The sequence below is a fragment of the Vidua macroura genome, chromosome 5, assembly GCF_024509145.1.
Source record: "Vidua macroura isolate BioBank_ID:100142 chromosome 5, ASM2450914v1, whole genome shotgun sequence".
In the NCBI taxonomy this organism is placed as follows: domain Eukaryota; kingdom Metazoa; phylum Chordata; class Aves; order Passeriformes; family Viduidae; genus Vidua; species Vidua macroura.
Genome location: NC_071575.1, coordinates 24,025,119 through 24,169,297, shown reverse-complemented (window position 1 = coordinate 24,169,297; position 144,179 = coordinate 24,025,119). Strand labels below are relative to the sequence as shown.

At 41.0% G+C, this 144,179-nt stretch overlaps 2 protein-coding genes across 2 annotated transcripts; one reads left to right on the top strand and one right to left on the bottom strand.

Moving 5' to 3' along the window:
- The first annotated feature begins 36,572 nt into the window (after positions 1-36,572).
- STAB2 (stabilin 2) lies at positions 36,573-112,346 on the top strand. The gene is made up of 67 exons (XM_053978657.1): positions 36,573-36,656; positions 38,861-38,994; positions 39,792-39,907; positions 43,851-43,936; positions 44,756-44,825; positions 46,607-46,702; positions 46,871-46,996; positions 48,441-48,637; positions 49,465-49,598; positions 53,574-53,707; positions 55,243-55,325; positions 56,007-56,156; positions 57,445-57,588; positions 58,386-58,448; positions 58,541-58,660; positions 59,291-59,344; positions 60,035-60,115; positions 61,076-61,225; positions 66,539-66,625; positions 67,142-67,253; positions 68,463-68,643; positions 69,666-69,759; positions 69,954-70,112; positions 70,481-70,576; positions 71,306-71,401; positions 72,399-72,446; positions 75,185-75,321; positions 75,685-75,799; positions 76,745-76,822; positions 76,973-77,065; positions 77,185-77,292; positions 79,717-79,848; positions 80,899-81,024; positions 81,613-81,669; positions 82,858-82,953; positions 83,678-83,873; positions 84,389-84,484; positions 85,423-85,468; positions 86,527-86,603; positions 88,087-88,212; positions 88,723-88,796; positions 90,164-90,235; positions 92,122-92,241; positions 92,650-92,697; positions 93,673-93,756; positions 93,843-93,989; positions 94,387-94,512; positions 94,831-94,890; positions 95,280-95,456; positions 95,538-95,627; positions 96,887-97,033; positions 98,088-98,144; positions 98,554-98,677; positions 99,694-99,843; positions 101,634-101,738; positions 102,092-102,199; positions 102,848-103,041; positions 104,685-104,826; positions 105,120-105,253; positions 106,577-106,742; positions 106,976-107,082; positions 107,708-107,827; positions 108,602-108,742; positions 109,524-109,631; positions 110,300-110,428; positions 111,475-111,594; positions 112,179-112,346. Exons 1-67 carry the CDS (start codon positions 36,573-36,575, stop codon positions 112,227-112,229), a joined length of 7,479 nt encoding a protein of 2,492 aa, XP_053834632.1. The 3' UTR covers positions 112,230-112,346.
- A 1,242-nt stretch (positions 112,347-113,588) lies between these two features.
- Positions 113,589-132,934, bottom strand: NT5DC3 (5'-nucleotidase domain containing 3). The gene is made up of 14 exons (XM_053978546.1): positions 132,845-132,934; positions 129,786-129,970; positions 126,849-126,923; positions 126,317-126,372; positions 124,049-124,139; positions 122,807-122,944; positions 121,418-121,478; positions 121,084-121,186; positions 120,842-120,943; positions 119,753-119,834; positions 119,328-119,414; positions 118,070-118,210; positions 117,642-117,706; positions 113,589-116,543 (listed from the first exon to the last, which is right to left on the bottom strand). Exons 1-14 carry the CDS (start codon positions 132,894-132,896, stop codon positions 116,282-116,284), a joined length of 1,500 nt encoding a protein of 499 aa, XP_053834521.1. The 5' UTR covers positions 132,897-132,934; the 3' UTR covers positions 113,589-116,281.
- Between the last annotated feature and the right edge of the window lie 11,245 nt (positions 132,935-144,179).

Here is a 144,179-nt window from a genome sequence, read left to right as displayed (position 1 = left end):
CATCTGGTTTGCCTGATAACCCAGGTGTACTGAGTGCAGATGCACCCCAGTGTAGGCCCAATCACTGAGCTCACGTACTTGGTGAGGTAGACTGGGAATCAGCACATGGGAACCCCTTGGGTGGGTTTAATCCAGCAGTCTGTACTTCCACAACATCACCACGAGCAGTACCAAAACTACCTAACGTACATCCAGGTGATCCATGTTCACATGTCCTTCACAAGGACTTTCAGCTCTTCAAGAGGAAGCCAAGACCATCTACCCAGGGAACCTGAGTGCCTCAGTTTGCCATCCCAGAACCTCCACAGCTTAAGAAGCCATGATCCTAACTCGGGACCTCAGACCTGTATGTCAACCTGCCAAAAACTGGCTTTGTGATGCACTTCACAGTGGAAACTAAAGAAAAAAAATACTACTTTAGATGCCTGATAAGTGTACAATCACTTTAAAAGCTCAGTGTCATTGCAAATTTTTATGGTATCTTCTTCTGTAAAGACAAGGTCTCAGATGGCCTTCCAAGGTGATGCTCTAGCAATTGTTAAAATAATGATGTTTTGCAATAACCAAAGTAGCTATATCACGGACAAACAGAGACCTTGTGCTCTTCATAAGAAGACGTCTTAGAAAAATATTCAGCATAGAAGAAATTTCCAGGAAAATACCCATGAAAATCTGAGCAATACTCTCTTTTAAACTGAGCAAGTCAAAGAAATAGAGGCAAATAATTTATCAGTGTATGAACCCAAACTCTCGTGCCTGGTATGCAGGGTATTGCAGACACTTAACACATCTGCCACTCTATAGCTGCATTTTATTTAGGACTCTGGAAGTACAAATGCTTGTCCACTAGTGGAACCACATAGTTTCCAAAGCTGTCTTCCATAGAGAGGACAATTGTTTTCTATAGAGATGAGAAACAAATACCCATGACCCACGTCACCTTGCCCCAGCAGGCTTTTGCTGCGGCTTCCTCTGTGCAAATACAACAAAGTCTGGCAGCAGTCAATCCTGCCAGCCCACACTGAGCCACCACAGAGTGCAGAGCTATTTACCCTTCCTATTAATCTGTCAGTGTTCTAGTCAAACACGTAAAACAATATGGTGTGTGCATATCTTGACTGGTCATTGCTAAGTTACTGAGGAGCAACATGAATGAGTGGAAAACCATGCAACAAACTATAACACTAGATTTTTAAGGTATGGAATATTGGAGTTTTCAATTGTCAGCGCGAAGGAAGCAGCCATGGTGTTCGTAGCATGGTGACAATAATGCACAACCCAGAAACTATAGCCAGTCTGCCTCTTTCAGCTTACAATAAACGGGACCTGTTTGTTTTGCTCAGATGCAGATTTAATCCCAACTCTTTCATAGGCTCCCTGCTCTGCGCGCTTGGGAAACAATTAGGAAACTTGGGATCCTGTCCCTCAGTTTACTTCACACAATCAGACTGCTGCCACAGTGCAGAAACCAACAACTGCAGTTACCAGGGACATGGCAGGGCTAGATTTTGAAGCATTTGAAAGTTAAAATACTGTTAAGTTAATACTATTAGAGAAACCCTATTGAATTGAAAAGCTGTGTACTAGAAAACACTGTGGCATCCACCCCTCACTCAGATATATTCAGCTCACCAGTACCAATGCTTGCTCGGGAGAGCACCTTTAAGAACAAGTCAATAAAAGCTGTCAGGCTGCTGAGCCAAGCACCCTCCTTGCCCTTCTCAAATAATAATCTTATTTGATGATGCTTCAAGGCCCTGTTAGAGCTGAAAATTCACACTGTCTGCTATCTCTTTAATCTGTTTCCTAGCCATGAACAAAAGGAAGAGTGTGCATATGAGAAAGCAGAAATAGAGGATCTAGGTCAAAGAGTATATTCTGAGTGTCAGGAAGACTTTATCTCAAAGAGAATAGTCTTTCCACAGTCAGCAAACTCCCGAGAGCCAAACAGAACAGCAAAAAAGCATGTCTACAGACACTGCAAAACTAAATGACAGTACAAATAATAGTACTGAGCTATTTTCAAAAACCTTGACTCATTCTCTGCTTTATGGTCATGAAAGTTCTACTTTGGCGCTGCTGGAAGAGAAGATAAACTTTGCTTACAAGCATAATCACATATATAAATATACATGTCTGAAGGTATTTGTAGAGATAACAAATTAAACCAAGCAATTTATAATGAACAAAGGCACATTTCAGATTTACTGCTGCAACCATTTCCATAGTTTTATACTTCTAGTTAGTCCCATCAACTTCAGTAGTTATTTATATATGAAGGTATTCATGGATAATCCCAAAAGGTCTTGGCCTCATGGTTTTACTCTTCATTGGTAATAACAGAACTATACAAAGCTGTTAAGAATTCCTGGATAAGGCTGCAGGCTAGTGATTTACAAAGTGATAAATTGCAATAATTAATTATGCTGTAATTGTCCTAGCCAATACCCATTTGAATATGAAGTTCATTGTCTGATCAGCTTCAAGTTGACCAAAATAGGCCATAGTATACATCTCTTTGGACTTCTGAAAGATGAAGAATCCAGAGATGTCCAAAAAAGTGTCTGGAACAGATCCAAAGGCAAAGAAAATATCTTAATCTCAGTCCATGCTCAAGCAACAACTAACAAAGCATACAGAAAGCAGATCTACCTCACACAATCAAGCTCTCAGTTTCAAGTTCTTACAGGCAAAATATGACCCTCCTAGTAAATCACTGCTAGCCACACTGAACTTATTTAACCCCATTATAGCAAGGGACAGGTAAGCACATCAGCATTTCAAGAGGAATTAGGGAACCATAGTTCTGCTATTAACACAGTTAAGGTGCTAAAATCCTGGACTGCACACAGCACTGGAATATCCTTCAACTTGCAAGGAAAATGCCAATTATTCACAACGCTGTTGTGGCAAAGCCCACACAAACTGGGAACAGCAATAGCTCCTCTATCCCATCTGCTGCTGTGTGCTAAGGTCTAGCATTGATGATGTTATCACCAGCACACCAAGACAGAATCAAGTTTTCATAAAATATTCCAAACCTTCTCCTAAAGAAAAAAATTGGTTATGCTTTAGCCAAAGATAACAGATTGCTGTTTAACTCAGGATAATTAATTCTAAGATAAGCACACAACTCTCACCAGGACAGGAACACATGGATGTACATTTGATTTGAAATTCCCAGATGCAATACACTTACTGCTCTGCTTAGACTCATTGAAAGGGGTAAAAGCTCACAGAATCAGTGTAATATGGCCCTGCACTGCCATTTCAATGAAGTTTTAAATGAGCCAGAGCTGCCTGAGGTCAACAGAAAAATTCATCGCCCTTTGATTCAACTCTACAGTTAAGGTCTATCTAAGGAGCAAAAAACCATTTATGCCTATCATCTTAATACAATAGATAACTACAAGAAAATAAGGAGTTTTGCACTAGGAAACAATATTTTGAGCTACTTTAAACTGTAAGCTTAATACTATAAGCCAGACCCCTACAAGATTACATTGCAGCTCTAAAATTTTCATACTACATTCTTCTTGTGCAAGTATCTTCAGGGTTCTTAGATATAGTAAAAAATCTTCAAACTGTCTTAAAAAAAAAAAAAAGAGGGAAAAAAAATTTAAAAGTTCTCCTTTTTTACTAAAGCATATGTAAATTGTTTAGGGAACAGAAAAGATGATTTCATTTATTAAGATAAAGTAGGTCATATTTTTCAGTTCAGACCTTACCACAGTGGCTTCCATCTTATTCCAATTTTCAGGAAAGTTGTACAGAGGAGTTGCAGATATCAGGCTAGTCATCTAAAGATGCCAAGCATTAGTTTACTTCTCTGGGTCACTCAGAAATGCAACCCTCTATCAAATAATACCAAAGTCTGGTATATGTGTACCAGTTCAATAAGTTATGCTTCAGTCCAGAGACTCCCTTATGAAACAAGAGGTGATAGTTCAAGGCACTGAGGAGTGTCATGTGGCAGATTGGTGACCATGCTCTCATTTCCCCACCTTTAATTAATACCCTCAACAAAACATCAGATCAATTTCCAAATAAAATATGCAGCAATCTTGTCTGCTTCAAAACCTACCATATTTCAATCTACTAAGTTGCATGCAGTTACATTTATAATTGAAAAAGGGTAGGAAGAGGTAGGACAAAATCTGGGGGAAATTGAGTTTTTTTCTTTCCTTTTTAAAATAAAGTTGTTAGCAACAGAAACAATCAAGGTGACTAATGTTGGGTTTTTATAACTTTATCAAAATAAATGGTTTTGGTAAATTTAAGACTTCAGGAGTCCTAACTAATTGAATCCCAAAGGAAAAACTGGGGACAGAAAAGGGGCACAGTGAAGGACATAGAGAATCATAATTAGTTATATTATTTTTTTCAAATGAAGAAAATTCTGCTTCATATAAAATTTTAATTTTGTAAAACATTGAACCACTTTGGCTGTTCTGAAGTGAGAATAGGTTTTTCTCTGGGCAGAGCTCTCTTGGATGCTAATAAGGACCTCTGTTACAGGTTTTTAAAAAACATAGTTGCCTACTCTGACATGAACTGGGGTGTTCACCCAAGAAGTACTGGGGACCTGGCTCCTCCTCTACTGGAATGAGGAATCTTGGGGTCAGGAGATGTTCTCTTCATCAACCTGAGAGTCAGTTAAGCCAGGGACCCTTTTTATACGTCCTCTTAATGATATTTTGTTAGTTTATCCCAACCCTGAAGAGGAAGATAAATGTCTTTTTACAGTCTAAAGCAGCCACATTTAACTAGTGTCTAGTGTCTATACCTAGACAAAAAAGTCTGGACTGTACTACTGAGCCTTTGGGCTGAGTAGCATATGTAAGGATGCCCCTTGGACTTCAGGGCAGACCCTGGTTTCACAGGTCACAGGGACTTGGTGGCCATTTCAGGGACATGCCTCAGAAGGAACAGCAGGCTCTCGGTTCCTGCAGGACCATCGCAGAGCAGTACTGATAACCTGCCAGATCACCAGGCCGAACCTTCCATTTCTCTTTTCATCTCATTTCTCTGTTTCCCAAGCTCAGCACCTCTGAATTCTGGCACTGGTATCCAATAATATTTCTGTGGCTTTTTTTAAACTCCACGGTCTCAAATGAGTTAAAAAAAAACACAATTGTGCCAATTGTGACAGCAGTGCAAATTGTCTTGCACTGTTTATATTTTTTTGTCTTGCACTATTTATATTTTTTTTGCTTGTGTCTTTTACAGCTCCTTCTTTGAAAACTACAGGTGTTTGCAAGGCATAAAGCTCCCAGTGCTGTAGAAAAGAGTTTATTGTGAGGAGCCTTTTCTTTGCCACTTGTCCTGAACCTGTTCGCAAAGTGCTACATGCGTTCTACAGACCACCATAAAAATCAAGGAACAAGAAGGCCTCTGTAAGCCTGCCCAGCAGCACCACTATGACATTGGTTGCGACAGCTTTGTGACCCTGCATTGTTTTTCATTCATTCACAAGCTTCTTTCTTTGTTTTTTTTTTTCTTTTCTTTTTCCTTATAAAAAAAGAGAGGGGTGAAGCCTTTATAGGCATTTTTATCTACTGTAAAAAAAAGTGCATGTGTGCTGGCGTAATAGATTAAAAAAAAAAAAACCACAATGTGACAGCTACTTTAGAGAACACTGTGGAGTTACAGTAGTTATAGTTTCCAAAACCACCTGCAAACAAGTGCAGATACCATAGCAAAGTGCCCTTAGGATTTCTTTCTTCTTTTTCCTTACATGCTCCTTCTTCTTCTTTATTTTAAAGTTCCCCCTTGCTATTCTAAGCCTGCAGTCAGCAATGAATTTATGTGACAGCTATGAAGCAAGTATTAAAATTGTGAATAGTGGCTAACAGTGCTCGAGCCCTCGGTGTTTAGCATCTTCACACAGCAGTGAATGCAGGCTGGGGCTGCTGAAAGGGAGGGGAGCAAGGGGGGAGGCAGGTGGAGGGCCTGGGTTCTCTCACTTGTTTATCTGTACACCAGCATCTGAGGGGGGGGCACATGATGGAAGGAGCAGGATGTGAGCTCCAGGGCTCCTTCTCGTGCTGATGGCCCTGGGCAAGACCTGAGCACCAAGAGAGACTGGGGATGTTTCTGGCTGCTTGTCTGTTGAAGAAGGGTGTGCAGTCAAGGAAGGAGAGGAAGTGACAAGGATTGAAAGGCATCACTTTTTGCTTCCATCTAAACACGCTTGAGCAGGCTGAAGGAGCTGTGACCACAGGCACAGTACAGGAGAGGACAGCAAATGGAAAGGGGGTCGGTCCCTGGCACTCTCCCATATGGGGAAGGTGGGAGCAAATTAGTCATCTCCCCAGCCTATTTTATACACACACAAACATAAACAAGGTTAAGGGGGGCAAAGGAAGAGGAAGAGAGAGGTACCCAATGAGGCAGTGAGGGATGTTGTGCTTCAGTGGTCAGGCTGGGGCAGAGGGGTCTCACAGTCTCCTCACCCCTCTGCTAAATGGGAAAGAGGGCAGGAGGGAGAGGGGTACAAAGGAGACAAGGCTGAAGAGTCATGGGGAGTAGGGAAGTGGTGGGCACCCTTTGGCCCTCCCTCCCTGAAATCCAGCAGGATTTCAGCAGGAGAGGAAACAGAGCTGGAGCTGGGTGGGCAGGATGAAGGCTCACTCTCTCCCCAGAAGCTGTGGAAGGCAGAGATGCTGCTGGGGCAGGGGCTGAGCCGGGGGGCTGGGGGGAGGGTGCGTGTTATTAGCGGAGAAACCTCGAGACCGAAGTTGAAGCCGAAGAAGATAAAAGGAGCAATATGATCAATATGGTTTCATTGTTGAGCCCCGCTTACCTCGGCGGGAGACCATCTGCTCCCTGTCAATGCATCACCTGCTTGTCTGGCCTGTTGGCCGGGCAACGCGGGCGGGGGGATTAAGGGGACAGGGGGGCCGGGGGCCCAGCCAGGGGCTGCTCCCCGTGTTGGGGCAGGCACCGGGGGAGGCTGGCCCAGGGTAGGTGGGAAGCCAAGCAGGCTCCGCTATTTCTACAGGAGGACATAAAACAAATGCAGCATTTCGAGCCAGTGGGGCGGTTTCAGGAAGGCCCCTGGCCCTGGAAGTCAGCATTTTGCTGCACACGCTGGATTTAGGGATGCATGAATGAGCCCGCCACAATGGACACCAAGGGAAGAAAGGGCAGCCGAGGGGTCCCCACAAAGCCAGGCACTTCACGGCCACAGTCACAGAAGGAAAACAATGCACAGCACTCTCAAATTCCCTCAACCCCAGAAGAAAATTTTCTGGAAGAAGATATTGAAATAGTGCTAATATTTTGTAATTTTAATACCCCCACAAATTCAGTGCATTTACATAGGTTTAATGTATGGGAAAAAAAAGAATGAAAAACCCTCAGTAACGAATGCAAATAACGTGTTGAGTCTGTGCATCAGCCTCAAAATTATTTGATTTTTTGATCATTTTGGACACATTTGATGTTAAACCCCGGCCACGTAATAAGGAGATAAATTACAGCTCCCTGGACCCCAGACTGGGCAGTATCAAAGCACTTAACCAACTCCTCAGAAACTGTCAGAGATAAAATGTTGCAGGTGTGGTACCCTTGGCTTTGGCAGGTGTGTGAGGCTGGGGCTACCTCCTGCTCCTCCCTGCACTGGCCACATGGGCACCTCTGCTCCAGCTGCATGAGCACACTGTTCTGTGCTGTGTACAACTGCACTGACTGGGGGAGGTTCTATATCCACACACAGAGATTCATGTACGCATATATGTGCATGTTTGCACCTTCACGCCCATCATCCTCTCACAAGACCTTGCATCTGCTTTTTCTTTGGCACCACTGCCAAAGCACTGCCTGCTCTCCGTGTTTTACAGCTGCATCACAGCCAGCCCCAGTGCTCACTGTGTTCAGGCACTTGGTTTCAAACCTCACCTGTGAAGCAGCTTCTCCCAAGAGTTGGCTGAGGTTCCTCCCCCATTGGAATCACTGAAGATCCACGTGGAGTTACACTTCTAAGTCAACAGCAGCATTTTAGGACAATGTCACACTCTACTGCCTCATAAACAAATGGACAAAACCCTTGGCAAATCTTGGCAGTCTGCTGAGTTTCTCATTAGGCATTTTTTTAACTTTTCTAGCCCCAGATAGAAGGTCCAGGCAGTGATGAGGGGTTTATAAACAGGAGTGCAAGAGAAGCCAAGTTAAACTCTCAGCCCTGCAGAGCTTTCCTCTCCACAAATCACTCCTCAGGGAGCAGATTTCTCAGATGAAAACCTAGAAGCAACATTCATCACAAAAAGCTGAATTTGGATGATGTCATGCTTTCCAAAGCTATAACCAAGCAGATAAAAGCAAGAATTAGACCTCACTGCTTGCATGAATCAATAAGAAGAAACCAGACGCCTAAAGATGGGATATCTTTTTCTCAGAATATTATTATTCTTTTAACTACCATATAGTTCAGAGCAATCCTCACAGGAGGAGTATGGAGTATTTGAATTCTGGATTTAGCTTGCATTTCAAAGTGTATATTTCTAAGCCAACAAAAGGTTGCTGCATCAATTATAAATAAATGTGGAAGAAACTGAAAGAATCACTTCCAGGAAAATTAAAATCAATATATGGATGACTAATACTGAGAAACAAAGGTCAAGCACACATCTCATGATGTTGTCTAAAGTAAAACTTTTGCTGTCTCCTTAGCCAAACTATTGAGGAAGTTGTTTGTATCTCCAGTACTAGCTTATTTTCCCATTTTTTTCCCAGAAAGAGTATTTCAATTAATTAATTGCTTACAATTCATGATGCAAAGCATCAGAACAAGACAACTAAAGAAACGTTGTGGTTTATATGAATAAAGGGTTTCTTTTATTCCTTTGCTGCCTTATGCACAGATTCAGTAAGGCATTTAGACAACTCCGTCTAGTAGGACGTGATATCCTGAACATCTTTTCCAGCCTGAACCTTGGAATTTAGAACATCAAGACCTAGCCTATACAAGAGGACCAAAGTGAACATTTCTGTGGATGTTTCTATGAATAAATTAGCAGACCCTGGCACCCTGAGGAAAATCAGCATTGTATGGAATGAAAGTGACATGCATTAGATAATATAAACAAAGATTCACTGTTTAAACCATAAATCATCACAAAATTCCCAAATCAAAACTGGAAGGGACCTTCTAAGATCACCTGATTCAACCGCCTGCTTAAGCAAGTAGCTCAGCAATGTGTCCAGATGGTGCTGAGTATCTTCACAGACAGAAACTCCACAACCTCTCCTCAACAACAAGTACCTGTTTGTGTTCAGATGGAATTTTGTGTGCTTCAGTTTGTACACATTGTCTCTTGTCCTGTCACCAGGCTCAGCAGGACATCCTGCTGATAGCACCAACTACAAAACAGGAATTATCCCATATTTCCTTCTGAAAATGTAGAGACTTATTTACCTTTATCAGGAGTCTCATTGTTTCTACTAAATTAGAATTCAAGGGCCCATGTGATGCTTTGGGTACTATTATCAGACAATTTCTGAAAATAAGGACAACTGATCCAAAAAAGTTTATATTACCTAAAGCAGTATACCTTAAAGAAAAGGAACAAATACTGACATGGTCAACAGAAACAGATGCAGGTAACATCAGTAAGATTTCTTAGTTTCTCCAGCCAGATGTGTGCAGGTTGTCACCCTTATGAATTAATGACCATTTGCTCCCAGCTAGTATTTTCAACAAAGAAAAGGTTGTGTCCTGACCTAGAACAATCAGCAGCAACAGTAGTAGATAAAGTGTAGCTGGGTATGGATAAACCATTTGTCTTCATTGAATAAAATGAAGGGGACATAAGGTGTTTTTAAAAAGTAGCAAAAATACATGAAATAGGGATGTTGCAGAAAACAAAGTAAAAATAAGAAACAAAATCAGGATATTAAATATGGAGAAATTTGGAGAAATTACTCCAGCATGATGGTGCTGTTATCTATGTGATGCAAAAGGGACACCTAAGCAGGTACACTGGATGGGGCAGGCATTCAGGAAGTTACAGAAGTTGATCTGCAAGTGAAGGCCTGGGTGAAAGTTTCAGCAATGTAGACTGGAAGGAGTGGCCTGTCTCCCTGAGACACAGCAGAAAGCCACCCCAGACAGATTTAGATATAGCACTAAGGAGAAGGACAAATGAAAAAAAAAAAAAAAAAAAAAAAAAAAAAAGAGTAAAACCTGAAGGGAGATTTTGGCAGGGTATTTTGTCAAACCTCTCTAGCCCTGGAGAGTAAGTCTCTTCCATTTAAGAAAAAGTACTGAGCACTGGATCTGACCAGAAGCAACCTGACTGTGCTAAAGCCATGGGCAGAAAGTTTATCCCTCCACTGGTGTTCCTTTTTATCAGAGGAAAATAAAGCCTTTCTTATGGAGGTCATGTAGTCACACAGATTTACAGGAAGTTCTTTCAGTTGGGATTGCCTATAGATATCACATTTTATGTAATAATATTTTTCTGACTCCCATCATCCAAAAGCCATATTCTATGCATGCAATGCCAGGTAACAAATTTTAGTGAGATCTCTAGAGATAATCAGGGACTAGTAACAGTATATCCTTCATTCCTCTATTGACTGGAGCCTGAAAGAGCATAAATTTCAAAAAGTCCTTCTTAAAATACATGAAGATCATGGATACTATATACCATGTTGTATTGGTCAGTATCTAGAGAGGAGAAATTTTTCTCCTATTCATATTCAATACTCTCCAGTATTGGCTTCTGCCACCCATTATAGTTATTTAGAGTTTCTAAGCAAACCCTCTGAACAACATGTTTCAGGGATATATTTGGCCATTTTACATCTTTAGCTGATTTCCAGCAGATATCAATATGTAGGTTAGACACTTGTTTGCCCTGCTGTGGAATTTACCAGAATGGGTCCACTGTGTTCACACATAGATGAAAACTGAGCAACAACTAAAAGCCAAAATATGCCACTATGGTACAGGCAGCAGTTCTGAAAATAAAGATCACAGTGATTTTCTTGGTTTTTTTTTTTTTTTTTTTTTTTTAATCCCATTGATCACAGCTACAGTCTGTGCAACTAGATTAGCTATCCTTCTTCTCAAATCTGATTCCATCCCCTCTGCTACCATGTCTTGGAAGTTTGTTGCTTAAAAGTTCTGTACAATTATCTATAAAATCACTAATAAACCCATAAAATGCAACAATTTTTCCCCCCACCACCACAACACAAAAACACTGTGGTGTTTATTCTCATTTACACTCAAAGGATCCACCTGTAAGTAACAGATGTAATAACAAAGGCCTTCTTTTAACATTTTAATTTTTAAAAGTAAGCACTGGAAAGATAACAATTTGTCCATGTAGAAGCCAACCTACAGTTCCTTGTGATAGATCTGTGCTGTCACTCTTTTACTACCTTTACTCCATGGTCAAGGATTTGCTATAATTAAATTTTGGTGGTGGGGAGAAAAAAAGTGAATTAATTTTATGCAAGTGATGGTTCAAATTGTACTAGGATATGGAGAGGGGAGCCTGGAACGTATTCCCCTTTTTGCAAAATTACCTATGGCTGACAAGCAGAAAGCAGAGCAACTTTGTGTCCCCAAGTGACTTTAGTCTGATACAGCAGTGCCACCTCTGCTCTGATCCGAGCCACGAGCTCCAACTGAGGCAATGCAAACTGAGACAATATGAAACTCCTTCACATATGAAAATCTGCCAGCACAGGTAAATAAAAATATTCTGCCCGAGTTTAGTCATGAGGAAAAATGACTTTGAAAGACGTTGAGGCAGATAATTAGGTGATAATGAATGCAGAGCTGCCCTTGGAATTCCACTCCAGCACACCGGGGGTGAGTACGGGCGGGATGCAGAGCTGGCTCTCCACGCTCCTGCCATGCATCACTGAGGCCATACACAGCATGGCCTCAAGCTGATTATTGCTGTTCTCCAAGAGGTTGTCAAAATATGTAAACTGTCAGCAGGAGACACACTTTTAATAAAACTGCCTATTCTACAGTGATATTTTTCAGTTATGAAAAGAGCATCCTTTCATATAACATGTGCATGTGAGCAAGACAGCATGTAAAACACTGCAGCAGCATTCCCAGAAAACAGCATTTTCATTAAAAGTAGGCAAATTGGATGTTCATGTAGACTAACATGCTCCATGCTGTCTGTTACATGACAATGAGATGATTTCTTGTGAACTGACAAATACACTGTATTTGCTGTGTGGGTCTGATGTTTCATACTGTCAGCCAACCCCTCGATTTTTTCAATACACGTGTCTTAACTCATTGTTTTGGGTGAGAACATGCAATCCCAATTCTGTATTTCTTGTATGTGTGTGTGAGAGAGAATGGATGAGAATGCAATATCAATGTTTTAATGTATCCAATCATAACACTCAGTGTGCCCCAGAACTCTGCAGATTCACTTGACATCATCTCCTCTCTTTCTCTAGGAGAAGAAGTGTAAATGGAGCCCAGCTGGTCTACAATGCCTGTGAAAATAATCTCTGGAGATGTAAGGATAGAGCTGGTACAGACATGTCTCGTATGGCCTATGTACCATTTCAAAACCCACAAAAGCATTTTTAGCATTATTTCTCTGAGATTTAGGACTTCCAGATTTCTCAGCGGCTTTAAGAATCACAGGCACTGCTCGGGGTAGAGGAGCAGGAACTAAAGAGAGGTTCTGGATACCCAGTGAGAAGGAGATGACGTCTGCCTCCTTTTAAGCTAAGATCAAGTCCCACCTGCCCTCCATTTGCAGAGAAGGAGTATAAATGCAGGTGAGAACATCAGAGAAGTTGCAACCAGAGGTCTGACGTTGACACACCAGTTCTGAAGGGCTGCATGGGCATGGTAAAGGAAGCTAGAAGCTCTTTTTCTAAGTCTCTTGCAGCACTTCAGTCCCACAGCCTGGCATGGGTTGTAGTGACTTGTGTGTACAGTCATTTCATCCTGGGTGCAGAGCAAAACCAGGATAGCAAATATACACTGACCCTTACAATAAACAGCTTTTCCCTCTTTATGGTATGTCTTGTTAAAAGCATCTCAGAGACAGCTAAATACAGAAGAGTTATTTTGTTACTGCAGTCTATTAACACGGCCACTTTCTATCATGTTCTCCTACGTCCCATGGTCACAGATTCAATAACAGTGTCCATGCTGCCTTAACTACCCTCCATTTTTTTATCCTCTGATAAATTGTCTTATTTGAAAACAGGATTGCCATTGCATTGATCAATGCTAGTGGGAAAAGTAATGGTAGCCTTTTTGAGAAAGACAAAATGAAAATGGAAAACATGACTGACTGCTCACAGCATCTTTCACAAATATAAGATAATTGAGATATTTGAACTTGCAGGAGTATTTTTAGCATAGTTTATCTAGGGTTTAATTTCAGAGTCTTTGTCTCTTCCATTAACTTTTTTTTTATTACTTTACTCTTCATTTGTGTATCATTCTGCTCTAAAGTATCCTCCACCTATCCTGCATTTGCTCATTGAATGGGTTATTTTTCTTCCCTGCATTGCTACAAATGCCATAGAATTAACAAAACCCCATTTACTTTTTCTTTACTATAAGATAGATTTAAAATCATATAGAGAAATAAGCTGACAGCAAGGGAAATTTTTATTTAACGGGGAAAAGTTCTTAAGTGGCACTGCCAAAAACAAATAACAAAAAAAAAAAAAAAAAAAAAAAAAAAAAAAAAAAAAAAAAAAAAAGGAATGGCCATATTTTTCTATGCCTCTTCTTTTCTTCTTACTACTAAAAATAAACTCTCAATCTCTGTTACCAGAGGGCAAGGAGTGCATCTTAACACTTTGGCATCAATGATCAATACAAAGCTGGTGATGGGCAACCCTACACTAATATTTGTCTTCATAAATTGTATGCTTTGTATTTCAATTCATCATTTTCTAAAATCTGTAGGCTGGATTTGCTTTTTTTACTGTCAATGACAATGCCTTGAACAACTTTCTGTCAGAGTGCCCTGAGATTAATAACTCATCACAAGATGAGTATTGTGCTTGATTCCTCAGATAATGGAAAAGTTTGTAAACATGGCAAAGAAAAGACAAATCACATTATGTTGTCACAAGCAGGAAATTCAAACATGGAAACACCCAGGAGCCAGGCAAGCACCCATGGCAATGGTTTCCTCTCTTTGCTCAGCCAGCTGACAGCAGGAAAAAAAGACTAAAGCTATCTTTCAGTGCTTTTCTTCACGGAGAAATATGAATGTTAATCAGGAGGCTGATAGACAAATCAGTAGACAATGTCTATCAGAACCCTAATTAGCACACATTACCCAGTAATTCTCTCTTTATAAGAGACACAGCTCACCACATTGTTTTGGGAATCATGCAGCAAGGAAGGAGACAATGGGTATTTTCAGTCTTCTTTCAATCAGAGGGAGCTCTGATTAAACCTTTACCTTTCCTAATGGCTTTATGTTCTGATGTTGATGTTTATATTCTAATCTTGATGTTCTGACTGCAAATCCAACACAACCACGTTTCAAAGAATTGTTGATCCTTTAATAAAAATTTAATCCTGAAAAGGGTAATTCTTGAATTGGCAAAGTCGAGCTATGCTGTTTGGCATTATTTTTGAATTGCTCAACTTTGTGAGGTGTTCAGCTCTGAGATGCAGTCATGAACTAACCCTCAAAAACTTAGTTGCCTCTCACAATGATCAAAGGTATAACCTCAGCTCACTCAAAAATGCTTCATCTTTCATTTTGGTTTCTGATACAGATTTAGTGTGACATTCCTCAGCACAGTTTCACACCAAGTCTGCCCTGCCAGATTTAACTGAAACATGCCAGAATATGGAGCTATCACCTACAGAAATAATGAGACTTTTTGTGCAGCCCTCTTTTACAAGCTCACACTGCTCACAAGCACAAAACGTGCCCCATTTAAGGCTTCACATACTTTGGAGAATTTCACCACTGGCAGAGCATTTATTGGCTAGTCTCATTGCTTTTCCTTCTGGTACATTGTGGTGTTTGGGGATGTCACTCTACCTGAAGAAGCTCTCTATTAATCAGTCTGATTCCTAACACTAAGGCACGCAATCTTTGTAACACCTACCTTTTTTTTTTTTTTTTTTTTTTTTTCCCAAGAAACTGCATCCTCAAGGGATTCCAAAATACCAGAACACCCATCTATTTTCTTCCTACAGTAATGGGCACTCTGAGCTAAAGGCTATCCTTCTGTACATGTAATTCTTAAGCCAGAGAGGGAATCATCTCTTGGAAACTTCATTATGAACATGAAGTTCAAGTTCAGTGATTGACAGTGAGGCTGCCTTTACCCTGCAGGCAGTGCTTGCAGGTCACCACAGAGTTTGATGCTAACGTGCTACTTCAGGCACTAAAACCACCCAGGCTTCAGCAGCACAAAGCACAATACAAGCTCCAAAGTTCACAAAGAAACTGGATAAATGATCATTTCTTCTGTCATGCTGAGAGCACACTGCTACAGCTACATGGCAATAGTAACACTGCAGCAGGTTGAGAGGCAGCTCCACTGTGTGTCCAGAGGAGCATTCACACTGCTGCATCACAGTTTAGCCACACTAAGTATCACAGGAGCAGGGTTTCTAGTTCATTTATTTTTAAAAAAAAAAAAGCAAAACCAAACAAAATTACAAGTGTTCTTAAAAAGCTTTTCTAAAATGGTCTGTTCACCTTCCAGTGGGACTCTTTTGCAAACCCAAGTGTCATTCTTCAATTAAAAGCTATATGATAGCATATATCCTGCAAGAGATTGCTGAAGGTGATTCAATTGCAGTGTTTCTTAACTCTTAAACATCTTTTTCACAATGTTTATGTTCTCAGCATAATTTGATGTGGCATTTTAAAACAGCTTACACAAAATTAGGAACAGAAGTATAAATCCCAGAGGCACAATTATCTGACAAGCTGTATCTTCCACACAGTATCGTGTTCAATTTTTCCAATTATATTTTATGGGAAAAGAGATAGCACAAAGCAGATAACTTCCTTTCATCACTGTCTCACATCATTCTGAGAGGAAGATTCCACAAAGCTTTGTTTATTGGGATCACATCACAAGTTGAAGGTCACAACATACAGCTTCAAGCCAATATATAGTCATAGAATCATTGAGGTTGGAAAAGACCTTTAGGATCATCAATTCAAACTATAAACTACCAAGTATGCCAAGTCCAAAAATGCCAAGCACTGCCAAGTTCACCACTAAACCATGTCCCTAAACTCCACCATCTACACATATTTAATATACCTCCAGGGATGGTGACTCCTCCACTTCCCTGGGCAGCCTGTTCCAAAGAAGACAAGTCTTTCAATGAAGAATTTTTTTCTGGTATCCAATCTAAACCTGATACTTATCTACCCCCACCTGTCTTTGGAAGAGATCTCTTTTCCATGGATTTCATGACTGTCTTCATGCTCCAGCATATTCCTGACATGCTGCCATGCTCCATTGGGCTCTTCTTGTTATCCAGTGCCCCACATACCTGAGTGCTCTCCATTCCCTGCTGCTGGCCCACCAAGTTTCACCTGCCCAGGTTAAGAATACATCATATGTATTATTCTTATTGCTTTCTAACTTTAAGCCATATTCGACTTTTAAATAAGGGCCGTATTCTGCACTCAGCAGGCTCTAGTCCCAGTGGCTGTGGGATGGTACACAAGTGAAGGCATCTTTACCCTAACTATATTAAAACTCAAAAAGTCAGCCAAGTTAAGCCAACCTTATCCTATCCTCAGCTCACAAGCAATTACTCTCTTTTCTGAAGAGCTGCTCATTATAAGAATATGCACACTCAGGTGACCCTTAGCAACAGTGCAATGTTCTGGTAAGTGAGGTACACATGAAAAGGCAAACAGCACTTTTAAAATAATTTTAAAGTTAATTTGGTACATCTCACTGAATGTATAATCTCAGCATCAGCAGATGATAAAATTTGTAGTTCATTTAAAAACTTCATATTTTCATATGTATTAATTACTGAAAAATAGGATAGAAATATGTCTAAGAGTGCTTTGTTAATGATCTAGGACTATGGAATTTTTTAATGTTTCTATATCTAATTCTAATTTTGCATAAAATGAGCATACAGATGGGTTTAGACATGTTTTTTTCTAAAATATATATATATTTTTAAAATTATTTAGTTCTAGTCAACTTCTCTGAATGCTGCTGTGAAAAACAAACATGTTTCATCTAAACAATGGACTACCACATTTGTATCTAATCCTGCTCTTGTCTGTGCTAACATAAATCAGGACAATAACTAAAGCAAATAGGATGACATGGGGTCAAACCAGTTTGAAATCTGAATGAAGACCACACACTTTTCATCCCTTGGAAACACTTATACCATTTTGCTGTTGCTTCTCTTAACTAAGCTTTGCTATCTGGTTTTTACATACCAAGCATAAGACCAGCACACAGACATTCATGGATTTAAATTGAAATTAAACAAAAGTAAATTCGATTACATGCTTCTCCCCAAGGTTAAGTTGGACAAGCTATAAACTTTCTGATGCTATTTCCTTTAAAGATATACGGGATTATTTAAAAAAAACACTTTTTATGTAGTTTTCAAATTGAAAATTGCTATTTTATAGGCTCCTGATCTGGTTATTTTTCACTGCATGGTGAGCCTAGAAAGCTTTCTTAGCTTGAGTAAGGAATCAGGGGAACAGATCCTTCAGTGTCTGACAGCAAAACAAGGTATCCACTGACTCAACAGAATGGGCACCATCCAAAAACTCACCATCCAAAAATTCAGTGAATCAATGGTGATTTGGACCTGGGGTGGGTAAAAAAAGAAAAGGGTGATTCCAGCTATAGTCCCTCATCCAGAAAGGCAACAGAATCACAAGACATGGAAAGCAGCTCTTCATCCAGCACTTACTGACATCTAAGAAGCACTGGATAATATTGTAATTTGAGGTCCAAGGCAATACATTAATATTACACCATTAAACGTATTTCACGTTTTAACATAGGTTTTGATGCAATGGCATTTTCTTCCTTTTTTATTTTTCTGCATACTTTGCCCTTTGATATATAAACTCAGGTGAAAAATGCTAAAGGAAAAAAATCAGTTGTGCTGAATTCAATGTGCTTTCCCTATATCATTCAAATTGCCACAGCTTTTTATTTTTTCTTGGTATGTTTTCTGAGGTTTTCCTAATTAGGTCTAGGATTTGTTTCAAATCTTCTTCCCTTTTGTTTTAAATATCAGAGCTCATATCTTAGTCTGTTTGGAGCACACAGACTCGGATGGGAGTTTATCATGCCCTTCAACTGCTCATAGCTCCTTTTAAACAGTAGCTTTGTCCTCTTCAGTTTGAGATAAAAATCCTTAAAATCAAAGGCTACTAGTTAGAAGAGCCTACATTTGAAGTGCCTTGAAGTCTTTGGTTTTCCTTTCATTTCTATGGGCCTTGGATCAGCCTGTACAGTCTCCTTTGTTCATTTATAAGCACAAAGAAGAGATTCTCTTTTATTTATCAGAACTGTAGCCACTTGGATAAAAAAGACATTTTTTATGAGGGATGTTATGGAGTTATTTAATGATCTTATAAGCTAAAAGCTCATTACGTGTCTCCTTTTAGATCCATGCTAAGGATCTAGGCTTTGCACAGAGACAAGGCTGGTTTAACTAAGCTGAACATGTGTCTGCAGAAGACTCAGACTCGTTTGAGCGTGTGGGTAGAGTGAAGCCAAGCACGAGCCTGAGGTGTCTTGCCAAAGCCAGTGGGGTAAATCAGGAGCCGGGCTTGGCCCCACGCGCCTGTGCAGGAATCTGAGCTGTCACCGCCACATGGAGCCAGGACTGACTTATTAAGAGTTTGACAAGAGGCACTTGGTATTCCACAGGGAAGGTGGCCTTCGCCTGCGTGTTGGGAATGAAGGAGTTATGGCGTTTCTATGGGTCCTGTGAGCCTTTCATTTCATTCAGCTCTCCGCTGCTGCACAGCATGAACTGACTGAGCCCCAGAAGAGGTTAACGAGCACAACAGCCATCATTTGTGAGGAGTGGGAAAGAGCCATGTGCTGCACCAGCTTCTTTTCAAGGCTCCTGATTTTTTTTTGTCTTCACACTGGCACAAGGGCAAGCACCCAGCATAGCTTGTCTTGGGGAGCTTGGCAGCATTCTCCTCTCCTGGCAAACCTGATGAAGCCAAATAAAGTAATCTGTGCATTGTCTATTCCTTCGCTTGGGTGACTTTTAAACTGAGGAAAAAAGGAACAAGGGGGCGATAAGACTTTTGGATTGGGGGCCCTGTTACTACTCATACCACAAGAATCTTGCTTGGGAGAAACTAACTGAAATCGTTTTCTGAAATTGCACTTATTAAGTAGAAATTATTTTTTGAGATTATTACAGCTCTCTTTCCACCATCCTCCTCCCATCTTTTCTGAAGCCATCATTGCACAGATTTATTCTATTCAGCCCTCACATTAGCAGATGTGAATGAGGGAATCTGACTGAGCCTGTCAAGGCAAAGAAAGCCATGAAAGAAGAGAGAGAAGAAACATTACACAACTATAATGGCAGCCACAATGGAAATATGCTGGCGTGAAAGCAATTAATGCAATTGGTGCTCTAAGTTCACGGCTTACTCCAAAACCAAGCAGCCCCTGGAAGCATGAAGCTCATCGCAATGTAGGGGACAAGCCCCAAGCCGCTGAGGAAAGCACAAGTAAAAAGGCTTTGCTGTGCATGCAAAGCTGCTCTGAGAAAGGGCTTGAGCATGGAACTTCCCTGCCATGAGCTGCTGCTCTGTGCTGGAGCCCCACTCGGGGACCAGAAGGCAGCCAGGGTATCACACTGCAAGGCTTTGCCTTGCTGATGTGCATGAATCCTTATAGCCACGCCATGGGGTGTGAGAGCCACACTGGGCAGTCTTCCTCCCCTGCTGCCAATCTGAGGACCCAAACCCTTCCTTTACTCAATGGAACAAAAAGTCAAAATCCTGAAAAGGTTTGCAAATCAATAGCCGTACAGGGAGAAAGAAAGGGAAGTCCATCTGAAATGTTTTCTTTTGATAATTTCGAGGATGTCAAAGCAGAAAAAGAAAAATTTCATCTAGAAAACACTGAAATACACAGCTTCAAGAATTTGTTCTTTCCGGAAAACAGTCTTTTCTGTAACTAGGTATCACCTCACAGGAAAAAAACCAGTTTTTGGAGGTCTCTAACTAGCTCTGTTACACATACACACATCCCCAGCTGACTCCAGGTGTCCCTCATTGCATGTTTGAGTTGCTCAGGACTAGTGGTACAGGACAGCTTTGGCACAGCAGAAGCACCACTTTCCCACAACTCACTCTCACTAATGACTCATGGTAGAGAAGCAATCTTTGGACCCAAAAAGTGAAGTGTTACAGAGGATGCACCACCTTACTACCCTACATGACAACAGATCTGAAACAGGATTAATAGCCTGTTTTGCATATTTTTACCTTCCAGGATTAATACAAACAGGATGAAGGAAGAAAAGGGAGAGAAGTTTTCCTCTCTGAGGTGTTACAGTGTAAGAAGAGATACGAAGAGAGACCTTCTGCTGGTCTCAGTGGTCAGACACATGATCATCTAAATCACTCCCCATCTCCTGGACCTGGAGGGCCCAGATTGGGCATGTGGGGAAGGAGTTGCTAAGGCTCCCTCTGAGTATTACCAAAGATTCCTCCCACAAATCTCCTCCATTTCCATCAGCACCCTGAGAGGACAATGATTTTTATCCTTTCAGACAATTTCATTTAGTCTCTTCTCCATGGCCTCAGATTTAGGGGCTTTCTTCAACCTGTTGCATTGCAGTTGCACTGCTGTGACTCAATTGTCATTAGATCTCCCCTCTGGTAGGGACACATGTATAATTGCTCAAGAGGACGATCATATCTTGTCCCTGTTCTCTTCCTCAGATCAGGATTTACATTCAAAACAATTTAGCAATCTGAATTATAGATTGAATAGATTAAAAATATCTTCTATTTTATTTTTCCATTATTTACAAAGGGACTCTTTATTTCCTAACATTCTATTTGCATACATTATGCAATAGGTTTCTAGCTGTCTCCACAAGTTCTTCCATCTCATTTGCATCATGTTTCCCTTTAATGTAGTCATAAAAGAATGGTATATATTTGTTGTTCTATTCATAATTTCATCTCCTTGTAGAGATAGAAATGATCCCTCAAAATGCAAAGGATATTCATCAGCACATTTTTCCTTCCTTCCTCCCTTTCTTTTTAGAATCATCTCTTTCCTTTGTAGTTTTAAATAAGGCTTCTTTTCTTCCCTTTTGTGAATTCTAGGGGAGCTATCAGTCACTGTTGTAGGACACAAACTTTTTACATATTATGGTGATAAATCACTGTTAGGAGGTAGCCACTGTAGAGTAAACCAGGGCCCTGCCCCACAATAATGCAGCAATACTTTCAAGTGGACCAGGAGTGTCTCACTTCACCTGAAAATCCTGAAATACACACAGTTATTTTCCAGCAGATTCCCCAGCAAGTTTTTCCTCCTTTTTATTTCCCAGGGCACATGTACATTTCCTTTGAGTTCTGTGGGATCCCCAGTGCTCCAGGTCAGTCGTTATGAGAGGATGGGGCAGGAAGATCTTGGGGTACTTGGCTGTGTTGACATTCTAAGTCTGGCCCAAGAAACAATCAGTGAACCAGAGGGAAAGGGAAGGAAGAAGCAAGAGGCAGTAGGTGACACAGAAAGTCTGGCCATGAAGAAAAAGGGCTCAACAATAGTTTTACGGCGATAGAAAATAAATTAGTTTAGAGTCAGTGCAAACGTACAGCACTATCAACAAACTCAACTTGTTAGGAGGTTTGCTGAAGGCCAAAAAATAAATCAGGTATCAAGTGTCATATACCAACTTTCAAATCAGAATGTGAGCCTCAGGCTTTGTACGCCACCGAATTAGCTTACATCTCAAATTTTAATTTCAAAAGGACAAAATTCTACATACATTATCCAGTTACCTTATTGCTCCACATCATATGCAGTCCCTAAGGCAGTACTTGAGCTATACAAAAGAGCATATTTTCTTTGCTTCTTTCTGTTCAAAATAAAGTAGACAAAATAAACAAGATGTTATAAGCCTACTATGCTAATTAGGTTATTATTAGAATGCACAACTTCTAACTATTTGACAAAAAAAAAAAAAAAAAAAAAAAAGCAAGCAGGGAAAAGGAGTAGAGCAGCAGCAAGCAGCAGTGTTTGCCAGCTCCCCATTATGACAGGGTGTAAATAGAGGTTAGGCTCATGCCTCTGTCTGCAAGGAGGTCACATCAAACTGCTTTCACCCCACAGGCAAGGTGAAAACAAGACCACACAGACAAAGAGGAATTGAGCTTCAGCTGGCATGACTGGAACCAATGCCAGTCAAAGAGTTCATTGAACAGTTCAATCATTTATCTTGACAGGATATGATTCTTTTCAGGCTCCTTCTAGCACTCAGGCACAGCCAGCTCCTTAAAACCTGACACTGGATTTAATAGCTCTAATGATCCAAATGAATATTTAGTGTAGAAAATTAACTTTTGATAACAGTGGCTGATATACCCTCTTATGGCATACTGTGTTTATCAAATGTTACGGTAATTTATCACTGGGGAAAACAGAATGTTAGCTTTTGTGGACAGACTTCAGCACTTCTTTCTAAATGAAAGTTTAGAGAGGGATTTACAGTGGTCCGTACCACACAGGATGCCAGAGGATGAATTTCATGTCCTTGAAACCAAAACACATACTTCCATCACTTGAGAGGAAGCAACAGTGCTGCTGGACCTCCCATTCAGCAGGGTCTAAACCATGTTTTATGCATTCTTCCTGCCAAGTCTGACTTCCAAACCAGTAACTCTGAGAGTTTCCACATTCTCATGAATTGTATTATTAACATGTTTTGTTACCTCCACACAGGAAAACCATGACTTCAATAAGGAAGGTTTAGCCAAGACTGAAATTAGACAGCAGCACATCCCAGTTTTCCTGTAGCTTTGGTCTGGCTGAGGAATTTCCACGTTTCACAGAAGTCTTGCTGCAAGATGGACCATATAGGGATAAAAGCATACAAGTTTGCAACAGGATTTCTTCCCAGATCCATCCCAAGCTGCATCACACCACTGTGCAGCTTGTGTGTATTTTCTGTATTTTGCTGTTGATTTTCAGAGCAAGGGACACAATATTAATTATTGTTGGAGTCTTACCTATGACATATTTAGGCCAACTGACTAGAGTGAACAATCTACTCCCCCTTCTTAAATTGCTCCTTTTTTTACAACTAGCTGTCTCTCTTCTAGCTGTTCTTGAATGTATTTTGGAAATACTTCCTTAAGTTACAAATCAGTTTTTCTCTCCTTGTTCTGAAAACATTTCAGTGGCAAGCAGAGATGATTTCTCTACTCTGCTGCCACATTTTGCGGCTGCAACGAATACAGTATCCAACCTACCTCATAAATTCAGCTTTGGCACCATTAGCATCTCTCTCATAACAGCCCAAAATCAGGTGGTTTAAGTGAAAGGTGCCATCCTGTCCAGTCAGAATTCAAACACACACCTCAGCCAAAATTTACAAAAAGGCTTAAACTCCAAAGCACAACTAAGGCAGAAGTTACAGATCAGTCCACACCAGTTTAGGCTAGACTAAACCCTCTGGCATAGCACTAAGTCCTACTCATAACTACTCATACAACGGTAGCATCTGCTTTTGAAAGATACCTAAAAATCTTCCTTCAGTGCTTGGAGAATGCAGCTCACTCCAGCAGACTGTTATCTGGATTAATTGCCTTGACTATAAAAAATATTTTTCTCTTCTGAAATTATTAAGCTTTGTTTTCCTCCTTTATTACTGCCTTTATTGTAGAGGTACTACCTAGTGCTTTTGACACCAGTTACTTCTTGGCTTTGCTTAATTAAACAGACTCAACCTTTTTAATCTCTTGCATAAAGACAATTTTTCCAAGAGCTACATTTAAACATTAGGACATTTTCATTAGTTGGTTGTGGCAATTATTTTCTAGTACCAATAGAAGTTAAACCTATGTTATTTTCTATGTGTTTGTTCCAGAATTCATAATTGGCAGTACTCATATTAGAAGCAGGCAAAATATTTGGACTGATCATTTTAGACCAAAAATTTCAATATGAAATTTTTTCATGAAAAACTTAATTATGTTTTATATTCCTAAAAGGAAAAAGTATTTTATTAAAATTATTCTGATTCTCATAAATTTTACATGGAATCTAGGTAATTAAGTGCTTTACATACATCCAGGGACTTCCTAAACATTGATACAAGAGAAAAAACCCAAACCCCTTCCAAAGTCAACAATAACCAGAATGAGAGAGATTTCTTTTGTGAAGGGCTCTCCATGACCAAGAGTCTAAGACACAAAACATCTTGGAGCACCTATCACATGGAAGGCAATTACAGAAAAGCAATCTAGAGTGCTTGCTGACAAATAATAATTTAGGAAATAGAAAATAAAATATACCCTACCTGGTATCATAAAACTGTAGTTTCACCAGGGGATTTTCACTGTGTTATTAAGTTTGAGAGACAAGCTCAAGTGGTTTAAATAATTGAAAGAAGAAAATACAACTTCCACAACATCATATCTCAAGGTACACTTCTTTGTATCTAATATATAAGGCAGCCTCACTCCAAATACATTTGAGATTTTCTATTTCATGTTCTGCAGATGATGTTTGCAGCTCTGTGCAGGTATCTAATTTCCAACCAAAGACAATACACTGGGGGAAGCATGAGGTTATAGCAACAAGCCAGTCAGAAAACAAGTTATTCAAAGACTGTTCAAAATAATCCTGTAATTCTATCTATTGTACCACCTTTGCTTTCAAAGGATAGAGCAATACACTGTTCACTGGCCAGTTTTCATGAAACCAACATTATAGAGTTTAGATATTCTTACCCAATCAGAAACAAAAATAATAAATATTTCACTTTACAGTATCGCTGCCATACTGCTTCATGAGTCCCAAATGACCAAACTATTCTCATTTCTCTGCCTTAAAGAGTAAATAAAATGGGAGTATATGTCTGTACCAACACCTTGCTTTTGGATAAAGAAACAATAGATGAAATACAAGTTTTTTTTATGGCATTTTGATACAACAGCTGAGCACCTTGCTCAAGAAACTGAGGTAATAGATTTTCTTATGCAGTACTTGCAAGAATAAAAGTATATGGCTAAATGTTTGTGGATTCTTTCACAGATAGCCTGCTCTTCCAAGGAGTGTAGATCCCCAACTCCATCAGAGCTATAGCCTTGTCTATGACCCAGCCATTCAGACTCCCCAGCAGAACAGCCCTTTACATAAACCTGTGAAAGGAACCAAGTGGTTATGGAGAGAAGCTCCTCAAGTGGTTTAGCAGCTAACTGAAATATAGGAAATGAGGGAAAGGTGATTTTCACACTAGAGCGAAAATACTGGCCAGGAAGTGAGATGCATTACTATGCTCAAATCATAGTTAAAAATGGAGTTGTTAATGAGGCAAAAAAACATAACACTGAGCTATGAAAATGCTCAGAGAGGTTAATTGTAAGGCTAACTGATTGGGGAGATGCAAGAGCATTTCACAAGAAACCAGCGGGATGAGCAGCAAATTAAATCCTGCATTAATCCACACATGCATGGAAAAAATAACCATGACCCAAGAACTGTCCTTAAACCAGTATTCACACTCCATAAATAAAATATGGCACCCTTGTGCCTCCCTCTCTGGACCAGCAGCTCCATTTTTAAGAGTAGACAGAAAAGCATACACAATGCTAAGATTTTTAAGGTGAATTGAGAATGAAGAAGAAAAAATACTGTTATATAGCAAGAGAAATATATGAGGCACAAACATCTTGACTGCTGTAGGCAGCTTAGATCTTCCCATTTCCAAAGCTACAGAAATGAACCAGAAGAGGTTTTAGCTCGGAGAAGGACAAAACTCAGGTCAGAGATCCAGGGAGACTCACGTATGGAGGAAACTACATCAACTATAGCACTTGTATCTGGGAAAAAACTAATAGGAGCAGAGTTTGGAGGGATATGATACTATTTCAGAAAGTCATAGAGTATCAGCTATTTGTCACACCCCAGCATCTAACAAAAGGTTTGAAATAAAAGAGATGAGCTTTTTCACAAAGAGTGCAACTACACTGTGGAAGTCACTGCCACAAGATGCCATGGAGGTAAAAGAAAAGATATAAACCAGATAAAAATAACTTGTTAGAGGGAGACTCCTGAAAAAGTACTTTAAAAGCATTATTCTGAATTTGGCCTGTTTCTTATACTCTTCTGCTCGACCTCCAGTACTGAGCACTCTCAAGAAGAGAACATCAAAAGAGCCTTTGATTTTGCATGGCGTGTTGCTGTGTTCTTGCACTATGACATATCTCAAGGGTTAAATTCAGAATAACGTGTTCACTCAGGAGTTTTGCCAAGAACGAAAATTTGGGCATTTTGCCTCTTAAGCACTGTGACAGGAAATAGTTAAATCCAATGGACACAGTGTTTAAAAGTTTCACTGCTGTCCCTAGTGCTGTCATCAGCACTGTCTCTTTTTGCCCTAGACTTTGGTCTTGAGCTATTAACACCAAGTGAAGAATTCACCATCATTCTTCTACCATATCTTCTCTTGCTACTTTCCAGCAACTCAGGAGACTTTGCACAATAATAGCATTCAAATTTTAATGTGATCAGCCCATCAATAGGAAGGTTGCATTTCATTGATCCTGAATTATTGCACCCTAGTGCAATCTATGGCTGCTCTACTATTCTAATTTTGCAGAAATTCTGCATCTACAATACCTCAAATGCTGAAAACATACAAAGGCAAATCATATACAGGGAACATGAAAAAATTGATAACATGAGCCACTGAGTGGTTAGACTTTCCAGAAATAATCAGCTTTTTGAATGAGACTCAGATGCTATTTACTCACCTAAATAATTATTAGGATATTTTCAAAGGAGCTCAGCACTCAGTCTGTTGAAATCCTTTGAAAACCTGGTCTTAATAGTCACAAAGAGAATTGGGTTCTTTTGGAAAACTAGTCAGCAGCTGAGAGTGCCAAGCCAGTGAGAGCTGGATCTCAGACAGAAAACTTGCTTCATAGCATCTCTTGAAAAACTCAGCAGTAGTTGATGGGAATAGGTGAGTGTCTACCCTCTAATTACAGCCTACATCAGATAAACAAGTTGTGACTTTTCCATTATATTGATTTCCCAACAAAAAAAACTGGACTCCAAGAAACCTTTTATGAAGGAAGGTATTGGTTCAAGGAATGAGTTTGATTTCCCCTCAGAACACTGGTTCCATGCACTGCAGCTCTCAGGACTTCAAGGCAGCCACTGCTTCCTGACTTGTGGATTGACAAGTAAGAAAGAGGGAAACCTGCACCTTAAAAATAATGATTCTATAGATATTTGCCTGATGGGACTTGGAAAGGACATATCTGTGGTCACCCTACACGCAGCCCTCAGTAGCCACACTAACTCTGCAGCTCTTGATGCTTTCAGGTTTCTAGTTCCTTAGAAGTCCTTATACCCACAGGGTGTGTTTTAGTTGGTTTTGAGTCGGTTTAGAGTGTTTTAGAGGCCTCCTGGTGTCCCATGCTACTCCATGAAGTCACAGCACTCACTAGTAACAAAGACATCTAAAGGAGCGCTAGATGCCAGTGTTTAGGCACTTGAATTGCTCCTCAATCAAGTCTGAGACAAGCTACTACATCTTTGAGGAGTCCAGTGTGCCAGGCAGATGCTTTATCCAGCAACTGAGGCAAAAAAAGTGAACATTCATGTCTTTCCTTCAGTAAAATTTTTTCAACCAAAAAGTTATTCTGAATACTTTCTACAAGAAAGAAGAGTTTACTTCTTACCCATGCTAGCTAAACACTGCATAGGAAGTCTGTGAAACAATTTTCTGACTTGTACTTCTCAACCACAAACTTCTAAAACGTGAAGAGTTACCTACCTACAATTACACAATAAGAAAGAGAGAAGTTGCATTAGCAGAAATGGTTGCAAGGTCTTTCACCTCTTATTTACAAAGAAACATCTTTCTTTTGTCATTTTTAAAGGCAATTCTTTCAAAAAATCTCTTACTGTAGAGTTACAATAAGAAAAAAACAAGAAAATCCTATTTATAATTTCTACACACACCATAATACCTCTATTCATTTTATCCCTTTTTAGTTTTCTACCTACTCCACACAGACATTTATTACATCCTAATGGTCTAATATCTGCCATTTTCATTCTCCAGATCCTTCCAAATCTTTCTATATTTTTCATGGAAACTAGAATCAGAACAAGAATGAAGAGAATTTCTGTCATTAAAATATTCAGGCCATATTTTAAATTATTTGTTTGGTTTTCTTATAGGAAGTAGAGGTTGTTCCCCCCAACAGATCAATAATATAATTTTCCCAAATGATTCCTGAAGTTTTTATATAACTTCACAGCTGTGGGTCAAAATTGAAAAAAAACCCAAACAAACAATAACTTGAAATTTAAATTGCATTGTCCTGCAGTGCCATTCCTTATCCCTAAAAACCTGTGGGCAGCCAGCCAGGCAGCATTTGTCATGTATGGACACTTACAGGGACTTTGGGGTTCTGGTTGGTTCAGTTTCATTGATGATGATGGGCAAAAAGAGGGTGCTAAAAAGTTGTGAATGTGAAATAATATGCCTTTGCACTGCTTTAACATTGCTCATGTTAAATGATATTAAAATACACACGGCAATCACAGAAAGAGAGAGCTACTGCTGAATGAGAGTCTTGGAAGAGTATCTGGCAGGACCAGGAAGAGATGTATTTGAAAATACCAGTGTTAGTACTGGGCCCAAAGATATAAATTATCCCTCCTTAGAGCTTCACATCCTCAGTCCTATTTCTGTAAGTAATAACCTAGATGGATTTGAAATAACTGCATTGAACCTTTATTTACAGGTGGGTTTGGTTTTTTCTCCTTTTTTTTAAATATTTTAGTTGATAACATTTCCAAAAACTTTTTTAAAAACCCCAACCAAACAAGTAAGAACCACATAAAAGCCACAGCAATTTAAAAAAAAAACAACTATTTTTTAAATTTGAAAATGAGACAAGCACTCAAAAACAAAGTAGAAAGTTTCTATTTTATAATCCCTTTATAACCTTTATAACCTTTTCTTTATTCTTCTCTTCAGAGGACTACTTCATGATATTGTCTAACTGCCAAAGGGAATAATAGCCTTGGGAAAGACATTTAATTTTGGATTCTAGTTCATAGCTCTAAATTCTTGACTTCTCCATCAAAATTTTCAAAACCATAAGTCTTTTGTTTTACATTAGACATACCCAAAATTTATCTGTTTGTAGGTGAGGACTTTGCACAGTCCTTTAAAAGTGCCTCCTGTAAAAAGCCTTGCTACACATAGGTGAGTCTTTGAAGAGATTTTTTCTGCATGTTCTCAGCATAATTTCATTGCCAGTAACACTGCCTTTACATTTCTCTGTTTATTTAGACTTTCCGGTGTGTTTAACATAAAGTATAGGTTTTTTTACCATAGCTTTTGCACAACTGGGAAGAATCCTTGTATGTTTATTTTGTCACCATTAAAAAAAAAAAAAAAAAAAAAAAAAAACCACCAAAAAACACCACCACACCAAACAGTAAACCTTGTAAAAAAGTTTGGTCTTCAACAAAGCAGAGTCTTTTGGATGAATCTTCAGCAGATGCTCCCATGTATTTGAAATTATTCAAATTTTTACTCATAGTGTATATACAACTTTGTGCGAGTCAGGGGAATGTGAACAGTTCCCTGGCCGCTCATTTTCTGAGATGCAGCATATGTTTGTGCAGGTATCTGACTATATCCTCTCTCTTCTACCTCATGTACTTTGTACTCTTTGCAACAAATGACTGTTTCCAAATATATAGATATAAAACATGCATCATTTTGATATTGACATAATTGTATTTCTATATCTTTATTCTATATGATTTCAATTTATTTTACAGATGCATTATATACATCTATTAATTTTATACCTTTAAATATTTATTTCATATATTTTATGTATTTGTTTGCCTCATGTTTTTAATAATAATATCTATGTTTTACATATTTCTTTTTATATTTTATATTTTTCTTTTACAGATTTATTTTCTATATGCTTACGACGCATCATATATTTAAATCCCTATTTCTTTTTTATATTTCTTTATCCTTGTGTGCTCTCGAGGCCAGTTTTGGAAAAGCATCCCAGTCTTGCAAGGGCGTCCTCACTTTCATCCCGCGGCTGGGTTGCGGTGTGATCACCCGGGCAGCGAAGCTGCCTCCCTCCATCCCTCTCTTCCCTTCCCCAGGGACACCGAGGGGACCCCCGGAGCCGCTTCCAGGCGCTGCTCCCGCGGCTCCGGGGGCTCGGAGCCATGGCTTGGGCTCTGCTGCCCTCCGGTGGCCCCGCGGGAGGCTCCGCACCGGGGGCGGGACGGGGTCATGCTCGTGGCCCCTTCCAAGCCAGAGCATTCCACGGTCCTGAGCACTGATCTGAAGAGGGACGGAGGATGCTGGTGGACAGACTTTAGAGTTTTGCTCGCCAGGAGCCATCCTCGCCTCAGGAGTCACCTTTGGAGGCACTGATACAGACAAACTCTGGAGAGGCAGAAAGGAGAGGAGACACAGCCAAGGCAGAAGGGAGAGTGGCTTGTCCACATCTTTAAGTAATAGAGCCAAAACAGAGCCTGAGCTTCCTTCTCCCCAGTCCAGCTCTGTTTCCTATGGCAGCAGTTCATAATCTCTGCTGCCTGCAGCCCCCAGGAACACCACGCTTGGCTTTTCCCAGCAATGCCAGATGTCCCTGTGGCCAGCTTGGCTTAGGGATTCCCATTCTGCATTCCCACACCGAGTTACCCAACTAGCACAGACATCACACAGCCCTGTAACTTGATGTAAGCCACAGCAAGTTTACATATCATGAGGAGGAAAACAATGAAAAATAACATTGTGTTATTATTCTATTTGTGGGAATCATGCTGCATTGTTTTCTGCACAATTTTCTTTCTCAATCAGATTCGGGGATGTTTTTTCCTAGACAAGATAATTGGCCAAAATCAATCCACTATAGCCACAAACACACAAATTTGGATGATGCTATAAAGGCTGCATTTAAAAGGAAGAAAGAAGAAAAAAAATCTGAGCAAAGGTTGATTGCTCCACATCACTATCTGCAATTCAGTTTCATTTGTAGTGAATTATTAACTATATTAATCTAGCTTTGTCTGACTAGACAAAACAGAAATACTACTGTGAGAGCATACAGGTTCTCCAGAGGCCAAAATTACAGCAAGCTCTCTGCATTATCTAATGTAAGGAAGGAAGTCATCAGGTAATAACATTGCAGTAACAACACAGCTTCTACTCCTCCCTCAGCTCCACAAAATCCCTTAACTTGTGGTGCCTGGATTTCCCAAATATCCCCAGTCCTACCACAGCTACCAGCTAAGATCTGAAGTGCATATGCCACTCTCCGTCCTGCTTCTCTACCATAGAGTTAGAAAAATCAATGTAACATTTACAGCACCAGAAATCCATGCTGTACATCCCTCTGCATCTTAGGGTATTCCTAATATGTTTCCTTTACATACTGCAACCTTAGCAGAACTGCAGTAGAAGACACATACAGAAAAACACCATCATCCTTCCTGCATATTTATAAACTGCAAAATAGGTTTACTTGAGAAACCCCATAAAGATCCATTTGAGATAACTTTGAAAGCCCATTATTGGTTCCTAGCTTCCAATATTCATTGATCACATCTTCAAGCTGAAGCCCCTTATATGCTGGCATTACACAGCCAGGTGTTAACTCAAAACACAAATTTATTTTACTGTACTTACCCAGCAGTTCAGAATTGCAATTAATTTTATTTCAAATCTCTTCAAGGAATACATGCTAAACTCCATGTATGTAAACTCCATTAAACATGAAATTTAATGATTCTCAAGTGTGTAATACCTCCAGGAAAAGCCACAGTGTTCAAAGAAAATCTCGAGATTTTTGTACTTCCTCCATTTATCACACCACTGGCTGGCAGCAACATGGGATCAGAGTCTGTGTATGGTCTATCAAGAATGACAAGGCAGTAGATGGAAAGTAGAGACAGGGACACAAAGATGACTTTAATATTCCTGTAAGTCACCTGCACTTCCAGATCCAGCTAAGTCCTTTCCCCTGCCCATTGGGATTGCTGCCCAGGAACCCTGTAGATTCATCCCCTGGTACATCTGTCTCACAGCTGTACATGGAGAACACTTCCAAGAAATTGGGGACTTATCAATAACTCCTGTATCCTACAGAACCCACACGACCTGGGACTTTAGCCATCCCTTGAGAATGACTTCCACTGTTTTAAGCAACATGCAATTACAAATAACATGAACGGGTAGCAGAGGTACCTGTGAGTGGCCCCTGATTCTGTGGTAGTTCAATTTTAGAGCACGATACTGATTCTAAGCTCAGTATTACAGCTCCCCAACCCAAACCAGCCCTGAAAATTTGTGGTAAATATCAAAGTCCAAGTTAGCATCGCACACACCGCTCTCCTCATGGCTCCCTAGCAAAGCCCTCTCGCCATGGCTTCAGCTAGAATGCCTTTTGTTTACAATTTCACCAGCTGAAAGACTCTTTTGAGAACACAAAAAAAAAAAAAAAAAAAAAAAACAAACAGAAGGAAAGAAAGAAAGCTGAAGAGGCCACTATGAGGATCTAATCTATGGCTAAGACCACCCCTTGCCTGGCAGTCTGCAGTGCCATCAGCTGTATGCATCGTGAGCACATTGGGGTTTAGATCAGCTGTCGGTGCCTTCTCCCTCATTAACATGGATAGAAGCGCTGGCCTCGCCGGCTGCGCGGCATTCCTCAGCATACCAGCTGCAGCCCCATCCTAATGCATCCTCTGGGCTCGGAGAATTAATTAGTTCTGATAGTCACCGTGCTTCAGAATGATGGCTGTCATAACCCCACAGATAAAATTACACACCCCTGGCATTTTCCACATTGCCCATTCAGGCTCTCCGTAGGCCACCGTTGGCTTCCTCAGATGTATGGCACTGGAAAGATTTAACTTGCCAAGCCCTTTTTTTTGATATCTCTTTGTTATGTTTCAATTAAGTCTCTGTTAATCAAAGGCAGTATTTCCCAAATATTCCCCCCTCCTCTCCCCAAGCCTCCTCCTAGGCAACTTGATGGTTTGTACCCCCCTTCCTCCCACCTACAATTAGCATTCAGACGTTTCTCTCAGCAGAGCCAAAGCCTCCCTCCCCCTAAGAAGCTTTCTTCTTATGAACACATTTTATATTTCCCAACCCCTCTGCAAGGTGCTTTAGCCAGTTTCCAAACAAAGAGCAAAGTGACTTCCCTCAGACATGTGGAGCCTCCAAGTGTATTCAAACACCCCTGTGACAGTTTTCCTGCTGTGACTGGCTCTAAAACAGAATCTACATACAGTAAAAAAAAACAATAATTCATTGATTTTCTTCTGCTTGCTTCCAAATTACCAAGTAAGAATATCAAATTTAGCTCAATACTGCCCTCACCCTTGACACTCTCTAAGATCTCACTAAATAGGCTGCACCCCTGGGAGAGGAGGTGAGCTGCAACTAGGGTAGAACATACCAGGAAAGCAGTACTAGTTTGTATCATGCAGAGTTCACAAATGCTCTGGCTGTAATGAGTGCTTTCATCCAAAGTAATCTTATTTCTTTCTTATTTCTTCCTCTGAAATTGTGCTTTGGCAATATGATTGTGAAATGGCTGAGCTTTGTATGAGTCTCTGAGTCCTCATCACGTGAAGTTCAGTCACCACTGGTTGAGTGAGCTTCACATTCTGAAAGTTAAGGAGAACAAAATACAATACAAGCTATGTGGTCAATATTAAATTTTTTTTAAATGCAGGAAATTTTGTGGTCATCAAAACTGTGTAGAGCAAAGTGAGTGCTGCAACCATCATGTCTGTATCTCTGCTTGTTTTGATTTACTTTTGAACTGACCTCACAAACCTGGCTCTGAGAAAGAGCAACTACCTCATGGTGATGCTGAAACAAGCACAAACATTGTTTTCAAAGACACCTACATAAATGAGCCATCATGTTTTCTCTGGTTGGTTGATATTTACAGCATAGAAATAGAAGCAGTAGCTTGGGGAGGGGCAGTAGGTAGAAGAAGAAAGTAAAAGGACAACTAGTTCATTAATACCTAAAGTAGGAGCATCCAGTCCAGGAATGCACTAGCAAAGCAGAGCAAAACTGTGACATGCAGAAGGGAATGCCCCAGCCCGTGGTATTTGCAGTATTAAAGCACACACAGTGACTCTTAATAACCTTTTTCACCAGGCTGCTTGCAACCTGAAAGTTTTCAGAGGTACGAGGGTGACTAGCAGCTGAGACACAGAGCAATTTGGGGAGGGAGGCTTGGCTGGACTCCCCATGCTTAACTGATCCCAGCTTTCAGGAAGCCACTCCCAGGCTGGCTGGCAGACACCCTGCCACACTGCACACTTCAAGCACTGAGGTGACACCTTCCCACCCCCAGGGCCCCACCCTGTGTGCCAGATGACCTTTTAGCCTGAATTTCTGCCCAAAGTGGGGCAGGAGCCAGCCAGGTAGCGTTGTAGTCAGAGCCTGGCACAGTCTGCAAGCTCCATGAAGAAGGAAATGCCCATCAGCAACAGGAGGAAAGGGTGGCTGGTCCCTCTGGAGCAAGGAAAGCAGTCACCGCAGCAGCTGGTGAGGAGGCCATGCTCTGATGAGAAGGGAGAGGAAGGAAAGGGGAAAAGAGTTTACTTCACACAAATGCCTATACAAGAGGCAAGAGCAGATAACAAGAGAGCTGATGCTGTTACTTTTTATCTCAGCCTACAGGACAGGAAAGGGACATGCTTGATTTACAGCTCCTTTCACCACTGCGCTGCCCGAAGTGGTAACAGGCAAGAGACCCAGCCGACCTCAAGCTGCTGAAGGAGCTGTCAGCTCCTGCCAGCACCCACACAGGGACCAGGCAGACCAGGTGGCACAGACCCCGCCCAGACAGCCACTCTGCCCACACTCCCAACAAGGCGCTCCTGCAGAAGTGGGACGGTGAATTTTACTCCCAAATATCCCACAAAGAATGGGATGTGGGCATGGGACATCACCACTCAGAAGAGGAGATCCTCCAGAATTCTGCTTTTTGAGCCATCCCTTCCACCAGGCCAGACTGTACACTGTATGCAAAGCCAAAGTAATGTGAAACCTTGACCTCAGAAAGAAGAAACAGCCCTTCTTAGGAACGTACCTACTGTCAAGCATGTCCATCACAGCCCTGGCTGCTACCATGTCTGCATAAACAAGCAATGATTTACTTCCCTCATCATATAGAGAAAGGAACAGGATCTGATGAGTGCACAGGAAACACCTTGCCCTGCCATCCCAGTGATTTTGCAGAGTTCTTTTAGAGCATATCACAAAAGTAGATGGATTTGTACATTATGTTGTATGTTTATCACCACTCAGTTCTTTAGGAAAACCACACAGATTTAAAGATAGGGTGTTATGAAGCACAGCTTTGTATTAAGGCACCCTTAAGGAGCACCTTCTAATGACAGAAAAAAATTCTAAGGTTGGGGAACCAGGCAAATGTGACAAACTGGAAGGAGCCACATTATTGGGTATTTGAGACATGACAGAACCTGCACAAGACTGACCAGAGCAGTGGCAAAGATCAGCACTAGAAATTAGCTGAAAAACCCTGAGAACAAAGAAATAGTCTTGCTTTTGATATATCCAAATGGCAAAATCAAAATGCTTTTGGCAAATCTGAATATTCATCTCTCCCAACCATATCCAAACAATACAGATGAGTCAATTTTCCTCTGCTTAGCTCCAGAAAATCAGTCAAAATGATTTAACAAAAATAGCAAAAAGGGAGAAAATTATGCCCCTTTTTATCTAGCTAACCAAATCTGGAAGAGGTTCTTTTGGCCACCTGAGATAAAATCCATAGTATTTCTCCCAGAACCATATTGGGGTGACCTATCCTTATGTTACAAGGGATGATAAGCCAACTCCAAGAGATCCTTTATTCTCCCTTAGATCTGTTAAATAACTAATATTAAGAAGTCCAGTAGCTATTCCAGCCCCCTATCCATGCTCACCTAAAAGAAGAAATCATCTTCTGTCCTAACAGTTTAGTGTCCTTGGTTTTGTACTGTCAACAGCTCCAGAGAGAGGAATAAATGATGGGAGCCCTGTCAGGATATCCTGTCATTCAGTGAGGGAGGCTTTATTCAGCTTTCCAGTGCAAGCTTTCAGCAAATACCCTGCATTTTGGAACCTGTCCTGCCTGGGCAAGCTCTGCATGCCTTATGCTTCACTCATTTACCTTGGGGAAGACAAGAGTCCTGTTAAAAGTATTTGCCCGAGAATGCAGAAGAAACAGCACCTCTAACAATCATTTTATGTAAAAATTTGAATTTTCAGGAGCGGACGGCTCTGAAAGAAAAAAGTCCAATTCACAATGGAAAAAAGTCCAGGGTTTTTATTCTTTTCTGCTTTTTTGGTTGCAATGAAACTATGTTTGACATCACAAGTCCAAGATGAGGTAAGAAACAGCTTTTTACATAATGGATTACTGTCTGTATTACTCTGTGTTATAGAGAGACCAGTTACCATTTACTGTATCTTGTGGCAGAAAAACCCACTTTAACAGTCACTGGGTGCAGATGACCATGAATTATAACCTGAGAGCTCCGTAATTCAGTCCTCTGAAATAACAGAAATGCATCTGTTTATTCTGTTTAAGAATTTGGCTCAAATGATATAGCATGAGTACACTGAAAAAGTCTCTAAAATTGGCATATGTGGCAAAAGACTGTAAATGATGCATTTATCAAAAGAAACTGATTGGGATTTCTGGTAAGTCAGAAGATGAAAGCAGAAATTTTTCTATAGTGAAAATTATCTGTTCCTATTAACTAAAAGGAGGCAAAGCTATTTTAGACAGGTAAGGGATAAAAATCAAAGGAATTGAGCTATGTAAAGTAATAACACAAAGTTATAAACATAATTAAAGAATTTGTAGACCTTTGGGGAAGTGGTGCATTTGTCATGTACAAATACTGTGAATCTGGAATTTCACAACATCTGTTTTCACTACCCTTGTAGAGAGGCAGAACAGATTTAGAAGAGGAAACAAAAAGGCAGAGAGGAATTAAAAGGGGGAAAAGAAAGACACTCAGGTTGCTACTGTTGTTGGTTGGTTGCAGTTTTTAAATGGAAACATACATTGAAATGTACAACAAGTACTGGGAAATATGTTTTTCTTTAAAAAAAAAAAAGACTAAAAGAAGAGACACTAAAAGAAGAGACTAAAAAGTCAACTTTCTTCCATTTTCTCTAAAAACAAAAAGGGAAAATGAGGAACTAGGAGAAAGTGGAAATAATGTTACCATTCCAAAACAAATAGTGTTTTACAGCTGGTTGTAGAGAAAGGGCATAAGTTATTTTTAAATTTTTCCTTTTCAAAAACACTCTGTGAATTTTATTGCTACAAAAATGAAATTTTGTGGAGTGTCTTTTTGATGACAACCAAATTTATTTTCAAGCTGTATCCACATTATACCCACATCTGGGAAAAGGTCACATTTTTATTTCAAAGACACCTGAAAAGCATCTACACAACAAAAAGTTTTCACTACCCAACTATTTCAATGTTACCTGGACCAGATTTCAACAGTGCACTTATGAAGGCTAAAATTTGACAACTAAATAGATGTTGAAATGTGCTTGCATGTGGGTGGTGGCAATCACATAAAATGGCTCAGAGGTTATGAAGCTAAATCTCCTTATCAGTGTCTGTGATACATCCTCACCAACTTAGCTGCTGAAATGTCCAGCTGTGAAGGGGAGAAACTGCTGATTGAGGGCTTAATCCAGGACCACCATGGGACACGTAGAAATCCTGCCCGAGGTGCCAGGGTACTCACCCAGACCAGCTGTGAGATTCTACAGAGGCTGCAGCATCCCATGAGTGCCCAGAAGGTCCAGGACTCTCTGGACTGCACAGGGTTATGCTGCTGGTTTTTAAAACCATACTCTGAATTAGGTCATTTCTCACCATTTGTGAATGAGGAACTTACTTCTACAAATACCACTAAGAAAGAAGATAAAGCCAACATTAGATGCAGTTCAGCAAAGACTTACTGCTTAAAAATAGACACAAAAACAGGTTAAAAAAAAAAAAAAAAAAAAAAAAAGAAAACAAAAAAACAACAGGGCTGCTCTTCTTAGAGTGCTCTGGTGGGGTCAGGCCCAAAACCTCCACCAGCTCTGAATGCAAAGCAAGATGCCATTCTTTGCCACCAAGTTGAAAACTCCAGCCATAGCCCTTTAAATCATTATGGTGGCACTGATTTAATTTTGCCTCCTCCACACCTTGTTTAATTTTGCCTTAGAGTGGGGAAGGCACTTGTCAACAGCTTTGGAATGAACACTCTGTAGGCTGATGCTGTCTCTGTAACTTGGCTTTTAAGTTTGACAAACTTAGCTTTTGTTGATAAAGTGCTCTTAGGAAAAACAGTACACTTAGAAGGATTTATCCTGCAGTGGTTGGACATATTTTGTGCAGACAAAGCTCCTGCACAGCACTAATATATGGTCTATTACCTAGTTTAGCCCCAAAACAAGGAGCTCCTGCTGAGCAGAAAAGAGCGGTGAGAACAAAGCTGAGTTAAACTTGTCATTTTTCAGCAATGTCATTTGGAGTAGTGTTTTTCCTTCTTGTTAATTTTTCTGCTCCTATTGCAGGTGAAGAAGCAATGTGATCAAAAGCTGCTCATTAGAATGAAAACCAAATGTGTACCTTGCTCTTTAAACCTTGACACCCAGTGCCCTGCTGGTTACACCAAAATTACCAACGGGACTGGGACACCAGACTGCAGGTATCTCCTCTGCCTTTTCTCATGAATATTGTTCTCCACATCAAAATACACATCAAAAATTCTCTAGTCTATGCAATTTTCTTATGGAACATTTACCATTGGCTTGACCAACTCCAGAACTCAAGCTGCATTCAGAGTATTTGATGCTTGAAGTTAAGAGCAAGTGATATAAGAGGAAAATAAACATTGCTATTGATGGTCTAACATTTTCTCTTTAATAGAATCATAGAGTCTCTTCTATATTTATTCTGCACTCTTGATATGAATGATACAAAAATATATTATAAATGTATATGCTACATTTAGGTGTTAATCTTATATATCATATAAATAAAGTATTTTTCACACTTCTAGATCAGGGTGTTGTGGAAGTGAAGGGCAGGAAGAGATATCTCAAAACCAATTTGACATCTTGCCATTCTGATTGGAAAAAAATCCCAGTGTTTTAGAGAAAATATAACTACTTTAAGGAAAATGTTAGTATTTTGAGCTTACTTAGCATTTAAAGAACCTTGATGTTAAGCAATTTTTAAAATACTGTTTCAAATCAAAACTTAGAGAAATGTGCTGTATTTAGGCTGGGAAGATAAATACACTGCTCAAAAGAAACAGCTCCAAGGACCTTTTTAGACCTTCACGTTCAATGTATGGTTAACAAAGAAGAAAAAAAGTAGATCAATACAACCAAGCTCAAAGTTCTCTTGCCTGACACTGAAAGAAGAACAACTTTAAAATTTCATTTTCCCCCACAGGAGGCTTTTAAGTACTTTAAAGCAGCTCTAACTTTTTCTCCACAGGTATTACCTAGAAATTAAAACACACACACTTTCTTTTCCGGGCTGTCGGCACCGTTGTGTAAAGGAATTTGAACAACCTGAGTGCTGCCAGGGACACTGGGGCCCAGACTGCATGGGTAAGTTGCTTTGGGATTTATTTTCATATAGAATTTGAACAGAAATAAAGCAGCAACTTTTCTTCTTTTCAGAAACTATTGCTGTGAGAAGTTTGTTCCTCAGAGCTTGCTATAAAAGTAGAAATAAATAGCAGTTTTCAGCTAAAATTTAAGGGATTTGAAGAAAAACAGGTATTCAAATTTTCATTTACAAAGAAAAATTCATAGAAAAATGTAAAGAGCCTCAGAAAATCTCCTAAATTTTGAGATTTTCAAAACAAATCATTGCAGTCAACGCCTGCAAAATTATTTCGTTCAGGAGGACCACCAAAATGGATTTTAAAAATTAAGATTTTCAAACCAAAAATTAAATGTTTTATTTTAGGTCAAAACCACCTTTATCTGCATCTGAAATATTTCCAAATATCTTTAATTCTTGATTTTGTGATGCAGGGAGGATCTTTTCTTTTAGCTCAACTTGAAACTGTTTCTTTAACTGCCTGTGAATGCTGAAGGCCATTACTGAAGCAAGGGAATCAGGAGTGCCTCCCCTCCTGCTGCCCCTTCTCTCAGGAAAAGCTTTTCAGCATCTCCACAAATGCATCAAATCTCAGACTACCATGATGGGCATCCAGACCCACAGAGGAAGTTTCCCTGCCCAGCCAGAGCATTTCCCCTTTTAGTTAATGGCCTCAAGGTCTGTTTCAATGTCTGTGAAGTCCTTTGTCCACAAAACAGATTTTTAAAAAATTATAATTTTAGCCCAAGCTATTATTTAAACACCAGTCATTTATCTACTAGAGGAAAGCAGTCAAACTGCAGCTCATGACAACTTCAAGAGAAAAGCCAGGCAAAGAGCTGAGTGTACAGCATGTGGTCATGTCTTCTAAAGAGAGTGATTTGTGTGGTGGTTTAACCTCCCCACCTCCAAATGCAGCCCAAGAGCTCATCCTCCCTTTATCAGGGTGCTCTGGGCAGCCACACAAGGGGCATCAGTATTTCTGGAGAGGGGCAGGGTCCCCTGCCTGAGTCAGAGACCTGCCTGCACCACTGTGTGAAGGAGGCTGCCAAGGCAAGGAAGCCCTCTCTTCCTTTGGACAAACTTCCTGACCCCAAAAAGCAAAGAATCAAGGTCTCAGCATTGTTTCTGCTTTCATTTGGAGGGAAAAAAAAAACATCTCTACGTTATCACAACCTCTGTAATAGAATACGGCACAAGTTGAAATATTTGGAGGAAAGACTGTCCTTCCTGAGGCTGGACAAAAATCCCTGACTAGGGGTTTGCTTTACATTCATCATCTGATGGCAAGGACAAAATTAGGTCTTAAATAGCACTCTGACTTCCTTAAATGATAGCACATGCTGAAACACACAGTGTGAATGCAAAATCTTTTGTCCCCTTCCCTCCCCACGAAGCACACCAAGCCATCCAGCTGCACACCAATCCCTCTGTAAAAAGCCACGAAGTCAAAAGAGAAAAGCACAGGATCAGAAAAGGTCCAGGGGGAAAGAGCAGAACATTTCAACACTGCCAGTATCATCCAGCCACAGGCACTACAGCTGGGGGAGCTCAGGTGCAGCAGGAGCTGCTTCCTACCCCTGCACAGGTTCCCATTCTGGGCAAATATTTCCATGGCTCCTAAGAAAATCCTGGATACCAACTGAAAGGTGTATGGCATGACCAACTGAGTAGAAAGGACTGTAAGAATAAAAGGGTGGGGGAATGTTAAAAGAAAAAATAAAGACTAAGAGGACAGATACTAAATTTAATGCTATCAAATTATATGGTTCAAAATACTTCTTTTCGAGTACTACGCACTGCTTCAGCCCCACAGGGAGTCAGGTGAAGACAAGTATTTTAAGAGGGTCTATTTGATAACACTTAGAAAGTGCTGAATTTAAGCCCATGAAGGGAAAAAATGCTGATAGATTTAGATTCTTTTGGCCTAGATTCAAAGATTTGGCCTTCACACTCTGACAGCTGTTAAGAGATAAGCAAGAGCATCTCTTTCTTACTGATTTTCAAAAAGCATCCTCAATAAAAGCAAAGGTCTGGCATCTCCCCAGGGTGGCAGCAGGTGACTGTGCCAGCACTGCTCCAGTGTCCCAGCACTGTCTCCTGTGGCCCTGCTGGTTGCAGGAAGTCCTTTATCTGCCTGGCCAAACTTGTTCAACGATATGGTAATTTACCCCACTTCTGATAAAGCTGTCCCTTGGTGCTGGTATCAAAACAAGAGACAAGATGTAGTGAAGACAAGGAGTGCAATGAATACCAATGGCAAAAAATAAAACCTGCTTTGTCAACAATTTTAAAGAAACTTTTCATAGGAATTACACCATAAACTCTGAGTTTTCTCTATCCTTACACATTCAATAAAAATATCGGTGCAAATAAATTTTTTTCCCATTCTGTGCAAATATTAAACACTTGCCATGAATCTTTAAGATTCAGGTGTCATACGGTAGCCAGAAAACAAGATTCACTAAAAGCCACTTTAAGTATTAAAGGATATGTATTTATTACTTTCCCTCATTTGTAGTTATTTAACCAAAATTCTTAAAACATCGTATTATTTCAGCATGTATGAGATAAACAGCACTTAAATTTTCATCTTTAAATTTATTGGTTTTCCAAAAGAAGCTTACACAGATGCAATAGACCTGAGACTGCATTAATGAATAAATTAAGAAATGTTAACAACTGATATAAAGCCATCGCTTTCAGTGGAATTAAGTGTACACATATGCACATCCACTTATTTCCTCATCACTCTGTCCAAATCAAATTCATTTTTACTAAAACTTCCACATGACCTAAATACTCTAAGTCAATATTAACTTAGGCAGGGAGAGCATAAGTCCAGTGCTGCCCACCTCCACCCACACAGAACAAATTCTGAGACCCTTTATAAGTAATAAATCCACTAGTAAGGTACAGCAGAGTACCTGTGATGCCAGTAGGAGTTTGATACATTTAGGTACCACCTGCATCAAAATTATGGTACCTAATGGGAGTTCTAATTACAGGAAGGAAAGGCTTATGGAATAGAGCTAATACATCATTTCCAAGGAGGAGCAGGACAACTGTGAAAAATAAGGATATCCCTATAGGAGAGAAAACCTGACATGATGATCTGACTAAAAACCACTGTAATATACATTTCTTTTCCTGTAGGCAATCTTTCAGTAAAGATTTGAATCTTGAAAACATTCAGACAAAAGAGTTAGACTATTTTTATTAGAAATATGGTGATTTTTTCTTATCTCATCTTGCTGGCTGGGGTTTTTCTTCAGACAGTCTCACCTTCTTTACTACTGCCTGTAACCATGGTTTTAGCAGCAGAGACACTGAAGAGCATAACACACCTTTGGTACACAAGTTTGATTAGTGACCACGGCCCTTGGACAGCATTTGGCTGTGAGATATTTAGATACTTCAATTTCCAAGATCATTTGAATCAATTATTACAGACTTGCGAAGGTAACAGGGAAAAGGGAAAATTTCCCACGTAAAGAAAATGCCATTTTGGGGGGGGGTGGGGGGGAAGGCTTAACTTAGCATCAAATAAAATCCTGAGAGCAAATTATCAACACACTGAGAGTTATATCAACACACAGGAGTGCTCAGGCAAGCTCCCCTTGTACCAGAAAAGCCAACAGCTTAGGGTGTGGCAGACAGAGGTGGATCAGCAGGAACAAAACCATATGGTACTTTAGAATAAGAGAATTCAAAAATGAATTTGACTACAGTCACTAGCCTAAGTTCCCAGACAAGAGAGGGTGATGGTCTCTGCTGATGCTGAGATTCCAGCGAAGGGATTCAGGCAGCTGCAAAACAGCAGCTGTCCCCCAAAGACCCTGTTTGGCCCAAAACCCTGCAGCTGCCAAGGTGGTCACCTGCAGCGCAGGGGGAGCACAAGGGTCACAGCAAGGTGACTGATGGCTCAACCATTGTCATTTCCAGCATGTCCAGGAGGAGCTGCATCACCATGCAACGGGAGAGGACGCTGCTCACAGGGCATAGCTGGGAATGGAACATGCACTTGTCAGGTACGTCCTTTCTTTTAAATGAAAAACAAATACAACAATAGCATGTAAGCTGTCCTAAGGAGTCATGTATGTTCTACTCTATAAATACATTTAAAGGAAAGTATTCCAGAAACAGCAGTGTTGATCAGCTTGGATTTCATTTTTTGCTTGGATTGCATTAATCTTCACACTACTATTTCTCCAGACTTAAGCGTGTTCGGGTGGAATTATTAAGAAGTTCTTTCACCTTGCCTTCCTGAGACAAGTGTTTTGAGTTCCTCTGTTTTTTAAATTGTGCTATTACTTGTGACTTTTTTGCCCTAAATAAATAAGTACTTTTACATGGGGCTATACTCTCCATACATTGTTCCTTCACAGAGAGTGCAACTTGTAGTGCTTCACCTCAGGCAAATAGATTTTTAATAAACAATTAATTTTTTACCTTTTTTACCTTCCCCTTTACTGGTTCATCCTTACTTTACATCAAAAATACTCTTCCGGGGATATATGAAAAAGAGACAGAGATAGAAGCAGCCAGAAAATACAACCCAACAATTGTAAGCCTAATTTGGACATTAGGCTTGATTATTGTACTTCATTGTTCCCTTGAACGCCTCAGAACATCTGATTTGAAGATCTACAAATTATTTTTTAAAAAGATATGGGGGCAAGATCGCTCAAAAGACAATGTTTTCTAGATTGTGGTACCTATTGATTGAAACTGTTGTGTTATTTTCTTTTGGCAGCAAAAGATGCTGTTTCCAGCCTGCTAAGCATATGTCTATCTGTATGGAGACAGATAAGAAACTTAAGTTTTGATTTCCATTGTGTCATTCACAGAAAGGATTTGGTGGGACAGCCTGTGAAAAATGTGCTGAAGACAATTTAGTTGGTCCTGACTGCACATCAGGTAAATTTGAACTTGCTTTATTTGATTAGGGAAGAGAGTGAAAGCTGTATTTAGACTCTAAGAAATCACAGTGAAATGGGGAGAGGGCCCAAAGAGTTCCCAGTAAGAGCTGCTGTCTGTCTCAGAGAACACAGCAGGGAAAGGAAAGAGAGCTCTTTGCTCTGTTCTGTGCCAGGGAGATATACAGTTCCGTCAAAAGTGTGAAAAATAGTGTGTTTACTTTAGTTTTGGGGCTTGTGTGATTGATGAATTGACTGATTAGCCATACATCTATCAGAAGTAGAAGTCTGAAGGAGCAATTAAAGCTGTGTAAACCTTTTAAAATGTTTATGTATCACAAGTGTATATATGCACAGAACATTTTCCACTTTTGCCAGCTTCTTCATGGTCTCTACTATTTTACCTTCCTGACCCTTGCTGAAAATTACACTGAAAAAACAGAAAACTGCCTGAAAAAAATTTTTGTAACAGTCTTGTTCTTAAGTGGCAATAGTTGCTTATCTCAAAGTAAAATGCCTGTTCTTCCCTCAAGATCTACATAATATTACTTTTTAGGAGTCTCAAATGGTCTCAGTTTAAATAATCTCTGTCAACCCTTCTACACTAGTCCTATACCACTGCTGGCTCAAAGACCCTTTTTCTACCAGCTGTCCACTGGATGCCAGTGTTGATACATAGAAATGTAACTGAGCTAGCATTTTCATGAAAATAGGGTACTTGAATGAATTTAATATCATAAATGTAATTATTTTCCAAGAGGTTACTGGAGGATTCAATTACATATTAATTTAGGCAATATTTTACACTTCAGCTATCAGATATTTGAGCTCCTCCAACTGTTCTAAAATAAATAAAATATAAGCAATGTTCATTTGTGGCTAACTGCTTTTCAGCAATACCTTAGACATTCCTGGTTTTTATATTATGACTATTAACATAGGTAGGGAGTTATTAGTTAATTAATTAGTGCAGGTAATTTGCATGAACACAAGCTATGTTTTTAAGGGGAAGAGGATATGCTATATCACTGCAGCTTAAACATGAAGTCAGCAATACAATTCTGTACCTCTTTTGGACTTTTCCAAGTGTAACTCTAAATGGCCTTTTAAAAAAGCATCATTGCCATAATTCAAACAGTTATAACTATAAAGCTTTTGCACAATACTTAAGGCTTCAAAAATTATTTTTAAAGGATCTCTTAGTCGCCTGGACTGTGAATGCAGCATCCAGTGTGCATATTGTCACTGGGTTTATAACCAGAATATAACCAAAAATGAGAGACTATAGGAAGAGAGAAGTCTGAGACCCCTACAGTGATTAATTATCTTTTTAACTAAACAAATTCTGTTTAGAGAAGGAAAAAAAAAGTCATAAAACTCGTCTCTTCTTAAGGTTCTTAAGAAATAGAGAGTTGAAGAAAACCAAGCAATAGATTAACCATTACTAAAGAGGTCTATGTTTCACTTTATATCTAATTTTGGCTCCATATTGTTTGTCAAATATTTCAAGTTTTATAGCATTAGAAACAAGTCAGTTTGGTGCTTACAGTGTGTGCTCTGCAGATTTTCAGACCCCAGGCTCTTAACAGCCTTCAAAAATTCAGGTGTTATTTACTGACATGTGCAACTGCAAGCACTGATCACCTCACCTATAAATTCAGGCACTCGGGTCAGAGCTTGCTTAGGCCAAAGCTGCTGGCTAGGACACACCTTGCTATGAGTAACCACTGGCTTTCCAAACACCATCCTTGTTCAGAAAAGCAAATCCATTCCTCCCTGTAGCTTGCGACTGCGTTCATGGAGTGTGCAACAGTGGAATCGCAGGGGATGGAAGCTGCACTTGTTTGTCTGGATACAAAGGGCTCCACTGTGATCAGCGTAAGTAGCATTTTCCATAAGAGATGTATTCCACAGCTGTGATTCAGGTGGAATTGGTGAGGATGAATTGGTCTCAGGTTAGTCATGCAAGAGCAACCAAACACAAGCTGAACCTCAAAGCCTGAGAGCGTGCAGGCACAGCTTAATCTGTCCCCTTCTGTCCCTCAGCCATAGCTGAGTGCGAGGCGCTGCGGTGCCCTGCAAACTCCAGGTGTGCTGCCTCAGGTGAGGATGGAACACAGCTGCAATGCACGTGTCTGCCCAGCTTCCAGGGGGACAGTACACAATGTGAACGTGAGTAATTTCCATGTCTGCCCCAGTTCTTTAAATGCACCCCATTAGTGTTATAGCTCAGATATGGAACATGCTTTTGAGCCACATCTCACCATCTGATTTTTCCTTGGGTTCATATCCCAAAGCACAGACTAGATTCCTTCAGGATGAAACAAAATCCTAAAATGTGCTTCAGAAGCCCATCCATCCAATTGCTAACAAATTACAGTTCATGCAATCAGACTAAAGCTAGTCAACTCCCTTGAAACACATAAGGTGGGTACTGGGTGGTCAGTGCTTACAAATCCACCGCTGTCATATCCCTCTGCTTGGTACAGCTCAGCATCATAGCTTGCTTCCATAACAACAGCAACCAAGGGCTTATATTTATTCAGCATCCATGATGTGGCAGCTCAGTTCCATCAGCAAGCACAAGCTCTACAGGCAAGTAAGGCTCATTTTAGTTTTACTGTTTTTCATGAAACAAAGCTAATAGCATCTCAGCTAGAGGTAAACTCTACCTTAGAGGTGTCTTTATAGACTCAACTTGCCATTGAATACCCAAATCAACCGTATAAGAGTCCAGATTTTCTTTTCCCTACTCGCTTTATGTCTTATGGTACCAGTCCTTCTTTCTAGACCAATTGCAACAAAACAAAGAATATTGTTTAATCTGATGCTGGAAGCACAATTTAGAAGAGGCTGGCTCAGATCAGTCCCAGCTGGGGGGAAATCAAGGGAGGAAAAGAGGAGAAAACAGTGAGAAGCACTGTTTTTTAGGCGTGTCAAGGGCATGCCTTCTTCTAGGTAGTATGTGTGCTTAACCATAACCTAACCTGGACACAAAGGTGTGAGAAGATGCTCTCCAGGCACTGTTTGATTTTGAAAAAGAACAAGAAATGCTATTACCTCAAAAAAAATGGTTCATGGAAATAATTAGTGAGCTTCTAGTGCCATCCTGAAAGCAGAAGAGTGTGGGATACTAAAGCACTTGCTGGACAGTTTTCCATACAGCTGAACCGATGACATTATATTGTTTAACTACAGGAAAGAAAACAGCAAAGGCCTATTGTACTGAGAAATATTTTCCAACTGATCTAACATGTGCTTGAAGCTTGCACAGACCTCATACCTCCCACCTGACCTTCCCTAGTTAAAATCCACCAGAGAACAAGGAAATAGTTGTGATATTTTAATGAGCATGTTACATGCTTTAATCTGTTTATAACTCTATTTGCCAAGTTAAGAGATCATTTCTGCTCAAAAGCAAACAGTTGGTTGCTATGTTAGCATAAACACATTCCTCCCTTCCATCTGCACATGGCCACAACACTTCAGACTTGGCTGTTATGAAAAGTTTAGTCTGCCCAGGCTTTGTTTGGCATGGAGGTACTCTGGTGAACCCTTATCTTCAATTTTAGATCTGTGGGCAATGATTTATTTACTTCACTTCTTTTTTCACAAGCTATCAACCCGTGCTCCAAAAAGGTCTGTGATCCTAATGCTGACTGCGTTTACCTCGGGCCAAACCAGCACAAATGCACCTGTGGAGAAGGTTACACAGGGGATGGTCAAATCTGCCTGCCCATAGACCCTTGTCAGGTAGCACATGGGAGCTGCCCTGCACAGTCCAGCATTTGCATCTATGATGGTCCAGGAAAGGTCAGTGTAACTGCCCAAGAAGAAATAATGCTTTATCTCCAAAAAGAACCCATGAGGGTATGGAAACAACTCCCAAGGAAATCAAATGCTATGCCTAGCTTTACCATAAGCCCTGCTGTTGACCAGGAGGGAGTCCTTTTAGCTCCCCTCTGAAAATAGGAATGGCAATGCTGTTGTTTTTTCTGGCACTATTTTGGCTCACTATTTGGGGAGGCAATCCCCAAAATGGAGGCATTGAAATAAATCTTCTCCCAGTTTAATTTTGTGTCTCTGACACAGGGGACTTGTAGGACCAGCAGGGTCCTTATACTGGTACCACATATACATGTCTAAATTTAGTTTATTTAGGAAAGAAGCAATCTGAGTCCTTGAAAACAATCAATGAACAGCACTTTATCGAGACTGCATATTATTCATAATGTTGGCAACTGTCTCCAATTTCTGTGTGTAAAACTTGCACAATCAAAAAAGCAATACTTCAAAAGGTCTGGTTTAATTGGACACCCTGAAGGGCCAAAAAGGGACTTGATTGCCAGTTCTTGGCCTAAAATTCTTGGTTTAAAATTCTCAGTATCCAGGGTTCCAACACTTGATCATTCAAGGTTCTTTTGCAGTTCATGGTCATGTCTCAGTGAAGGTGTCCTTCCTTCACACACACAGCTGAAACACAGGCTGGTGTGTACAAATAGAAGCTTTATATTTGTGTCTGAACTCACCAGGTGATTAACTAAGACACTGTGTTCAAGCCCTAGTTCCAGAAATTATGCTGAAATCCACAATTTGTGCACAACTAATTTTCTCTCCCCTCTCACATCCTTCTGATTTAGTCCCACTGTGAATGCAAGGAGCATTATACCAACTTTGTACCTGGGAAAGGCTGCAGCCTGATGGACAACTGTGAAACAAACAACACCTGCCACAAAAAGGCCAAATGCTTAACAGTTGCACCAGGACAGATTGCGTGAGTCTTTTTGCTTACAGAACTTTCCCACAGTTTCTCCCTCCTTTCCTAGTAAATTGGTTACTAAAACAAATCCTGTGGATGGACACCTCCTGAAGTTATCTTTAATGGCTTCTTTATCAAGGACAAATCACAAGATTTAATGGGGTTCGGGTCAGCCAATTAACACAGTGATAGATTTCATCGGGCCATTTGCTAATACCTATTAAGTTTTATTTTTAAAGCACTCAGAGGTCATTTCTATACTAGTAAATAAAAGGGACCAAAACCTCTTTTCTCTTCCTCAGGTCAAGCAGCATTGTCTGTCTCACAGCTAAAGTCTCTTCCAAAACAGAGTAACTGCCTCTTGGCAGCAATCCCTGGCACATTCTCTCCCTTCAACTGTGCCTGGGCACTGCAAGGGAAAATGCTCCTTGGTGTGGGCCAGAAACACGCCAGGCAGCATGCTGAAAATTAATCAGCTTTAATTATGGGATAGCACTGGAGCAATGCTTCTTCTGAGTATACTAATACAGATTCAACCAGGGAATCTGCCCCCCAGACTGTGAAAGCAACACCAACCCCAGCAGATTCCTTAAAACCTCAAGTCAAGCAGGTGGGAAACTGCAAAACCTCTGGCAGATTTGGCTTTTCCTGTACAGAAAAATGCTACATGGATGTCAGTAAAAAGGCACAGATGGCCCTAAACTCTACAAAGCTCTCTTAAAGCACAGAATTTGGCTTATGTGTTTCTATAGCCCAGTGATGGCAGGTACTGGGTTAAAGAGCTGTGCCTGAAATATCAATTTTTGGGAGCTGAGAGCTAGAACATGAAGGACAATATAGACCGTTCATTGTAAGATAGGAACAAATTATCACCTAGATCCACAGATAGAAAGCATTTGCTCAGGAGAGTATTCTCATGGCCAGTCCTTGTGTCATCGTGCAGCTTCCCTTGGCAGGGTAATACCAGCATCACTTCTGCATCAGCTATTGTGCATTCCAAACAAATTTATATAAAATATCCCCTGGGTCTCTTCTACAGCATAGTGTGCTACTCAAACTGCTTACTACAGACTCACACAACACTTAGGATAGAGTACTACCATACTGCAGAGCAGCAGCTGGAATTTTGAAATGAAATTCCAAATCAGGAGCTTTTTTTCCCTAATTAGTCACTGTTTCACCACTGTAAAACAATTTTTTGAAAGCTGAGAAAGTTTTGAGAATCTTAGAATGAGAAAATTAAAAATGTATTACTGGGGATGGAAAAGAACAATAAAAATTCACTGCACATCATTCATTTAATGATATTTAATGGTAAAAAAAGTACAGAAGAATGGAGTGGGATTGAAATAAAACTTGAGCTAAGGAAAATCCATTTATGAAAGAGATACTTTAAAAAGAAAAGCATTAATTTGTAAATGTGGGCACAAAAAAATAGGTTTTGGTAAGTGACAGATGGTATTTTGGCTGCATCTCAGATTTTAAATGTATTTTGGGAGGGCTTTTTTGGTTTTGTTTGTTTTCTAAAACACAGAGCTATAACAGAGGCCACAAAACTGCATTGTTTCCTTTCTATTTTTGTTTTGGTCTGGTTTTTTTAAGGATACAGTTGTGCTATTAGCTTTCCTCACACAGTCAGTTCTACTTTCTCCAGAACCAAATTATTTGTACAGGAATAAATCTCTCATACAGGCAGAGATGCAAAAAACTCAAACATTTGATTTGTGAATATAACACAGCAACCTCCTCAAAAATCACAATTGCCTTTGTCTTATGTTCCCTCATAGATTTTTCCTGAATGAGTGCTGACACTTTCTCTGGTGCTGCTTCAGCACAGTAATCCTGTTCAGCCTTGCCCAGGAGCTATGAAGCTCCAACCAGTGCAGAATTACACTGCATATAGATCATAACCTCTCTGGTTTCCAAGGAGAGCTGTCAGTTAAACTCTATTATTTTCTCTTAATGCCACTCTTATTTTTCCTCTAGGTCTTCAATGTAGAAATTAATAGCTTCATAAACCAAAACTCTTTTATAGAGGGTTTTGGTAAAACAGAGACAGAAAACTGAGCTTCCCTCTTCCAGAGAGAGTGAGTTTTTCTTCCCTGAGTAAGCTGAAGTGGTGACAGTTCCCATCTTTTCCAGTCCTGCTGGTCCTCCCCATGCCCAGGCACAGAAAGTCAATTCCTTCAGCAGAAGGAGTGAGGAAGCACACAGGTTGAAGGGTTCAATTCCATGCAATAGGTGCTAATCTGTAATTGCTCAATGCTTTCCTTTGGCACATAAATCGAAAGTATGTTACTTGGAAGCTCACTCAGTTATGAGCAATATTGTCCTCAGGACAGAAGTTTCAAACTGTGCAGGCATTTCTGCAGTTCACTGTGCCCCCAAAAATTATAGCCAAAGTAAACACCTGCTTCTTTATGAACATTGGGTGAAAAATAGAGGAGAGCTTTATTTTGAAACCTGGATCTGATTTGTGCCATATTTCAAAGGTAGTTCCTTTTTTCTACTTTGCTATTTCTCAGCTCCTTTGAAGCCTCAGTTGTTTTCTTCTCTGTTCAGAAGTGGAAGGGAGCTGCCTACAGCAATTCAGCAATATTTGCCCCACCAGAAAAAATTGATCAGCTCCCAAGGAGCAGCTGTTCCTCTCTCCCAGCTGTAAACCCTTCATCCAGGCTCTACAATCATGCTCTCTCTGCTCAAGGTATCCCCTTAGAAAGAAGTGGATTCACCCTCAGAATAGCATCCTAAAAATTTAGGTTGCTTTTAGACTGCCCTTTTTACCCAGGATCAGAGTCAAAGCATGAGACTCTTGGCCAAAATCTCTACAACCCTCTGAGCCTGTATGCAGCTCCCCAGATTGCAGGGACCTGGAGAGACTTCCCAATAATATTGCTCTCACTAGAGAAACAGCTGCAGCAGCGACCATACATGGGAAAAAGGAGAGGATCTGGCATCTGGGTGATACTACTGTGGGGTGTTAGTGGCAGGTGTGTGTTTTTAACAACCAGCACATGCAAATGAGTAATTACAGAAAGGGCATCTTTTGCTGATGGGAAGTAATGTTCCTTTTCTAGTGATGCCATTAGGAAAAAATATCCAGAGAGATGAACCATTGTGGATAGAGCTTATATGAATATTGAACATGCTGCAGACTTAATTGGGAAGGGTACTATTAAGTCCAGTGTCTGTCTGTCCATCTCATGGGCACTGTGACCTGAGTCTGCTTTAGACATCCAGAGTACGGGGTCAGGCACGCATCACTGGCACCTCCAACAGGCTGGAGAGCCCAGGAGACAGACAGGGTGTTACATATGAGATGCTATTTCCAGAAGAGGGACAGCAGCAACACAGACATCTAAAAAAGCACGAGATTTTGTGATGCAGCAGAAAATAAAGATAATGTTAAAAGTACAAGTATTAATGCCCAAAATGGTGGCATTACTTAAAGGGCGGGGTAACAAACCACCGCTTTGCTTTGTTGAAAGGAAAAAACTTTTTCTACAAAACCAATGCAGCTATTCCAAGGACTGATGAGCTGCTATCACCTCCCTTATCTACCATTAATCCTGCCAAATCCCATGTCCTGAGTGAGCTCTTCACAAAACAGGCTCCCTGCTGCAAGAGTCCCACCTGACACATTTATGCTCTGCTCTCTCCTCACCCACAGACAGGGTAGGTTCAGTGGATTTCTGGGCTCCAGCAGCCACAACATCTTGGGACCAGAGGCTGCACATAGCCTCTATTCAAAGGTCCTACAAGACAGACAGTGCTGTCTCCTAACAAGAGAGCCCTGGCCCGGCTAACAAGAGCCCACAAGGCAAGCAGCCATCAGGCTGCCCCACACACTGACACACTTCACAGCATGCAGAAGCAGAGAATTAACTACAGTGTACTGGTGCTTCCTGAAAATGCCTTCAGAGGAGCAATGGGTAACACCTGGTGCCAGTTTATTGAGAGCCACAGCTAAAATCCCAATCCCTTTCACAGGTGCATGTGCCAGGGGGGCTCTGTGGGGAATGGGTTTGTGTGCTATGGGAACATCATGGAGCGCCTCCAAGAGCTGAATGCAGAAGTGGGAGGACAGTGGCAGGGCAAGCTGACATCCAGCCTCTTGCTCATGGGTGAGTAACTGCACACAAGCAGAGCCCAGGGGGCTGATCCTGCCTTGTCTTCCCCCCACATGCCCTGCTACAGGAAAGTGCCACCCACAGCATGACACAGCACACATGCTACCCACTGCACAGGCCCTCAGACTGTCTAAAGCCGCTCTGCTCCTCACACCATGAATGCAGACTGCAAGAACTTCCAGGCAGAACTGCTAAACACATTCCACAACCCCTCACACATCATTTAACATCACCTGTGGGTTTCACCCTATATTGTAACAAGTGGGATTACTCCACTTCTTCCCCCTGCCCCACTGTTTTGGAAAAATGAGATTTGGTCTGGAATGACACATACTAGTCTATCAAAAACACTGGCATTCCCAGTTACCTAGTAAACTGAACAACCTAACAGCCTTCATCATCTTCTCTATGGCCAAAAATTTGAGCTATGAACAAACACTGCTAGAATTGAGCTGGATCTTTGACTTAAACTTGTAAATGTGGAAAAAAAATCCTTCTGTTTAATATAATTTGCTCAGTCCCACTGAGCCCAGCAATTAAAATAAAGACCATTAATTCCTCAACAGAAGGAATAAGAATCCCCCATAGCTGCCAAGGTCAAAACCTGGCAGTGACTTTCATACTCAGTGCTGAAGATCAATATCCATTGCCTCAGCACTGAGACTTCAGCTGCAGTTTCTCTATGAATTTCTCCTCACATGTCTGAAAAGTGCCCAGCATGCTGAGTTAACAACAACCCAGATTTCATGTTCTTTGGTTAAGTTTTGGACATAAATATGATCTACTTGCCAGAAGCTACAAAGACACATTAACCACACAAGTTAACTTACAATATCTTCACTCCACATTAATGTCCTTCAAAAACTAAGAATTTATAGATGTTTTATAGGACAGCATATTAATTTTGAGATACATCCTCTTTACAATATACCTGTAACAACTGTAAAGATTTTTTCAATTCTGATTTTATACCTCTAGAAAAAGAGCTAAATATCACAAATATTTAATGCCTTCAGCTGCAGAACCAGTGGTCTCTCATGCTGCTGTCTTGGATACAGAAGTAGCCTCTGGGTAGTAAATTAATTCTAATTAACTTTCAGTGCATCTAGTTTTGATTACCTGTCATGTTTTTGCTGATATTTGTAATATCAGCAGGTTATCAGCAGCATATTTCTCACCCCATAGAGACTGAATTGATTTAAATCAGAAGGATGTCTTCCTGTAAGGACACATCTCCAAAGAAACTGCTGGTTTTACGTCCTTGCTCCTGCCTGCATGCCACAGAATCCAGGCTGCCAGAAGCATCCTGAATGTTTTGCCTCATGTTGTGTCAAATATGCAGCAGCACCTGGATTTCACATCCCATCTGTCTCTTATCTTTTAATGGCTTGTACTTTAGAATCTTAAATTAATATTTAATAATCAGATACTACTATTGCTTATTCTCCCTTCACAGCTTTGCACAGTCCCTTTCACAAATGAGGTTTTCAATAGGCATTTAAACTTTTTTTGTTCCCTCTTCTCATAAGAAAATACCTATGAATGGCAGCTGAGCACTCTGGGACCATTTACTGTGCTTGTACCAGCAAACAAGGGACTCAAAGCTACAAATGTAAGTAAACAAGAGAAAAGGTTTCACATCAGGGGGATTCAGCTTCTGCAGAAATCTCATCTGTGCTGTAAGTGTTATGACTCAGCAGATATAAATAATTTGCTCTAGTACACTTCCAGTCACATACATCTAGGGCCACAGACTGCATTTTTCCCACTTGAAAGAAAAAATAATTTGGTGAGTTAGGGTAGAACACTGTCACACCTCAAACAAAGTTTTGGATTGCCTTACATGACTATGCTCAAAGTCTTTTCACTTAGTTGAGCCAGGGGTTGAACTAAGATGTGAATTGTCAGCAATGAGGCCTGCAGGTCACCTTTTACATAAGGGGGTTAAAAAAAATAATGGCTTTAGTGGAAAAAAAAAACAACAACAACAACAAAAAAAGAGATACTGAGATGTAAGTAGCACTTTCTACTGACATCAGGACAATTATTGAGGCACCTGATGCTCATGCAGGGACATAAGAGTACAGTGTGAGCTGAACCAAAACCAAGAGAGGGCTTCACTTTTTTCAGACTCCACCACCTCACTTCAGGGTAAAATATGTAATTTCATAGTATAACAACTGAAGAGAGCAAAAAAGCATTCACCATGATTTTTTTTTTTTTTTTTTTTTTTTTTTTTTTTTTTTAGATAAAATCTGCATTAAAATAAATCTCTGTTCCTCTGCTTTTCTAGGTAAAGGAGCTTCTGAAAAACAAACAGAAAGCCCAGTACTTTGTTAAACTCCATATTATTGCAGGTCAACTGAACACCAGTAGCTTGAATAATGCTAATGTAATATATACTTTGACTGGCAAGTCAGGAGAGATGTCAAAGGGAGAAAAGGTAAGTGGCCTTTCAGCCTCCCACAGCAAGGATAGTGCTCTCTGTTCCCTCCACGAGAAGCAGGAAAACTCTTCCTGCAGGGAGACATCAGGGTGAAGATAACTGTTGGATTAGGAAAAACCACAGCCATGGCCACGTACTACAAGGAGTTCAAGTCAAACTTGAAACCTCACTGGCATCAAAGTTCCCACTAAAGCCAGCAAAAAATATTACCTTTAGTCATGTATCAGCACTGAGTGACTTGGCAGACTAATGCAGACTGGTCTAAAATGTTTGCTAAAATGAAGTTATCCTAAATCTGCAAGTATGACCAACAGAGCTGGGGGGGGCAGGGAGGGGTGTTAAGAGAGCCCAGGTAAAGTAAGAGGTGGCAGGGGGAGAAAGAAACACAGAGTTTATGCTGGAAATCTGTGAACACTGCTCACATGGAGCAAGCACTGGCTGAGCTGCAGATCCCACCTGAGCATTAGCAGCCTTGGAACAAGGCAGCAGATGGAAGTCTCAGCAGAGAGAGAACATGGGGCAATTAAGCATGGGAAATACAAAGCAAAGTTCAGCATTAGCCCAGATTATCCAATGTCAGTAAACATCAGAGCAGTCTGGTCCCACAGTTTAAAAAACTTGTTCTCTGTGGATGATACGCTAGATTTTATAGTATGGAATTATTGTTCTTGGTCCATTATGTGTCTCTTGATGGATTGGGTCTATGTGAAGGCTGAAATCAAGGACTTCTCATGTTTTGCAGTAGAGCAGTGGCATCTGAGCAGAGATATCTATTTTGTATGTTCAGTGAGTACACACTCCATTTGTAACAGGAAAATATCCTTGCTGTCTGAGCCCTGTTTGTTTCCTGAAGGCTTCAGTACAGTGCAGAATCAGCAACAGTTTGTTGTTTGAAATATACATCGAATATAAGGAAATGGGTTAGAGTCCCATAAAATTATAGGAGCTGACCTTTCCAGTACAACAATATTTTAAATCGTTTCCTGGCAGATTTTTATTGCTAGCAGTCACCACAACACTATCAGGTACACTGAATTCCCCTCTGGGCCTGTCTCTCTTTCTCTTCTGAATTTTGCTGTTCTGAAGCAAAAGAACATGGTCCTGATCCAAAGGAATTTTTTTCCATTTCCTTGATATGCAGTGGAAGCAATCTTTAGCCTCCCCAGATTTAAATTGTTTAGGTGTTGGCAACAGGAAGGGGTCTTAGAGTACATTCAACCTGTGTACACACTCTGCTGTCATTTCATAATAAAGAATTCACTATCCTTTGCCTGGCTTCTTTCAGGATAATCAATTAAGGATTAGAATCCAAGGAGGAAGGGGGAAAGGAAAAATTTTGCAGGGAGATATTGCTGCTTCCAATGGAATTTTGCACATTATTGACAAAGCCATGGACAACGTGGAGCCAACATTTGAGAGCAGCAGAGAGGTGAGCCATAAGTTGTAGACATGCAATGTCAAACTTTCTTTTAAAATAGTTTCACATGAGGTGAAGGTGAAGGAGGATGACAGGGGGATGACAGAAACTAAACAAACTCTATTGAGCCATTGCACATCAGCTCACAGAAGCAATATTCAAAGTGAAAGGTAATGACACAGTTTCCACAGAAAACAGACATTCACCCTGCTGCCAAGCTGGACCATGGAGGGTTTGGATGTTCTCACTGCACCTGAGGGGTCTCTTGGAAAATTGGCAGTCATGATCAGTGAATTTCACTGAATGTCAGAATCACACACTAAAAGGAGGGCCATCTGTACAGATACCAGACAAGACTTGTATTCAAAGTTTCAATTCCTCCCCCCAAAAGGCTAATATTAAAAAAAAAAAAAGTTATTTTAAATGCTTTGGCTTTTTGGTGCCCAGCTTATCATGCTTGCTTAAAAGTTCTCTTCCTTTTGTTGCATTTTTTGAATATTTTATTTCTCTACCTTTTTTTTACTGGGGATGAAGAGATAAAAAACCTTTCCCCACACACACAGAGCTGTGTTTCCTGTGACCACCCAGTATTTCAGCACAATAACAAAATCTAACTATAGACCAGCATAGCACCAGGAAAAAAGTGCTGCCATCTCAGCCATTTTCAAGCACCACCAGCCCCCCCCAGATGAAATGTATTCAATCTGTAGCAACTAAAACTCACACAGTAAGTCAAGAAATATCTCATAACAACTGGCACTTATTTCATATTCCCAACTAAAACAAATCTTACTTTTATCCTATTTCAGAAAACTATAATGTCAGTGCTTCAGGCTAATGGAAGATACAGCCAATTTACATCTTTGATAGAGGTAAGGATCCAGAAAAGCAATTACATAAGGCTACTTTCAGATGTTCTTCAACATTAATATGTAAATTCACTTTTATTTTTAAACCAAAACAGAAAACTGGCCTAGGAATGGATTTACAGCAGGACAACCAGCCTTACACAGTTTTTGTTCCAAGTAACAAGGCTCTGAGTAATATGAAAGCTGAGGTTCTGGATTACCTGCTTTCTGCAGAGGTACAGTCTTTCTATAAGGCAAATTGTTCTCAGACAGCAGATAGACAGGAGATTCATACATACATTGTCCAGTGCTCATCTAAATTAGCTCCTATCATCAAGGTTGAAAGCCATCTCTAACAACTAAAGATCAAGACAACACCTAGAGAGGAAGAGGATCTGGAGTCTCCCATCACATATAGGGACGATGTTCCTCCACACCAGGCCCCCAGTCCTCTGCTTTTGCCCAGACATCACAGCCTGGACAGACACAGCCCCAAAACCTCTCCTGGAATGCATCACCCTTGGTGGGAACAGTCAGGGGAAGCAGTTGCTACAAGGACCCCACTGGATAGGAGTCACTGCTGGGGGGTCCCAGGAGGTGGATATTGGTATCCTGTCCCCTGGACACATCCTGCCTGTCCCAAAACCAATACATGTCATAGAAGGCCCACATCAAAATAAAATGTGGTGTAGGGGTGAGGCCATGGAATGCCAGGGTGCCTGCCACAAGCTGAGCACCACCACTGACCCAGAGGTTTCTGGTGCCCCAGCCAGTGATGCTGTTCTCATCCCCATGTCCACTCAATGAACCAGAATGGCTTTCTGAGGCTGACTTTGGGCTAAAACAGCTTTTTTCTGCACTGGCAGGGTTCCTGGAAGCTGCTAGAGCTGGTCCGATATCACATTGTCTCCAGCACTGAGGTGAGCACAGCTGCTTTGCCAGCCCAGAGTGCAGGAGCAAGAACCACTGTCATGGGGTATTGTCAGGACTGCAGGCACAGGTAGCAGGAAAAGGACTTACTGAAATCAAGCTATTTCTGAGCCTATTCTGTTAAAATCAGTCTTCTGTTTTTCAGAAAGAGGTGCTTTTTTCATCCTCTAAGCAAGCCCCCTGTTTTTCTTGGGGGGAAGTTCATCCCTACCGCAGGCTCTGTTGTGGGGAAGGAAGGAAGGAAGGAAAGAAGTGGCTGTATCTTGAATGAAAGGCTCAGTTTATATAATCTGATGTGGTCACTTCAGCACAGAGAGCGGGAACAGGAAGGAACATGAGAACCATGTGTACCTTCATGGCACCAGCACCAACACAATGGTCTATGGATACAAACAGGGCTATTTTTAGAGAAGAGTATTAACTTTATTGAGACTGACTATTATAATTGGAAGAAAAATTAATATTCTTTTGAGCAATAAGGTCCTCATCTGCAGGAACCAGCAAGCTCAGTCATGATTTAATGGCACTCGCTTTGTTACACAAGCTGGTTCGTCAATGCAAGGCTGACCACATTGATAATCATTTTCTCACCCCAAAGAAAGTCTTTCTTGTGAAATATGTCTGGATTTGAAAAGATTAATGATATTACACTTGTCTCAACCAACTTACATTCATTTCAGCTAGAGGTTGCCAGCCTTGTCTCAATAGAGCACATCAGGACCATGGCAAAGCAGTTCATTCACTTTAACAGGACCAGCACTGTAAGTCACTGCCCTCACCTGTGAGCAGCTCACTCTGATCGAGGCAACTTTGCATGCAGGGGGAATAAAAAAGGGACAAGGGGAAGCATAAGCAGAGGAATTTCTTGCTACGATGAGGCAGAAATTTCAGCTTCTCATTTCCACCTACTGTTAGCACTAATATTATAAAGGATGCAGATACTGGTATACAAGGACAGCCATGTACACCTCAGAGCTAAAGATCAGGGGTTTTGTTCTTATGATTACCCACAGTCCAGGAATGATCCTCATTCATTCTCTGCCTTATTTTAAAAAAATCTACTTAAAAGATTTAAAATCATTCTGTTTCATATTTTAGTAATTTTAAACACCTATCAGTGCACACAATAATATTCTTTTTCTCTCTGTAATATTACAGTCTCTGATCCTGATGTACCTAGTGAACATATTTTTAAAGTGTTAATTTGTCAGTATTTGTGCAAAAATAAACTGATCTGTTAGCTTCTTTCTCTTCTGGAGTAGAGATGCACCTATAAAAATTGTTGTAAGGGCAGAGCAGATGTAGGAGTAAATGCATAAAAAATACTTTTTTTTCCTCTCCTGTGAATTTGAAGAGATCCCAAATTTTCTGTCACTTTCCCCCTCCTCTGTCAGAGAGAACACCAAGGCATACTTAAACCCACTGAAATCAGTGCCTGAAGTCATCAGTAGTCTTCTTATTTTGGCCAGTCTGTTATTCACCTGTTCCACAGGCTGACAGGGCAGATTCACAGAAAAACTTTAGACACCTCTGTTGAAGACCAGTATTCAAGAAAATACACAATATATGTGTGCTTCTTGCATAAACAAGCATAATAAAAGTTTGATAGCAAATTCAAAAGAAGTATGAGTAGAAAGTAATTTTAAACATTTAAAATTAAATCATTGGAAATTGATGAGCTAAAACCACTTCATTATTAATAATAATTTATTGTTTCATAGGGACAAGTCTTGGTGAGTGGAGAAAAAATGGAAGAAACAGATATTGTTGCAAAAAATGGTCGCATTCATATCCTTGAGGGCGTTCTCATCCCACCCACAATTGTTCCAATCCTACCACACTGGTGTGATGAGACAAGCCAGGTCACAAAGGTAAGAGAATCACAATGAATCTGTATCTCCAACTCTTCCATACAAGGCATTCCAGCTTCCTCTTCACTTTACTAACTTTCTCTGATATCATCCATTTGGAAGAGGTATTTTTGGAAATAAATAAATCAATGGCTACCAGCCTAGCAGTACTGCAAACAGGGAACTCATATGAACACATTCTATACATTCTATTCTATTAAAAAATCTAGTTGGTGCATTAACCCTTTGAAATACCCTTTGTCTCTCCAGTCCAACTCTTTCCTCCAGTTCCTGAATCCCATCTGTGCATACAAGTACATGGGAATTTACAGGTGTCATGTTCTCAGGGAAACTACTCCAGGACAATATTTTCATTTTTCATTTCTACTAAATATGCAGGGAAAAGAAAAAGCAGGTTAAAATATTATCATAATTTTATATAAATATATATATATATAAATAACATATTTAATTATATTTTATGTTATTTTCAGCAGCCACAATTTCCCCTAGCCCTGCTTTTCTCCAGAAACAAAACTGCTCCCATTTAAAAGGGTGGTTTCTGACAAACCTTGCTCACTTAGGTAACACAGTACAGGCCTTTACTTGGTAACATTCAGATGCTATTTCTGGTAAGAGGGCTGAATGTCAGACCAGACTTTTCCTTTGGAGTAAGGTCCAGTGAGCTGCCTCTGGACCATGTTCAAGCCCATTTCTGGGCCAGTAACAGTTCCGGTACAAAAGGAAAACATTTAATGTCTAAGCTTACAACAGTCCAGAACCACAGCCTGCAAAGAGGTTCCCAGCAGAGCTGGACAGCATCAAAATGTAATGAAGAAAACACTGGCAGTAAAGATCTATTACCACTGGCAGTAACTACAAAGTGCTGTATGTATAATATAATCATAAACCAGGCAGAGCTCCAAGCATCAACCTCTGATGCAAAAAGCAATCCACACCCAGAACACTCCAGTAATCTGAATTCCTTATCAAAAACCTACCTAAAAATTGTGTCCAACATCAAGCTATCCTAAAGCAACAGACAAAAATTATTTAAAGACAGAACAAATGCTGTTGGGTCCTAGAAATTTTCCCCCAAATTTAAGTTAGGAACTTCTGTTAGCCTTGAAAGCTGCATGCATAGTTAAAAAATATAGTTATATTTTCCAAGATTTAAGCAGAGCACTGCTAGCCAGGAAAACACAAAGGAGCAATGGCTTTTGCAGTTTTTACTCTGCACCAAGCATTCCCATCACTCTCAGAAAACAGGAGTAACAACACCTAATAAACACTATTTGTATTTAAAGAGTTAGAAGACACAAACCTTGTAGGAACTGGTAGATCTACACACTTACAAGAACTTTGCATCCCTAAAGATGAAACCTTTGGGCTAATGCATACTTATCCATGTAACCATACCCAAATGCTGAAAGCTGCACCTGAGCCTAACTGAAGGACAGCAGGGCTTATTCTTAATGTCACAAAGAGCACCGCAGGGACAACAGGTCCCCTGTACTGCCTGATGTGTGGACCACAGCCACATGGTTATGATGATCTCTGACAAGTGGTGCTCGGAGCACTGAGGGAGCAGCTGACCCCAGCTCCCTGCTCCACCTTCCCCGAGATCATCACCCCAGTGGCAGATTTGATGGGAATAGATCTCTGTGCCCCAATGACTTCAGTGTGAAGGCAATGTATCAATCTACCACTGAGAACAGGCAGAGCTGACCTTGCCTGGAGGTGTGGGCACTTTCCTCTGCCCTCTGCTGGGGCATGGCAGAAGAGAGAGTCCAGACTCCCACCCTCAGGAAGAGGAGGGTACACATGGCTGGGACCATTTCAGGGGGAGAAAGGGACTGAGTAGGTGACACCAAGTGGCACTGAGCATCAAGGAGAGCAACATCAACAGAAGGAAACATTGCCCACAACAATCAGCCAGATTTTTAGGTTCTAAAGGGGTAAAGACACACTTACAGGCATTTTCAGAAACACAAAGGCAAGACCCTATGTCAGCTTCAGACATAGCTATGCAGTGTGTAAAAGAGCTTTTATAATATTGAAATGTATTTGCTAAAATATACATATCTGACCCACAGACCTTTAAAGCACAGTAGTGGTATTGGTACCTCAGCTATTTGCTGCACAAATGCTTTCGTAATTCTGATCCTTTATTCCTTTAAGTCCTGCACAATATGAGGCACTACTAAATCCAAACCAGTACCTGATTCTTTCCCCACAGGTCCAGTGATAAATCTGTGGGTGAAGTGCCATAATTCAGGTTTATGGTCTCCTGTTCAATGGCTACAAAACAGAGTCACATAACACAATGGATGCTGGCTCTAGGAAATATGCTAACTTGATTGAAAAACAAGACATTGATAGTCACAAGGACAATAGCTTTGACAAACTCCATATCCACACTCTAAAAGTTCAGCCTCTCTGAAGTTATTGCATGCAGATCTTGTAGAGAATTCATCTTTAAAACTGCCAATGGAGTTTATATCTCCTCAGTAATGTAATTGCCAGCCTCTGTCACCACCACATGGTGATAAATTAGCCAGTCAGGAAAAGTAACCAAATGTGAAGACAAAAAATATCTATGTACCACTGGATCACAATGGAGTACAGGATCTACCATGTGGAAGCAAAGAATATTTTTCTCTTTACACAAGACAAATTTCTGTTCACAGTGCCTGCATTCTAGACTCAACTAATCTGTCTTTTTCCAGGAAAAAAATAAAATATTCTCATAGAAGTTAAATGCGTAGACTTCGGTAGACTCTCAGACAACATTAGTTAACTCATTATACTGAGTTGAGTCAAGGACACCAGTGCATTCATGTCCTTGTTTTCTTCTGTTGAGGAAGCTTCATGTTCATTAAAAGAAGGGAATGAGGGAAGGAAAAATGGGGAAAGAAAGGAGAAGGTGGAAATGAATAACAATTCTTCAAAAAATCAGAGCCAGTAGATATAGCCCTGGTGCTGCCCTTTAGTTCCAGATTCATGCTGTAACACTTAGAAGTCATAAAACGGAGATACTTAAAATGTACAGGGTACACCATCCATAAGTGTGCATCTCAGCAGATGGTATACCACCTTTTCAAATCCCTATCTCTATTGCTTCCATCTAGGGTGTGTGTGCAGGTTGTTTACAGCACGTACTGGCTCCCTGTCCCCAGGAGGCACAGCTCATCCTAAGTGACATTGCCCAACATGTTGTCCAAAAGGCATGAGGGAAGGCATGCCCATAGTTTGGTTATTGCTCTGCCAATATAGAAAGCAAAAGAACCACATATGAACACAGGAGACTGCATAAAAATACAAATATAGATGATACTTTCATCTCTTTTTGGCAATGAGTGAATCATTTGATAATTTCAGCGTTATTTTGTTTGCTCTTGCAAAATTCCCTGTATAGTTCATAGAAGCTCTTACTTGGTTCTCAGGTGAAGCAAGTCCTATTTCAGCAGAGGAGAGATGTGAGGAATGAGAATCACTATGACAATGCTTAGAGAGTTAATAAACTGAATACGTGTAAAATAGACCTCACATCTGTTAAAAGTTTCCTTTTGATTAAGCATCCTCCCTGAAGTAACAGTCTGCAGACACAGGTTCAGGAAGGACTGAAGATCTCCCATCTGCTTTGTATCTAAGAGATGCAAATTTAGCTGCATATTTCTCCACATACAAAATTCAAGTCTAGCTACACAGGAATGTTTTTCCCCATTTTATAAAAATCCACAGATAGTAGTCCTGTAAATCAGTAGTCAGAAACAATGAAAAGAAAGTTGGTATCATGAAAAATACATAATTTGATAAAAATTTTAAATGCAATACCAGCAAGGTGCTTTCTGTTGTCCAGGTAAATTATGCTGTGATATTAAGACTCTTTCACAGAATTCTACGTAGCTTAGAAATACTAATGCTTCCCTCTCATGCATGTTCTAGTCTTTCTCAAAACAGAGGTACATTACTGAATGCTCAACCTTTCAAAAAATTGGCTCTGACAGAGCCTGCAATATAACAGCAAAGCTACAGAATTACAGCTCCTTAAGGTGAAATGTATGTAAAAGTTTTCCAAAATATTGTCTTATACATGGTGAACTTTCCTTTTGGATTTGAGAGATGTTTGGACACGTCCATGTAGTTTCCATGCACTTCAACACCAGGCTGAGAGGAGCTAGTGTACATCTCAGAACTGAATATCAGGGAAAGTCCAGATTAGCTGTCATATGTTAGTGACAACAGCACGCTCATACTTTGCCAAGCAGGAGTTTTCACATAAGGCTCCACACCCAGGTGTATTCATTTCATTTTCCTATACAGCTTCACTCATGAAGAACAGGATAACTCATCCTCTCCTGATCCCAGCCACTCCTGTCCCAGGACTTCCCATGATATTGGATAACAATGAGTGGGGAACACTCATGAGAATCACACCCCAACTACTGCTTGGGAAGTCCAGTTCTTGCAGAAGTCATTAGCCCCTGAGAGATCTTTACACACTTCCCTGCTTGGGAAGGCTAGCTCTTGCAGAAGTCATTAGCCCCTGAGAGATCTTTACACACTTCCCTGCTTGGGAAGGCCAGCTCTTGCAGAAGTCATTAGCCCTAATAGATCCTTACACTCTTCTAGGGGTCCTAAACAGGCTTCTGCACTTCATGAGTACCACTTAGTGACAGGCAGATAGGTCTAAAAACTGTAAGCTTTGTAAGCATTTTGCTAATTCCTAGTTCTCTTAAATCACATATGCAAATCAGTCTTTTCTAAAACACTTTCTCTTTATAAATAAACAGATCAAGAAGCCATTGCACAAATAAAACAACATACAACTGAAAAAGCCATCCAGAGCTGCATGGTGGCTAAAATCCCACCCTGGGGAGGGGAAGGAAGAAGATCAAAGCAGCATGTCTGGCTGTCACAGCATCTCTCTGGGGTGAAACATCCTGACGTTCCTGATCTCGGATTCCAAGGAAACTGCCCACATCCTAATTTCACTGCACTCCCACTGGCAAATATGAGACTGCACACAATATGAGCAGTTACCCCTGGAATGCTCATAAGTGGGGACAGGACGGGGATTTCTAACATTGAGTCTTATGAGAACAAGGGCAATATATCTGGTGATCTGTGCATCCCCTTACTGAACTGTCAACACCCTTCCTGGTTTTTAACAAGGCCATGGCAGAGCTGGTTCTGGTTCAACACAAGGCTTTTCAGAAACAGTTATCCGTGCAGGCATTTCCCAGAGGGCCAAAACACAACAAAGATTTGATCTTTATGCACTGCCTCTGCCCTAAAGCACTGAAAGAGGATATTTTCTTTATTTTGCAGGAACCAAAGTGTTGCAAAGGCTTCTTTGGCCCTAACTGCAGGCCGTGTCCAGGAGGTTTCTCCAAACCCTGCTCAGGGAATGGGCAGGTAAGCAGAACATCCAGCATCACCCTGCACTCCAGGGGCGGAAGGATGATCTGTGTCCCAAAAGCCCCTGGAGCATTTCTGCACAACAGGAATGTTGGGCTCCACAAGGGCTGCCCCCTTCATCTGCGTCCGGTGATGGCTGTGAATTTCAGGTTCAGCTATAGGTAGGAGGGAATCTGTCATCTCTCAGACGTCCAAATTGCGGATTTCTAAGGTTCCAACACACAGCACACAGGCAAGGCTGAGTGGCCCATTCTCATGCTTTTAATTTACACAGCACAGTGTAATGACCCACCTCACTATTCTCACATAAAAACTGCAAAGAAAGGTAGAATATATAGCAGCAAAGAAAAAGCATAAAGAAAGTTTTTCTTTGAAACACCTGTCTCAGCAAAGCTGGAGTTCTTCCTGGGAGTCTATCAGAATCACAAAATGTGGGCAGGCGTGTAGTCACTTTTCTAGGGTAAAAACTTGTTTGAATTCATACATAACAATCACCTCCCTTCCATATCACAGTGTATGGATGGCCTGGATGGAAATGGCACTTGTGTTTGCTCTGAGGCATTTCAAGGCTTGAGCTGCCAGTTCTGCTCAGACCCTGGCAAATATGGACCTCAGTGTGACAAAGGTAAGTGCAGCTCTACAGCCTCAGCACAAGAGTGGACCCTAGTGGTGTTCAGGCAGGAGTTAACTGCTTGCTAAACAGTCCCTGTGGAAGATGAGCAAGATGTTCCTGAGGAATTCTCATTTCCTATTTCAAAGGGACACATCATAAGGCCAGGGTCAGTGTAAATACTCTAAATTACTCTTTGCAGGGGGCAGAGCTCGTTTTATACTAATTCATCGTTCTTTTGATTTCTGTCTCACTCACACAAGTAATTGAAAAGAAAATCTTTGCCATTCTGTTCCCATCTGCTATTGCTCATAACAGAACAGATTCTGCCTGCAATGACAAACATATGTAACCTAAGAACAACTAGATATATAAACAGGTTGTGTTTAGGCCACTTAACTACCCTTACTGAATAATTTCTCATCTATTTTATAGCTTGCAGTTCTGCATTGACAGATTTAATCCTACTGAGCCAAACCATAATACATTTGAGAGTCTACAGCATATACACCATCAAACATACACACATTCCTCATCTACAAAACCATTTCTAGTCTTTTTTGTTATGAAACAGCCTGCCATTCATGAAGCAAAGCTCCCTTGAAGGTTCAGAGGTACATGGACAAAAGCTGAGACACAAATTCCATCAGGAACTGTGGTAGTGCCTAAACTCCAGTCCCACCAAAGTAATAAGTGTTTGCTTGACTAGTCACTGACACTTCTTTGGAATGCACAAAGCTTTCCTGCTGTGCCCCTTGGGCATATTGCTGTGCCTCCAGCAGCACTGTTCCACCCAGTCCTAGCAATGTGCTGGTAGGTCTGTGCTGATGCTCTGTGTACCCAGCACTGTGCAACCTGGAGGATCTGTGGGCTACATGTTTAAAGGCTTATCCTGTCACTGAAAGCACAGCAAAAGTCATGCAATGAATAACTTTAATAGTCTAGGACATAGTATTTTGCTCCTACTTCTCTGAAGCACTTTGAAATTCATTGATAAGAGCAGTGTAAAAATACAACAGGTTTTAAATAGTTACCCGTAAAAAAACACCTGAAAAGATATGGCTATGATTAACAAACAAGTCCCCCATCAAAGTGACATTAAAAACTACAGAACTTTAGATTCTTGAAAAAAAAAAAAAAAGGAAGAGATTCATAAGAAATGCTATGTAAGTATAAATGCCTTTTTCCACTGTGGAATTGCACATTATAGTTTATCTCTGGTAGAGTGCCTCTGCATTTATGGGAAGTGTGATAACCGAATAGACAGCGATGGGACCTGTCTTCCTGGATCCTGCAGAGCTGGATACACAGGGAACCTCTGTGAGAAGCAGATTGTTCCCTGTGAGGCCTCCCTACAGCTCTGCCATGCACATGCAGACTGTCAGCTCAGTGATGGCACAGTGAGGTAAGTCAGTAGCCTGCATCCAATTAACATTCACTGTGCTGCAGCTCTTTCCTGTTTGCCTGACCAAAACAGTCCCTGGCAGCAGTGCACAGGCAGCAGCCACTGCAACCCTGCAATGCAGCAAACAAGCATAACCACACACCACATCACCCACTTGGGATGCAAGATAATAATTACAAGTTCTCAATACCCTGTAGCTTATGTATTTAACACTAACAGTTGCATACAGAGCATACAGATCTGATCCTTGATTAAAAGCCTCTCTTCCTACCAATGTCTACAGTGGCTTTTAGGAAGCTCTTGTTTCTAACCACCCCTTAGTGATTTAGGAGTTTAAGCCTTGCTGAAAAAGAATGAAATTCTCAACAACTTTAGGATGGATATCACACTCTGGTCAGCTCAGGTAAGTTTTGCACACCACAGCACCACAGACTTCAGCACAGGTTCCCCAGTCCTGCCAGGACTGGCCACGAAACTCTGTTACTGCTTCAGCTGCCCTGCACTTGCCTCAAGCTCACCTTCACATGCAGCAAGTTTGCCTCTTGCCGCAGTGTATCCATAATAAGTCACGACAAGCACAGTGGGGGATCCTGCAGAACCTGAGGGTTTAAGTAATTCCTTCCAATATAGGTTAATCTAGGGGAGGGACCCAGGGAAATAGGAGGGCTCATTGTCTTGCACACATTTCAGAGAGAGAGACATCTTCTGTGTAACAGAGAGCATAGCCAGCCCATAAATATTTTAGAGCTGTTAGCTCAACTTCACAATGATAACATCAGCTCAGAATTAATTTCACTCCATGTCTCATATGCGGAGAATGGATCCCTGATTTGACTCAATTAACCCAGTCAACGTTTCAGGAAAAAAACCCTTAATGTACACACTTGAGTTATTTGCATCACAAATCCAAGGTTACCAATTTTAAGCTGCCTATAAATAGCATGTTGCAGTGGAAAATAGTCAATTTGCTTTAGAGCGGTCCTGTCACATGTAACGCCTCCTTCCTCCTCTTGTCTCTGTAGCTGTGTTTGCAAACCTGGCTATGAGGGAGATGGCTTGAGCTGCAGCAAAGTTGATCCTTGTGCTGTTTTAAACCCTGGTGGCTGCAATATCAATGTAAGTACATGCTTTTTCCACAGAAAGGCAAGAAAAGAGGAAGGTTTGGCCAGAAACTTCTGCACAAGAGACACAGTTTTCATTTGAGTTACAGTCTCTTTCCCAGATACCACTACAGAGCTTAGACTAGCCTTATGGCTAAAGGCAGATGTCCCCTAAGAGTCCTGAACGGCTGCCTCTGCATCCTCCCCTAGGCTGAGTGTGTTCAGACAGGCCCAGGGGAGCACAGGTGTGTTTGCCAGGCAGGATGGACAGGCGATGGAAGGGACTGCTCAGCCATCAACAACTGCCTGCTGCCCACCATGGCACGGTGCCACGAGAATGCCACCTGCATATACATCGGGCCAGCTCAGGTAGGTCCTCACATTCAATGGCACCTTCATTTTGCTCTGCCAGAGCTTGGGCTTCCTACCCAAATCCTCCTCTGTCTCACAGCCATGATGTTATTTCCACATGGTGCTTTCTATCCAAAACAGTTTCCTCAAATTCCACTCCCAGTGTTCCCTCCTTTCTATGTGGTGGTGCTCTGGCAGCGAACACATTTTTAGACAGTACATTAGTAGATGTCAGGTATGAAGGTCTTCTGCAGATATTAGTCAGTGTCATTCCACTGAAGTCAATGCCAAGCTACAGAAACACACAGAAACTAATTCACCATGTCTAGAATATGTACACTATTTTAATCATTTTAATGAATTGTCGTGTTTTATTGAAACAACAGAATGACTGCAAGTGTAAGGATGGATTTCAGGGGAATGGAATTGAATGCACACCCATAAACTCGTGCCTGGAACAAAATGAAAAATGCCATCATCTGGTGAGTAATTAATCATTCCCTGAACAAAGTGTTCAGATACATATCACACCTCACCTCCTGCGTACACCATAGAAATTATTTGCCATTTCAAGCTTGCAATTTCCTTTTGAGAAAGCACTTTCCAAGCAGTTCTACAAGCACCAAAAACTGCGTGAACCACATCAGTATGGTACATGAGTTGAGGATAGACTGCAAGGGCTGCTCCCAAATCTGCCAGTACAGAAGGATTATCTCAAGCCTGGAATAAACAAACACTGTTTTTCTACCAGCAATTACAACTTGGATCCACTATCCTGTTGGGATATTTACCCCAGTCAAGCATCTCTACCCAGGCATCTATCGGATTCATCACAGCTCTGCTGTGCCCTGTAGTTCCATCCTCAGGTGGGGCAAAGAGCTGAGGTGAGGAGCACTAGGGAGCAAAGGATGGATCTGCCATAGTCAGGTGAAAGAATTGGGCCTCAAATGAGTAGGAAGGAAACAAGAAAAAGTGGAGCAAGGGTTTAGATTCCTATAGACTTAGTGTATGGTGGGTAGTGGAGGGAGTTAGTACCCTGGGCTGATGGAGTGTGTCCTACAGGAAGGTGAGAACACCCATGGAAGATGGTAAAATGCTCCTTTGTAAGCTTATGCTTATATATAAACAGGTCCTAGTAAGAGGTTTCACAGGCCATCCGTGCTGGCGTGGTCTCCTGAGTATTTGACAAATTCTCTCTTTCTGGTTCAAAGGCAACTTGTCAGTTTGAGTCTTCTCGTGGCTGGGAGTGTGTGTGCCCAAAGGGCTATGAGGGGGACGGTAGGACGTGCTACGGAAATGCTGCAGATGTAAGTACTGGGGTCACTTCCTCTGTACAGGACCTGCTGCACAGGTCTCACCCTAGATCTTAACCAGAGAGAATAGCAAAGCCTTTACAAACAGCCAGAAAAATATGATGCCCACCAGTGATCTCTGCAAAGAATGGTCCGGTGGGAACATTTGCCTGATTCATAAATTATATGTTGTGTTTAAAAGCATGGCTTGGAAAGGCGCCTAAGGGAGCAGAGCATATTTCTGGCTTCAAACAAATTGAAAATTTGAAATTGAAGACAAATTGAAAAACACCAATCCCAGAGTCCAAACCTACAGAAGTGCTAAGCACTCACCTCCCAGCTGGGAGCACCAAGCAGTCAACTCTTCTGAAGTTCTGCCCTGCAGTCTATCTCAGTGGAAATGATCAATTTAAACTGTGCTGACCCACAGGCAGATAAGACCAAAGCAAGTCAATTGGTGAAATAAACATGCATTTAACAGCATAGGAAATATGAGAGTGTCCTCAGTCTCAGCTCCTGGCAATAATCTTACATGGCTCTCAGCACCATCTGCCACCCTGCTTATTCTATCATCTATCTCTGTTCTAAGTACTGTGGCAGAATAAGGGATGGGTGATGTGTAAGATGCTGTACAAATATCAGCTAAAACAACATGTATTTCAATCAATTTTACATGGAGTTAAGAGAAGAATTAAGTTTAAAATCACAGAAAATTAGTCTTAGCCTGGGGTCAGTACACAATACATACTAAGGTCGGTACACACCTAAGCAATCTATGGCCTGATTTTCAAGAATTGGTAATTCACCTTTCCCATTACCAGAAAGTATAAGTGTTTAAAAAAAAAAAAAAAAAAAACATGAATGCCATCCCTTTTCACACACACCAAAAACCTCCTCCTCCTCCATGTCACATCAGCCAGGCCAGACATGGTGGGTTGCACCACAGTCAAGAGCACTTTGGTACAGCTAATTATACCTTACAAATTCATTGATCTCCCTTCTTTCTCATCAGGAGCTATCCACTCTGTCAGAAGCAGCTGCTTTTAACCAATGGGTTAATGTAAGTACATTTTGTGGTTAATTTCTGTATTATGTTCAAGTTTGCAGAAATACATGAGCCTTGTAGAGTCTAGAAATGGGACCCTCACAGCAATATTTTCATCAGAGAGAGGAAGCTGATAATTGGGAAAGACATCAGGGTGCCTTTCCCACCTTTCCGGGGGGGGGTTGATCATTTGGTTCCCTATTTCCACCTGAAAGCCAAATTCTGAACCCAAATTCAGTAAGTAAGGAAGCTCCACAAGCAGCAGAGCTAGTTCCAAGCCTGCTCTCTAAGCCATGACTAATTTTGCATTAAAACACACTGCAGCCCAGATGAGCAGCAGCAGGGTGTGAGCAGAGACTGAACATGACCCCAGGTGTCTCCTTTCAACTTCTCTCATTCAATAAAATGACAAGTGGGAAGGGAAGGCAATGCCCTACACCTCCATTTTCACGTGCCCCATGGCAGGAAAATGCAAGTGTATGGCAGGACAGTGTGCTGCTGCCACAGCAAGAGAGCAGGAAAAAACTCAGTCTGTGCAACAAATAGAATCATAGAATGGTTTGAGTAGAAAAGGACCTTTAAAGTCCATCTGGTCTAATCTCCCTACCATAAGTAGGGACACCTTCAACTAGGTCAGGTTGCTCAGAGTCCTGCCCAGCCTGACCCTGATGTCTCCAGGGATGGGTCATCCACCACACCCCTAAGCAACCTCTTCCAGTGTTTCATCACCCTCTTTGTTAAAAAAAAAAAAAAAAAAAAAAATCTCTCTGATATCAAACCTAAATCCACCCTTTTTCAGTTTAGAACCATTATCCCTTATTCTTTTGCAAAAGGTCTTGCTAAAAAGTCTGCCCCACCTTTCTTACAAGCTCCCTGTAAGTACTGAAAGGCCAAAAAATATCTCCCTGGAGTCTTCTTTTCTCCAGGCTGAACAACCTCAGTGAAGAAAGATTAACTTGTTTGGCTCCAGATTATGGAAGAAACACCAAAGTAGGTTTCAAACCCCATAGTTCTGGATACACTGGTTGTCAAAATCTACTTTCTATTTTCACATGCTATCATTTATTAATGGAACAGCAGTAACGTTAAGGTCCTACCCCACTGTGATTGGAACTGTATGAATAAAGATCAAAACTGGTTGCTCCCACAAGAATTTAAAACCTAAATGTAAGAAGTGTTCAGCAAATACATGGTGAACAAGGACAGGGATGTGTTAATGAATAGCATCAGAAGCAGAAGTCACAGCACATTAGTTGCTTTAAGGCTTTTCAAAGTTAGATGGCTTGGGGATCATTAAAGTACATAATTGCAAGGAACACCTCAGGGAGCTTCTTAAGAGAGCTCCATGTGGCTAATTCAGGTCAGTTGTCTGCCTGGCCCTGAGCTCACATTGTGGCACTGGACACTGTATAGAGAAAGTAAAGAATTTAAAGAAATGGGCACAATAAGAAATGCTGTTCTCCTGCTAATGTGCTCTTTAGATAATGAGGGAACAAATCAGAGGGAGGATTCTGTATAATCTATTTAAACAGACATGGAAATTTCTGCTACACTTCAAAGAAATGCTATCACTTAAAATAAACACAACTACAAACATGAGCAAAATAGGGAGGCATACTCATCCATGGGTTTTTGACTTTGTACTTGAGCAGGAATGTGATGTTTGCCACTTTTAATAACCAAATATTTTTCTTGCTGCTCAGGAAGGATGAGAAGGGGAAGTTTGTTGCTCTTTCTATATTTAAATATTTGGAAGGTGATAGAGATGGTGGCTAGGCAGAAAGACGATCTTAACAGAGACAAAATTCCCAGCTATTTAAGGGAGCTGATTCCCTTCTTGATTCAAAACCCAATATGGGTAATGAAGGACTATCCAAAACAAGCCAGCTTCCAGGCAGCATACCAGCTGCAAAAAGGTAGAACCCAAGCTCATATTGCTCCCTCAGGTTTTGTAGTATCAAAAATGGCAACTTGTGGAGCCTGTGAAAAGCTTGGAGAACCCCATCTTCAGTAAGATCACATGTAAATATTTACCTTTCAATTTTTCACTCAAAAAAAAAAAAAATCCACACAACTGGAAAAATCCTCTCCAGTGGAAACTCTTTCCATCCTTAAGGCAGATTAAATGGAAGATTAATTAATTCATGCATGCTACAGATCTCACAATCCCCATCTAAAATTAGAGCTGTCAGCAGCAAGCTCTGCTGCAGTGCTAGTGGGCACAGATAACTCCTGGACCTCTTGAAAAAAATCCCAGCCATGTTAAATAGTCTTCTTCCAAATGGGAACACTGTGTCATGGGAGTTTCTTATATCATGGTTCATAGTCCTTCTATCTATTAAACAGCACAGACTGCTCTGTAAGAGCAAGTTACTTGAATTTATCAATAACCACTAGCATTTATCACCACTATTTTTTTTTTCTTTAACACTCAAGTGCATAATACCTATGAGACAGGCTAACTTTTGAGGGGGGTCAAGTTATGTATGTCATAATAAGAAACAATTCTGACCTGGACATTATTTCTGCCCTTTAAATGCTGGCAATCTATTCTGTAAAAAATAGACACTCATTTACCATTTTTGTACAGCTCTAAGTGCTATTGTTCAAGTCATTGCTCAGTATAATAGTTTTTCCCTTTCCAGGCTGGTCACAAAGCACGTCACATATTCCACCTTGCTTAAAATGTCACCAGCTACTATTTATAGACCATCCTTAGAATGAATTATTTTACCCTCTTTACTCCCATGCAGGAGGCCAAGATAAACTCGGTGTTGTCCACCACCTCAAACCTAACTGTCCTTGTGCCTTCTCTGCAAGCAATTGAGAACATGGATGAAGATGAGAAAGCCTTTTGGATGTCAAAAAGTAACATTCCAACTCTACTTAAGTACGTCAATGGTTTGGGGTTTGGTTTTTTAAATTCACTGTTTTTATGCTAAACAAACCTTTGGTTTGAAGCCACTAGAGCAAGACAGATATTTTGATTTTAAAGGAAGGGCATAGGATTCCCCTTCTAGTTCCAGTGGTATAAATCTCTGTAGCAAGGCCACTGGAAAAAAAGGCATTCTTTGTGTCATGTCAGAAATGTTTAAAGGTTGAACTAAGATGAAAACATAAATAACACCTGAACAAGGTCTTGTAGAACCAATTCCTGCTTAAAACTACAGTTTGAGACACACTAAGCATGTTTATCTGAAATAAGACAAAGAGAGAAAATACAAAACCTTCAAATCCAGTTAATTTCCTTTAGGTATCATGTACTGACAGGAGCTTACAGCTTTGCTGATTTCCAGAATTTAACGTCCTCTGACATGCTGCCAACATCGCTACAGAGCAAATTCCTACACTTGTCTAAAGAAAATGGGGTGAGATGACCTGCAAACCACTGCGGTATCATACACCAAACCCTCACCATCACTGCCTCCGTCTTTCTTGTATAACAAAACTACACAGACATTATGTATTTTTTTAAAATACATGGCATAAAATTAAAGGCATAGTTCAATTATATTGGGCCCTCTGGGAGAAACATTAGCTTGTTTTTCTCCACTACTTTACATCACTGAAATTTGTCCACAATCTTATTTATTTCTAATGCCCCAGTAGGTGCTGCAAACACTGGACAGTTGTAACAAGCAGAAGGGCAGTCCTTGCCTGGAGCAGCCTGTATGAGCTACATTAAGACAAAGAGCATCAAGGAGACCAAATAACTTAATTTAGGGAACAGGGGAGGTAGGAGGAAGCAGTGATAACACATGTCTCCACATATGCAACTTGATAGTCCTAAAGCACCTGAGGGTATTTTTAATGGTAAATAACAAGTTACAGCCCTTCCCCCTTGGCCTTTTTATCAGGAAAATTCCATGTTCTGAGGAGGATTTCCTGGAAATACACAAGCCACATTTAAGCACTTCATCCCCATTAAGGGAGAGGGAAGTTCCCCCCACCTCTATGCTCCAAAGGAGAAGTTATGAACAGGGTCCTTCAAAGCTGCACAGGGCTGGGAGGGTGTGAATCAGCTCAGAGCTCAGCCTACCCTGCGCTGGAGGCAAGTGCACCAAGCCCAGCAAACCACTCCAGTGCAAGCCAGCCCAGGGCTTTGCCAGTCTGCACGCAGGGAACAGCAGAGTCCGAGTCCACTCTCCTGTGCTTGATTCCCTGATGTAACCCAGCCTCTGGTGTGAATTCGTGGTGCCATGGTGCAGCCCTAGGCAAGCATTTGGGAGGGTGTGGAAATGCACAGAATGAGCTGCTGGGAAGCACCGCCCCAACAAGGCAAACACAAACCCTCTCTCCTCTCCCTTTTCCAGGACCTGACCCTCGAGGGTGCTCACTTTGTGGCCAGTGACATCGCATCCACAAACGGGGTCATTCATGTCATCGACAAGGTATACAACATATTGATAAGGATTTGCTCTTCTGCACCACAAGCAGTGCAAAACTATTAACCTCCTGTGGAAAACGCTGCATAGAACAGCATTTTGTCCTGCATGTGATCCTTCACCTGCAGGTGACGTGGCCTATCTGTTCCTTTGCAGGTGCTGACCCCGCTCCGCAGTGCCGTCATGCCGAGGCTGCTGGCCCGCCTGGAGCAAATGCCCGACTACTCCATTTTCAGGGGCTACATTATTGTAAGCTTTCACACCATGTTCACAGTGTTTCAGAACAGAGGAAGGTCTCTGCTTTGTTTTCATTTCAGACTATCAGTGGTCATTCTGATTTTTTTTTTTTTTTATGTGTTTCACAACAGCAATACAGCCTGGCTAACGAAATAGAAGCAGCAAACACATACACAGTCTTTGCCCCAAGTAATGATGCCATAGAAAATTACCTAAAGGATAAGAAATCTGCTACTCTGGTACGTATTACTCACAAGGCTTGTCCTAACAGCTCAGTATTTCATTTTTGTTTCAAGTTGATGGGTTATGAGGACACTGATATAGGAAGAGATTTGTTTCCCCAGAAATCCAGTAAGTTCGGTTTTGTCTGTAACACCAAAGAAGCTGAAATTGGATGGACCTACCTACATTTTTCTGACTTGCTGGGAGAGCCTAGCTATTTGTTCTTTGTTTTGGCCTTCTCTAGATTAAAAACATGGTGATAATTTCCAAGGCATCTTGTCAGTAAAACTTCTTGGTTTAGGATTTTGAGAGAGGTTTATTTTATGTAAAGAAAATCAGTATAGGAGTGACAAGAAAAAACACTGAAATGAGTTTTTTAGGTGAACAAACTCCAGTCCCCTGACACCACTAATACCCTATCATTAATAATGCCCTGAAATATTCTCACTCTTCCTTTAAACTATCCACATGCTGGCCTTGTCACTTCCTGCAGGAATCCTGCAGCAACACACTCCTTCTGGCATTTGTATGCTGACATATTTACAAGTTCAAGTGCCCTTCTTAGCCTTGTTGGTTTCCTCCCAAGATAAGCTATCCTTTTTCTGCATAATCCCAGCAGCTTTCTTTGTATTTTCTCCAACTTGAAACAGCTTTATAGATTGCACATATCAAGAGCCACACACCTTGCAGAGGAAGCTTCACCCATGATTTGCCCAGTGGCTTTAATTCTTCCCTATCTCTTTCAGAAGTATTTATCCACACTCTATCCCTACTTGCATGGTCTCCATCTACAGCCCAGAAGCTGAGGAGCACAGAGTCCAAATGACTCGTCCCAAACCATTTACCAACAACAGCAGACCCAAGGCAAAATCCCACATTCACAAGTGATCAAGCTCCATCTGCTCAAATGGCTTTTGAACACTATTTTAGTTGTTTCTTGACACAACATCATCATTTCCACATCACTACAAGAATAATTTATAATAAACTTTGAGAGACACATAGGACAACAATCCCCGTAGATCTGGATTACACATGCACACAGAGAAATCATTTTCATTTCCACTACTCACCCTCACCAATGTTTGTTCGGTCTTTTTTCCATCCTCCCAACCTTGCCTGATGTGGCAATCTGAGAAAAGAAAAAAATCAAAAAACCATAAGGTTAAGTCTGCCTGAGGTTTAATTTCTTTGTGAAACACTTGGGAGAACTCTGCTGCAGAGGGAAGAGTTTGGCACAGGGAGAAGATCCCATTTCTTGGCCCTGATAAGGTGAGATGTCCTAACTCTGCTGGTGATTAAAGACAGAAATCAAGATGGATCAGTGTTAGCTTTTCCTCCAATTCATCCAAGTCAGGAGATTAAACAGGGCTGGACGCTGATGGAGATTAGCTCTATCTTAATTCCCACTTTCTCGTCTGCAAATATTTTTTGCAGATTCTATGGAACAAGGCCAGCCCTCAGAGATGTCAAGGTCACTCTTTTACTCTATGGGCACAGCCAGGCAACATCACAAATCTCACATCCTGGAGGTGCTTCATGCTTTCACATACTTTTGAAGGAGCAGAAGAGCAGAAGCAGCACGGACATTCAGAATAAGGGGACAGTGAGCAACAGGATTTCCCACAAGCACATTTTATTGCAAAGACAAAGTTGCAGCAGCACTGTCTGTTGGTGAGGCAGCTCCTAAACTCCCCAAACACCCCAGCTTCTCTCACATTGGTCAATCTCTTACCAACACATCCTGCTTCTGCTTTCTCCTCCTAGTCAGGGAGAGCTCTGGGAGTCTCCTGCTTCAGAACAAGATGTAGAAGCCTTGGGAAACCCACACAAAATTTTGATGTACAGAGAGTAACTTCATCACTTTACAGTGAAATATGAATATACTCTATCAACCAGGCATAGAAAACTTTTCAATTAAAGGCAATTTAAAGCAGTCTTTTATCAACTGAAGATGACCTTAAAGATTGCATATAGATAGATATAAAAATATAGATAGATACTCTAAACACTGTTTATTCCCCTATAGGTTATTCAGGGATTCCCAAAGGAATAAGGAATAGGTATGGAAAGATCATAAAAACACTCATGAATATGCAACCCTTCATATCAAATGAACCCATGAAGTTCAGAGTCCTAAAAAGCCATCTGACTTCTCCCTGAATTCAGCAGCCAGCCCTATGCACAGGAACACACTACAGACTCAAGCAAACCTTGGTCCTCCCAGTTCAATAGCCTTTCACCCTCCATGGTCAATAACCTTTTCATCGTGGCAAGAATGCAGGCTCTCTACTGGAGGAAATATGAAATAAGCTACCTACTGGAGAAGTTTCTCTTTATACTCAAGCAATCTATGTTTGGCTTAAACCCTTTGGAAAATGCTATCCCTAGAAAATTTTCATTCTTTCTTACATAACTCTAATGTAATTGTGTGTTGGCAGCATGAAGGCCAAATCCGCTATCACGTCGTGCTGGATGAGAAGCTCCTGAAAAACAACCTGCACAATGGCATGCACAGGGAGACCATGCTAGGGTTCTCCTACCAGGTTGGGTTCTTTCTCCACAACAGCCAGGTACTGCTGTCTGCACTTGCTGGGAGAAACAGGTTTCCTGCTTTTTACAAATGCAGCTTCAGCTTTAAACTGACAAGGAGTCAGAAGGAGCTGTGAATCCCTCATTAGGTTCTGTGACTCAACAGAACAAAAGTTGTCACTCAAATGCAAGGCCTGTCTCAGACCTGCTTAATTCAAAGTCACCCTTGAAGGTATCTTTGACTGAATTTGATTTCAGTTGTGCTGTTCATACTTAGAATTGAATTTTAAGTATCTGTGTCTAGCAACTTCAAGCCTGAATTACAGAGCAGTCATTAATCTGACTTCCAAGGGCTATTAGAAACCTGCCCTCAATTATAAAACATCAATTTTATTTTCTGTGGATTCACTCCACTTTCAATCCTAAGAACTCAAAGCACTGGGCAACAAATATGAATTTCTTTTCAATACCATACATGGAAAAATCAGGTACAGCAAGATTAAGAGACAGGGCCAGGAAAGGAGCTTGGTCCTCCTTCTCTGTCCCAGAACTCCCTGTGGGCATAGGCAAAGTAAGACAGAAAGCTTCTCACCCACAGGTTTTCAGCCCTGCTCTTTGCTCTGCCCACAGATGAGCCTTGAAAAAGCACCTGCAGTGGGACTTGCTGGTGAGGGCACGATGGGAAGGGCATTGCAGGGTAGCACTGAGATGATGGAAGTCCTCCTTGAAAGAGCAGCTGCTGAGAGGGTTTCCTTGAAGCCCCACATCCCCCAGACATAGAAAACCCACCTTTTGGCACACCTTAGGCTCCTTCTTCATAGCCTTTACACCTCTTGGAAAAAGCTGCTCTGCCAAATCTTGTTGCTCAGAAGTTTTAACAGGCTGCAAGTCATCCCATGCCCTCCAGGGCACTGAAGCAGTTAAATGCAGCAGCTGGAATATGAGCAAGTGCCTGATGCTAACTACCTTTGTTGGTTTTCCCTACATGACCCCTGTGCATTTCTCTCTTCCTTCCACCTCCTACTGCTCAGGTTACCACAGAGCCATGGAACACCTCTGCTGCTCTCTAACTCATTGCATGTCTCTTGCAGCTGTACATAAATGATGCTCCTGTAAGCTATGCAAACGTTGCCACAGATAAAGGAATTATTCATGGACTGGGAAAGGTCCTGGAAATCCAGAAGAACAGATGTGATATCAATAATACCGTGATCATTGTAAGTGATAGAAGTTGATACAGAACCTTAAAGCCCCTAAGAGAGACCTATAGCTAAACAAAGCTCAAATGTATAGGATATGTGATAGTACTTCTCAGCAAGGAATGCACACATTTTCCACAAAGGATATTCCTACCAGAGTTTTAGCATCTCTTAAGACAACTTGGGTCCTGAAATCAGTGTTCTGGCACCCTGGATAAAATATAATCAGAGTAGCTCAATAATAAGAAATTCCTGAGCTTAATATTCAGATAATATTAGTAATGCATTATTCTAATACATCTTCATAACCAGACCACTTGTTTATAAAGTGGGAAGCATCACTTCAGAAGAGCAAATAAAAAATAACCAAATGATCTTTCCTTCTTCCTCCTGAGGGAAGAGTGTCCCCACAGAGTCCCTCATAGGGATATTCTTCTTTGCTGAGCAGGACAGCTTCCCTCACCCTTTTTACCAAAGGGGTTATCCTGATAATGTACCTCAAGCACTAGATTTAGAAAGTTGGCTGGAAATCATTCTTTTTCTGTGAAACAACCTGCCTGCAGCTCTGTTCAGTCTGTTAACTACCTCTCATTCGTGTTGCGTAAGGAGAAGTGCAGAATTTGTTCACAACCATCAAGTTGCCCCCCAGGAACAAAAGAAATCGTAAGTATTTTTTTCATTAATGCTAGGGTCGTTTATTTCTTCATATCAAAACTGACTATATAGGCATTCAATCCTATTTTTAATATAACTGCCACAGTTTCACCAAAATATGTAGTAGTTACCTCAGCCTGCTACATACATTGCTTACACTCGAGAAATTCAGTCCACCCTGACCTCAGAGATATTTTTGGAAAATCTCCCTGGGATCAAGGTAGCAGAAGGGCAGCTTAAAGACAATTTTATCTTTCAAGGCCATTTTCTCATATACACTGACAACTAAGACCCCTCAAACTGCAAAGTTTACCTCTACCATGCAAAATTAGGGGAGTTAAATGTGGTCTGGAGTATGCCTGCTCCAGAAGGAGTTACAGACCAGCTTTGAGCCCTTCAAGTCAGAGATGTACAGAGGAGCAAAGTCAATCCATCCCCAGCAATACGCTGTAAACTATGGTCACAAGAGGACTTGGGGATTAGAGAGACTTTGGATGCCCAGGTCCAGCACATGAGAACTGTAGATATTTAGAGTTTCTTGGTATCTAACTTAGCTGTGAAAGCCTCTCCATTGGTATTACATAAGCATATTTTCCTTTATTATTTTTTAATGAATTATGCCAGTAATGGTATTCCAAAGCAGCTCAAGTCCCAACCACCTCATCAAAGTACTTGACTGGCAAAACCAAATTTAACTCCTCATGGGTAAAAATCAAACTCATTAACATTGCCTTTACAGTGAACAGCTGGATGGATTCTTGTCTCAATCTCCTCACAAGTTTATACTGAGATCAAAAGCTTTCTTCAGCAAACACTCTTTCCCCAGTTGTGTTTAGACCTAGAAGACAATTTTTCAACAGCTGTTTTTGCACAACTTCATAACTCTGTTTTCCAAGAAGAATTAGAAAGATTAGAAAATGTGAAAAATGAAAAAAAAAACCTGTTTGTAAAACCTCTGAATAGAATCTGTTCAGTTCTGAGCAAAGGCAATTTTAGACATCTTTAAAACACCACAAGACCCTGAGTTAAACTGATCATATGTTCATTTTTATTTCTAAAAGTATTTCCTTCATTTTAATTGTGAATGTGTGAGTCAGTGCAGAGCATGCATAAAGTTAATGTCCCATTTTTAACACATATAAAAGTAGCTGATCAATATTATTCAGAAGTGAATCTGTTTCTCCAATATTTGCTCAGGCAGGGGTGAAGAAATACTGTGTCCTCACAGAAAACCACATGAGACAGTACACCATCCAGATCGGGTGCAAGCCCAAGTGTGCTAAAACCATCATTGTGAGTTCACTGCTTCTATTGTGGTAAAAACCAGGAACCCCCTTCCCCAAGCTTCATCCTCCTCATCATTCCCACTACGCACACACAGCACATCAAGGCAGCTCCTGACAGTATATTTATTGACCCTTATTCTGGACACAACAGAGATTGGAAGGTTAAAGATTGATGATAGCTGCAACACACAAAGAAGTGCTACACATCCACACGATGCAGAGGGAGCACAGGTTTGGGAAGGGTAAACCTATGCTTGTCCCTAGCAATTCTCCACCTCTCCCTGAAGTGGTGAAGGGCACCTGGGTCCCACCAAGGACTTGCAGTGGCAGCCTGTGTCCCGGCACATTGAGGAGTGTGGTCACAAACCAGCAGAGCTGATGTGCTGCTAAAAATCACACAGAATCAAAGACTAGTTTGGGTTGGATGGTTGAACCTTAAAGTTCACCTAGTTCCAACCACCCTGCCATGGGCAGAAACATCCTCCCCTTGACCAGGTTTCTCACACCCCCCCACTTCCAGGCATGGGTCTACCCATAACTTCTGTGGGAAACCTGTTCCAGTGCCTCACCACAGTAAATGATTTCTTCCTAATATCCAATATAAACCCACCCTCTTTCACTTTGAAGCCATTCCCCCTTTTCCTATCACTAAAAGCCCTTGTAAAAACACACATCTCTCATTCACCCTGCTTGCCCCCCCGACCCTCAGCACAGTATTTCTGGGTTTGCAGAGCAGGGAGTGCTGCGCGGGTTTCTTCGGCCCGCAGTGCCAGCCGTGCCCAGGAAGAGCCGGGAGCGCCTGCTTCGGGAACGGCGTGTGCCTGGATGGCATCAACGGCACCGGCAGCTGCCAGTGCGACCAGGGCTTCGTGGGCACGGCCTGCGAGAGCTGCAGCCAGGGCAGATACGGCCGCAGCTGTGACCAAGGTACCGAGCATCCCAAACTGCACAGGAGCTTCGCCAGCCCCTCAGGTGTCCAAACCTTCCCTTTTATCTTCTAACTGTGTTCAGTCTACATCCTAGAAAGGTACAGCACTTCCTAATAGGCCAGTCTTAAAAGCATCATTAATCCCTTTTCTTTCCCATTATGGTGTTTTCTTTCTAATCCCTAGGCTGGAGACAGTGCCTTCTACTCTGGCACACCACAGACTTAGAAAAGCATCCAACAAGAACCATCCTCTGTAGCACTGCTATTTTTCACCAATTCTTTCCCATGAAAATACAGTTTCAGACCCTGCATTTGGGAATAGAGGAAATATGAGCATAGTTTGAAGTTAGTTGTTGTGTAATTAGAAACCAAAAGGCACAAGGCAACGCCTTTCTTCAATTAGCCTAGAGCAGAAGGCACCATCAGCAGGTGATGTCTGGGCCACCCCTGCTGTCCTTCCTGCCCCTTGCTGCCCACACTGCTAGGAAGTGGCTTGCCCCCATCTCTCCCACAGTGTGCACTTGTGTCCATGGGAAATGCAGCAGCGGGATCGATGGGGATGGCTCCTGTGAATGTGACATTGGCTGGAGAGGAGTGACATGTGAGACTGGTGAGTGCCCTGCCTCTCTTCTTCTGAGGTAAAAAGTGAGGATTTCAGAAAATAACAATTACAGCCACGATCAGATCCCAGTGCAGCTTCCCACCTGCAGTGAGATATGGGTCACATTCCTGTGCCATGGCAATTAATTACTGCATTATTAGAGAGCTGCTTGAGACTCTGCTCATGATACTGAAATGCTGACTTAGCTAATTCTCTACCTGTGTCACAGGTACATCTATCTGTCCCAAAAGAATATCCCATTTATTAAAGCTATATGTTTTCCAGAGCAGGATTACCCAGCACATTTTGACCCTCAGATCAAAAGCCTCTCAAATGCTTCAAAAAGTTGATTTAGCTATACAACACCAGATATTATGTTCTTGTTAATGTGATAAAAAATAATTAGCAAATAAATCATTTTGTGCTGGCTTAATACAGCTTCTATATCAAATCAAATTATATTCTATTTAGACATAACTAAAGTATACTCAGTAACTATTTCAAAACTCTAGCTATGATGGTATGAAATCTAAAAATGTTACAAGCACATTTATAATAGCATTCAAGATCAGTTTTAAATTTTCCCAGGAAAAAAATGAGTAATAAGTACAGTTTTGTAAGAGGGTGGCTATATATGCTCTGAGAAAAATTTCTGCTCCTTTAGAAAACCAACCCTTATAGAATTCTAATATTATACAAGATTCACCAGACTAAATACAGATAAATGACAACAGGTGAAATGTTTTCCTGACAATATGACCCAGCTCTTCCTTGCAAATTAGTTTAAATGGTATCCACTGATCTATACAGACTCTACAGGTGGAGCCTCTATCGAAACTGAGAGCACAGTTGTCTGGCATAGAACGCAGGCTCCAGCTCCACATGGTGGGAACAAAAGACTGAATCTAGAAGGATGTTGACCCAAAACATTTTTTTTCCACTTGCAGAAATCAAAGATGATGCATGTAATGCCTCGTGCCACACCAGCGCCAAGTATGTATGAAATGTACTTATTTAGAGGAGAGGGGAGAAAAAGGGGACCTCTTGCAAAGCAAAAATCAAGTCCACCTTGCTCATGACTTCTCAGGAGGACATCTCAGAGATAAGGAGCAATGTAAATCTAATGCATAAAGTGATGAGGCCAGAAAGTTCAAACCTCTCCTCTTCATCTCAAAATATAGAAATAACAACAACAAAAAAATGTTCTCACCAGTCCAGCACCAATACTGGGACACTAACTAGTTTTCAGAGGAGCAAGTGAGCCCCACTGAGCCATTTACTGAAAGGCATCTGTTCTGTCACCACTGACCAGGCAGCAAAATTTACACTAGTCAAGACAGCTCAAAAAAAACCCAAGGAAAGCTAGCTGGAAAGATGGCTCCTCATTTTCAGCTATAGCTCTTCTGTAGGAGCTGAGGAACCAGAGGGGCAAACCCCCCTTTTTCCCAGATGTAGATCATTCTCTCCCCTGTATGTTTATGACCTTCTGTTCACAGGAGCAATATTTTACCAGGCTTTTTTAGCAAAACTACACACTCAGATTTGCTCATGGGGACCCCACACATTCTGGAATCAAGACTGTGTTTCTGACAGAAGCATATTGTTCTTCTCTTGTGTATCTTTCATCCACTGACATACACCTGTGGGTCTGAGGGTAGGCACAGGCATGGCAGGAGTAGGGGCAATGATGAATTGTGCTGGCTGCATCCCTCCATAAATTGGGTGCACACAGACAAAAAAAGTGCACAGCTTTTTGGGTGAGTAGACATGCAAATGCTGGAGTTCTGCACCAAAAAAATTAGGTTATTCATACACCAAAGAAAGGAATTCTAATACCTAAAATAATACATCCAAAACACATTTGAAAAGCTTGGTCCAGCTACATCCATTTTTATGGTTTTAGCTACCTCTTACTGTATGGTTAAATACCTTGTTATTTCTATGCAACATTACCTTCAGAAACACTCATAAAAGCAAGGGCTGTACAAAAGACCTGACCAATTTTTTTTTCCTCTCTGTTGAATGATGCCTCCCTCCTTTTATTTCATTAGCTGCCTTCTCCTATCAAATGGCACTGCCTATTGCAAGTGTGCAGCTGGCTTTGAGGGGAACGGGACATTCTGCACAGGCAAGTGAACTTTGTCTCTTCCCTTTCAAAAAAAAAAAAAAACAACCAAAAGAAGAATGCTTGAAGCACTCTCTGGTCACAGTAGAGCTGGTGAGAGATGAGCAGTTCCCTATGCAGCAGTTAAAAAGCAGGAATTGCTGCCAGTTCCCTCAAAACAAACAGCAGCCCAACAGGTGCAGATTCATAGCAAACAAAGGGCTCCAAATCTCCAAGTTGTGAGGCATTGTGCTGAGGGAGAGCAGAGAAAAGGGAACATGCTGTGCACAGCCTCAGCCCCATTGTTTGCAGAGTAATGAAACCTGGTTTGTGACTTTTACTCCCTTTCCCAACAAAGCCCAGCAAAGAGAGGCCAATTCAGGGCACAATAACACTTCCAGCTATTGGAAGCTGTGTAGCTCTACCATTTCCTCAGCTTTCTGAACTTGCTCTGATTTCTGGTGTGGCAAAATCCATTTCTTTAGACTACAGAGATTTAAGAGAACCTAAGAAAGGGATAATAGCACCTTATGCTAGATGTTCTCCCAAAAATCTGTGTTATCCAAAACAGACTTCTTCCAGCCACAATAATAATAATTACTTATAATTTTTCTTAATTCTTAACTGATTAAAATGCTAATGTTTTTCAGACAGAAGCTCATTTTTCTACTTAACTCACAATGGCTAGCAGCATCCTAATCCCAGATTTTGCCACTCTTACTCTGCCAGTTTTCGTTTTCTCTTCTGGCACAAGACAGACAAATCCATTTGAATCTGCTGGGGGCAATTCCCCATGTGCAGGAAGAGGCAGGTGACACAGGTCACCTATAGTGACTCTGTACTCTCCTTGCTCCCATATAAAGGATTCCTGGGCAAAACTAGTTGCAGAAAAAAATCAACTCCCTGGTTAGAAATTGATGAAAGAGTAATTTAGGGTCATTTGAAGCAAAAATTAAAGCCATTTTCAAGCTGATTTGAGTCACACTGAAGATCAGACAAGGTTCCCTTCCTGCTCTCAAGTTGTGAGCCTCCACCTCATCCAGAGTTGGAGAAACAGTATGAGTATCCATCTGAATAAGAACCAGGACTGTCTGTCACAGGAGGGCTAGGTGGTATTAGACCTCCTGCAAAAGAAGTTATATGGTCTGTGTGCAGAAAATGTCAAGCTCAGGGAACACTTAAACAGCTATTTAAACTAGAGATGAACACAAGCACCCCTTTCTTTGGTGTTTTGTTGGAATGGGCAGAATTGGAAGACGGAAAGTTACTCAAAGTCAGTCCTGGATGAATTCTAATATTCCAGACTAGAAACACCATTTCAGCTTTCCCTCTGGAAACAATAATAGATATTAAATAACTGGCACCAATGAAGTCTGTGGCCTCCTAATTCAGGAAGACTCGTTCCAAAAATGCTAGTAAATCCCTTTAAAAATGAAGGCAGATAATCATGAGAAGCAAGAAGCCAATCGAGCCCATTGGTTTAATCTCTGCTGTTGTCTATGTTCAGCTATTGATGCTTGTGAGAGCAGCAATGGGGGCTGTTCCTCCAAGGCAGAGTGCAGGAGAACAACACCAGGAAACAGAGCCTGTGTCTGCAGTGCCGGCTACACCGGAGATGGGATCGTCTGCATCGGTAAGCATGTGCCCTGTCTCATGCATCACTCAGAGGAAAATCACAGCAGAGAGGTTTCCTCTAGGGGGATGATCCTCCTTCCACCCTGACCCAGAAGTGCAGCTTGCTGATACTATATCCCCTGATGCCAAAGACATCTTTTCCTGCCACATGGCTGGTACTACTTGGCAAACCATGCACCTGCAGCAGTGTGGTGTGACACCAAATCTTATCAAACAACATCTACCCCTAGCAAGTAGCAGCTTGATACACACACACACACACTCCTCCGGCCATCACAAACAGGCTTTTAGATACTGTGCCAGAGCTCCCCAGGTCTCATTTCAGAAATGCTGCTAGCAAGGCTTTTGCCTCCTCCAAGATAACTGAAGATGTAGACTGAGGTACTAAGTAACTGAGGGAATGAATTTTATCATAAATCTGCATTCCTAGTATGCTTTACTTAAAATTTATTCTCCTTGGGTTTTCAGAATTACTCTCTCTTTCTTACACTGTTTCTGTTTTATAAAGAAATCAACCCTTGTCTGGTGAACAATGGTGGATGTGATAGAAATGCAGAATGCACACAGACTGGACCCAATCAAGTGAGTACTTTGTTAGTGAAGAAAAATAGGCCTAGTCAAGTGTTTATTGCTGGGTAAAGAAAGATTTCCCCATGTCAATTTTGTTTTTAAGTAGAAAACTGAATTTCATAACAATTCTGAAAAGTATGTGCTTCCCTCAAAAAGGCATTTGAGGGGGAGTGCAGATAAACATGAAAAAACATCTATTTCAGTGAAAGAAATCCAAAACTGAAGAGGAAATCAGTGTTTTGCTATTTTAAGTGGTTGTTTTTCTCCTTTGGGAGGTTTTGATGTGAAAAGCTGTAAGTTTGAAAGTATTGCTAGATGATGTTTCTCTTATTGTTATAGAAACTGTCCATGGAAAAAATTCCATTTTAGACTAGCCCTTCTCCCTGCACAGTTCAAATGTATCCACAAGGAAACAAAATGGCTTAAACCATAGCACTTGCAAAGGGTTACAACATCCACTTACTCCTCTGATGATCTCTAGAAGTAGTAGCTACAACTTGTTTATTTATTCTTCCTTACCTGTGAGAATGTAATTAACATCAGAATAATAACAACTTCCACTACAAGACCCCAGCACTGCAAAGGCAAATTTATAGGACAGAAATGCATCTTCTTTCTCTAGGGCTCTCACTCATCCAGGAGGTACATAACACTGCTATTAGACTACCTCCCAGTTTTATTTCTGCTGCAGAAATCTCACTGAATTTTCAAATTCCCACATATTAAATGTAAATTCTAATTTGAGAACCATTAAGCAGTGAATTGGAGAATATAATTAATTTCTTTACAACTATTTTTCATCTTTGTGATAACTGCAAATGTAAAATATCAGTAACCAGGACAAAGTGTCAGCTACCTTTCCACTGCATGGGAAGCTGCCAGTAACACACAATTCCAGGTGTGTTTTAAAGCTACTTTTCATCATTAAAAAAAAAAAAAAAAAAAAAAAAAAAAAAAAAAAAAAAAACAGGGGAAGAAAAGGGATGAGAGGGGAATACCAGCTATGCAAAAAACATGAGGGAAACAAATTAAGTGTTTAGAGTGTTTTGTCAGCAAGACAATAATGTGCAAATGTCAGAGGGGTCATTTCAAATGAACAAGAGAGCAGAGAGGAGACCAGAGATGGATAGGCAAAGAAAAGGCAGATAGAGTCTAATGAAAATTATTATTTCCCAATCTCAGTCTATGGGTAAGTCTATGCTTACCCATACTAGCCAAAAAACTGCTCTGAGAGACAATGTACTTTTAGCTTAATAAATTGCACATCATATCATAATGAAATTATCTGGGGAAAAGGTAAACTGTATATTTGTGTGCTGAAAAAAAAAAAAATTCAAGCATTGGTCAACGTATTCTTGTTTTCTGATTTTGCTTTGTAGGCAGTATGTAATTGCCTGAAGGGATATTCTGGAGATGGCAAAACCTGCACATATATCAGTCTGTGTTCACAAGTGAGTATCCACTTCAGGAGACCATTTTAGGTGGCATTATAATCATTACACTTCTGGGGGTTGTATGCATTCTAAACTAAGTTAGGTATGAATCTAAGAATCTATGTACATTAACTTGGCTAATCTTTAAGTATTCTTGGTTCAGTACATGCTTTAGTGCTGTCGCTATGAGAGAAACTAAACATGCAGGAAGGGCTTTTCCTCAACCACAGCCTGGACATAACACAAGTGAAGGCCTGGACTCATTGAGTCTTAAATAACTCACTTGAAATCCAATGCAGAGAAACAGACCCTGGTCTGTAGTGCCAAAACCTAAGTCAGCAAATTATTTGTCATATAGAGTTCCTACAAAAAGCCAACAAAACCATTTCCTTCCACAACACCCAGCCCTGGACATGCCATGGCACTTCCCATTCTGTCCCTTACTTGTCACTGCAGGCTGAGAATTAGCCACATTTGTTTAGCACAAACTGTCTCACACACTGCAAGTCACACACTGGCAATCAGTATGGTTCTCTGCACTGTACTACTCTGCCTCTTGGCAAGCTGCAGCAGGGACATATCCACTCTCTCGTGTACATTAATCCTCTGTGCTCTGAGCACAGCAAGAACAATTCTCACTCTCCCAGCCTGGCCTCTCAACTGGCTTTCTCTGACCTTGAAAGGTTGCAGAGATGAAAGAGCAAGGGCAAAAACACAACCTGGAGGAAGGGGAGTTTAAAGTTATGAGCCATTGCTCCCTATGATTTTGAATTCTCATGCTTTTTCCTATGCTGTGTTCCAGCAGCTTTGCTTCCACTTGACTAATTATGCCAGGCTAACTATGTGTTAAAAATAAAGATCATCTTGAGGAGCATCAATGTCATACCAGACACTAACCTGGCTGCACGATGACCAAGCCTCTGTGCAGCAAAGCTTCACAGGTAGCCAAGGCTGCCAACAGCCTGCCTAAGCCAAGCCAAATCCATAGCAAATCCACCCAAACCCACTCCTTACAGCCAGGTGTCTCTCTGACCTGTCAAGTCAGGCCCCACTGGTAGCTCCCAAAGGAGTTTCTGCTCCCTCTCATGGCCCATGGGAAAGGATCCCTGAGATGATCAGCAACAGAAAGGACACCATGAAACAAGTACAAAAAGACAAAGACAAGAAGAAAAAACAAGAAAGCTTCTCAATTTTCTCCAATTTATCTCAAGCCCAGGATAAAAACTTATTTGCAAGCTGAGGTGGTAACAGAGGAGCACCTAGTTGTGACTGAGCAGAGCTCTGAGCCCCAGCATGCTGCTCCTGAGTGAGAGGAACATCTTGGTTTAGTACAGGGAGCTCTCAGGAGGCAGGCAGCTGGGTGAGATGCACCCACTGCTCCAAGCCCAGTGTTGGACTCAGGTGCAGACAGGAGATGTTTTAGAGACAAGGACAAGGCAAGTCCCTGTTATAGCTGGCCTGGGCCATCAGACAGTCCTGTGCAATGCTCCTCCATAAATTCAGGCTCCTGGCACCATCCCAGTGACTTACAGCATGTAAATTGCTCCTGTTAGGGTAAATCAGCCCTGCATTGGCAGAGAAGCTAAGACTCATCCCTCAGGTACAGAGTGAGACTTGCGTGCAAATATTTTGCATCCTTACAGCATCATGAACTAAATACATTAAGGAGGGAATCAAAACTCAATCCTCTGCATAAAAGGAGACTTATTTCTTATAAACCCTGAATTCTCTTTAGTGTTTGGAAGAAAATATATGCCATCAGATGTTCCAGCAAGATGTGGTTGCAAAAAGGTCTTGTGATTAAAAGTTTCTAAATTATATAAATGCAGGGGAAGAGTGAATTGGAATTGTTTTATACACCTGGCAATGAAGGAATAATATATTTTAAACTTTGCCCTTACAAGAATAATGGAGGCTGCAGTGAATTTGCCATCTGTAATGACACCGAGCTGACAGAAAGGACCTGCACCTGCAAACCTAACTACATTGGGGATGGATTTACATGCCGAGGCAACATCTTCCAGGTAAAGTGCTTCACATGTTTGCTGTCCCCTATTTTTCTTCCCATAGTTACTTAATACAATGGTTGAAACACACCACTTTTTTCTTGGACAAGTTGTACCCCGGAATTTGAAGTTATCCCAATCCAAGAAACCAGGAATAGGAACAGGATGCTGCAAGATAACCTTAACTACCAAAACAAACAAAAACCCTAATGGATAATCATTATGACTGCAGTATTAGGGAGTTTTAGGTTTCAAAGAAGCCTACTGTTTGGCAGAGTAAGGTAAGAACAGAACAGAAGCAATACAGATATGCAGAATTTACTCCAAACCTGAAGTTCCCTTTGTCCAAGTGCTGCATTTGTTTGCACTCCATAGATATTGCCTCACATTTGCAGCACTATTACAGAGTCTTGTTCTTAATTGCAGGAACTTCTCAGGAACTCAAACACATCTAGGTTTTATTTTCACTTAGAGGTAAGAAAAGTGGTTGGGGTTTTGGGAGGTTTCTTGGGTGGGGGTGGTTCTTGTTCCTTTTTTTTCCTCCAAGAGTGTAGAGCAGAGAGAAGCAGGTAAGAATCTGGTGTGCATCAACTTCCTTCAATGTAATTGGAACTGGATTTGGATTATCAGTCACTAATACTTGAGGTGCTCTAATGTAAGCTGTCACTAAAACAGTAATAATGACCCAGAGTATTAATGATCAAGACCAAAGTCCCAGAGAAAGATAAGGCCTCCAGACTGGGCATAAAACTGAAGCTTTCACCCATTCAGAGTCTGAGATCTGCCAGCACATCCCTTGTGAATTCTGAAGCAAGAACATACCACTTGTTTACTACCCTTCTGCATCTCCAAATGGCAACAATTTCAGTTGCCTCCCTGAAACATCACCGAGTGCTCTGTGTCTTGCAAGACAGCCAGTGTGCAGCCAGTTCTCACTGATTTTTGGAGACTGGCAACATCAATTCTCTGCTTACCAGAAGCTTCAGGACAGCACAGACCTGTATGCTGGCCTGCTAACCTAAAGACCTATAATCCAGTTTCAATTTGGCTACCATGGTAGACAAGTGGCTTCCTCTTGCTTTAAGAGAGCTCTCAATTTAGCTTATCAGTGGTCACTGCAAAGTTCCTGCAATAGCCCAGGTCCATTTGTACTTCTAAGAGTAACTAATTTAATTCCCTCATCTCCTGTCTGTTTTTGCAGAGGAGATAAAGACATGGCTATAAGATAAAATCTTCTATTTAATACCTGTGAGCAAAGGTGACAGATGAGGTTAGAAGTCAAAGTCCACATGAGGAATTTCTCTCACCCTTGTGTTGCAGGGAAGGGAACGCAATGTGTGGCAGCAACAGAGCTGCAGGCACTGCCTTCACCTCCACAGGGCAGTCCCTGTCACTGTGTGGCACCACATGCACTAACTCACTGCTGCTTTTTCCTCTTCAATTTGGCAGGCCTTGTCCATCAGAGATATCTCAGGGCCTGGCCCTTTCACCCTGTTTGTCCCTCGCACAGACATACTGAACAGTGACCCACGAGTAAGTAAAAGGGCTCAGTACAAATGAGCTTTCTGCTTCAGATGCCTTGCTCAGCTGCTTCTCCACCCCTCCATTCCCCACTGCAGGTCAAGGACTGGATTGCCAAAGGAGTGATGGCTCAAGTGCTCCGGTACCACATGGTGGGTTGTGCCAATCTGTTGTACAAGGACCTGACAGCGATCACCAACATCACCTCTCTCCACGGTGACCTCATACACATCAGCTACTCCCAGGTAACCAAACATGGAGAGACAGGGAACAGAACACAAAACAGTCCACTCTCATTCACCTTTTTAGAAACTTCAATGGCTCCCTTTCATCCTCTCATGCACAGAAATAAATAAATTACTTTCAAATAAGATTGCCTCTTCAGCTGAAGAGTTCAGCACTTATTTGGTATTCTAAGAGTGGAGTTCTACAACTCTTGCTTTGACACATGGTATTTTATCCTCAGACTCTGGCTTTATAAGCATGAGGAGAGTTTGAAAAAGCAAAGGCAATTTATTAAAGCTGAAAGTACTTTTTGCTGCAAAGAAAAGGTGGTCTGGACTCATTAGATCAAAGCAATTCAGCATCAGCCTCACTTTCCCATAAGGTTTCACAGAAAAAATGTTTTTGTTGCCTTTCCAGAACTCACTGGTTTTGAACAACAAAGCTGAAATTATACTCAGTGATGCTGTTGGCACAAATGGTGTGATCCATGTCATAAACCAAATCCTGGTCCCTTCACATATGCAGGATTTCCCCCTCAAGAAGGTATGTGCGGCTTATCACTATTGCCAACCCAGGGGCTTTTCCACAGTTACTGTCAGAGACATAAATCATATCAGTCAACAAAAAAGGTGACACTAAAAAGACCTTATACAAACAAAGAAATTAAATATTGTATTTCAAATTCACCAGGATTACAGATAAAGTAAGGAGAGTATAAGAGGATTTCTGCAGAGGGTTTTTACAGCAGCTTTGATTTTATAACAAAAAGCAACTTACAGGGAAAAGCAAGCTGTTACCTGCTTTTTAAATACCCAAATAATGTATTCCTTAGGTAAATTACTCACTTTTCTTTCTTTGTAGGAAAGTCTAAAAATGGTTGCAGCCAAGCATGGATACATTCTGTTCAACACCTTGCTAGAGGTAAGGACACAAGAGACAGAAGCCATTGGGAAAAGGTTGCAAATTATTTTTTTAAAGACAAAAACACACACACACAGAGCACATGGCATCACTTTCAGGATTTTGTTGTGGAGAACCAAAGGGCTCACCACCAGCTGTACTCCCTCAGAGGCTGGAGATGTTAAGCAGACCCACACCCACCTTTCCCTTCCCCACTCAGCTCTGTCCTACTGTACATCAAGTTCAACTCACACATCTGCTTTTGAAAGTCAAAGTATTTGCAAGCTGGTGACCAGGCAGCCCACAGAGCACCACACCCCAGTTATACCTGACATTCACCCCACAGGTCAGTGTTCCTTTAGGACAGAGCATTAATCTTACCTTCTGCCCCAATTGTTGCTGTGTTGCAGAAAAACAACCTGCTCGGGCTGATCAACGATCCCATTCACAAACCTGTCACGCTCTTCTGGCCCACAGACACAGCCATCCGTGGGCTGCCACAAGAGCAGCAGGACTTCCTCTTCAAGAAGTCCAACACTAACAAACTGGTGCAGTACCTCAAATTCCACGTTGTCCGTGATGCTGCGGTAAGCCCTTGCGCTTTGGGAGTGCTGCCACAGGCAAAACACACAAGCCCAGGCACATGCATCTCCCCTTTTCTTTCCCAGGTGTTGGCCTACCAGCTCCCCAGCTCCACTCCACTGAAGACCCTGCAGGGCTCCAACCTCAGCGTGAGCTGTGGGGATAATGGGGAGATCGTAAGTGTTTGCTCTGCTGGCACATTTAATCCTCACTCCTGCTGCAGGATCTGCTCCTGCAGCCCAAACTCAGCCTTTGCACAGCCCCCAGGGAGGGTCAGTGGCACCAAAATTTTGTTGGCCATCACCGCTACATGCCAAGAACCACACCAACAGATTCAGCAAACTGTATGGTTTGCAGGACTTTTTGGAGCTGTCATTTGCTCTGTTTTAAGATGCTATTTGTTCAAAACAGCTCTCAGTCACCTTAAAACTGATATACCAGCACACTTCTACAATATTGTAGAAAAACATGTAGTGCAAAACCACTAAGATCAGCCTGGTTTTGAACCCCACGAATGCAGCATCTGCATGCAAACTCTGGTGCGTAAGCATTTCCAAGCTAAGGTTGCAGGCACATACATAGCCTGACAAACCAGAACAATGTCACATTTTTCTTTGCAAATGTATCAGATCATAACTGGCAAGCATCTAAATCTAAATACACATAAGATAAACCTGTGAACATAGGAATGGCATATTCTCTCCTCTTCAGAAAAGAAAGATATTATGGAATCATAGAATGGTTTGGGTTGGAACGATTCTTGAAGATCATCTTGTTCCAACTCCCCTGTTATGAACAGTGACACCTTACACTAGACCAGGTTGCTTAAAGTCCCATTCAACCCAACCATGAAAAAAAACTTCCAGGGCTTGGAGCATCCACAGCTCTCTGGGCAACTTCTTCCAGTGTCTCACCAACCTCACAGTAAAGAATTTCTTCCCAAAATCCAGTCTAAACCCACCTTCTTTCAGTTTAAAGCCATTATTATCCCTTGTCTTATCATTACATGCCGTTGCTAAAAATCCTTCTCCAACTCTCACATATCCCCACTTAGGGACTGGAAGGTGCTCTAGGGTCTCCCTGAAGCCTTCTCTTCTCCCAGCTGAACAGACCCAACCCTCTCAGCCTGCGTTCACAGCAGAAGTGTTCCAGCCCTCTGAGTATCTTCATGACCCTCCTCTGGACTTGCTCCAACAGGTCCACATCCTTCCTGTGTTGGGAACCCCAGAGCTGGACACAGTGCTCCAGACACGATGCTCCAGGCCCATAGGAAGAGAGGCCCCAAAACTGGGTTTGAGCCCCTATAGCCCCAGTTTTACTTACAGGATAGTTTGACATACCACCTTGCTCCAAGAGCATTCCTACAGAGCGCAGGAACCCAAGGAGGAGCAGCTCATGACTTGCCATGTCGCCCTCTCCCCATCCCATCTCCCAGGGCGCCCTTTTCCTGAACGACGGACAGTGCAAGGTGGTGCAGCGGCAGCTGGAGTTTGACGGGGGCATCGCCTATGGGATCAACTGCCTGCTGGCAGAGCCCAGCCTGGGGGGGCGCTGCGACAGCTTCCTCACCATGGAGTTCATGGTAAGCGTCCCCCCACCCTGACAGCGACACAGCCCAGGCAGCAATGCTAGAGAGAGATGCAGAAGTGCAGCACAATGCCTCGCAGGTGCACAACACAAATCCTGTATCCACACTAAGCAGCACACAGGACAAGTGGCTCTACTGAAGACCATTAAGAAAAAAAAGCACCTTATACATGCAAGCAAAAACTTGAGCAAGGACAATTCTTTCTGTCGTGCTTTTAAATTTGTGGAAGTTCACACTACAGATTTGTCTGTAGAGATCACGTTTACAAAGTTCCCTATTAAAAAAGAACAGCATTGCTACTCCAGCAGCACAGGGTATGAAGGACACAAGATAGAGAACTGCCTACTCTGTCTCAGGCTCTGACATTTCTTGTTTTTAACACACTTGAACAGGCACTGTTAGTGTGGAGGAAGTTTCCTCTGTGAACTTTGATGGGTCAACAAATGGGATATTTTGAAAGTCATCTTCAAAGAGTTTCAAGACCAAGTTTACTTCAGTTTAATTTGAAAGTATGAAAAAATTCCTAGAAGTAAAAGAACTTTCAGGTAGTCTTTAAAAAAGCTTCTCAAAACATGTATTTCAATTACAAAACGAACAATTGTGTATATCCCATCTGCTTAAGTTGCCTTTTGTTTATGATGTCATTAAATGAAATTAAACAGATATCATTTCCTCAAAGTTCATAAGCAGTTCCTGAGAAGCAAACATTTTTCTGTACTCTAAATTAGACATCCAGGTCTAATACAGATCACATTAATACTTGTTTGAAGAACATTCATCATTTCTTCCCTCCTTCTTTAAACCCAAACCAGTTTCCTCTTCCAGAACTTATATTCTGGTATCAAAACTATTTTCTTGTATTTTTGTGGCACTAAATTATTGCAACTATTTTGTTGTTACTCTCCTCTCTTGCTCCTCCACAGTTTTCTATTATTTTTTTTAAGTGCAATAAGCTTTGCCTTTTCTGATCTCATAAAACACTTTTTGTCCAAGTCAAATGGCCTTTTGTAGCCACTATTTTAATACACTTTTCTTTTCCCTTTTCCAGGGGCATTGTGCTAGCTGTTTTAGTAACTATAAATGCCCTCCTGGGACAAAACCAAAGGTAAAGTATTCAACTCTCACATGTAAGCAGACTAACATGCTCTTCTCTGTATTTCACAACAACAAACCAGAAAAAGTTTCTTACAATAAATAAAAAGAGAACCTTTGTCAGTGCCACCACACTATTAAGTGACAAAGCTCTCCCTGGGCAAACACCTGGTGGTGGTGGTGGATGCTTGTTGGTCTCACAGAGCATCCACCGTAAAAGTGCTTCAGCTGACTCCAGAGCAGCCCCTGCACTATCAGGAATGGTGCTTAGCATATCAGGAATCAGAGAGGGTCAGGGGTCTCACACCCACACTCTTCACACATCACATTTTGATTTCAATGTACATCAGAAATTACGGTTTAAAGAGGAACAAAACTCATTTTCCTGTGTTCTCCTCTCCTCTCTCTGTGCTGACACACAGGAAGGAATCCACTGGTGCACCTATGAGTCCTATGGGCTGCGGAGGGATGGGTGCCGCAGGAACTGCTCCATGGTCATCCACATAGCTAAGTGTTGCAAGGGCTACTTCGGGCCAGACTGCCAAGGTAGGAGTCCCACCCACATGGCCATCCCTGTGCCCTCCCCTTCCCCAGTACAGCTGTGTAGTGCCCAGCAGACAAAACTGGGAGAGCTGGAACAAGGGGTATGAAGAGAGACCAGCTGCAAGATGAGGGAACTTGGTTGGAAGAGCTGAAGAGCACGAGGTGTTAACTGCTTCTTCAGATTATATCCTCACATTTAGAGCAAGTTTTAAACTCCATAGTAGTAGCAGGTGAGTGCTATGGAGAGCAAAGGCTGTACTGCTGAGCGGGTCACCAGCTGAAAGTCCTTTAAACACAGGCTCAGGTTCACACAACACCACCAGCACACACCTGAGAACCACTGCATAATCACTCAGCCACAGGCAAGTGCACTAATCACCAGAGCAAGCTCAGAAGTTGTAGTTCTGAACAGATGGAGACAATTTGGGAGGCTCCATCTCAGCAGTTTTTTAGCAGATGCTTCCAAACTGTTCTCCTTCACCTGCCAGCCCTGCAGGGGAACAGTACTGGGCCCCCCCAGGGCACACGGGCTCATGATGTAGGTCAGGATCTCTGCTGGCAGATAGGCCCAACCACACAAGCCTGCCAGCTTGCTCTGTCCCAGTTTCACAGATAGACACATACAGAGCCCATGCAATTTTGGCTAGCTCAGCCTGAGCTACCCTTTGGGGTCACTCTGACAGTACATAGACCCATTAAGACACAAAAGAAAGGCTCCATTTGGGCAGTGCCATTCACAGATGGCTCTGAATGAGCAAGTGGCCAGACAACAGCATCCACAAGTCAGGGCTGGAAGGATCCCCAACACCTTACTGGTAAGAGTTGTGGAAGCATGTCAAGGAATTTAGAGCCCAAGGCTCAAAGTAGTCATAAGTGTCACAGCCACTTTTACACACCTCAGGGGAGATGCATTTACAGGCATTCCCCACTCAGTGGTTTTTACAGAACACTAGAGAACAGTGACAATGAATAAACACGCATCTGAGCTAAAGAGCCGCTTTTCTTCTCCAACCTTTCAGCTTGCCCAGGGGGCCCAGAGACCCCATGCAATGGCCACGGCTCCTGCGACGACGGGTACACGGGGACAGGAGAGTGCCGCTGCAGCGGCGGCTTCAACGGGACCTCGTGTGAGCTGTGCTTGCCGGGCAGATACGGCTTCACCTGCAGGCGTACGTTTGAGTGCCCTTTCCATATCCATGCCCATGTCAAGCCTAAACTGTTCTGTCAGTAAGGAGTTTCTGAGTAAGCCAAGGAAAGCTTCCCTCTTAACATCAACATTTTTCCTGAGTGCATCCTCACACCAGGGGATGGCACAAGGTCTCAGAAGGGAGGAGGAGGAGAAGAGGGAGTGCAGAGGCTGCATGGCTGCGCCTGCACAGAACCTCCTACTCTTACACAGCACATCAGCAACAGATTAAACAGAAGCAGGGCCTCCAGCAACAAGTGGTTTTAGCTACAGCACAGCTTTCTCCTCCATCCCCATAAAGCTTAAGATAGGATTTTAACAACATGGCTCCCCAAGGAATGCAGGAGGCTGAGGCCATGCACTACTTCTGCAGAGAAGAAAAAGGACACCAGGGGTGACAGCTGTTTGTGAAGAGGGACAGCCAAGCAACTGCTCACAAAATCCACCTCTCTGTGGCTTTAAATGTAAACTAGGTGGGAGCAGGATCAATATCTCCCTTTAAACTTAAATATTTTCCTGACATAAAGCCTTTCAGATAAGAAGTTACAACATTAATGCTTCCATCCTAAACCTGTGCACCTGTACTGCTCCTGAGGCATGTAGGACAGGAGGTATAGGCAAGAGAACAGGCTTGAACACAGATCCTCAGGATTATGCCTACCTACAATTCATCCACTTTAACAGCACACCAGAACATAAAATGTATGAGCTATTAGCTTGAAACCAGACCATGAAATTTAAGAGAAAAAAAAGTTTATAACCCCTTCCTTTTGATTTAAGTCAGACAAAAATTAACAGACGAAATTAAAAAAGCCAGTAAGTGAAGCTCCTTTTCAGCAGGACAGGTATGCAAAAAATCAGTTCCACTATTCCCACATAACTAGCTTCTCTAAACAACAATACTTCAAGAAGAAGGATAAGGCCATAAAAAATGCTGCAGCATGACATTATAAAACAGAGAGCCATTAATCATTATTTAGGAAGTATTTAGCACATAAGCTATTGCAGGACCTAAAGAGGAGAGGAAAAAACATCACCTATAGATTAAACAGACTCAGGTTGGAAGGCAGAAGCAGCAAAACCTCATCAATAAAAGGAACTGAAAGAATCCAAAAGCTTTTAGTCATGAAAATATCTGAAACCTAAAAACAAAATTACAGGTAACTTGTCTACATTTTACAGCAAAGCTCACTAACCGCATATCTGGCTTCCTTACTCAGCTGGACCTTCTCCCACACAGCAGCCAAGAACTGTCCCTCTACACACCTTGTTTTTCTCTGGCCTCCCCACAATTAACAGCTGCTGCTCATTAGGACTGATTTGTCTGGGTCTTCAGTTCAGCCCTTAACTCTTTCCTGCCACAGTTCTCCATGCAGTTTCCTGCTCCACTGCAATGTGCAGATCAATGGTCATTTTCATTTTCAGAGGCACACTGAACTAATGCCAATTATAAAATCACAGGACCACAGGTTAACTCAGATTGGTAGGGGTTTCAGAAGGTCTCTAGCCCAACTCCTTCTCAAAACAGGGTCAGTTCTGAGCTCATGTTGTTCAGGACTTATCCTGTCAGCACTTGAAAGCCTCCAAGGATGACAATTGCTCGACCACTCTGGAAAGTCTGGTCCTCTGCTTGACTGGCCTCATGGTGAAATACCATGAAGTTAGACTCATCTGAATTATTTCTGGATAATACTGTATCTAAACTGACATGCTGACCTTTCTCTAGAGAAAGACTTTCCCACTCTGCAAGTGACCTCTGTGTTTCTTTTCCAGCTTGTGAATGCAAGAACAACGGGCAGTGTGATGAAGGCTACTCAGGGACAGGACGATGTTTCTGTGAAACAGGATGGACTGGCCGGCTGTGTGAAACCAAGCTAGGTCTCTGCTTGCTCCCAGCAGTCTGTCCATGGAGCTGTGGGCTCACACTACTTGCAGTTTAACAGAAGGTTTCTATAGATAAGACAGAAATGGTTAATAAATGTCAGAAGCCATCTAAGAGCACTTAGGGACTCTGCGCTGGACTGAGGACCCCACTGTCTCCTCTTTTGTGATTTGGCAGTATGAGTTCCTACCTCCCATGTGGAGAGGCTTTGGGCCTTGGCAGTCAAAAAATAAAATTATTACAAATTTTCCAGCTAGCCAGACTGGTACTAAGGGTTCTCCTTCTGCATGAAATGAGGGCATTGTGGTGCCAGAGCTGTTTGATTCCAGCTGTCCTGCCTTTCCTGCAGCTCTGCCACCAGTGTGCTCCCCCAGCTGCTCGGCCAACGCCATCTGCACGGAGAACAACACGTGCCAGTGCAAGCCCTTGTACGACGGGGACGGGATCACGTGCACAGGTGAGCTCCCACCCCCACTCAGGGTCAGAAGGCAGGTTCTTCCCTCTTGCACACACACAGCAATGCAGCTACTGCCCACCATGAAATGTTGCCTGCCCAACCTAAAAACTTTCACTGTTCAGTGGGTGAGACAAATTTAGGATATACAGAGTTCAGGTTTTTCTAAATAAGACTTCTCCAGACTTTACCAAGCAGGAGCATGGGCAGGAAGTGCACTTCAGTCAAGTTTTGAAGACAGCAAGGTTTCTCTCAGAGGTAAAGATATCAAAAGGCTTTTCCAACAAAAAGGATATGATGATTTTTTTTTTTTTTTTTATGCCCATAGGCAAGGCAGTTCCCCGGTAACACTGCTACAGAAGGAGTTGTTCTTTCTCAGACAGGTGTCTTACATCTTCCAAAGTCAACCTGGCCAGAAATCTGAGGGTTGATACCATGTCTCCTGAATCAAGAACATTGTGACAAGGCTGTCAGAGCCCTAAGGGATAGACTTACAGAAATTCAGTAATGCCTCAGGAAACGGAAACAGCTTTTTGTTCCCCAATAAGTATTCTAGTATTTTTAGTGTGAAAGGACTGGTGATGGTTTGTTTTTATGAAGAACATCCTCTTTAAAAGCAGACTTTACTCATTTGGGTTTTTTCCCCTGCAGCTGCAGAACTTTGCAAACAGAACAATGGTGGGTGCCATAAGGCAGCCGAATGCACACAGCACGGGGTGAAAGTCTTCTGTAGCTGCCAGAAGGGCTACAAGGGAGATGGGTTCACCTGCCTTCCAATAAACCCTTGTGCTGATGGGTTCAACGGAGGCTGCCACGAGCATGCCATCTGCATTGTCACAGGACCTGTAAGTCGAATGATTTCAGTCCCCAGCAGGGAAGTCTGAGGAGTTTCTTCCTGGTGCCAGTAGAAGTCTCCTCTGGCCGGATCATGCCCTGTACCTCTCCAAATCTCCATTTTCCAAAACAGCCTTTACTTAGTTCCAACCTACTTTCCACATCAGTCTGGTATGCCTCAGCTGAAGGCTGAGAAATATTTTGACATCTTTGCTCTGGGGAATGGGGTAACACAGAAGCTGGGATGTTTTGTGTATGTAGTCTTTCTGTCCCAATCTTAGCTCTCCCTGCCTATCCTTATCTGCAAGACAAATTTCTTGGACTAAAATTAATTATATTTTGGAAGATAAACAAAGGGACAGCTGGAAGAATAGTGTCACTTATTGATTGCTTAAACTCAGCTTAAAAAGCTCTGAAGCCACATGATACAAATTCCATGACCCACACAGTCAATGTGGTTAGGGAAAACTTGTGCAGGTGACTTGATCCTGGTGCTTGCAGGATCACTTCTCCATTCCATTTTGGTGTCTTGCCTGAGCTGCCTTCCAGGACTGATCTAGAAAAGTCTTGCTGAAAATCCATTCCAGCTGTCAACCATCGCAATCCCTGGATGTCACCAATTCCTGCTCGGTTTATAGTTCTCATTTATTACTAGCAGTGGGCTGTTAAATTCCATGCTTGCTTCCATGCCCAGTCATTTAAATATCATTTTGATGTGTTTGCCATCCGTTTTTGTGAATTATGTGTCATATAACCCTCCAGTTATATGTTATTAACTTTGTGGATGAAATTATGCTTTGGTGTTAATTCAGCAAAGTACCCAAGTACATGTGTAAATATTTGGCTTACTTGTTAGTTGTTGGAGCCTTCCCCGGATTGGGGTGACTCCGGTTGGTGGTGAAGTCTCTCTTCTAACCCGTGCCTTCAAAGAAAGACTCAGCAGTCTTCAGTCGTCTGGTCTCAAGGCAGTTTCTTGCATGTTATCTCAAGGCACACAGACTCCCTGACATTGTCCCTGACTCTGTCTGTCCCCGTCTCTGGCTGTCTCCTCTCTCCCCTCCCCGAGGGGCTGGTGCCATCTTTTATATCACATATTACGTATTAGGTGTTTATAGTTTTTCCCCAATGCCCACTACCTATGTTGAACAGTGACTTTCTACTCTAAACCAATCTGTGAGTGCCAACATCACTAAGAACATGGAGAATAGAAAGAAGGAGGACAGGGCACGCCCAAATCCCTCTATCTTAGAACCTCTGACCCCTATGTACAAACCTCAGACCCCCCTGTACAAGGCTTAAAACCCCCCTGTACCGCACTAAAAAATTCTACCATTCACCTTGTGACTACTTCTATTATAATATCTAAACTTTTGTGATTTCTTGTTCTTCCTGCAAAGTTGGTAAATTGTTCCATGGGTCAAGCTCAAGACCACAGAGATCCCTGGCCGCCTGCCAGGGTCTCAGAGGCCTCTGCCCTGAGCCCAGAACATCCAAGAGTGTCTGAGGGACACCTTGGGTTCCGACAGTTAGTAGCAACTTTTCTGTTTGTCCATTCCTGCTTATATCAAGTGAAATTTCCCCAACAGTTCAGAATGTTGCCTGAAACACCAGTGTCATGTCAGCTAAATGCCTTTTTCCTTCTCTCCCTGAGCAGGGCAGACGTAAGTGTGAATGCAAAAACAACTTCATTGGTGATGGGCTGAACTGCTCGGTGATGCAGCTGCCCCTTGACCGCTGCCTGCAGGACAACGGGCAGTGCCACCCCGATGCCGACTGCGCCGACCTGCATTTCCAAGGTGAGAAGGGCACACCTTGCGCACCACCAGCCCTGTGCCCTGGGGCCAGTGATCAGGAGCTGTAAACTCATTCAGGCCTCTACTTAATGTCCCCATGAAACAGTGAGATTACAGTTGGAATGTGAATTTATCATGAAGCAATGTGTGAGGGCAATCCAGGTAGGAATGCTACCCCTGAGGAATCAATCTGCTCTAATTACAATTCACGAAGTCCACGGGTATTCATACAGCACAGCTGACTCTGCACCGTGGAAGCCCCTTCAGGAGGAGCTGGTCCTTGTCTCTCTTTGCAGACACCACGGTCGGGGTGTTCCACCTGCAGTCCCCTGTGGGGCAGTACAGAATGACTTACGAGCAGGCCAAGGAGGCCTGTGCCAATGAGTCGGCCACCATCGCTACCTACAACCAGCTGCTGTATGCACAGAAGGTGAGGAGTGTTGGAAAGGATGAAAGTTTGACAAGAAAATCTCACAGATATGTATGCTTGGCAGAAAGATTTTTGAATGTAGAATCTGAAGAAGGAATAGAAATGAAAGCAAGTTTTGATATAGAAGAAAAGAATTGCTGAGCCAGTCTTACTGGATAACTAAGAAGGCAAAAAGGGTATGTTGGTTAGAAGGGGTTTCTATGGCTTAGAGCAAAGGATAAACCCACCTCAAACAAGAAGATGCTTTTACCAAGCAGAAAGATACCACTGGCAAACAAGATTGCCGATGTTACAAGTAGAAAAAAGGTCTCCGAATTTTCCACTGCAAGAAAACTGAAAAACAACTTCTAGCTTAAACTGTAACATACTAACTTTTTGTGATTGGAGAACAGTAACATGAAGATAGTAATTATAGTAGTTATGATAGGCTATAGGTAAAAGTAAAGGTATAGATTGGTTCTTCTGTATTAAGATGCTCAGCAAAGAAAAGTATATAATGCATTGTAACCAAAATTAAAGGGTCTTCAGACTTGTCTGTAGCTGGAGCTGACAGCTGTAGGCACAGGCTCTGTCACCCACAACCTTGGACTGCTGTAACACCGTTCAGGTTCCTACTGAGGAGGCCTCTCAGAGGGAGGAGATTCAAATAGGACCAAGACACAGAGTAAATGGAGAGGGAGGAGCAAAGGGGCTGACCTGTGATAATAAGCATCATTTTCCCTCCTTTCCTTCGCCCATGCCCCAGGGTATGTTTGGCTGGGAGCAGTTTTCAGACTTTTTATTGGTTTCACCCATGCTCTCACAGCACTGAAATCATTTGCCAATTTCTTGTTTCTAGTGATGCTGGGGTGAGAGGTAGTCAGACTTTCAGAGTGTTTTCAAGGGGATTTTACTTATTAACACTTCTTAAAGAAATGTGCACTTCAGAGTTATGCTTAATTTATTTCTTTAAAGTAAGTCTCCAGGAATCTTTTTCTCAAATGCTGTTAACAGACCCATTTCCACATTGCCTCCCTTGAGCACGTTGTAGACAACACATAGCTGATGTCAGTGTGATGAGCATCTCAACTTGGGTTTGCAAAACTTGTTTTAGAAGAGTGGGTCAGACTGACTGTCTCTTTCTGGCTCCTTCCAACTCTGGAAGGAAGAAAGACACTCGCTGCTTAGAGAGGCACCTTTAGCAAAATGTGAGGCTGGACCTGTGCTGGCAGGGCAGGTGCTGCCTGAGTGCCCCGGGAGCTCTGTTCATTCCACGTGCAGTTCCCCAGCCCCACCACCCAGCTTTTCCCCTGAATTTTTCCCTTATGGCTGTGCTGACCACAGGCAAGGTTCCACCTGTGCTCTGCTGGCTGGCTGGCTGGTGAGAGGGTGGGCTACCCCACCGCCTTCTCCTCCCCTAACTGCGGCTCCGGATACGTCGGCATCGTGGACTACGGGAGAAGAGTCAACCTGAGCGAAACCTGGGATGTTTTCTGCTACAGAGAGAAAGGTAAGAGGGGCCTTTGCCTCGTCCCTCTGTGAAAATGAGAGCAGCAGCCCAGATTTTGGTTCCTTCCATCAGCCACAGTCTGGTAGATAACACTGCAAGAGATTTTGCCTATTTTTTAACTTAAAAAAACCACTAACTTATTGCTTACAAGTAGTTTTTCAGGCACAGGGCAGCCTAAAGCTTTCTTGGAAAGGGTGTTTGCCCATACAGCTCTCTCTGTTTGTACCTTTCAGAGGTGAACTGCACCTGCAAGCCAGGCTACGTGGGGGATGGCATCTCCTGTAGTGGGAACTTGCTGCAAGTGCTGATGTCCTTCCCAACACTGACAAACTTCCTCTCGGTAGGAACAAAGGCTGGGGCAGGAGTGGAGCAAAGCAGGACCTGAGTGTTGTGTCCAGGGTTTGTTTTACTAGCCCAGCAAACACACTAGTGAAGCAAGGCAGAGTGGTCTAAATCTGCACCTATATGGTCTAAATCCAAACCAGAACTTAGTAACTACTTATTTCATTACTTGCTCCAAAGAGATTTCTGGGTTCTAAAATTCAGTTGGAATTAAAAGCTTGGTGCAGCTTTAGCTTAAAGGAGACTCTCTGCACAACTTTTTAAGCATCACAAGAGACACTATGCTTTGGAATTTCATTGAACTGCTACTGGGAAAAGACAAAATGTTAAGAGTTCTTTTCTTGTCACTACTCAGAAAGGCACTATATGTATCAGCAGCCTCAAACATAACAGAGGCCCAAATCAGTTTAATATGTACTGAAAATCAGTTTAATATGTACTAATCAAATTAGCAGCTGGAGCTGGGTTTCAAATACAAACTTTCTTTGGAAAGACACTCCAGAGCTGCTTCACGGCTAAAACCAGAGTTCCCTTGTTGTCATTTGTATAGTGTCATCTTTTCTGCTCTCCACACAGGAGTGAACAATTGCTGTCTAGTAAAGCTGGATTTTGTTTCTGCCTAGGACATCATGGCTTACTCCAACACCTCCAGAAAAGGGAGAGAGTTCCTGCAGTACCTCACAGACCTGTCAGTGCACGCCACCCTCTTTGCTCCCAACGATAGTGGGTTAAAGGAAAATGAGGTCGGGGTTTTTCTCTTTTTTTTCCCTTCCTTGTTCTAATAACAGTTCTTAAGCAGCTATTATGGGTTTCTGCATCCCATTGAAATTTAAGCTTAGAAAAATAATCTCAGTATGATGTGACTTCTGCTTAACCCTATAGAATTTATACTGTGCTCACAAAAGACATGAATTCATTGTTTCCATTTCCCTTCCATGGTTAGGGGGTGCAAGGTTATTGAGAGTTCAAGTCACTACAGAGACTTTTCCATCAGGGATTTTAGTTACCCTGGTATGAAGGAGTCTGCCTGAGATGAAGTCTGTTCTGGCTCATTAGCATGGAGCACAGTTATTTGAAGAAAGCAGCATACAGCTTTGGTATTTCCCACAAATACATTAAAAGCATCAATTTCTAGCTTCATTTCTATGCTTTCCCCTTTTTATACTTTCTTTCCTTCCTTCAATCAAACACTTCCAAACAATTCACAAGGGTTTATACATTGGTTCACATCTTCAAGCTGTTTGGAATATCCATGGTGAGTCTCATCATTTCAGGTCATCCTACAGAGGAGTACAATCCTTTGTCCCGCTGGAATTAAAGTCCTGCCATCAGAGGCCAGCAGGGACAGAATGTCCCACTATTCCCATGCAGATTTCCCAAAAACCTCTAATGCTGCTGCGCTTGCTGCAGCATTAATAGCAGAGGGGGAAAAAAGGTCACAGGCACATAGCTTACTAGTAAATCCAAAAGATTAATGAGATCCATTAACACTCCTTGTATTTTGCCCTCATTTGCAGACACTTTCTGGAAGAGACATCGAGTATCATTTATCTAATGCCAATATAATGTTTTATGAGGACTTAACCAATGGAACCACCCTTCTCACTCGTCTAGGGAAAAAACTCCTCATTACAAACACTGGGGGCCAGGAACATCGAGTCCCCACTGCTGACCAGGTACCTCTGTAATAAATTTCCCATCTTTGTGCTTTTCCTCCTCTTATGCTATACCCTGTAATCAAGTGCCACACCATTCTGGAGGGCATTTTGATAAGGTTAGAGTGGGCAGCAATGAGAGATTGAATTCAGAAGGTTCTTTCCTGTCCAAAGACTGCAAGATAGCAGATGGCAAGCTGAAAATTTACCAGCTTGCAAATGGACATCTCTTACCTGCAAAACTCAAAGGAAGCTGTTGAAGTGGCTTTCAGGAATGGAAATATGGTAGGATGATGGGAGATGGCTATATGATAGGTGAAGAGATGAAAGCAGCAGCTTATCATTAAAAAAGGATGTTGGCATTTGTAAGGGTAACTTTCTGGGAGAGGCAGGAGACACCAACAGAGCCTTGCTCACAGCAAGCAAACTCCAGCCAGCTACTCAAGTGGCTGCCTGGCACTCAGGAATGACTGCACTTGTAGGCAGAGCTTTGCAGCTTCACAAAGATCACAAAACCCTTCAGTTAGAAAGAAAGAAAGAAAGAAAAAAAAAAAAAAGGACACAGCAACATAAAGACAACATTCAGGTAATGATGATGGCTACTCCATGCACAGGAGAACTGTGACCAGGCTGATGTCCAGGGAGGCAGCAGTGTAACTTTTTTGACACGTGTTTTTTCTCTCTGGGTGTCAGCAAGTGAGGTGGGGAAACCATCTTATTGTCAGTTTCTGTACCAAAGGGAGAAGGGTCAAAGATCAGCTCTCGTTGCTTCTTTTCCTGGCAGAGCGAGATCCGATATGTGGACAGAAGTGCTATTGTTGAGTGGGATATAATTGCTTCCAATGGGATAATCCACATCATTTCAGAGCCTTTAAAGGCTCCATCAGAACCTGTAAGTGATTTAGGTTTCTGGGGTGGTGAGAGGTAACTGACTTATCTTACTCTAACTCATTGCTGACATTCATATATTCCCAGTTTCCCTGACATATATGCAGCTTTCAGCTTAAAAGGTTACTTTCAAAGAGAATTAGAAGTTGAAAACAAGGTACCAGTGATACCAAAAATTTGTCTGAGCAATTTCTTCCCACAGTTATAAATATGTTTTCTTTATATAAAATAATGGAGCTCATGTCCGTAACAGAGATTTTTAAAAGCTCCATTTTAGTTCTTCCACTTTCAAGCTTTTAAGGCACCTTGTTTACTCTTGCCTTGGCATTCATTCCTATCCAAAACTATATTTTGAAAAGAGATATCTTTTGCCTGCATGAATTCCTGCAAATTTCCCAGTTATCCAGCTGCCTCCTTGGTCCACAAGGTTTAGTGATGGGCTTGGCAGTGCTGGGTGAACAAGTGGACTCAATCATTTATTGCAGCATAAACTGTTCTGTGATCATATCAAAAGGCCACATTCAAATGTCTCTAGGGAACACTCACCAGGAAACACAAGCACAAGAACAGCTCAGGACCAGAGCACATCTCAAAGGGACACTGCACGTGCTTGGGTGCTGTAAGCTGACCAGTGCCCATCCATAGCTCACTCACCCTCTCCCTTGCTTCCAGGCTCCTCTCCATGCCAGTACTGGGACAGGAATATTCTTTGGCATCTGTCTAGTTACTGGAATTGTGGCTCTTATTGGATATTCTTACCTCAGGTTCAGGAAGAAAGACATTGGCTTCCAGCACTTCAAGGTAGGGTTGCTGGTTGGAACACAAAGCAGGGGGGGACAACTGCACTTCCCAAATTCATGACTTTCAGTTTCTCCATACATTTGGTTAAGCTAGAAACATTCCTGATCACTTCACTTGAGCTGTTCAGACTGAGACACAGACAAAGTGGGGAAGGCTCACATGCTTGCCTTGGACATGAGTTTACATTTGCCCCAGACCTCTCCACCCAAGTGTCTGCTCACACAGACACTTGCAACACTGAGGACTGGCCCAAAGCTGATTTAACTGCACCACAGCAGTGCAGAAGTCCTTGCCTCCCCAGAAAGCTCACCCTTAGGGAAGCGAGGAATTACAACCACTGAAAAGGCACCTGTTCTCCTCCTGCATTACTATCAATTTTGTTGTTCTGGAGGTTGAAACATTTCATAGGAAAAAGGCCAGATCCAACAGACGAACAAACTGAAATGCCTGTAGGATTGAAAAGTGCAGGCTTTTATACTGATGCACTTTCATGCTTGATTTCTCTTAACTAATTTTGCTAGCAACACGAAGATGCAAGACCAGTCAGCAACAACTAAGCTACAGAGATGAGGGATGAGGAAAAAAATGTTACAAGATACATAAAAACATACCCAAAAGAAAGTCTACCTAGAAGTGAACAGAAAACCCTTCCTGTTCTAGTCCCTGCATGTAATGTGAATAATCTTGTAGAAACAAAACACAGTAGCCAAGAGCCAGAGGAAACACTTATATTTTTAAACAGTTTAAAAGAGAGCCCTCAGGACTAACCAAGTACTTTTACCCCAAGCACTATTTCAGGGTCACCCTTACTCTCCCATTCTTTGTTGAGGCTTAAAAATAAGAAGGGAGGGGAAAAGAGATACCAGTGTTAAGTGACCTGAGATAAAAAAACAACCAAAACCACAGTTCATGCCCAGAGACAGATTTAGACAATAAAGCCAGTTGAATCACAACACTGCACCAGCTGGTGGAGAGGCTCAAGTGTCCCACTTAATGCACTGGAGGAAGAGGAAGAAATTTAAGCAAGTTTATGTGCTTTTGTGCAGTCAAAGGATGACACTGACATAACGTCACTGGACAAGTCACAGCCTTCAAATATCACCAACCCCTCATATGAAAGTTCTTCAACACTGACTTCACCAGAACCTGCTTATGATCTTTTCTCAGTAAGTTCACCTTTTTTGATTTGAGATTGAGACACTACTAATATAATGGTAAAAGGGAATTGCTTTATAAAAGAAAAATTTCAAGTTGGAAAAGAAAAATTAATTCAAGAAACCAGCATTTGAGTTCCTGGCTTCCCTGTCTCCCCTCTGCTCTAAACTGGTTTGCCTTACCTGTAGTAAAATTGAAGCTGTGGTCTCAAGGCCATCTTCAAAGACAGCTGAATTAAACTGGACTTCAAATTACGCTGGATGACAGTGACACATCCATAAAAACTTAGAAAGCCTTCTAATTTTGTCTTCATGTCTCCTTGGTACAAATGCAGCTGAGAGCCATGCTAGCACTCTAAAGAATCTGAAACCCAGCAGGGAGGGGGCTGGGAATCCAGGGAAGGAAAGATTGCACCCTCATGTACATGCAGAGTCTAAAATCAAAATGCACCATTTTGCATCCAGTAAAAGGACTTGTTTGGTGCAAAAATGTCAGGTGCCAACTCTGCCATCTGTATGGACAAATTTGCCAAAATGTTACTTTTGTTTCTTAATGCAGTGTTCAAGTCTGATTTTCTTTTTATTCTATTTTATAGGATTCAGATGACCAGCAGCTTGTGATCAGTGGTCCTTATGATCAGAATTAAAAACTGAATTTGGCATTAGTCATCTAATAAACATATTTTTTATTTACATTTACTGTGAAATAAAGACCACCTACATTACAGGGAATAAAATCTTGTTACAAATTAAAACCCAAAAGAGCACAGCTTTGTTTAAGATGCCTTCTATATAGCTCACAGAGATACCAGCTTCAGAAGTGTTGGCTGAATCTGAGCAGTACCAACTATGAGTGCTAAAATCAAAACTGAGTCTCAACTAACCTACCCAGAAGCAGACACCTCTCTGGGAAAAGCAGTTGATTTTCACCCACCTGCTATTTAACTGCTTTTATTTTTCTTCACAGACTAAAATGGCTACAAACACACAGGGCTGCTAACTTGGCAAATATCCTAAATTTTCTAGTACTCCAGGCCTGTGCTTTCATTTTGGCTCAGTTACAATTAGAACAGGCAAGTGTGAAACGGAACATGTGATAAACTTCTATTTTTAAACTGAGGGGATTTTTTGGCTGGTATACTTTCCTGTTAGATAGTAAGCAGCAGGAAACACAGCCATCCTGACTGTCCCCCTTGCCTGCTCTAGCTTCTCTGTCTTTCCTCAACCTTGGCTTGGTGTTTGCTTTACATCTCACCTCACTGTACAAAGGGAAGCAGTAAATGAAGCAGCTTTAGTAAGAAATGCAGCTGATATGAAAGCATCCAAATGAACTATTTTTGGGAAAAGTGGACTATGAAGATGAACATCCCCCTGCCATGCAATGTCTACATTCAGTTTTTCAAGTCTGAGAGGAGCAGCAGCAGCTGCTCCTTCACACACTGTGTTTTTACCAAGCACAGCAGCAACAGCTGCCACTGTCACCACACACCATTAGAGATGGCTCACACTTGAGTTTGATTCAGTGTCACCTCCTTCCATCAAAATATTAAATATCATAATGGCAACATGAGAATATGAAAGAAACCACAAAACAGCAAGAAAGAAAGGTTTTCTTTCTGGCAGCAGTAACATCCCCCCAGTCTATAGGGGCAGGAGGGAAGTGCAGGAAAACTTAGTTACCTCTGGGAACTACTCCAGGAGGCATTCTCTCAAAAGAAGGCAGGGGGCAAATCCAGTGTTGTTGATGAAGCTATCAAGAACAATGAAGGGAATATAACATGTAAATACACATTCATCTGAATTAAACAAACAGTCAGTCAATTTCCTTCCCCTGTCCCCCTACACAAGCCTGCTAGTTTTCACAGACTTCAGAAAATTTAGAACACAAACACACTGAAACACACACATTCAGGAGTTTTCCCCACAGAATTTTGCAATCCATAGAACTCATGTTCTTTCCTTCTCCCCAGTCAATCAAAATATTAAGGCTCATAGAGACAAGAAGATAAAGTCCAAGCATTTATTTTTTGTAATAATCATTAAATATTTTTATCACCAAAAAAAAAAAAAAGCTCCACAATTCATTAATCTCTTTTTTTTACTGATAGGCTATTGAGCTCTGTGTTTTTGATAGACCAGAACAAAAACTTTTTCTTGCTTTGGTGTTCAAATGAACCATACTCCCAAAATTAGTACAGAGACACTGCCCATTAAACATGCCTAAAAATCTCTTTGAAATCAATAGCATAAGGTTAAAATGAGCAATGCAGAGAGTGTCAAGGTGAAATCATTAAAAAAATGCAAGACATTTTTAAAAGTTACAAAGCAGCACTTTAGCACTGAAAAATAAATAATACATTTGAATATTCTCACTTAAATTTATATTATATATAGTTGAGTTATTTTAAAGAAATAGAATCCTTCAATAACTAACTTTTTTCATGCAACACTGTCTATTTCAACAAGTCATGCAATATAAACAATATTTTACTTCAGCTGGCTGTCGCAACACAGCTTGGTAGAGAAGTTTGATATCTAACTTAAGACAAAGGAAGGGTGAGAGAAGAAAATTTTGAAACAAAACATGCATTTTGTGCATAATATAACCATCCAAGCCAATTAAACTGTTCCTGCTTAACAAAGGATGAAAGTACAGTGGTTTGGGTGGGTCTTTTTTGATAAAGAGTGCATTGAAATCTCTGGAGCATGAGAGGTGCTACACACACATATCACCAAGTTCAGTTGAAGCTGAGCATCAGGATAAAGAACTGAAGGCAAATTAGGATATTTCCATCTTTGTATTTCATTATCAATTTATGCTAAATATTTCTTGCACAGCCCCACCAAGTCAACTCCTGATGCAGTCAAACTAACTTCCTGCAACATGTTATCTTTTTATTCCAGCAAAACCATCAGGACAGTTAGATGAACTTACTCATTTCAAGTATATTCATCTGTTTAAACACAGGGGTGTTTAAATCACACACTTCAGTCAAGTTTGAAATAGGACTATAGGAAAATCATAAAATCTAAACCACCTCTGAGAACTTCATACTGATTTCAAGCATACAGGAAAACTACTTACAAAATTGTGCAGGCTAAATTACAGTACATTCTTTACTTTGCAAACATGCTTTTAAAAACATGAAATATACCGTATATGAAATTCAATCCAGGTACTTGCACATACAGACAGGTTAAAAAACAAACAAACAAACCAAACCAGAAAACTTTTGGTCAACAAAAGTTTGTTTGCCTGCAATCATAATAGAAAGCAAGTGATATCCCAAAATGAATACCAAATGCTATATGTTTTGTTAATCACATGCTTTTAAAAACCAAGCCTTTAATAACTAAAATTTGAAATTATTAATTATATTATGCCTTCTAAAGTGGCTGGGGTGGGAAGCACCACTTTAAAAAACAAACATTTCCTTTGGATTCAGAGAAAGGAAACAATTCTTATTTAAAAACAACTATATAGCAGTTCTATAAAGTGCCTCTTTGAGGAAATACATCAACAGATGTTTTCCTTGTGCAAAATAGACATTTTTCAGCTCAAATCTTTGAAACACATATGCTACCCAGAGTTTGTGTTCATGCATTACCTTCAATATCAGTAATTCAATAAAACTAATCTATACAAAAACTATTTTTCTTTATTCAAAATGTGTACCACTCCTAATTTAGCTTTCAGGGCTTGAGCTAAAAACATGTCATCAGAAAACTCTGGGCTTCTCATTTCTTAATTCTTCCTCTAAGTCCTTTTCCCATTGTGCGTGTTTACTTTTGACTCTAGAAGTCCATTACCGAAGGCTATATGAAATATATTCTCTCCTAGGGAACAGCAAAGCCACATTGCATACCACTGGAATAAGACACTGTTAAAATCTTTAAAAGCAGCATTTAGGATCAAACTAAAGCTTGATAGAGATCTGTCTGCACTTCGAAATGCAAAACCTCTTGAAACTACTATTATTGGAGAGTGGATACTTGAAGTGTTCTGAAACTCAACAAAAAAAGGTACCTAAAAGGTAAGAGAAGGAAGCTGAAGCAGCCCAAGCTACTTTCAGTTTTAGGCTCAGTCCACCTGCAGCCAAGCAGAGACATGGCAAGAACAGAAACTGCACAGACAGGAAAAAGATCCAGTGCAGCAGAGCCAGGACACTCCAGCCCTTGGCATCTCACAGGTAAGGATCCGTCTGTAGCAGCAAGGAAGGGTAAAAAGTGTGATCATCCCTCTCAGCCGCACCCTGAGCTGGTTACTAACTTGTATCACTGAATTACTAATACTGGATTTAAGCTCCTTCGTGACAAGATCCATTACAGGCTCCAGCTGGAGTGCTGAGAAGGGCCAGAAGAGTGAGTCCTGGTATTTTTCTTTGTAAACCACAAGGCTGCAGATCAAAGTTTTCAATGAACAAGCTAAAACAACCACCCCAGAAGAGCAGCAGTCCTCACTCTCAGATGTGCCCTCCCTCCTGGCCCACTACTAGTTTGGCAGTCCATCATCTCTTCTGTGTGTAAGAGGAGTTTTCATATGACTGAGCAGGAGAAGAGAAAAACAGGTACAAAGCTTATGAGAATAAAGTATGAAATACATATAAACCAAGGTAACAGATTTAAGTGACTTAAAATATAGGTACATTCAAGAAAACCAACAGATATTTGTCCATTTTGGAGAGAAGCCACCAAGAGTTCATTTGATCTGAACTGTCTCTTGTAGGAAAGGTATTCTGAATGTACCAGTGCACAGCTGGTCTGACCAGCCAGGAAGTTCATGCTGCAAAGGAGTCCTTCTTGGATAAAATGTGTAGTCAGGTTCGTAGTTCAAGAGACAGCTCAGGGATGCCATGTAGATATCTGCAAATCTAGAGAGCCGTCTCAGGAAGTAAGTTGGATTCTCATCAGTTCTGAATATGCTTCCAAACTGGGCATTGAAGAAGTTCCTGTTCATCTCCCTGTCCCCCAAAAAGAGAAAACAAAGACAACGAAGTGAACAGACCTGCACACATCTCTTCACCAGCTGGCATCCATAACCTGAAGCAAGCAGATCCTAAAACCTGTTCTATGCATTATTCTCTTGCCATTGTTCTTCAAAACATTAAAATATGCCACAGAAGTTTTTCACCTCTTGCACATATAAAAGCCAGGTCTAGAAATCACAGCTGTGAAGAGCTTCGCACATCTCCCACTAGAGATATGTTGCTTCTGACATCAGAAACATAACATCTCAATTCCTTCTTTTCTAGGAATTGTGAAAGAATATTTTTGCCTCTATCTAAATATTAATGACATCCAGTGTTCCAAAGATAAAAGACTTCTTAAGAAAAGGCAAAGATTTGGCTTAATATAAACAAAAAGCTTAAACACGTTTTGGAATTAAGTTCTGGGAAATAAGTCACTGCCAAGTATCATTCCCATTTCATTTATTCCCACATTTCTGGAGAAGGCTGCTGGTAGTACTGACCTTGAAAACTGTGCACTTCACACCCCCTGCATTCAGGGATTTCTCCTTAATGATAACAGATTATTAAGACTTCTAGCCCTATTACCTAACTTCGTGATAAATCCATGCTAAATCCAACCTAGCACAGAGCTCAGTTTCTGTGTATTCTAAGATGTGTTACACACAATCTGCAGAAATCATGTAAAAAACCTGGAAAAGTGACCTAAGCCTTGCCAAAGAAATATAGTTTTTATTCATGCAGAAGCTGTGTAATCAACAGTGACAGCTGAACACAGAGGGACAGAAGAATCAAAATGAGAGGGAAATAGATTTGATGTAATGTTACCTTTTCACACAGAAAAGTTACATCCGTTCTAAAGACAGGGAACAGGCAAAAGGGTCCATATGTACAAAGTGTCAGAGGGAAGAAGAGCTGCATAATAGACAGGTAGAATATAGCTCCAAAAATATTTTATAATATCTGTAACTACCAGGGGATATAAACCAGAGATGCAAAGAAATTGCAAAGAAACCTATGGAAGATACTTCTTAGAACCCTTGGCTAGGGCTAGCAAAGCATACTGCAAAGTCTTCATGCCCTGTGTCTTACCTCATTTCCTTTCTTTCCTTCTTCCATTCTTCTAAAATCATTTGGGAATCAGGATCACGGTGAACCTGAAACAAAGTATGGATAACTTGTAACTAAGGATAACTCTGTAAATAAACCTTTATATTAATAAACCCTTATCAGCTAACAGGACATGAGCAATAATTCAGAGATCAGTATACAGAACTTATCCACGTTATCCATTTTAAACAACCAAAAGCAGGAATTGATCAAGGCTGACCAATGGAGAAAGGGGACAAGATGTTGAGAAAACTCCTATTAACTAACCACACAAATAATTGCATTTATCTGCAGCCCAACACCTCAGTGAGCCTGAAAGCACTTGCAAACATCAATGTCCAGCCTTTAGAAACTTGGCTGGATCCCTCTGGCTCTCCAGTGCTGACTGCACACACACACAGAGCACAAACCTGCATGTGTTCCAATAATCCTGTCAAGGTTTGCAGCCAGGTCATGGTTTGAATGTACTTCTCTGTGTTCATGATTTTAATCTCCGATCGTAACTCTGGAATAATCGCACCAGTGCGCCAGCCATGCTTCAGGGTCAAGTCCTGTTTACCAAGAATTACAAAATACAGATATTAGTTTTAAAAAGAACTACTTAAAAGAATCTATTGTTTATCCCAAAGCAGCACTAATTTAATTGGTTTTTATGTACAAACAGAAGTATTAAACAGTGGGACATACTGTGCCAATGGAAAATAGAATTTAGATTAAGCATCAAATCCTACATTTTTTAAGAGACATGAAGAACACATAAGCACTTGAAAATAAACACTAATTCATTAGGTTTAAAACAAACAGCAGGAAATGCCTCTGTAGAGGCATTTGAGATTTGTGCTGTTTACCCACACACCCAGCTGACAGAAGGCTACAACCAGGAGCCCCTGCTATTCAAGCTGTTCCTGGCAGGTACAACACAAGGCAGCTGCCACCTGTGCTCTTGTTTCCATTGTGCCACAGTGGAACAGAGCTGCATCCTCCTCTTGGCCGTCAGTCTTCTGAAGCACCCAATGTTATTGTTCTTTTTAAAAGCAGACTGAGGGAACAATGTTAACATCTGCTGCTGCTGAAACATGTTACAAAAGCTTGGAGTGGAAAAGTCACATCCAGGCATTCGTAAGGAATCAATTACAAAAGAGCCAAGTGGTGGTCACCTACCCTAAAGTAACAATTAACAGAGCATTTGCTCATACAGTGGCAAAAAAAAAAAAAAAATCCTGGAGAGTGGGGATACAAATCAGAGCAAGATCTTGGGAAGAACATTCACAATTAGTGACAGGAAGATTGCCTCCTGCATTCAAAACAGAAGTTCATTCAGCTGTCATCCAAGTCAGGCATATCCTGTACATTTGGATATCTGTGTTTACTCTCTAGTACATCTGACACAATCAGTATCTGGATCAGGAATACAACCTCACACATTCCTGACCACAGTTAGTAAACAACTTAAATGCTACAAGTCAGGTGGAAAATATGGTTGGCATTTTACAGCACCAAGGCTCTTTGCTGAAAAAAAAAAAAAAGCAATATGGCTTAACTACCAAATTTTGTTGTATTTTAAAATCTCAAATGAAAGTATGCTACATTGAAAAACTGGAGAGGAAGAGAGGAAAACTAACAGAAAGCCTCATCTTTTCTCTGATTTTAGGAAAGCAAACAACTTACTGCCAAGTCACTGTATATGTGGTCACCAAAGTAGAGAACCTTAGAGCCCCTCCAGCCAGTAAGCTTCAAAAATTCATACAAGTTACCCTGCAGAAATAATGACATGGACATCATAGCAGCATGTGACTTGCACCTTCACAGGCACAAAAAAGGAACTTAGTACACCACTAAAGATATTTCATATCATGAATCTTGTCCTCAGTTTATACACTATGAATCCCAAATTTTACAGTTGATTTCAGTGATAGTAGCACTTCAAGAGACAAGGACACACAGTATCAACAAAGAATTTGTACAACTTCAGACATTAAAATAACTCTCTTAAAGAATGCATCTCCATTTTAGAAACCTTTATATCCAAAGAAGCTTGGAATTCTAGGAAATAGGTACAAAATTTCAACAGAAAGAGTCTATTGAAAGCATACCTGTTTGTAAATCTGGCCTTTCTGCAGCTTGTGAATCTTGTCCCAGAGCAAGACTCCCCTTTCATTCACCTTCCGAAATGGTCTAGAATAGATATGCAATTGTTGTGTTGCTGTAGGAATCTTGACACTTCTTAGGAAATTAAAGTATTAGCATTAAAAATATTCATCTCTCAAAAAGAAAAAAAATACCTCTAGCATCTGAATTTTGTAAGAGAAAAAGCAAAACTCCAAAACTTCCACTTTAACCAGTGAAAAGCAATGTAACTTTCCAGAATATCTATGACATTTATAAACACAGTTTGAGAACAACTGCTGAGAAGTAAGGCAGGGACCCCAGGCAGAAGGGAAGAAACAGCATGAGCTGTCTGCCACTAAGGAGGAGAGAACACAAAAAAACAGATGTGTAAGAATCTTGCCCAATCCCTCAGCACACCCGGACAACTGAAGATGAGAGAGCACAAGACAGGGGCCAAGACATATACCTAAAGATCTTTTTAAAATTAAATGCAAAAAGTAAAGGGAAAATAATCCCACCTCTCTCTATCTCACTTTCAAATCACAAGCACACATAAAGGAACAGGTCTTTTTCAAGGGTAAAAGTAGGGCATACACATTAGAGATGTGTTTACTTAATCACAACTAGTCCAAATATTCCAGTCTGTCAGCCAGCCAGATGTCTTTTAAATATCATGTGCAATGAAAAAAAAAAAAAAAAAAAAAAAAAGAAAAACAGAAGCTATGGAAGACATTTCCAGATAAGGGTCTGATTTGAAAGGCATCGAGATTTCTCAGGTTTGTTAGGAAAGAAGCACACTTCACCAACATGCAAATAAGCAGTTAAAAACTGCTTCTGTGGCCCTAAGTCACTCCAGTACACCTGTGACAGCTCCTAGAACTTTCTTAGGCAAGAAAGGGTAAATATTTAGACTTCAGCATTGGGTGTTGCTGCATTTTGTAATGACCTTACCCAGGATTTCATCAAATATGATTTCATTTAACATTGCAGCCAAACGAAAATATTTCCTAACACACTCTATAGCCTTATATGGAAGAGCTGCTTGAATCATTCTTTACTGACTAAACACCCACCTTCGCTTATCGTTGAAAAAGTTTGGTTTTTCAGCCTGGACAATGACCACATCAAAGAGATCCCTCCAGTCCTTGCCAACGATAAATTTCATGCCTTTGTCCCTAAAAAGGACAGAGGGATATTAACAATGAAGTGTAGCATAGTGCAGTTGCCTGTGCAATAAAATGAATTGTACTAGAGAACCTCATTTTCCCCATCCTCTAAGAATGCACAGTTAAACAGCAAACAGCTGCTCACTTACACAAAGCTGCTGGGACTGTTTGTGATGAGAAACATCTTCTTGCCATGATCAGCCAGCTTTGCTAACACTGCACGAGTTTGTTCAGCATAGCAGATGTATTTCTCTGTGAGGATTAGGAAAACACAGCATTAATTGAGAAAACTCTCATGAAAAAGTTTGTATGCATTCAACCAAGAGGTCAGAACACAAAGTTATACTTAAATACTACTTTGACAAGTGGGAATGTCTTTCAAACTTTAAAAATTCAGAATTTGTAATCTTTAAATATGGAAGCCAGAAAAATCATATACTATCAGTAAGAAAAGCTTTGATAGATTACACTATTAGTACTTACCAATATCTGCTTCAATTGCTCTGTACATTATTCCTTTGATGTGAACATCCCTGATTGAATCCTGTGAGGAAAGCAGTGAGTAGTAAAGAACTTCATCTTTTCAAGTGTTCACCAAATAACAGTAGTAATTTGTTTTTAAAACAGCTCCTTTCTTAACACTTCCAATTTTACAGAAATACCATGTAATGTTCAATATAATTATATATATGTATGTATGTGTATATATACGTATGTGTGTATGTATGTGTATGTATATATGTGTATATATATGGTGTCACCACTAGATAAAGACTAAGCTTGTATTCTGAGAAATTAACTTCATAATTTTGGCAAGTACAAAACTATATAGCAGAGAGGCTCTTTTACATAACTGTGAAAGGTTGCTCAGGAGGGTGAAGTGGGGTGAAAGCCCTCTGCAGAACAGAGTCATCACAGATTTCCAGTGACCTTTGGAGCAGAGCACATTCCTTTCCCCTTACAAAAAAAGAAGTTGTACATCTGACAGATTTTAGATTACAATCACTGACAAATGCCCTGATTATTTACATAAGAAATTTATGAATAGATGAAAGAAGTTAAATGTTCGAACAAAGTACTTATGAGGCGCTCTGGAGGCATTTGACTGCTCTCCTGAGCCAGCTCTGCACCAGACAGCTGTGTTTAGAACAGTGGTAGTGCCATTTTGCTGCTTACACAGGGTATGTCTTCAAAATCCTCAAGAATTACCACTACAGGGTTTCCAAAATGCTTGTCATGTTGAATAGTACAGAAATTTCTCTACATGCTTCAGAGAAACCACAAGAACTGGCCTTCTCTATGTTACATAACCATGACATATAATTATCTCCTCTGCAGGGCACATGCTGAGGAATCGAGAGGGTCAAATTACAATAGACTAGTACTAGAGCTTATCTGAAGGAGGAAGAGAGGTAAACAGGGAAAATAGATAGTTCAAAAGTATGAGATAGCAAATGATTGTACACTAGCCAAAATGAAAGCTCTAAACTGGAATTCCCTATAGCCTCTTACATTCCCTATAACCTAGCTAACCCCTGATAGTGAGAAAAAAAGATACGTTCAACAACAATCAAAAGAACTTTTATCACCTTACAAGATGATCTTGACTTTCCCCCTACTCACCCCTCAAACCTAGAAAGAGCAAAAGGCTTAGAATGTCAGCTTCCAAACCAATTTCAGTTTATTATTTTCCAAGCTCTACCTTAATTTTACTTACGTTTTACAGTTGTATACCCATAATTACTCCATAAAAAACTAAAGTGAGGTATTTCACTGAGGCTAGCACAACAGATGAAAGCTTCCTGAAGTGCTCACAGAGAAGACACACAAAAATATACAAGTTTATCTAAATCTTCAAAGCTTGACATCTACCTTGACATCTTTGTACAGATGAACAGGTTCATAGTCTATGTTGTTTTTCAGAAAATATTCATTCACACAAGAAAGGAGTGTCATTTCTGGCAAGGAGAATATATCCATGAATTGCTTCATTGTATTTCCTTGTGAGCTCTACAGTGATGGGAAGAAAAGAAAAGAAAAGAAAAAACAAAGTCAGGCATTTCCCAGATTAGACACTTCAGCTTAGTTGCAGATATTCAGCTTTTGCCATCCCTCTTCACATGGCTAAAGATTGTTTTTCAACTAACACCTTCAATAAAGTTATCTCCAACAGAAGTGTTGTGATTAGTTCTTCAAATGAATCCAAATCATTACTCTTAAGAGTGGTATTTTAATTCATAAAAACAGGGCAGTGCTCAGTTAAAAGTCAAGAGAAGGCCTTCACTATAAGTCTGCACATCTGCAAACAAGAGGCATTGATGAGGGATGGAGGTTTTCTTAGCTTGGTGGGTTCTTTAGTAACTGGAATACTAATTAGGATTGCAAAACAATTTACCTCCTTGAAATGAGATCATAAAAAGATGTAAGGATCTACAATAACTAGCACAGCAACAGAGGAAGAGATTTCTAGTCTGCAAAAGCTGTAACAATAGTCATGTTTCACAGAAGTAGAGAATCTCATTATATAACAGCAAATACAGCCCAAATACCTCTCAGTAAGAAGGGAAGTAAAGCAAGAAGCTCAGGACCAGAGTAACAAAGAGCAGAGGTTGCAAGGGACTGCTGGAAATCATCTTGTCCAAGCCCCCTGCTCAAGCAAGAAGTTTCATCTTTTATCACTCATCTTTTGTCAAATCCTCTTACTTTGACTCTGCCAGTTTGCATGCAGGAGTTGCCACCATATATTTACTTGCTGCTATACCAGCTAAGCCATCAGACCACCAGGAAAAAGTAAAGTACACGAACCAGATATGGTTCATTTGCCAGCCTTTATCAGATTCTGTGTGCAACACTGAGCATGTCACTTGATTTTCTGTGTTCCACCACTCTGTCTGTATGACTTGGTAAGGGAACAGTCAGAGAATAAACTACACCGAGCAGGAGAGAGAAAAGTAATTTGTCACTTTAGATGGCAAACTTCACATATAGCACTAAAGTCAATAATATATTGAGAAAATATAACTGCTAGTTATATAATGAGAACAAAATTTAAACACCACTACCCTCATGCCAAAAAACCCTCACTCAATTTTAAAGACCGATTTGTGGTTTTACCTTTCCATAAAAGTCACTCATCTGCTCTAAAGGGACATGGGAACCATCATACATTGCAATGACTTCTTCATCTGGGACAACACTGAGGCCTCTGGAAAAAAACACTAGCTTTAGTTCAAAAGTCAGATTAAAATTTTCAAGTAATCACCAAACCCTGACAGATTAACACTTAGATCTGGATCTTATTAAAACCCTAATAATGTTAGAGGAACATTTTTGGTTTTAAGTTAAAACATCATCTTTCCTTACCAAACAAGTAACATTTTAACAGGCTCATGCACACAAAACACGTTTCAATTTTAAGTCCTTTCTACTTTCTTATGGGAAAGGAATTTATTAGTGTCCATTAAAGCTATGCCTCAAGGGTTTTTTTTAAGAAGTGGTTAGAACTTCCAGTTTCTTAACACAAAGTAATTCCTCATGCTGCCTTTTCTTTTATACAGCACTGATTATATGATAGTGTTTAAATCAGATTATTTTGCAGCATGACCTTGAAGATTTAAGAGAGTGAAAAATATACACAACCTTTAACTAAATAGGAATTTCTTTTTAACTGTATGAACAGCTCAGTTTCCCAAAATTTAAAACTACTTGAAGGATGGTTGATAATTAAAACATTCAAATAAAACAACAAGGAGATAACATTTCCCCAGAGTTTATCAACTATTAAGAGAGTACAGGCTTTAGTTTGGTTTTGAATGTTTGCAGCATCAAGCATCTTGCACTAAAGCATCTAAATGACTGCAGGCATGCAAACATCCTCACCAGAGGCCACAGAAGTATTGATATTGTACTCAGGATTAAAAAAAAACACTAATGCAAAATAGATCACCTGGTCTCCTTTTTCCAAACCTACTTATGGTGTTTTGCAGCCTTTTAAAACAGACAGTTATTTCAGTGCCTCCCTTCCTTGGTCTGACCAGGAAGAGTTGCCAGGCACTAAAATAAAAATAAATTAATTCACATGCCTAGTGCTTTCAGTGCTTAGAGTCCACACCAGCTTTGCAGTGGAAAGGCATGATACATGAACTTCCTCAGGGATTCTCTGGTGGCAGAATCCCACATTAACCAGCTCCTTTACTGCACTTTTGTCCACACCCCAATTGGGACACAGCTCTGAGCTGCTGCTGGCAGAACTCCAGCATTCAAGTCAGCCTTGTGCACCAACAGGGCAGATAATACTTGGGGTTTGTAACATACAGAGTTCAGCATCACCCCCTCCACAGCAGCAAGCACAAAGAAATGCAACCAAAATATAAACTAGATACCAAGTAACACCATCAGAATTGAGGAGGTACCTTCTGGTCTGCAGAGAGCTGTGCCAGGTGCTATTTGAATACTGCTAGAGAAAACACTTGTGCATCAGCAGCTACTTAAGCATAGATCAACAGAGGACAATGTGAAAACCACAGTGGAGAGATGACTGCCTAGGCAAAGCTGTAGATTACTTTTACTATAAGCCTCACAGTCCTGACAGTTCACAGTGCAGCTCTATAACCACACATCATCTTGACAACAGCTCTCACAGCCTTCAGCCTTTCTTTTCTTCCCCTCATCCCTGTACAGGTGTTTGAGGAAACAGCATGAAGGTCTGATGCAAACCATCATTTCCAGGTCACACCCTCTTTTGGACACAATTTTGGGTGTTTTGTCCTCATGGTGGGTGGTGGAACACAACTAAGAGCGCAACAGAATAAACCTGGGTAAAAGTCTTTTTGTCCAATGACTTTAAGAAAGGTGGCCTGGCTTCTTGTGTAATTCAAAGTCTGGTACCTAGTGTGGTGCAAGTTTGATTTGGTTGATTTGGTCCAAACTTAAAGGCTCTATGCAAACACAGCAGGACCTCTCAAGTGTCTCCACAACCACACCAAAGTCATGCTATCAGGTACCCTGTGACAATTATTTACATAGAAAGCAACAGCAGAGAAGTCATCAGGGTATTTTTAGATGTCTTTCAGCACAATTTAACAGCCGGAAACAAAGTGAGTCAGCACTATGTGATCAACCAGCTTGCCAATTCTCCCAGGGCTGATCTGGGGAATCAGCTGTGCTGGATCAGGCAGTGGATGTGTACACATCTGTGTGTACACACAGAGATAGATGCAAAGAAAACCCCTTAAAGCATGGTTGCAACGCTCATTCATGTCTGTGGTCACCAGGGCACAGGTCCTGGTAAGAATCCAAGCTGTATACTAATAAATGCAGTTAAAAGACAAAAAAAGTAAAAGCATGTATTGCTATTACAAAGAAAAAAATAACTTTACCCACCTGTAAACTGTTCCCAGCTGAATATAATGAAAAGCATCGATCTTCATTAATAATGCCTTGCAAGCCAAAAAAAAAAAAAAAAAAAAAAAAAGGACAGTTTTTATCACTTCCAACTATTTGACATGAAATTACAAAAGTCAAAGCAATTTTATCTACAACCTTTCTGCCTCAAGAACACCTGAGCACTCTCCTTGAAACTTACTTCACGGCTTCCAAAATACTTTTATCAATGACTTTTACCTAGTTTTATCCTGTTGCACCCTAAGTTGGCTTGCCCCACCCACCATAACGACAAAATGCCCATAACATGTTCAACTTAAGAGCCATTTTTAAAAATATTATTCTTATTGACAATGTTAGTAATAATAACAGTAACAGTAATAATAAAGATTGCTATTAAAGAGAAAAACATGAAAAAAAATCCTTACACACCAATTCAGAGTGAAAAGTTGAAAGGCTTAAAAGCTCTCTTTATTTTCTTTAGCTATGTTCTCAGCACTACATAATTCATCACAAAGTTATTTATACATACCCGGTGCACATCATAATGAAGACCTCTGATGGCAAAATTGGGATCATAATCATATTTTCTTATTTCTGCAGGATACTAAGAAAAGAGAGCAATGATTTTATTTTAAAAACATAAGCAAAACAATAAATTTTTTTTCTGCAGAATTTTAAAAGTCTATGTTTTCTGTGCTTCTCATTTGCTGTAATCATTTAGGAGAATTTTTCACAGGCTGGTGAGATTTGCAGGAATATGTCTGCAAGATAAAATATTTTTCCAAAATCCAAGGCCATTGCTTTAAATCTAAGGGCATCCTGGTACCTGAAATTGGACATCCAGGTAGTCTGTAGTAATTACCTTTGAACATTAGCCTCTTGTTCAAAAAAGTTAATTAAATATATTCTTAATACATTTTAAAAAGTTCATTTAGAGATGCACATGAACTCAATGTCTGTCATGTACTCTTCCCTCAGGTTCTTTATATACAGTGTAGGGAGCTCACACCACTATATGGTGTGAGGCGTAATCTAACATTTTTCAGTACAAGCCCATTATCAGTCAACTGTAATTTTGTCCTGCTTTAAACACAAGTTGCCATGAAAAGAAATGTTAGGTGCATGTGTTGGACTAAGGCTTTTGTTCACTTGTTTTAAAAGGGTGAAATACTTCAGTAGTTTCCACAAGGCATGAGAAAACTGTAATTTCTTTAAGACACTAAAAGGCAATCTTTCATTTTCCTCCCACAGGTTACAGCAGCCTTAGAACCTGACATTATTTTTCACCTTCTCTACAACAGTCTCCATACATATATGGCTAATTTACAAGCCTCCAGGGGGAAAAGTGCATTATGCAGCTTCAACAGAGCCTCTAGCTACTTTATAAGAAACAAACTGTCATTTCCCCCCTAAAGCTCTTATCTTGCTGAAGAGGACTTGCTCTGCAACTGCTGTAGATTGCATTTGTACTGAATACAGGCATCTGCAGTTAAAGAAAACAGTCCTATCATCTCTACACTAACACTTCTAGAAAACATGGGGCAGGCTACTGATTTGTATGAAGAACAGCATCAAAAGCCTACAGACAGCTTGGAAGAGGTGTAGGTTTGGTCAGGGAACACGAAGCAGAGGCACAAGGGAAATCATCAGGGAACAATACAGAATGCGATCAACTAAAAACTACCACGCACTGCACGTGCCCCAAAGCAACCACATCAAGCACGTACAATGTACAATAAATGTACAATCATTTATTTCTGACTTTATCAAATTTCTATATGCTTGACTTGCTACTTTAATTTATTCTACTAGAAAGTTGTCTTTTCAGATACATGCCAGTACATATGAGCTTACCCTGGCACATAAATCAAAGCTTCCTTGCAAACCAAACAAAGAAATCATAAAAATGGTACTGTTTGCTTACCCCACTTTTGGTAGGGACAAATATAACTGGACTGAAACAGCAGTCCTGATAAAAAGGCACAAGGCCTGTGCATCAGGAAATAAATGAACCCAGGAACAAGAGCCACCTGCTGCCACCTCTATGATCAGCATTGAATTGATGTTTATTCTCTTGGACAATTCCTTGCTTCCTACACTGCATTTTGCAATTTTTGATATATTACCTCTCACTGCCATGAGCAAAATTTGCCATCTTTTATGTTGACTGTGACAGTCATAATGGACACCATCTAGAGGGTCTTTTTCTAATGGTAAAGGTAAAAACATATATTAACAGTATAAGCAGATAAATTCCAAAAGGAGACAACTTTAATAAGCTGTCTGAAAAAGTAATTACAGCTTTGTTTAGTAGAACTCAGGAGATTTTAAGCAAGACAAACTGGAAAGCTATTGCTACCCAAATCCATTCAAATAGTAAAGCCAGAACACCATTAGAATTTTTGTCTACAAGAATTAATCTTGATTGCTACAGTAACATGGATTTTTCCCAAGAACCATGTAGCTTTATTAAAGTATATTTACACATCCCACAGAAATTGCTATCAAGACATGCCAAAATTGCAGGGGGATAAAGCTGTGTATGCTTGTAGCACCCATGAAGTTGTGTTTGCTCTTCCAAGGATATTTATAGGTGTTTATAAATAGCTCCTAACCTTTAGAGTCAAATACGAAAGTAGAATAACACCACGCATTCAGATTTAGGTTGTATAAAAATACACAAGCAGCTTTATTAACATACTCCATGGACTTTTTGTCTTTTCCTTTCCTGCAAGTCCAACAGTTTAATTAATTTAGCTTCTTTTAGTCCACGGATTTTTTCCAGCCTTTATCCCACTAGTACCTTCAGTTTCCCAAGCCACCCATCTCCCCCTCCACTTCCTGACACACTTTTCCCATCCCCAAACTAGACAACAAGCAGCTCCAAACTGCCTGGATGTCAAGTGGTCACCAATGAGAGAACACTGCTTGGAGAGGCAGGAGGGCAGTGCTCTGAGCTGAACACTTCCCTGTATCCAGGCTCTGATCACTGCACATGCTGCCCCTTCAGCCAAGTCAGCCGAAATGCCAGGTACACACAGAGCACCTCGCAAGCACTCACTGCCATCAAAGCCCTGCTGTGAAGTCCAGCTAAAAATATTTCATAAGGAAATTAATCACTGCACTCACAGCAAGGGATGAAACATAGTAATGGTAACTTTTAAGCTTCTTATTTATTAATGTGATTCCAATAAATGACAATCAGGAACAAACAACAAACCACATGCCCACATTAAAAGATAAGACAAATATAACTGTATTCCTTAACAGACTGTTCTCTGCTCAAAACTGCAGCTGAGAATAAAACAGGGCTTCTGTTGTGCATATGTAGGTGCTGTACAAAATGTGCTATAAGGGAGCCAAGCTAGGACTGAGACATGAAAAGATGATTTATGCCTCTCAGTCAAAAATTATTTATTATACCCTTTATTCATAAGTGTATTGTTATTCCATTAATTTTACTTACCCGATGCTCATTAATAAGAAGATCTCGAGCAGCATTGAATATAAGCGTGTGCAGATGTTTAGAATAAAAGACCAAGGTGTAGTCATAATCAAACCCATAAATTTCAATGTCTGACAGGCTCATTTCATTGTTTGAAAAAATAGCATCTGGATTCAGCATGTTACTCATAATTGAAGGAACCAACTCTGCGAACAGAGGAGAGGAAAAAAAGTTATACCAGCCTTGTAGCATTATTTAAGTAAAGACATAGAATTCTATTAGCAACTGCTAAATATAGAGAAATGATGGTAGAAACGATCAAACTAATTCACACTAACCAGCTAATCCTTAACAATATGATGCTATTGAATATGCTGTCCCTAATTTGTCTTGGTGATCTGTGGTTTTTATTCCAAGTACATTTTTCTCTGCAGTCCAAGTTTGAAGAAAAAAATGTATTTTGGCATCTTGCTTATCAGAGAACACCAGACATTTTTTTTTGCTAATTCCATTAACACATTTATTAATGTTTTTGAAAACTGATTTGGAGTTGAAGAATATTATTATATTATTATTACTGCTAGTCTAGGAGCCTTGTCTTCTCCTCCCATTACTTGGTCCAGCTCCTGCCCCCGAAGCAGAACTGACATTGTTCTAATTGCTTTAATTTTTGCTTCACCATTTCAAGGTTATCACATTAATCAATTTCAGCTCACAGGAATAAACTATATGTGACTGTGTACATAACAACTATTACATACACATTGTTAGGCTTATTAACCTCCTAGATAATCAGAAAACAAAAAATATTCTGCTTATTTTCTACACACTCACAGAGTGTGCAAATCACTTCCATTTTTAAGGGTATGTTTCTGTTGATATTCGATGGAAAAAGTATACTGACTGAGAAATTAAAACCATGATATAATAAATAACTTTAGGACCAACACCAATGTCAGTACTAAACATTGAGAGTGTTTATATTTCTTGTTTACAAAACTTGAAAGAGCAACATTAGGAGGTTAAGCTACTCTTCTGGCAGCATAAAACATGAGCATGTTTTCATTCGTTCCTCATATACTGTCTTTATACTCCAGACTTCCCTACCAGTGGAAAAAAACGGGGAACATTCATCTTAAATCTGTGCTTGGAAAGGTGAGTTTAAAGGGAATATGCTTTGTTTGGTTACTTTCCGTATAGGTCTAAAAGGAATTAACCAAGCTTCTCTCAAAACCTTCAGCTCTGAGGACAGATCCCTACATGCTTCACCATTGAAAACACCTCAACACGGCAGGTAGGTGTGGGGACTTCAGATGCAGACATCCAAGTCTTCTAATTTTTAAGAGAGGGGGGAAAAGCAAGTTCATTGAGTTTAATTCCAAACTTCAAATAAAGCCCAGCAACCAAATCAAATGTAATTTGACATGCTACAATTAAGGCAAATATTCCTACTCTATAGAAAGGGCCATGGAGCATTCAATTAACTTAAAGTCATAAGCACAGTTTTTAATCAACTTCCAAAATCATGTTACAACACCCGTTTCTGCATTATAAAGTTTTTTTCCAAATATCAATTGTGCAGCTTGGTGAGTCAACACTTGTTTTAAAAATAAAGATATTTTTGCATCTATATATAGATAAAAAGACACTTCAGCTGAAAACTAGCTTGACTGGTGGCTGTCTGAAAAGAGACAGTATAAACAATTGGCAGCTATTAGACATTCTGGCCAGCAGGCAGCATCACAAGTGCTATAAACCTTGGGTCAAAAAACAGGAGAGCCTTGTAACCTTGTCATCTCAACATCATAACTAACTGAAATATCATATACTTGAAGCCATTGGGTGACTTAGTTGTAATGTAATAGCCTGAAATATTCTAGAAGCAGTTGCCTTATCTTTCGCCAACTCACACCCACTGACCAACTTACTTTATCACAACATTACCCTACCTCAGCTCTTACCTCTTAAGTATTACGTGGCTGTGGTTTAGAACAAGAGAAAGTTAATTCCAAAAACAGGAAAAGAAAAAATAGATTCAAAATAAAATGCACTTCCCTTCTCCCTATCCCTTATCTCACCCTCCAAAGCCCACAGACTTCTCTTGAGATCGCTAACATGACTTTTAATTTCACTTCTTAAGTGCTGACGCTATTTTACATTCATAAATGCTTTGCTTGCACCCAGTGCTGTGAAGTCCCAGTTCACATCAAGACTCCTAAGTGCAGGAAAACAATAATTTCCTTCTTTATAGGCAGAAAATGCAAGCTAAAGCATTATCCATTGCCACTACAGGACATGCTCTTCCCCATAGTATTATAGAAGACACCCTGCCTCTTTTTCTTCCAGCTCTCAGAAAAGACCACATTTTCAAACAATTATCTTGGTAATTCTCTTCCCGTTGGAGCAAGGGCAGAAACAAGCATTTCTTCCCTAGCTTTCTGCCTGGCTGGGCTGAAGAACAGAGCTGCCCAGGGTCATGTATGTACCACGAGCATTTTATAATGCCTCACACAGTGTGCTATGATGGAACTGTACACAAAATGAAAAGTCATCCAAAACTTCACAGCATTTGAACTTTTGGGAAGAGCAGCCTATTTCAGAATAGTTGTGCATATATACAACAGTCATCAATGAGATGACATTTCCAACTTCTAGATTTTCTTTCTACATTTGCTTTTCTACACACAACACACCCCCAAAACCTGCCACTTTGCCCGGCCCAAGCTGCTCTGCACCAAAGGCGCTCCGAACAGCCGCGGCCGGGCGATGGTGTGAGGGGCTCAGAACCCCTCCGAGGGGAGGATGAAGGGGCAGCCGCCCCCACAGCCCATGTCCCCGCTGTCCGGCCTCCGGGACCCAGCGCGTGAGGATCTCCCCGCGCTGCCGCTCCGGCCCTGGGCACACCACGGTAGCGCAGAGCACACGGACGCGGGAGCCGCTGCGGGACGGAGCCGCGCCTCGGCCCCCGGACCCTTCCCGCTCCCCCACAGGCTTCGCCCTTGCTCCGCTCCCAGCCGCCACCACGGGTCCGCTCCCTCCTGAGCGGCGGCGCTCGGGCCCGCTGAGGGGGAGCCGCTCACCCTTGGTGACCCTCTTGGCCTCCTTGTAGCGCGACCACAGGTAGCTCTTCATGTCGGGCGACGGCTGCTGCTGCTGCTGCGGGGCCACGGTGCAGAGAGGAGCGGCGCCCGCGGCGGGCAGGACGCGGCCCCGCCGCCCGCCCGCGCCCGCTCTGCCCGCCGCCAGCAGCGCCCGCGCCGCCACCGCTGCCATGCTCCGCTCTCAGCCCCGCCGAGCCGCTCCGCCGCCGCCGCCGGCTGAAGTCACTTCCTCGGGCCCCGCCCCGGGCCGGGAGGCGGGCCCGGCCCCGCAGGTAGCGGCGGGAGGCAGGGCTTGGCCGGACCCCTGGGCTGGGCGGGCTCGGCTTGCGCCCAGAAGCGGTGCGTGAGGAGCGGAGCGCAGCCGGTGCGGCCCCGCGTCTCCCATCCGCCGTCCCGAGGAGGGAAAGCAGCGTCCCCCCATCCACCGTCACCGTCGGCAGCGTTTAATCTGCGCTGCTGAGCAAGGTCAAGGGGAGCTGCCTGGGGAACATACCCCGACCTCATGGCTCTGCTGCTCCTCAGGTCTCTGCTGTGCTCGGAGCTGCCTGGGATTCCTTCACCATAAACATCACATCAACAGCAAATATTTACTTCTCCTGCCCGCTTGCATTTCCGAAATACTATATACACCTGCTTACATCTGTAACAAAATAAGCTCAAAACACAAGGGGTAAGTAAAATAGACAGACGTTCTACTACTGTTTTGAGGCCCTCATTTCCCTGTGAAGCACTAGCGACTGATAGCTGTAGACCCTGGCAGTCTAAGAATCTGAGCCATATCTATTGTACTTGGAGAAAAAGTTAGACGATGCTTGGATGAAGAAGAACCAGACCAGACTGCTGCCACAGAGAACTGGTTACAACTCCACACACAGAAGTCCTGATGTGCTCAGAAACTTTTTACAACAAAAGGAACGTATTCTTTTTACAGTACAGTAAACATTGAATACAACTTGTTCTTATTTCAAGGAGATCTACATAACCCATTGTCACTTATGTCTGGAAGTTACTCAGCCGTTATCCCCATCCATCTCAAAAAAAAAAAAAAAACAATCCTATACAAAACTGAAGGATTTCAGACAAAATACTACCTTTTTTTTTTTTTAACAAAGAATGACTCTCACCTTGTTTTTACAGGCAAAACCACAACAAACTGAAAGAAAAATAACGAACTTTGGATTTCAAAGTGTCTGTCAGTAGCTATGTGTTCTGTACTTCCAACCAAGGCTAAGTTTTTGACCGACAGTACAATTATTACAATTGAGACTGCCAAAAGTCTGATATGCTAAGGATTTCCCAGGCTTAGTTATTGTGGAGACCAGACAGAGCTTTCAAAGTTCCTACATTATCCTTTATGTTAATTGCATTGTCATTTCAATATGTGATTCTGCTAAGTATCACTACAAAGCCATCACAATAAATTCTGGGAACAAGGAAAGAACAAGTTCGTCAATATTTAGAAAACAGAGAAGGTGAGATGAAAAGCAACATCCTAGAGAATTACTAATCTTGCCTTCTTTGATGTTCCTAGTCTGAGAATATTTTTGCAGAACCCTGCAATAGACAAAATGAAAACTCCCATGTAACTTTCAGCATCAGATTTTCCATGTAAAACTACAAAAAGAAATCAAGTCATCTATGAAATTATAAGACTTGGTAAAAGTAATTTCTAATTGGTGGCATAGTTCTAGAGTATTGTAGGTATACTTCTCAGCCCAACTCTTCATCGCCTTCAACAAAACAAAAATGTATAATAACTGGACAGCTTTTTTAATCCAGCCTATGTGTTGATTAATCTCACATGCAAGTCAGTTAAAAATAATAGGAGAAGTCTCATTGTTCTTCTCCTGAGCACAGCTTAGCCTGTGCTCCAAGTCCTAAAACTATAAACATTGTGAACAATAACCACTTTGGTAGGTGAGGCATTCTCAAGGAAGAATTACAAGAACTCCTCTGAATAATACAAGAAGGAGGAGTAATGAAGAAGATATTTCCAGCAGTCAATGTGTTGACACAGGTGTTGTTTGTTGTGCCATAAGCAGTAAGAGAATACTGCAGAGACAGGGATTTATGTTCCCTCACTGTGACACCAGCATTAAAGTTAGAAATGTCTTATAGAAATCTGGAAAAAGATAGTACAGTGTTCTGTAGCACCCAGTCTTCCCTTGAAATCTCAAGGCTTTAAATCTTCACATTAATTTCTTTTTTATATTATCAGACTAGAATGTTAATACTTCTATTTCTTCTGCAAGGACGTGCAAGACAGAACCTTGGATGTGCAAACTATTATTGGTGGTAGAAATCCCATCTTTGCTGCAGACAGTTTAGGTCCCCAGATAACCAGGACTAACCAATAAAAAGATCATTCTCCCTACATATCAGACAGCATGTTTTTCTAATGCTTGATGTATGCAATACAAATAGAAAAAAGTTGTTTTCTATGTGTAGTTCTGTTAGCTAAGACAACTTCCATGGGGTGTTTGGCCAGCAAGTTATTCTCACAAATCAAACTAATCCCTGAGTGTTAGCAGTGAGACTAGAGACAGAACTAAAACATGAGGTAATGGTGTTTAAAAATAAGTCGTTAAACAACTCAACTTCAGACAACTCTGTTCTTTCCTGTGTCTGCTGGACTCCAAGTAATGACTCAAATATTGGAAAATATGTGATAATATAAACTGGTATGAAGGAGCACATGTGGAAATTAATTTGTCTTTATTTGGAGTCCACATCTCTTCTTCCAATACTTGAATTAGCTTTTATTTAAGCACTAGAGAACCTGCAGAAGTAGAGGATGTCAACTTCAAGAATTTTTTCTAAAATGGCACTTAACATGAAATATGATCCTGCAGGCTAATGTAACGTTAAATACCTCTTAATCAGATCAGTTTAAGTGATCCTAGAAATGACTGTGATGACACAATGCACAAAAGAACCAGACTTTCATTTTATTGCCAGCATTGACCACACCTATGATATTTGATGCAAACTGAAAGGCGTTTAGGTATCTCTGACAATTAAAAAAATAAAAAGACAAAAAGAAAACCCCATACCCAGCATGAAGAGTTTCACAGAAGAATTACCCTCCAAAGAACCTCAGAGGGCTTTTACAGAACAAGAAAGAGCATAGGCCTAAAACAAAAATGGCATGAGTTTTGTTATGTACATACCACATAAGCTGAATTATATCTGGCATCCCACTATTATTTATGGCCTGTAGAATTAACTAGGACTTGCATGAGGGTAATAAACATGATTTCTTTCAAGCTAAAGAGAATACTTATGAACTGTTTCACTTTTGACTGAATTTTGTGACCAGGAGTAATTCAGAGAGAGGCTACACAGTATCCTCATTCACAAACACAAACTCTTTTAGCACTGCTGAGGCTCAGGGCACAGATGCCATGTGATCTCTGCATGTGCACACATAAAACACCCTGAGAACCTGTCAAGTGTTTTGTGTGTATTACGGATGACAGGTCAGACACTACATCTAATTTCTCGGGTTTGAAAGTTTTGTTGACACAGGGAAAACACACAAACCTCCCTGCAGCCTGCTCAGCCCTGTCATCTCCTTCCCACATCTGAGATCACTGAGAGCACTCAACACCTCAGAAACCATTTGGCCAATAAAGATATTCCTGTTCTTAAGTCACTGACGGATGTATTTCTAATCAGCTTCCAACTAAAGCTTCTGACTAGGCTAAGAGATACTGCAATTCATTAAAGCACCATTAAATGAAATTAAAATGCAGTGCTAGGAAAGCTGACAATGTCTTACTGCAGCTTCTGTGGTGCAGCATTCCAAACAGAACGGCTTCGTAAGCAATAAAACCATTTGACAGATTCTGTCAGACAGTTGTTTATCACAGAGGTGAATGACCTTGGACTGACAGAGAATGGGCAAAGGCAGCACAGAAACAACCTCCTGTGAAAGAAGAAAGAAAGAAAGAACAGTGTCTTATCATCTTAAAAGATTCTGAGGAATGTTATTTTCCTTATTTTTATTATATTTCCTGCTTATGTAAGTTTCCCTAAATGTGTTTGCAAAAATTATTTTGCTTTTTTACAGAACCATCAGATGCTATTGACCCAATTCTTCTTGGAAACCATACCCTTTTATAGTCCCTTTAGCCAGAGTACCTCTCCCACTAACAAATGTTTTCATATGGAAAATTTTGTCTGTGTTTTTATCCTGATATGCTTTTCATTTTGGTATTGATACTTAACAACAAGTGCAATTGTGTTCATGTGCACCTATTTGGTAAAAGCATCTAAATCTTTAGAGAAAAAGCCTTTTTTGCCTGAGCTACTTCCTTCCTTCCTTTGCTTCTATTTCAAGAATAATAAGACACCATTTGAAATTAATTTGCCATATCTGATGTGGAAAAGAGAGACTGTAAGTGCACAATAGCCAAGCATATTAATACATGGTTAAAATGAGAGCAGAGAAATAAAGCAACTGAAATCAGACACATTGGTGCCTGCGTTGTTCTTCACAAACTTCAATATAAAGCAGATCTGCATACTTGCAGTGTTACACTTCCACAACACAGCTGGGTAGAGAAGATTCTGACTATTTAGTCCTGCCTGGTGAACATTTGTGTGCGGTCCCTCCTCCCCGAAGAAAATGTGTAATCCAAACAAGTTATGAGATTTCCTGGTAACTGAAGTGGCACAATTTTACTACCCAGGCACCCTGGAGTGTGAATTCTTGTACATTATTCCATCCACTACATCAGACATACTAAAAACTTGCCAAAACTCTCAATGTTTTAATACAATTTCAAATAGCACACAGTTTGTACAGACTTTAAAAAAAAAAAAAAACAAAAAAAAAAAAACCTCAAACAACAGACAGATCCAGTAATAACACAGAAAAATCTGAATTGAAAGGTACTCAAAAAGGATCATCAAATCCATCTCTTAAGTGAAGGGCCCATGCAGGGACCAATATCAAGGAGTCCTAAATAGGGATGCAAGTTTTGTAACTGTTTTTGCCCAACTTCCTAGCTTTGCAGCCTAAGAGTGTATTGAGAAGATTAAATGGCAATTAAAAACCAAACAAAACACATCACTTATTCTTTTCACACGAGAGATGCTTTAAACTATTAGAAGCAAACTTAGCAGAGGAGTTAGAAGCCCATCATTATTCTATGTTAATACCATCCAGTACAGCACAAGCTACCTGTTATGTGACAGGTGACACTTAGCTAGCATCTGGTCCAAAGGAGAGTCTGAGTCTGTAAGGTAAAAAATAAGCAACCCTGAATTATTTTACACCAAATCTCAAAACAAAAATGCTGGCAAAGCAGGCACAGTCAAATGTGTCTTTACTTAAATTCACAGTGGACAGGAAATGCAAACACACTACAGAGACCATCACACTGTCTGGAAGATGGAGCACATCCTAAACACCTGTCAGCATCCTCAACCACTCCCATTAGCTCTTGGACAAGCTTGTTCAACCCTCATAAAAAATATCCTAGACTAAACCAAGTCCACCAGGTACTGTTAACTACATGTAATTCAAAATTTTTGAATTTTTTTAGCACATCAAGCACCAGGACAAAGAAATGTAGGTATTCCCCTGACTTGGACAAGGCAGTCCCAAAATGTAGGTATCACATTCATAGGAGTCAGGACACGATTTCATCATGCCTTACACCAGAACAGAGGGTTTTCTAGCCCCAGGTTCAGTATGTGTCCAACAATTCATCCCCAATTGGCAGAATGCAAAAAAAAAAAGATGGAATTCAGCATTTACACCAGGTCACAGATTAAGGTTTCAAAGGTATCAAAACCCATAATTTTCTTTACAAACAAATTTAGGTGACGTGATCGTATAATATGTCACTTATTACTCAATACGTTATATATAGCCCTGACTTTTCTTGGGATGACTTGAAAACTCTGCCAGCTGTACTTGACCTCCAAATAAAGGATTCATCCTGCTATGCAAAATGTAGCTTGCATAGAAGCAAAAAGGGGCATATCCTTCACCCAAAAAAACTGAAAATAAAAGAAAGTAATTTTAAAAAAATACAACTATGGCAAGAAATTAATTACTAGAAAATTACTAAAAATCCATTCCATTCCATTGCACCATGGTTGTAACTAAGTTTAGCATAATTACATCATGTCTGGAGCCTGCAAAGATTTATGAATACACTTGACTTGGGAACCTCCTTGAAGTTTTAGCTCCTCACTGCACAAAGTCATTCCCTGAGGTGGGTCTTCATAGGCACAAGCTCCAAGAACACAGGACTCGCAAACTGTCTTGCTAGGGCATAATGCTAAAATAGTGATAGCAAGTTGTGAATGACATTCCAGCAGAGAAGCCTGTAAAAGGATGGCTCCATCCCCATAACTTTGTCCATAATGTTACTAAGCAACACGAATTTGCAGGCACTTCACTGCTGCAATTAGAGTGATGTCTCAGATAAAATTGGTACAGCTTCAGTCTGCAGTCTTGAGTAATTTCTGAATCCTGTAATTAGTTTTATCAGAAGAAAGGCTCAGACTATTTCATTTCATATAGAGTAAATAGACAGTTAATTTATAACAGTTTTCATATTCTTTACATTTTGATATAAAATTAAATACATGTTTGCTTTTGTCCTTTTTTTTTTTATATTTTAAGCAGCAGATGCCCATCCAAGAAGTCTCAATATTCTAAAGAACGAGCACCATAAAGCTAATCATCCTGTTTATTCTGGAAACGTCTTACTGATAAGAATTATACACAGAAGAAAAGTAACATTATAGCCATCCAGTGTGGCACTGTGCCACCTGGCAAGGTCCTGGTGTCTATCTTGCATGAATTAAACACTACAAACAATTTTTAAATTAGCCTCTTAGGAAACAGCATCACTCTTAAATCAATGATAATTCATCCCACTTGAAGAACCTTACTTTCTAATCTGCCCTTCATTTCTAGTCCCCTAACTTAAAAAAAGTAAATATTTCAGAACCAAAATCCCAGGCCCACAAAAAAGCTGTAACTACTTTGAGGAGCCTGCAACCTTTCTTCCCTACAAAACCTTTGTAATCATCATCACCCACCCTCCCTCCTTTGAGGCTTCAGCTGTCAGTTTTCAAGCCATGCTCTGATGCAGCACAGCTGTGTAACCTGGAGCAGGATCCTGTGAGAACGGCTGGGAGAGGCCTTGTCTGTGCTTCACCCACACACCTCCTGCTCTTTGGTTCCCAAGCTGCAGTTAAAGTCAGGATTGGGCCTTAGTTTGCTTCTAGGCTATGCCCTCTGGCATACCTGGCTTGGTCAAGGTGACGTCCTGACTAGACTCATCTGCACCTGGTCAATATAGACTAGTCTAGTAAGGAAAAAAAAATGGTGGTGTTATCCTTAATATTCATTTCACAATCCCAAAATAAGATTCATCCTTCTTTTTAAGTAAATTTGGACTTAAAACGAGCACTCAGTTTTTTCATTGATATAAAAATGGATTTCACAAAATTATTTAGAAAATATATTTTTTTTCCTAATCAACACTCTTCTAGTATTTCTTTTCCAGGTACATTACATTTGACCTAACATATAAGCAACAAAACCCAGACATAACTAAAGTACACCTCCAGCTATTCACAGAGATCCTGGTGTTCCTTTCTGTACAGTTAACAGGTCTAGAGTTCCCAGGCTACTGCAGCTTACTCCTCTGAATAGAGGAATAAAGGCTGTTTTTTCCTGACATAAATAGGTGCTGCTGAAAGGTTGTCTATTAACTTTCTCTAGCAGTGCTGCAAAGAGCCTTTCTGGGACACGAGAAGAGAGAAATCATGATACATTTTCAAGAAGATGGCAGTTTGTGTAACCACCAAAAAAAATTCTATTAAAAAGAGAAATGTTTTAAATACATGCATAAATACATATGTGCAAAGAATAGCTGAAATATTTGAGAAATGCCTCTTTCCGGGCGTAATGTCTCTATAAGGGGATAAACATATAAAGGCAGTGCCAAAATGAGAATACGATGATGAAATATTTCCTAACAGGAGGAGGAACAACAAATCCAACGCAGCCGTGTGCCCGGGCAGGGCCGATCTCTCGACAGACCACCAGGGCGAGCTCTCGCCCAGCAAATCCAGCCCCAGCCCTGCAGCTCCACCACTCTGGTTCTTCCCTCCTCCCGTGCTGTCAGGCAGGGGAGGGCAAAAAAGAAAACCCGCTTTTTGAAGCTTAATGTCTTCTCTTCGAAACCTTTTATGCCTTCATGCCTCTGTTCTTGAGCAAAACGAGTGCCAGTGGGCAGAAATTGTATTAGCCACAGAAATATGTTGCTGCAGATGCAGTTCTAGTGACCACTGTTCTAGTGATACTGAAACTTACAGAGGTTTCAGTATTTGAAGACTCAATGAGAGTTTTATAATGATCAAAACATGGTTGTTTTATCTGTTCAAAGATTCTTCTACATACAAATATTCACTTTAACTTTTTTTGCCCTTTAGTGGTAGGCTCCTTAAAATCCATTCTCTTCTGTGAATTCTTCTACTATAAAGATACAGAGCATTAAACTTCAATTAACACCTTGCAAATTTCAAAAATATTTAATGAGGGGGACACACCACAGATTACAGACTTTTCAACAGTGCCAGCTGCAGTGCAATCTTCAGCCTCCAGAGAAATGGAGCCAAAAAAGCCAAATTATACCTGAAGAACAAACACTTTCCTCTAAACCTCAAACATTAGTATTTTAATCCTGCTTATATGTAGTCACTGTTAAAATTTTCTAATATTTGGATAATCAGCTACTGGCAGCAATTTTTTTTTGTTGTTGTTTCATATTCACACTCAGTCGCAGATGTTGCAGAACATCTTATGTAAGTGGCCATGTCTTCAGTTCATGCTGTACACACAGTATTTAGTCCCTGATGCAGACACTGCAGAGGAAGGGAATATAAACTCTCAATGTATTGTTTTAAAAGATACCACTGAAGTTTTAATCATAGAGAATGCAGATAAGTAGTTTTCCATATTTCCAATGCATTATCATGTAAGAAAGACAGGGCTCAATTTGGTGGTACAAACTTCAGACTGTATTAATTATTCTCACATAAAATCACCTACATATATTTTTCAAATACAATATGGGTCATAAATGGCTGATTAGCAGCGACATGAATTAAAGCATTTACTTATCCATGAACAAAAATGTAACTTGCATTAGTTGCAGATTTCAATTAAACTGTGTACTAAGAGAGGTGATATTCTGACATTGCAAACTCATCGTTTAGTTTTATGGCTTCCTTATGTTTGCACCTATGTACAATATCTTTGTCCTATGTAATTCACATCCTAGGTTCAGCTCACCACCACAAAAACCAGAATATCACCTTCTCTTATATATAAGATGATATAAGATGATTTAACTACCAAGTATTTTGCTGAGCTAGAGAGTTAAATCAGCTCAGGAAAAATCTGACAGAGCCAAAGCAGGGCAGTGAAAGGAGGACTGGCTCACTGTTACAGTTGGAGCCCAGGAATATTAGCTGGCTAATTTAGCTGGTTAAGTCCAATACCCACAGTCAGGTCTTATGAACTCCTCTCAGTTTATCTCCACAGCTATTTCTGTCAAGGTTATGCTTCTTGCTAGTTCCAACATCGAGTTGGAATCCCGTGGCCTGCTTCAGAGAGGTGACTTCTACATGGACATGGGGATGACCTGATAAAGTGGCACTCAGCAGACTGGAAAGGGGCTGGCTCTGCTGTTTGCATGGGAGGAGATGCTGCCTGTATTCCATTCCTCTTATCACCACATGACCCTGAATTTTTACTTAACAGAAAAGCACAGCGCTAAAATAGACTATTTCAATCATTATGCACACAATTATCGAAACATATCTAATTGCTTTATAGACCTCTGTAATGCAGCTAAGCTGCTGAAGAACAATCACCACTTGATAGTTACATTTCCCCTTTGGTATTAATTCCTGAAAGGTGATACTCACACTTCTTTTGAATGGCAGCAGTAGTCACTGCAACTAAGAGCTTAAAAGCTCCCTTAAGTTTTTTAAGCAGAAATTAAGCTGAAATTTTCTCCAATTTACAGCCTCCTTGTAAAGAGAATAAACTTTCTTTCTGAGAGCATAAGTACTCAGCTGCCTCATTCTTGCCTATAAGTTTTGTCCTGGGTAATCCAAATTGGCATTCATGAAAGCAAACAGTATAATCTACATCAAGCAATCAATGCTGGTAAACTCATTACAGTTCTTACTAGTCTAGCCTTTCAATTCAACAGACAAACACAGATTTATCTAGTTTTGTATTTCCTTCAAAAGCAACAGTCTACACTGTATAATCATAAGGGCAAAGTAACCAATAAAATTTGAATTCCACAAAACAATCTAAAATCTGTGTTGGTTTAGCACAGTCAATAAGAGAATTGGTTTGCATTCTTACTACTCCAGCTACCAATGTTCAAAATGATTGTCACAAAGCATTACATTTTCCTGCTGCCAGTAAAATGACTACTAAAACAGAAATGCCAGAAAAATCTTCTAATGTAAGAATTCTACAAGACAGAGATAACTACTCTGTTTATCTACATGTCCTTCAAATGCCTATTCACAGTCATAAAGCAACATATCTCACTCTGGGAATCATAGAGGCACAATTAGGAAATCAAATCCTGAACTGCTTGTAGGTGAGTCTTAGAAAAAGATAAACTTTCTGTGCTTAGACTCCAGAATAATTAAATTGTATTTTCAAAGAAGGAAGACTACTCTTCGGAAAATAATTATTCAACTTCACACAAATCTTCACAAAAACCTGACAGATTTTTTTTTACTTACAACCCTGACACTGACCTCTCATATTTATTTTTCACAGTCATTCTCATATACGTGTTGGAAGAGTAACTATCCTTTTTATTTCTTGTATAATGTGTGATTCATGAGGAACACCTATTAAAACTGCTAATCATACAGAAAAGCTTCATGAGTCCTTTAAAGACATCACAATTGAATTTTGCCTTCTTGTGCTGGTATTGGCTGGGCTAGAGTTAATTTTCTTCACAGTAGCTGGCACAGGGCTCTGTTGTGGATTTGGGATGGAAACAGTGTTGATAACTCAGGGATGTTTTGATTATTGCTGAGTAGTGCTTGCACAGAGTCAAGGCCTTTTCTGCCCCTCACACCAGCCCAGCATCAAGAGGTTGGAGGTGCACAAGAAGCTGGGAGGGGACACAGCCAGGACAGCTGAGCCCAACTGACCCAAGAACATTCCATGACACAGGGTGCCATGCTCAGTGTGTAGAGCTGGGGGAAGGAGGAGGAAGGGGAGGATCTTGGGAGTGAT

Bases quoted from the DNA above. Each gene is read 5' to 3' on its own strand.
- NT5DC3 (XM_053978546.1), bottom strand. From the start codon at position 132,896: ATGAAGAGCTACCTGTGGTCGCGCTACAAGGAGGCCAAGAGGGTCACC. The intron at 124,140-126,316 runs GTGGGTAAAGTT...GTTTTTTTCCAG, and splicing joins CAGCTGGGAACAGTTTACAG to AGGCCTCAGTGTTGTCCCAG. The intron at 121,479-122,806 runs GTAGATGTCAAG...CTTTCCTCACAG, and splicing joins ATCTGTACAAAGATGTCAAG to GATTCAATCAGGGATGTTCA.
- STAB2 (XM_053978657.1), top strand. From the start codon at position 36,573: ATGGAAAAAAGTCCAGGGTTTTTATTCTTTTCTGCTTTTTTGGTTGCA. The intron at 60,116-61,075 runs GTAAGTCACTGC...ATTGTTTCATAG, and splicing joins ACTTTAACAGGACCAGCACT to GGACAAGTCTTGGTGAGTGG. The intron at 95,628-96,886 runs GTAAGTGTTTGC...CCCATCTCCCAG, and splicing joins GTGGGGATAATGGGGAGATC to GGCGCCCTTTTCCTGAACGA.